The sequence below is a fragment of the Monodelphis domestica genome, chromosome 2 (genome assembly GCF_027887165.1).
Source record: "Monodelphis domestica isolate mMonDom1 chromosome 2, mMonDom1.pri, whole genome shotgun sequence".
Classification (NCBI taxonomy): domain Eukaryota; kingdom Metazoa; phylum Chordata; class Mammalia; order Didelphimorphia; family Didelphidae; genus Monodelphis; species Monodelphis domestica.
In genome coordinates this window covers 493,733,923-493,870,226 of record NC_077228.1, presented here as the reverse complement: position 1 = coordinate 493,870,226, position 136,304 = coordinate 493,733,923, and the positions used below count along the sequence as shown (strand labels likewise).

Here is a 136,304-nt window from a genome sequence, read left to right as displayed (position 1 = left end):
AGCTGATGGGTATTTTCCCATGGTGACCACTTATTTTAGATTTTAAGTCAAAACACTAAAAATTATCCTTACAGTTTGGGCATTTACAGGAAGAAGGGTCAGCCTGACCCTTCAAAATGCATGGATAATGCCATTCTTATCTCTCTACACCAACATTATAGAAAAGTTTTACCACAACTAATTAAAAGGCCCCACCTATACAAAACATAATAATGATAAAAATAAACAAATCAAGAGGAACCTCAAAATGGCAGAATCTTCACTACTCTGTATTGAAAAGTTCTCAAATTGGGCATTTACCATTCTTCTGCCTTGGAACAAAGAGTATTGTTGGATGGATACTTAATATTGATTCTAAGATGGAAGGTAAGGGTTTAAGAAAAGGAAGGAAGGAAAGAAGGAAGGAAGGAAGAAAGGAAGGAAGGAAGAAAGGAAGGAAGGAAGGAAGGAAGGAAGGAAGGAAGGAAGGAAGGAAGGAAGGAAGGAAGGAAGGAAGGAAGGAAGGAAGGAAGGAAGGAAGGAAGGAAGGAAGGAAGAAAGGAAGGAAGGAAGGAAGGAAGGAAGGAAGGAAGGAAGGAAGGAAGGAAGGAAGGAAGGAAGGAAGGTCCTAAAATGTTGACAGACTTCATATATGAAGATACATTTTTTTTTAATAGCTCAGTGATTGTCAGCAGTACAAAAGAACCCAATGATAGCCCAGAAGACTTGAGAGCAGAGAGCAAACTAAACAGTAGTGATCCATGATTCCCTGAAACCAAATGGACTTTGTACAGTTTGGCCAAGCATGACAATAATGAGTCACCCTCCAGCTTGGTTACTGGGAAATGACTCTTCCTGTTTCCAGATGGAACAATTAGATCAGTCCTTGGGATTCTTAAAGGACACTGGAAAATTGGAGCCTAGATTGCTGGCTCATTGGGTGAAAGAATGAGTAGGGGATCTTACCAAGAACAAGGTAAAGGTGGGAAGACCTTGAGTGGTGAAATCTTATCCAACAGAAGTAGAAATAAAGTTAGATAGGTGGTATTCAGGGAGATTATAGAGGATCTCAAAAATCAGGTGGGAGTTTCAGGTTGACAAATGGAAAATTGGAAAGGAGAGAAATAGAATAGTAAAAATGGATCTGTAATAAAAGTATTAAGTTTCTGTTTGAACCCTACTGCTGCCATTCACTGACATCAGCCAGATCATATGTTGTATCCCCAAGACAAATGTCAGCTCCTTGGCAGGGGAACTTTGTTACCGGAGTGCCTGGGATATAGTAGAGCCTTATGCTAGAGGGACAGCTTGTTGGACCAATAAATCAATGAATGAGGAGGGCCTGGAAGTCATGTTTTACTATTTTTTTAGACCTCTTCTATAAAATGGTGTTGTTTTTTTTTTTAATTCAATTCTTCTGTCCTACCTTTCTCCAGAGCCCTACAAATTATAAACAATTTTTCCCTTTTTAAAACTTCAAGGCTATTTCAAGAGAACAGTACTGACTTTTCAGGGTTTGGGGGAAATTGTTACCATATCCTCCCAGGAGGAAATGATCCGACCACCTACTAGGTGACTAGTATGATGAGAGGCCTTGAAACTCAGTAGACTAGGATCAGGAGAGGACCTGGGGATGCTTAGCCTGGAGAAAGGAAGACCCAAGGGGAGATGAGACAGCTTTCTTCAAATATCTGAGGGGCTATTAAGTGGAAGAAGCTTAGACTTAGTCTACTGGATCCCAAAAGGCAGAAAGAGGAACGATAGGTGGACGTTTCAGAGAGTAGATATGAGGCAGAAACTCTTGGCAATTAGAACGGTCCCAAAGTGAAATGGGTTGCCTTGTGAGGTAGTAAGTTTCCCAGCATTCATTGAGGATGTTGGAAAGGGAATTTGTACTGCAAATATGAATTGAATGATGTAATCCCTGAGATCTCTTTGAATTCCTAGCAGGTTCTTCACTCCTGACTCCATATTTGTCACCTTGGAAAAATCACTTCACCTCCTTGGGCCCCTTGGACTTTTGCATACTTGAAGGCAGCTATTGTGTTCCGTTTAAACTTAATTTAATTCAACCCAGTTCTGAACCAGCCCCAAATAACTTGTGAAGTCTCCACTCTCTTGCAAAGCATTGGGAATCCAAAGACATAACACAAAACTGAAATAATCCAAAGACATAACACAAAATGATGTCTTCTGCCAATAAGTTTTCATTTTATGAAAGGACTTTGACTTTGCATGGTAGTGTGTGTGTGTGTGAAGTTGAGGAGGGAGGGAGTTAAACTAGAGGAATCAGGAAATCCTTCCTGTTGGAGGTGGTACCTAGGCTGAACCTTGAAGGAAACTTGAAGGGTCCCAAGAGCAGAAGGGAAGAGGGATGGGAGACAGAAGAGGCTGTATGTACATACAAGGGATGGGGGGAAAAGGAGTCAGGATATGAGATGCCTGGGTGATTGGGAAGATACTGGTATTCCCAACAGTAATAAAGAAGTTTAGAAAGAGGGGAGGGCTTGGGAAGAAGGTAATGAGTTCAATTTTAAACATCTTGAATTTAAGCTCTCTGTGGAAAAGTAGGAAAACTAGGCAATTTGGGAAACAGCGAGCAAGAGAGTTTGGCTGGAACATAAGGTTTGTCGAAGCTAAGAACATGAAATAAGTCTAGAAAAAGAGGCTGGAGACCAACTGTGAAGGACTTTAAATGCTGGTGACTGGACATCTGCTATTCTGTTGCTTGGGGGAGTTATGGTGCTTAGATGAGACATTGCTCCCAGACTTTGGGATTCCCAGAGTTGAAAAGGACCCTAGAGGTGTGGTGGCCCCCAAAGTACTTGAATGAGAATTCCAAGTTATTGCTCATGCTTTGTTTTTGGAAGTGACATCACACAGGGTGATGTCTTGACTTGTATGTGAATTGGATTTAAGCCAGGCTAAGCTGTACAAAATTGTCAGCCTCAGTCTCTCTTCCAGAGTCATCAGAGTCCAGCAGCAGGACAAAAGTCAGGACAACTGGCCACCTAGCCATTGCTTAAAGACCTTTAGTTAAGAGGGTTCACAATCTCCCTTTGCAGCTTTAATTGTTAGAGAGTTGTCCTTCTATCATACCTATATTTGCTTTTGCAAAGCTTCCTTCCATCACTTTTATTTCTTGACCTCTGGGCTCTGGTAGAATAGATCTAATCCCTTTCCCACATGACAGGTCTTTGTAGACATAAAGATAGCTTTCATGGTCTTCATAGGACCACTTTACTCTGGGTTAAAGGTCTTTGGTTCCTTCTACTTCACCTTGTGTGAAATGTGCTTGAAACCCTTCGCCATCTTGGTTGCCCGCCATTGGATTTGTGAATGCCCTCCCTAAAATGTGGTAATCCCAATGTGGTTCCACCAAGGCAGAGTGCACTGCAGGTCTCTGGTTTCCCTTGTCCTGACCACTGCCCCTTTCTTCATGGAGCCACGGGTTACATTAGCTGTCTTGGCTTCCACAACACACTCTTAATTCATCCTGAACTTTCAGCTCACTAAGACCCCTGGGGGATTTTCAGACCAAATGCTCTTTGACAAGGCCTGTCCATTTTAAAATTGGGAAGTTGACTTTTTTGAAACCAAATGTAAGACTACACATATGTCCCCTCATTAGATCTGGCCCAGTGCTCTAACCTATCAAATCTATGTCTCGAGCCTGGGAGACTGGGAGAATGGTGGAATCCCTAACAGTGATAGGAAAGTTAGAAAGAAGGGAGGGCTTGGGAGGAAAGATGAGTTCAGTTTTGAATATCTTGAATTTAAGATGTCTGTGGAAAGATAGGGAAGCTAGGCAGTTCAGTAGATGAGAGTGCCAGTCCTGGACTCAAGAAGACTCATCTTGCTGAATTCAAATCTGGCTTCAGACCCTTCCTAGCTGTGAGATTCTGGGCAAGTCATGTGTAAAAATTAAAATAAATGTACAATAATTTCAAATATTATCTTTTATAAGATTTATTAGTAATTACTAGAAGTAACAAAATAAAAAGGTAACAAAATAAAACCACGTGCCCATGGCTAATCTACCTGTTCAAACAGCCTGCTCTACTGAAGTCTTGACCCAAGAAGCAAAGAGTACTAGACATGGAAGACCACCTTATTTATTCTCCTGTCTACATTAGCATCAGCACATAACATAGGAAGTCAGTGGCTCTTAGGAATCATAGATTTTAGGGTAATAGATTTCTAATTATACACGTCAGCTTGTTTCATCATCTGCTTCCTCATCTGTCAAGTGAGCTGGAGATGGAAATGGTAAACCTCTCCAGTGTCTTTGCCAAGTGACCCTGGGCAAGTCGTTTCACCTTGCTTGCCTCAGTTTCCTCATCTGTCAAATGAACTGGAGAAGGAAATGGCAAACCACTCCAGTATCTTTGCCAAGTAACTTCACCTTGTTCACCTCAGTTTCCTCATCTATCAAATGATCTGGAAAAAGAAATGTCAAACCCTTCTAGTATCTTTGCTAAGCAAACTCCAAATGGGATCATGAAGAGTCAGATACAATTGAAACAACTGAACAAACAACAAGAAAAACTAGAAGAGACCAGGTTATTAGCTTAGAAAAAACAAAACAAAACAAAAACACCTTACCTCCTGTCTTAGAATCAATACTAAGTATTGGTTCCAAGGCAGAAGAGAGGTAAGGACCAGGTAGTTGGGGTGAAGTGACTTGCCCAGAGTCACACAGCTAGGAAGTGTCTGAGGCCAGATTTGAATCCAGGATCTCTTGTCTTTGGGCCTGTCCCTCTACCCCACTGAGACACCTAGCTGCCCTTATGAAAGAACTTTAGATGATAAGAAAATATTTGTTCCTGAAGGTAATTAGGAGCCAAAGATTCTCCTTGAATGGTGGGGTGACATGATTGACCTAAAGTTTAGAAAAAGCCCCCTGGCAGCTGAGTGGAGGATAGACTGAAGTGAAGAGAGATTTGAGACTGAAAGACCAGGCATGAATTAAAGAGAGTTTGATCTAAGGTTATGACTATATGTATGGAGAAAAGCAGATGTACATGAGATATGTAGAAGTAGAAATGACAAGATTTGGCAACTGATTGGATGTGTGGAATGGGTAAGAATGAAGAAGTGAGGTTGCCACCACAGTTAAGAACTTGGGTGATGAGGAGGAGGATGGCACACTACAGAGTAATAGAAAAATTCGGTGAAGGTTTTGGGGGAAAGATAGTGATTTCTGTTTTGGATGTGCTTGGTTTGCTATGCTTATGGAACATCCAGACTGAGATGTCTAAAAGGCAGTTGGTGATGTCTATCTCAGGAGAGAGGCCAAGGCTAGATGGGATTTGATGGCATCACCAAGTGAAATAGCATAGAGAGAAAAGGGAAGAAAACCTAGGATCAAGTCTTGATGGGCACTCACAGTTAATGAACATGACATGGATGAAGGGAGACTGCCAGGAAGAATGAGGTATGTTCAGACAGATGGGAGGAGAATCAGGAAAGAGCACTGTCAGAAAAACCCAATGAGCAGAGAACATCCAGGAGAAGAAAGTGGTTAACAATGTCAAAGGCTAGGTCAAGAACAATAAGCATTGAGAAAAGGACATTAGATTTGTCCATTAAGAGATCAAAGATCACGTCAGAAAGGGCGTTTTCAGTCAATTGGTGTAGTCAAATTCCATATTGCATAGGGTTAGGAAGAAAGTGAAAAGAAAAATGGAAGCATGGAGAGATGATAGCTTTCTCAAGGATGTTAGCCATAAAGGGTAGAAGAGATATGGAATGGAAGCTGGTGGAGATGACTAGTTCAAGCCAGGTATTTTTTTTAAAGCTAGAAGACACATAGCTGTGTTTGAGGGCAGCAGAGGAGCCAGTAAACAGGGAAATATTGAAGATTAGAGAGTTGGGGGGTAGGGTGGGGTGGTAGTTAATAGTGGGGCACCTTGCTAAAGAATATGAGAGAGAATGGAATCAAAGGTACATGTAGATGAGTTGGCTTTGATCCAAAAAAAGGCCATCTCTTTATCTAAGAATAGAGTAGAAGATACAGTGGAGGAAGACTTCTGAATGATCTGAGATAAGAGAGAGAGAGAGAGAAAAGGGAGCTTTTAGCAGTTTTTCCATGAAAAATGAATCAAGGTACTCTGTGAAAAGGGTGGTAGGGCAGGTGGGAGGAATGTTGTTAGAGGCTTGACGAGAGGTGATTTGGAGCAGCCACCATTGTAGGTGGGATTGTGAATCAATTAGAGGATAGTAGAATGTGTACCGTACTACAAGAGAGCCCAGTAAAGATCAGATCATCAATTTGTCATTGACCCAAATGGTCCAGTTTTATGATTTCCTCCAGCACCATTCTGCAAGTGAAAAGAAGTAAAGCAAGTGAATGATGAGAGTAATTGAGGGTTGGAGGCTGGCAAAGCATGATTGGCAATAAGACAAAGGTACCAAGGGAATCAAGAGTAGAGCATAGCGTACAGTTGAATTTGTTCACCAAGAAGTTAAATAAGGAAAGGAGGAAAATGTGACCTATGTAAGGGTAATAATCTGGGAAAGAACAGAGGGATAAGGGGAGTAGAAATCACAGTGGGAATGAAGAATAGGGTTAGGAATCGTAAAGCATAGGGAAAGATGGAATAGTAAAAAATATGATCAGATAAAGAAATGTTTTGTTTTTGTTCAGTCATTTTCCGTTATGTCTAACTCTTTGTGACTCCATTTGAGGTCTTGGCAAAAATACAGGAGTCCTTTGTCATTTCCTTCTCCAGATCATCTGAAAAATCAAGAAACTGAGGCAAACAAAGTTAAGTGACTTGAACAGGATCACACAGCTAGGAAGTGTATGAGACCAAATTTGAACTCAGGAAGATTGAGTCTTCCCAAGTTCAAGTCTGGCACTCTATCTATTTCAATACTTATCTGTCTTATTTTATAAATAAGGAATTTTAAAATTCCCACATGAGGAAGTAGAACACTTATAGGTGATGGTTATATCAAAGATATGACACATTTGTGAAAAATATAACACACATCATTTATGTGTGTAGATGAAGTGAAGTAGATGAATGGATCATGGGGACTGAGTAGACTGATGAATTGGGATACCCGAGGAAGTACCACTTTTATATGCTGAAGTTCCTTAGTATGGGTACAGGAGATGGAGAGAAAATTGATGAGTCTGGCACTGAACCCTTTGAGGACAGAAAAAGAATATCCTGTGAGTCAATAGTAATAGCCACCAAGATCTAGAATGGGTTGGAGAGTATAAATCTCAAAGGAGAGGATACTTGGTGAAGGTAATAGAAGTAATGTCTGGAAGACACAAAGGGAATCAATGAGTGCTCTAATCAATGAGTTATTAGGGTATGACTAAAGGAGTAGTCAATACTAGGAAGGGTAATGAGAGAAGTGGCATCATTTGGAAGGAACCAAGTCTCAGTGAAGTCCAGAAGATGAAAGGAATGAGAAATGAAGAGGTTTAAGAGAAAAAGAAGTCTGTTCATTATGGGGTAGTGAATTCAGAAGACACAACAGGAGAGGTAGGCTGCCCTGGAGTGGGACATATATGTGCCTGATTGAGGTGGATAGGCAGGAAGGAGTGCTGAGCTAGGGATAGAGAATGGGGTTTATGTATAGGCATGCAGAGGTTCAAAATTACCTGGATGGCAGAAGGATGAGGGGATGAGAGTATGGTAACAACCAAAGAGGAAGTTCATACAGAATATCAGTGGTTGAGGGAGACATGAGATTAAACTGTCCAGGTCATTTTTTGAAGCTCAGCTTGAGGGCAGGTAGTAATGTTGTATCAAAGCAGGGAAGAGTCAACAGAAGTTTGGGAACCAGGTCAGGAAGTCTTCTTTGTGTCTTTGTGTGTGTGTGTGTTGTAAGGGGCAGAAGATAGAAGTAGTCTTGTCTATAGAAGCTGTTGTGGCACTGGAGAAGGTCCTCAGGTAAGGGTCCATTGCAGTAGGAATTAGCCAGTGAACTCCCAGGGCTGCTCTGAAGATTCTGATTCAGGTCCCAAGGAGCCATGATAAGAATTGACAAGTCCTGCAATTCTGAGAGTTTTCAGTTACCTTCACCATATGTGTATTCTACACAGGCGCCTCATTACTCTTGTTCTCTCAGTTTGAGCCCACTATTCCCATGGACACTCTATTTGTGAGAGAGTAACCCCAAGGCTTATGGGGGAAGATGCTTTATAGCTACTATGATTAATAAATGCTTTTCCTAAGAGATAATTTTATCCACTGTGTGATTGTTGCATACTGGTAGGGGCTCATGAATTATAGTTATATAGTACTGGGAGTGTAGATCACAAAGTACCACAGAACCTAAAATACCAGCCACCCACAAGAGACCCAACTCACCAGTGAAAGCATGAGTTTGAGGAATATAATAAAGGGAGTGCTACACATAAGTACAGAGGGAAGCGAAAATCAAGTGCTGGGTGAAGTATGGGGACAAGAACATCATTATTGGCTAGGAACATCAGGGAAGTCAAGACAAGGTAGATCAAGGGGCATTTGTTAAGCAGAACTTTACAACAGGTTGGATATGGGAGGTGGAAGGTAGAAGTCAAGAGTGATGCCTACCTTTCAAGTCTGGGTGACTGGGAAGATGGTGGTACCCTCAAGAACAAGAGGGAATTTGGAACAGGAAAAATTGGGGGAGAAAGATGAGTTCAGTGTTGGACATGAGTTTACAATGGCTGGGGGGCATACAGTTTGAGATATCCAATAAGCAGCTGAGGATGTGTCTCCTAATTGGTCTCCCTGCTTTAATTCTCTCCCTACTTCAATCCATCCTCTACAAAGTAACTTTGCTGGAGTGCAGATCTTACTTCGTCACTCCCTTACTCCAAAAACTCTGGTGGCTGCCTATTACCTCTAGGATAAAATAGAAATTCCTTTACTTGGCTTTTAAAATCATTCATAAGGTGGCCCCAATCTATCTTTCCACCCTCATTATACATTTCTCCTCTTCCTATGTTCTATGGTCCTGGACTATTCAATTGGCAACAGAGAGCTCCTGAAGAAGACCTGTTTTATTCACAAGATAGCTGATTATTTGATATAGTGGACAGAGGCCTGGACCTGGAGTCAGAAGGACCCAAGTTCAAAGCCAGCCTCAGATCCTTACTAGCCAGGTGACCGATTTATGAAACTTTTATTTATTATTTATATATTTTTTTATTCATTCATTTATTTATTTATTAAACTGCTATTTACCTCAGTTTCCTCAACTATAAAATAGCTGCACTTTCCATTCTTGAGTTATTATGAGAATAAAATGAGATATTTATAAAGTATATAAATAAATTTATAAGGCACAGGGCCACTACATAGTAGGCATGATATAAATCCTTATTCCCTTTCCCCATGCCTAGGAAGGATAATTTAGAGGGGGAATAGAACAAGGGCAAGAAGTCCTGTTGGGAATTTCTGGCAATAGTCTGAGTTGTTAATAATGAGGATGGAGATGGTGGGAACAATAAGGACAGATTGGGGAGATGTTGTGGGGTGGAGTCACCAGATTTTGGTAACTGGGTGTGAGAAGTGAAGGAGAATTAAAAAAAATAATTCCAATATCCAGGGAAGGGTGGGTGCCACTGCAGAAATAGTGAAGCCAGAAGGAGTAGGTTTAAAGTGTTAAATAATAGGCTTAGGGGCAGCTAGGTTGCTTAGTAGATAGAGAATCAAGCTTGGAGATGGAAGATCCTGGGTTCAAATGGGACCTCAGACACTTTCTACTTGAGTAACCTTGGGCAAGTTATTTAACCCTACTTGTCTAGCCCTTGCCCTTCTGTCTTAGAGTTGTTACTTTTTTTTTTTAAGGTGAATGAGATTTAAGAGAAAGGAACAAGCATTTATTAAGTACCTGCTATAATCTAGGAACTGTACCAAGCACTTTACAAATGAAATTTCATTTGATTCTGCCAACAACCCATTTTACAGGTGAGAAAACAGAGGCAGATACAAGTGAAATGACTTTCCTAGGGTCACACAGTAAGTGTCTGTGTTTGAACTTAGATCCCAGAATAAGCTTCTAGTTGAGTGCTAGGTTTAGGAAAACAAGAAAATTAAGATATATCCGAGAGTAAGAAAAAAGAGAATATCCAGTAGGAGGTGGTAGTGGTCCCAACATCAAAGAGTTCAAAAAGCATGAGGTCTGAAAAGAAGTCACTATGTTTATAGATAGAATGGCATTGAGGAGTCAGTTTTAATACAGTCACGGCGTCACACACCCCTATTGCAAAGGGTTGGAAAGAAAGTTTGTGGTTAGAAAAAAACTGGAAGAGAAGGTAAGTTCTCAAAACTCTTGGCAGTAAATGGGAAGAGAGATGGGAGAATAGAAAATGTAAGCGAAAGAAAATGGCCCAGGATCAGGAAGCCAGGAGGGGTTGACCATAGGTATATAGGAAAGATCCAGGGAGAAAGGTCAATGGACAAGATTATGGAACAAGATTCCAGAAGATTCTAGAATGGATAGAATTAGAGACTAAAGAAGAGAGTTCATTTTATGGAGGAACGGAGATACTTCTATGACTAACGGGACGGAGGAGAGATTGGAAGATAATGCAGAGAAATTGTTGAAGATGATGGAGCTCCCTGTGGATGACATCAATTTTCTCACTGAAGCCAGAACCTTCAAATTGTGCATGTGCTTGTGTTGGGAAAGGACCTGTTTGGGAGCCTGATGAAAGAGGACAAGATTGAGAACAGGCACTGTGGAGTATGAGATAGAAAATCGACAAAGAAGAACAGAAGGTTTGGCAAGTAGCAGGGTGGATCCTGCTGAGGTTATCCACTATAAATGAAGAATTAGAGGAGCTGGATGGATAGAGTACCTAGCATGGAGTCAAGGAGACCCTGTTTGCCTCAGTTTCCTCAACTGTCAAGTGATTTGAAGAAGGAAATAGCAAACTCTCCAGTATTTCTGCCAAGAAAACCCCAAATGGGGTCAGAGATTGGACATGACTGAACAACAACAAAAATGAGGGACCTGGATTCAGTGGTCTTGACTGAAGGTCCCTTCCAACACTGACTCTCTTAGCAATCTACAAAGACAAATTAAATTTTCTGTTTTGTTCCCAAAGATTTCTTCCAGGACTACAGGGACAGGAAGTTGGCTGTGCCACCACAGAACCATGTTAATCTAAGACATATTTAGGTAATCTAAATTCTTATAAAATTTAATCTAAGTAATCAGTTTTCCTGAATAATGCTTAATTTTCAGGATGGTTTTGAGGCTCAAATGAAATATTTGTAAAATGCGTGGCACATAGTTGGCACTTAATACATGCTCATGTTCTTCCTTTCAATGATTTTAATAAATATTTTCTTTTTAAATAATGACAAATATTTGATTTTATTTTTAGAATAAATGGTGATTTTAGTTCTTTCAAATATAGTACATCTGAAGGCAGAGTACCTGGGTTCAAATTCTACCACCAATGGTTACTACAGGTGTGAAATCAAACAAGTCCTCTACCATCTTACCTGCTTGGCTTTTTTTAAACCTTTCCCTTATATCTAAAAATTCAGAGCTAGTGGTACTTCTTGGTGTCCAAGCCCTAAGATAGCAGAAGGACTTCAGGCTGCTCTGACTCTTTTAAGATAATACAGATGTTGGTTATGGTTACTGTCATCTTTTTTTTTTCTGTCCTAGAATCAATACCAAAAATTGGTTCCAAGGTAGAAGATCATGCAAGGACTAGACAACTGGGCTTAAGTGACATGCTTAGGGGTCCCACTGCTAGAAAGGGTCTGAGTTCAAATTTGAACTCAGGACCTCCTATCTAGGTACCTGGCTACCTAGCTGCCTCTCTTTATCTATTAAATGAGGGAGTTTAATTATGTGATCTCTGGGGTCCCTTCTCATCTAATGACCTCTACATGAAGCCCAACTAATTTCAAAATCTCATGATGTTATTGCTTAGAGGGACTTAGTATAAATGATTAATTTTACACTGAAATTGACCTATGGGTCATGAGTGGGTGCCGGCACTTTTCTCCCTAAACCACATTTTTTTTATTTAAAAAAAGCTTAAAAATGAGATGTTAACATGCTATTTACCATTATTGTCAACTACGGATGGGGCAATCGGTGGGCTCAATTTTAAGGTGGGATCGATTTCTGCTCCTTCAATTAATTTCTCAGATGGCAGAAAATTTATTTGGAGAATTCAAGCAAAGCTGACTGTATTGCTGGGAGCAGGTCGGCAGGGGGCCTCTGGACCAGAAGCATCACTTAATGAATGGCTCCCGGATGTCATCTCCCACTACACATTTACAAGGACCTCAGCAGGCTCTTCATTGCTCCTTCCCTGGGACTCTGGACTTCTATGGACTTTATGCTCAGTCATCACAGGACCTTTTAGTGTTAGTACCCCATCAGTTGGACTTCCCTCATCTTATGACAGGCAAGTCTCCTGTTTCCATTCTATTTATCCTTGGGCTTCAGTCAATGCCTATTGAAGTAGAAATTTTTCTTTTTCTCCCTTGTATTTTTATCTCCTTTATCTCTACAATTCATATTGTTCTCTGCCTTCCTGGTCCATCATTCCAGCTGTATTGTTTAAAAACTCTCTTCAGTCCTAGATTCCATTCTCCTGGGATATTAGGAACCTAGCTCTTTCCAGAAGATACCACACCTCTAGTCGTCTTCTCAAGCAGTGAGCACCCCTTTTATTTATGCCCACCAAAGCCCATGTTCTGGAGCAGAGTTAGGCATTCTTCACTTCCACTGTGAAATTGGCCCTTTACCCAACATCCAGTTATGTGTCTTTCTTTGAAGTTTGCTTCCTCTTTATCACCCAGCCTACCTCTTCGTTAAGAGTAATCTATTGTCTTCTTGGTCATTTTTCTGCTTTTCTTTAAAAGTATTTTTTCATATAAAAATTGATTTTTCCCCTACCCCACCCCACCTTCAGAAAAAATAATAAATAAAACTGTTGTAACAAATACAAAGTCAAGCAACACACATTCTTGCCTCAGCCATTCCCAAAATATATGCCTCCTTCTGTATCAGGAGTCCAAAACTTCTCTGTCAGAAGGTGGGTAGCATGTTTCATCATTGGTCCTTTCTGATCATAACAGGTCATTGCACTAAGGTTTTTAGTCATTATTGTATATTGTTTTTCTTTGTTATGCTCTTTACACTTTGCATCAGTTCATGCAAATCTTCTCAGGTTCTTCTGGAAACCATCCCTTTCATAATTTCTCCCCACCCCCACCCCCCCCAAGACTTTACCTTCTGTCTTGGCATCAATACTGAGTATTGGTTCCAAGGCAGAAGAATAGTAAGGGCTAATCAACAGGGATTAAGTGACTTGCTCAGGGCCACATAGGTAGGAAGTATCTGAGGCTACATTTGAACCTAGGACCTCCCATCCTCAAGCCTAACTCTGTATCCATTGGGCTACCTAGCTGTTCCCCTTCCATAATTTCTTGACACAATAGTATCTATCTCTTTCTCTCTACTCAAACCGCCCTCCTGGTTCTCTCAAGTATTACAATAACATCTCCAAATTGGGATTCTGTCTCTATTGTTTCTTCGCTACAATCATCCTTCATAATTTATCAAAATTTGTATCCGTAAAACAGATCTGACCACATTGTCACCCCCTCCTCCCACTCAAAAATTTTTAGTGACTTTCTATTGCCTCAAGGATAAAATCCAAATGCCTCATCCAAAATCCTCTAAATTCTGGCTCCCACTTACCTTTCTAGGATGATTTCAGGTTATTTCCCTTTTATACACCATCTCTTCCACTCATTACCTTGTTGTCCCTATCTACTACATTCCATTTCTCACTGCCATGTTTGTGTACCAGGCAGTGGTACATGGGTGGAACTCGCCCCCTCCTCCAGGTTCCTTCAAAAGGTGCCATCTTTTATGTGAGACCTTTTCTGATCACTGCTTTCTCCTTTTTCCCAATCCCCATTAGCACTCTCCTTAGGATTACTTTGTATTAATTAATACTTGCTTGTTGCATTCCCTCAACAGGATGTAAACTCTTCAAGGGCAGGTACTACACATTTTTTTTTTTGCATTCCTGGTGTCTAGCACACCTAATTCCTAAAATAAAAGCACTCAACTAAATGTTTGTGGAATTGGATTGTTGAATATGTTCTTTTATTCGAATCTTTTTTTTTTCAGTGTTAATAGCTTTGTAAAGCAATCAGGTGGGAACTCAAATTGCACATCTTCTGACTCGTTCATGATTTTGGCTTTTTTTGCTTGAACGTGTTGATGGTCTGATTGTATAGACAACCGATGTAGAAATGGCTCCCGCCTCAAGTAATCAGTTGTTTCTTGTCTATTACAGTAATGATCAACTTCATTTTGGGGGTGATGCTTGCTATGTTCCATTCTCTTAATTAGAGCTATTGAGAATAGAATGGATTCTCCTCAGGTGCATCCCTCCCTAGAAATCTTTAGGTACCAGCTAGACGATCACTTTTTTGATAGATTCTAAAAAAGATTTTTGTCCAATTATGGGTTGGGCTCAGTGCTCTAAGTGCCTTTCCATGACTGAGTTTTATTGAGTGAGGTGTCTATGCAGTCCACAAGCTTTTTTGATTTCATTTTTTACTCTTGAGTAACATTTTTCCAACATACTTTTCACCATTTTCCAAGTCTACTCTGATATTGAATCCACCAAGTATTAAAGTATACATGACTTAATTTAGAGGATCTTATTAAATTTTAACACAATTTCAATTCTTCTTTATTCACCGCAACAGATGTTGGTAGGAAGGCAGCAATTATTTTCATAGTGATCCTTAAGAAATACTCATTAGCCCCGGCATGTAAGATAACCAGGCATCGCATTAAATGAGGCTTCTTGTCTTTGAGTAAAAAAATAAAACCGATTTTATGAACTCTTTTATTTTTCTTCTCCAAGGCAGACCTGCCTGCAAAGTTCCATTTCGCTTTTGCCTTGTGGTTTCATTTCGTTTCAGAATGATATGATCTGGCTTCTCTTAGTAGTTATGCATATACTCGCCCGTTGCTAGAGGAATGCCAACGATGAATATTTGTATGGTGCAGCAGATTGTCTCAAACACATCCTGCATACCGCTTCTCTTTTCTGCCCAAGCTTCAACCCCAAAGACGCTGGCTGTGCAGGCGCCCCTGTGAAGGACCAGGACGAACGAGCCTGGAGTCATGTGGATGAGAGCAATCTACACATTGGGAACTTCTTGGATGGCTCGGACAAAGGAACACCAAACACATGCATCCAGACAAGGCGGGAGGTAGGGCCCTCCGTGGCCACAGCCATGGGCTCACAAATGTGTATTTTCAGGACAAAGTGGGCAGATGGGGGTAGAAGAGATTGAAAGTGGGTTGGAGAGAGGACAAGGACTCAGTAAAACACCCCATGCATGGTGCTGGTAGAGGAAGAGAAAATAGGAGAGCACAATGTGTAGACTGTGGTCACACATCAGAAATAATCCAATAACTTGTCTTTAAAGTAATGATAAAAGGGCAGCTAGGTATGGAGTTGGAAGGACCTGGGTTCAAATCTGATTGTGACTCTGGGCAAGTCCCTTAACCTCAGTGGCCTAGCCCTTCCTGCTTTTCTGTCGTAGAACCAATACTTAGTCCCAATTCTCAGACAAAAGATAAGAGTTTAAAAAAATATAAGTAATGGTGAACATTCCATAACCTATTCAAATGATCCCCGGTACTCGTAGAGTCCATTTTGTATCCTTGCTGAAATCCCAGGGCAGAAGATGTATTTATTGGAAGATGCTCTTTGGACACCATTATGATGTAGGCAATATGCCCGGAAGGGGTCAGGGGCTCGAATTTTTACTCCCAGCTGCAAGACGGGGAGCGAATCTCTTTTTCTGACCTGGCTTCAGTTTCCTCATTTAGAAAATGAGGCAGTGCTGGGTGCTGGATCTCTACGGTCCCAGTCTGAGAGGATGAGTTAAGATGACTTAAGCTGCCTGGAACATTTCACTAGAGAAGACACTTCTGGGAGCCAGGGCTCCACATAGCAACCTACGGTGAGGCACAGTCATCTAAATGGGTGAAAAGAAAAGACAGTTCAGTTTTGTAAGAAACAATATATTTTATTTTTCTGACACCACAGCCCTGGCGAGTGGTTTTGTACCAAATTTAATGGAGGTTACACAGAACGTTTTACGCTTGGGAGGGGGTAGGAAAGGGAAAGAACCACAAATTAAAAAAAACAAAAACAAAAACAAAACCCCAAAAAACAAAACAAAAAAAACCCCACACACAAATAAAAATCCTGGATAGCTTTTAGCATCTGTTCCACTCCCATGTTAATAAAAATCACTTGGGGGATTTCTAATCAAAGAACAGAAAAATATTAGGGGGAGGAGATGGATGGGAAAGAGAGAGGCAGAGAAGAGAGTAAAGAAGACTGTAGAACACCAGAGCATCCCAAGGACAGTCTTTCCCTCCTGACACCAAGAGAACTTGAAGTATGGAGGAAAAGGTAAGGCTCTGCTAGATTATTTTTTTCCCCCAAAATAACACCAAGTATTGCAGCTGCCAAAGAGAAAAGGAGGGCAGGAAGGCAGAAGACAACAAGAAGGGAATAAATTTACAGAGGGTGGGCGAGGAGGAGGAGAGGATGACTATGACCGTGATTGTGTGTAGGGAAGAGGCAGAAGGTGCCGACCAGCACCCAAGCTGAAAAGAAAAATAAATGTCCTAAACTTTATTACTTTAAAAGAAATACCCCTCCCCCCACCCGCCCGCCCCCTGCTGAACTGAGTTCCTTTTTTGTGCTTTTCATTAATACTCTGCTCTGAGGTCGTAGTTTGGTTTTTCTATACAATGGAGTTGAAAGAAAACAGTCCAAAGGTCTGACGATGGGTTCTCCACCTAAAGTAAACAGCCCGGCAATCATTCCCATTCTCCTCTCACCCCAAAGACTAACGTCTCTGCTAAAATCCCTTTTACAGTATAGTACAGTACACAAAAAAATAAAACCCCAAATCAAACAAACAAACAAAAAAAACAAGAGTCCTGGGAGAAGCCAGTCCGAAGGACGTAAACATACAGAGAATGGTGCAACTCATGACAAATGCAATTCTCAAAGTACAGCTACAGAGTCTCAAAAGTAGGTGCCATCATGGGATACCCAAGTCCACAAAAATAATCTTTAAAAAATAAATCTTAAAAAAAACACACCTGTTGATTAAATGAATAATTTGTTTTCAGGTAAATTCATACATTCGAGTTTTTTTTTGTTTTTGTTTTTTTTCCCCCAAAGCAGCCCTCAGGTCTCTGTTCTCCTATTGCGTGACAAACTACTTCCTGGAGCTCCCGTAAGGCAGCTCCCAGGACCGGGAATCTCATCTTGACAAGGATCAGCACATCCAGTCTTAGCAGCTTAAAACATCATGTTCCCGGGGTTTCCAGGTCCTTGGCTAAAACCGCCCATGCCCACGTCAGCAGCCATGCCTCGAGGCCTCATCTGCGGGGGGATCATGATGTTCTGTTGGGGTCCCATCATGCCCTGCATTGACATCATCATGCCTGGAGAGCCCACAGGCCCCGGGTGGGTATAGAGTCCGGCGGGGGCCCGATCCTTGCCGGGAATCATGCCTACGGCGGCTGCGGGGTTGCTCATCAGAGTGGGCTGGCCGGGCATTGCGGATTGTGCTGGTGACATCATCCGATGGTGGGGTCCCATCATGCCTTGCTGCAGGAAGGCAGGCGGTCTCATGGGGTTGTGTCCTGGCATGGATGGGGCCGTTCCCAGAGGGATCTCTGGGGTTCCCACTGGCCCGGGGCCCCCCATGCCAGGCAAGGCTAGTCCCATCCTGGGGGCCTGTTCACCTATCATCCCCTGCATGTGGGAGAAGCCGGGCCCGGGCCCCTGGGGCTGTTTGCGGCCTGGGACTTCCCCTCGGGGAAAATACTGCAGTGTCTGGCTGGGCTTCTCTGATGGGATAATCCGGGACAGATCAAACTCGGGGATCCCGGTGGCCCCGGGGCGGATCACTTCCTGCAGGTCTGGATCTGTGAACACCGAAGGCATGTTGTTTCCCAGGACGGTGAAGGAGTCGGGGCCCCCCGGGCCTCCAGGCTTACAAAGTGCTGGATCTGTGGAGCTTTGGGGCAGGTTGCTAGGACGGCCCAGGGGGCCTTCCCCAGGGAAGCCCATGCCTCCTGGAAAGTTGCCTTGACCCCCACTGGGGCCATTGTGGGGAAAGGGCACCTGCTGTGGAGGAGACTGTACTGGGGGGAACCCCTGGGGGAACCCCATTCGTCCTTGAGGTACCATGGGAGGCTCCTGGGACCCGTGCCCCATCATCGGATTGTGTGACATCAGACCGGGCCCCACAGGGACCCCATGAGGAGGTATACTGGGTCCCATAGCATTTGGAGAGGGCATCTGGTTGGAGTGAGAGAGTGGCTGAGTCATCCCCATCGGGCTGAGGGTTGGCATCGGAACCCCTGGATTTGGGCCTGAAATTCGAGGATTCTGGGGGTTAATGCCCATTCCTAGAAAAGAGAGAGACGACAAGTGAGTCCACCATTAGGTCTGGCCTGCTGAGATGCTTCAGGTGACCATTCATCTCTGTGCATCGGGGCCTGTGAGGGAGGTGGCCAAGAGCCCTCCATCCCTGCTCCCAGCCCGGCCGCCCAGGAACGGCAGGCAAGAATCTGACAATCATTCATGAAGCACCACGGAGAGGAGGTGGATGAGGGGACAGACAGAGCTCCAGAACCATCGCACCTGCCCTTGGGAGTTTACACTCCAGGATGTGGGTAAGACACAAAATCAAATAGACACAATGACAAGATAAACGCATGAGAGAATTACAAAACAAAGTAGGAAACGGAGTTCAGGGGGAAAGGTGGCTACTGCCTGGCATGATGGGAAGGCTGAAGAGAGCACGGCAAGCTCTTGAAGAAGTGGCACCTGAGTGGCTCTTTGAAGGAAGGACAGAAATTCATCAGGTAAAGAAAGGGAGAGGAACATTCCATACCGGGATGGCCCTGAAGGCAAACCAAGGCACCTGGATTTCACTAGGCAGGCCACCAGGAGTCACTGAAGAGCCAGCCTGGGGGAGATGGAGAAGCCTGTCCAGGGCAGAAGAGGGAGCCCATGTGGGAAGGCCAATTGGGAGGCCAATCCAACAGTCCAGGTGGGTGGAAACAGGGGCCTATCATAAGGTGGTGAGAGCAGGAATAAAGAGAAAAGGGGTGAGAGAAAGGCCAGGAGGGAAGAACTGTTAATGGAGGGACCACAAGAGGCAAGAGAGAAGGAAGAATGGAAGAGGACCTCAAGGTAAGAAACAGCAGATCCAGGTGAAAATGGTGCTCCTGGACCAAAAACAGCAGATCAGGGGAGGAGCCAGTGTAGATAGATGGCTAAGTCTGGATTGGGATATGCAGTGCAAGTGCAGGCAGGATATCTAGGAGAGCCATTCTGCAGATATTTGGGAGTTGTGGAGGCTTGAAATTTGGTCAGAAATGAAGGGGGGGTGGAGGGGGAGACAGGCAGATAGACAGACAGACAGAGTGAGGGGAAGAGTGTGTGTGTATGTCTGTGAGATCTGTAGAGGTGGAAGCCGAAGCACTGGAAGGAAATGAACCTATTCCCCACTAAGAAACTGCAGTGAGAGCAGAGCAGGCTGAAAAAGCATGCTAAATTGCATGGTATACATTATTAACTACTATAGGAATTCAGAAAAGAAACACATATCAGTAGGACATTTTTTACTCTCAATGTACTTAACCAAAAAGCACAGAATTCCTTTCACTGGAGAGCTTTCCCTGAAATGAGTTAAATATGGAGATAAATGGACAGATCAAATGACCAATCCTAGGATTCAATGAATCAAAAAGGGTAACGCTTAATCCAAGAACTGTTTTCTTTTCTTTTTTTCATACCCTTACCTTCTGTCTTAGTATAGGTTCCAAGGGAGAAGAGTGGTAAGGGCTAGGCAGTCAAAGTTAAGTGGCTTGCCCAGGGTCACCCAGCTAGGAAGTGTCTGAGGTCACAATTGAACCCAGGACCTCTCATCTCGAAGCCTGGCTCTCTATGTGCTAAGCCACCTCGCTACCCCAATTTTACTATTTTTAATGGTCACATTCAGGATTGGCTTGTTATCACTCTGATGCTGGGGCTTTACCAACATTACATTGTTCAATTTTTTTCTAGTGAGAAAGTAGAGATATTAGCAAATTGGGGAATTGAATCTTCTACCCACAAACAAGTAACTGTATCTACAGACCTCCATGGCAGTTTCTGTATCATTGTTTTTTTCCTACTGAGGGTGCTCTTGAGATGAAATCTGTCATACTGAAGTTTTTTATGTCCATATAGCAAGTCCTATCTACCTTGTTTATGCTGGTCTCTACACAAATGTCATGACTAAGAACTGGGATGGAACTGGACATTGGGCTGGAGTCACTCAACACAATCCTAATGGTTTTGTTCCTTTTTAGATAAAGAGAGAAAGTGTCAGAGAGGTGGGAATATAGCTTGGTTTGGGGCAGTTTTTTTAGGTCATTTCAGTCATTTTTTCAAAGTGACTGACCAGATACAATAGGCAAGAAGAAAACCTGACTATACCGCACATGAGGTAGGATTTCAGGTCACAGGAAAGGAACTCGTTTCCATTGTTCATACAGGAAATCAGGGCTACCCAGGCCTGAAATCTTGTGACTGTCTTTCAGGGGAAATACTATATAACTCAAGATGGTCCAACCAGTATGTTTGAAGAAACTGTTTCAACATGTTTTCTTCTTGAGACAAATCCCCAAGCAGAACAAGAAATTAATCTAAGTGCACACTGGGACTGCTAAGAGCTCCTTTTTTTCATAAATTCTGAATTTAGCAAAGAAATAGCATCTTTCTTCAGTCAAGACATTTTAATTCTTATTTGACACCAGTTAAGGGGGCGGGAATGACACTGAGGATGTGTTTCAGTATCTCTAGCTGCCCTGTTTAGAGAGAGAGAACTCAGGTTCTATTAATTTCTCACCCTCCCACAACCCAGTTACCAAGAAAATACTTCAAGAAAGCTTTTTCTAAAGCCACGTCCATAGAGCCCGTCTCTCCGATTTCTTACCTGGCATATTATTCATTGATGGCAAGTTGGGAGAGCGAGCTGGAGGGGAATCGTCATCCGAACTGGCCACAGTCTTGATGGCATCATGGTAAAGTGGGGTGGAACTGGGCATTGCAAACTTGGACATTCGAGACATCATGATGGAGAGAGGGTTCTGGGATAGGGTAGGTTCTGGAGGCATTGTGTAAGGGGTGCTCGAGGGAAGACTTCCGGGAATATTCACAGAAGCTGACTGGCCAGCAGTAGGAGGTGGTGGACCACCTATGAGAAGAGAATATAAAAAAAAGAGCCTGATAATTGGATCCTCCCTGGAAAACCGATGCTTGTTTCTAGCATCTGAGCAAAATGAGGATTGAGAATAAGCTAGATTTCCATCAAAGAATTCTGGGCAGATAGAGAGAAGGGAAAAGAAAAGGGAAAGAATCTGGGGTGTGAATCAGTGTGAAGACAAACAAACAAGGCACACTGGTAAAACTGTCCATCAAAGTTTAGTCTGAAGGCTAGTTTATGGAAATCTACTCCATTAAAATAGTGAGAAACAAACGGTCACGTTTCTCTTTCCAACCAACTTGGAATTTATCTGGTTTTCAGGGAATGAAGAAGGCCTAAGCTGCAATTTCATCCTAGGTGCTAATGCATTTTTCTCCAGTCTCTTCACCAATTCCCCAAATCACAAAAACCAATGAAGGGAGAGGGCTGCTCCCTACATGGCTCCCCTTCTATGCAGCTGCTACCCAGTGGTGAGGGACCAGGAAGAATAGGCTACGCTGTTTTGACTCAGATCTCTCCCCAGGGGAGACAGCATAGCTCTAGTAAGAACATTGTAACTGCCCCTCTCCATTAACTAGTTCTGGTCCCACTCATGAAACAATGGGAACTACTCCTACAATTGCTCTTCCACGTGAAGAGGCCAGTCTACTGAGAAGCAAGAGGCTGCAGTTTCAGAGACCAGCCTTTACATCCACAAAGGGCTGCTCTCTTTTGGTCTGCACGGACAATAGGCTGGACTCTTGTTCTCTCATCACCAGCTTTTCAGTGGGAGGAAGTCTCTTTAAAAAGTAAACCACGGCAGGCATTAGAAGTCTCATTTCTCCACAGCCCAATACTACCTTGGCCTAAGTGGATATTGTCTTAAATAGAACCCAGCTCATCTCCAAGCAGTTCTCCCGATTCATAAACAAGTACATTATTTTGTGAATTAAGGCGTAATCCTCCCTCTCCTCTCTTGTCCTTGGTAATGCCTCTGCTCCAAATACCAGGATCCTGTGTCCTCTGCATCTCTGATCTTCTGCACTATACAGACTGTCTTTAAAAAGGGGAGGGAGAAGCACCACTTGCAGACTTCATAGCTAGGAAAAAGAATTTGGGGACTTACCTACCAACAGGCGACTTGCTTTATTTTCCCATGTACAAAGCTCCCTTTGGACTACTGGGTGTTTTTTGGCCCGGCTGCCCAGACTGTGCTCAAGAAGCTATTTTAATTTTCCTCTCCCCAGACACTCATGGGATGGGAAAAATGTACTGACCTGACTCTACGTTTCCCATCATGGCTGGGGAAGCCATAGTGAGAGACGTCTTGTGGTTCGGAGGGATCCCGGGACTCTGCAGTGGAGGTTTCGGAGAGGACGTCCATCCGGGCGAAGGGGCGGGAAGTGATGGAGACTTGAGGTGAACGGGTGAAGCAGCAGCAGACCCCAACACAGGAGGGGACTTAATGGAAGCAGCAGCAGCTGGACCTGCCAGCATGCCCGCCAGCTGTGATGGAGTCTGGGGTGACTTGAGGTTCCCCGAGGGCGAGCCCAGCATCGGTGACTGGACCTGGCGCATTGTGGGAGACTTCAGAGGGTTAATGCCTGGAGAATGCACCTGGCTAGCGGCGACAGAAATATCCAAGGGCTTACGTCCCAGACTGCGCTGGACGGGGGGCGCAGTGTTGAGGCTGGCAGGGTTACTGGACGGGTTGAGAGGTAGTGGCGGCATGTGGCTGAGCCGGCTGTTAGTCCTTTGGTCGGGCCCAACTGGGTCTCTGAGATTCCGAAGCCCACTGTTGCCGCCCGGACCCTGAGACATGGGAAGGAAAGGCCTAGGGCCCATGCCATAGTCCTGCTGAGGGTGGTCGCCAAACGGCAGGGGCACCATCTTTTGTTGGGAGGGGAGCATCTCGGAGCCACCTGGCCGTAGTTTCATCATCTCCTCAGGACCCACTCCAGCCTCCCTCATTTTCTGAGGTATCATCTGCGGGTTGGAGCCCATACTGACGTTCAGATTAACATCCCCCTTCATGCCACTGGGAACCATTCCAAATTCAAGTTCCCGGCCAGGGCCAATCTGTGGTGGCATTCCCTTTGGGAAGTCAGCCCTGGAAGGACTCAGGGGACCCTCGACTGGTATGCGAGGGAAAAGAGGATTATTCCCAGGCTCCAGGTGTCGCTGAGACCCTGGAATCATCCTGTTCATCTCCAGGCTGGGCCTGATTCCTTCTATGCTCATCCCAGGGTGAAGGCCCAACTGCTTCTCTGCCAGCTGTTGTTGAAACATCTCATCAGACAAACTTTGAGGGTTTGGGAAGCGTTCCCCTCGGCCGGGGCCACTGAAGACCCCCTGACCTGGAGGGAAATTTCGGCCATCCGGAATTTTTGGCACGTCATCTGGCCAACTAACTCCAGAAAGACCTGGTCTGGATGCAGGATTTGGGACGTTCGGCCCCTCCATTTCAGAGTTTATCATTCCTGCGAAGCCCGGAAGACGCATCTGACTGCCTGGTATGTTGGGGGGAGGAGCGACGCCCCGGGGGGGCAGGGAATGAGGCATGCTCAGCCCATCGGCGAAGGGCTCTGGCCCAGCAGGCCCCCAGCCTTCTCCGGAGGCCATCTGGTAGGGTGGGGGAGGGCCCCGGACCACTCCTCGGGGCCCGTGCTGATGGACCATCATGTCCTGGAGGGAGCATTGCTGCACAGCCACCTGCTCCTGCTTCCTCCTCTTTTCCTCATAGAACTCCTGCTGCAGCTTCAGCCAGGCCATCTGCTCAGGAGTCATGTGGTCCAGGTGGTCAGGGCCCATGGGCCCAGGCTGGGAGTTCATGGGGGGTGGGACCATCTCTTCAGGGGAAAAGGGCACGTCTCTGTGTCCCTGAGGGCCAAATGGGGCTCCCACATCGGTCCTGGGCCCGGGCCCTTTCCCTAGGCTCTGGGACTGGGCCATCATGGCCTGGATGGGCCCTTCGGGTTTCTTCTGTGGACCATCCAGCACACCTGAGCTTGGCTGGGGCCCACCAGCTTGGGCCCCCGTGAACTCCTTCTCATCAGGGAAGAGCATGCGCTGGATGTCTCGGAGCGTCTGCAGGGAGCGCTCCCGGTGCTCTAGCTGCTCCTGGGATAGCCCGTCAGGGTTCTCTCCCAATGGAGGTGGCTCTCCGCTGGACACCGGGGGAGGGAGGGAACCTTTGGGATCCGTGGCAGAGCTAGTGCTGCCCTGAGAGACAGGAGTGATCGCTCGGTTGTTGGGGGTAGAGTTTGGCCCGGGACCCTCTGTGGGCAACGGCGTGGAGTTGGCGGGGCTCCCTGCAGAAGGTATCAGTTTGTTTTCCACTCCAGGACTGTCCTGGTCCAGGGGACAGGGAGGAGCAGTGGACTTGGGTGCTGGTGCCGGAATGGGTGGAGTTAGCTGTAGTTTGGTATTCTGGGAAGAATTCTGGTCCTGGTTGGCTGGAGCTGGAGGCTGCTGGGGTAGCGATTTGGGATCATTCCGAAGGGTAGAGATCTGTGTGTTCTGAGGACAAAGGAGAGTTTTAAAAATCATTAGTAAACTGAGTAACAAGGCAATGTGGGGAGTAGGCTGAGCTGGGGGGACGCGCTTCAGCTACAGTCTACCCTTGGGGGACAGCTCACTAAATCCACAGAAGCCCCAAAGGAAGTCTCCTGCTCTTTAGACTTCCCCATGAAGGAGATGGAATTCTCCCTGCGCTAAGGAAGCAGCTTCAATAACTTTCCTGGCAGGCCACCGGCCTGGGTGAGGTCTAAAGGTCGGCCAGTGCAAGTGCCTTCGAGGATCTGTTTCGAGGAACGGTTGGATATCATGTATTTCCTACGACTGTGTTTCCAACTAAGGGAAGGATTAGTTTCCCAGGACGTGGGAGGTTGATCCTGACGCCTTCGTTTCTCTGAAAGTTACAGCTAGGTGTTTAGACCTCCACTTGTCAATCAAAAGTCAATCACGTTCCTAAGAGAAGGAGAAGGCGCACTTTGGGGAGTGCGCTCACTCTTGGCAGCGGGCAAGGCAGGCTTCTCGGTTTGAATTTCTCCTTGGTCACACTGATGCCCGAATTTCCAGGGGGCCTTCTTTCTCGATGTTTCTGTTTCCAGTTTGGGATCAATGATTCTATATTGATAAGAATTTTCATATTCATTGCAGTAAGCTCCTGTGGAGAAATCTGCAGCCACCTCACTGATGGGGGCTCTGAATTTGGTCTCTCCACAGGGCAGTGGCAGACCGGCTCTTACACCTCAGATGGCTGCCTCACCATCACTTGTTAAATCAGTACCAATGCTTCAAGAAGTCCTGCACAGACACACAGCATCCCTGGCAGAGCCTTTGCTTTTCTCCAAAGAGATGTGGATGTGTGCATGCGTTAAGCCTAAATACTGAGTTTAGAAAGAGTAAGTTTAGAAAACTAACATGAGTTCTTAAGTGCAAATGGAGAACACATTTAGAATCTCTTTCAGACTATTTGCTGATAGCCTCCGGTCATTTGGTGACATTCATAGTCCCCGCCATTCAACCGTTTGGCTGCTTTATTTCCAACCATTAAGCTAGACATGGTGTTTGCTCATCTCATCTTTTGGGTATTTAGGTGTCAATGTTTGCACACCAATTACGAATGATTTTTGTATGTGAATTTCTTGAATTTATATACACCCACCCCCAGGCATACGCTCATACATCGCCGAATGCTTCTTTTCCATGTGTGTTCTAGAGGGCAGGATCAGCATACAAAAATGATTTCTTGAATGAGAAATATTGGAATGAACCTAATATGACAAAATCAAATGGGCCTAAATGTAAGGGAGAAGGGAGAGACTGAATTGCATCTGGAAAAGTTCTGGGTAAGCTTAGTGAGGCAGAAGGATGATAGCATTTGAAAACAACAATGCAATCTGAGACCGTATCAAGTGAGGCAGAGAATGTAGAGTGAGGAAGTTTGAGTCCCACAAGTGCTCTGCCTTAATCAGACCACATGTGAAATAGCGTGAACCATTCCAGGTGCCAAATTATAGAAAAGAAATTGTTATGCTGGACAGTAGCAGAAGAAGGCCACTAGGTGGGTGAAGGGACATCCTCCAAATTGTCATGGGAGCCTCTGTTGAAGAAACTGAGGAATCTTGAATACAGAAAAGAGAAGCCTTAGGGATGACATGAGAAGAGCCTTTCAAATATGTGAAGGCAGCAGCCAGAGGGAAGAGCTATTTTCTGCTTGGGCCTGGGGCCAAGGGGAGAACAAGGTCACCATAGGCTTTATAGAAAGGAAGACGGCCTTAGAGGCTAGGTTCCGACCTTCACCTAGTAGTGATGTGAATGGGCTGATCAGTAAGTAATGGGCCCCCCTCCCCCCCAGAGGTCTACAGGAAGAGACTAAATGACCACTTTTCAGGGATCTTGTAGAAGAATTCTGCAATAAATAGACCACCTTGCCTCGACAGGTACAGATGTTAGATTATTCCCTTTTCTAAGACTAGAAGAGATGAACTAGCTTAGGTTTGCCCCAGGAACAATGTCCAACACAGTCTAGGTTTAGTAAAAGTATTAGTCATGGTATTGCTTGCTCTCAGAGCTCTTCTACAGTTATCTTGAAAACTGCTTCTTCAATTTTGCATTATTATCGATCTTTTCCAATGTCTTGTCCTTCCAACTAGCCTATAATCCTTGGGGCAAGGAGACTCCTTTGTATCATCGTTAAAACACCCAGCATAGGGCCTTGTACATCATAGCTACAAAAATGCTTGCTTTGATTTGCCATATACTGCAGCCCCCAGAGCATTTAGGACAGGAAGAGTTCCATCTGATATCTAACAAGTAGCAGAACTAGGTCCTTTCATGAGGAGATCAGCTTTCTTGCTGCTGCACTAGCTGACAAATGATAAGCTCCTGGAGGGCAGGATGTGTTTTAATTTTGTCTTTATTAGCACAGTGCCTAGAACCCAGTTAGGTGCCCAATAAATGCTCACTGATCACAATTAGTGCCAAGTTCCACTCAGTGTACTTGGGGATACAGAACAATTTTGGAAGGGTCAAAGGACCTGAGGTGTCCAATAAGCCTCCACCCTAGTAGCCAGGGAGGCTGCTAGTTGGTACAATGGATAAATTACCATTCTTTGTTTCAGGAAAATGCAAGTTCATATTCTGCCACAGACACTTACTAGATGTGTGGCCCAGGGAAAGTCACTTGATCTCTTTTCACCTCAGTTTCCTTATCTGTGAGATGGGGCCAATACCTGCACTTGCCTTACAGGCTTGTTTAGAGGGCCAAATGAGATGATATTTGTAAACTACTTTGCAAGCCTTAAAGTGCTATACAAATGCCAGTGATGGACGAGGATACAATTTTTAATTGTGGTTTTTCCCTTGGTCCTTATAAATGAGATTTTAAGCCCTGTTCTGTGCTCTGAGCATGCTTCAAACATGATCTAAGGAAAATCTTTCAGAAGCAAGAAAATAGATGCAGAAAAAGAAGCCTGTTTTCAAATATAAACTATAGTCTCTACTATGTGCCAAGCCCTGTGTTAAGTAAGCACTTTTAACAAACATTAATTCATGTGTTCTCATAACCACCCTGGGAGGTAGGCATTTTTATTATTCCTTTTTTATGGATGAGTCAAACAGAGGTTAAATGACTTGCTCAGGGCCATAAAGCTAGTAAGTGAAGCTGGATCGGAACTCAGGGCTTCTACACACTAGAAGCAGTGCTCTATCTGTTGGGCCACCCTGGGGGAGAAATAAGCACACATGACTTAAACCACCAAACCACTCCCAGGCAGAACCAGAATTTTGGAGGATCTTAAATGCATAGATAGACAAGAAGTCAGAAATCCCCTGGCCTTACAGGTGAACAGAGAGATGAAGTCACTTGCCCAGAGTCACACAGGTGGTCAGAAATGTGAAACCAAGTGACTGGAGTTCAGAGCTCCCATCTTTGGGGCTGCTTATGTGGTCTGCCTCCCCCTCCATCGCCTTTTTCCTCTGCCCCTATCCAAAGTGCCCCCATCCACCTCTGCCACTCTACTACACATCCATACCAGAGACACAGCATTTCTTTCTGTCTTGTTGTTTGAAATGTTCTGGATGTGGAAAGAGACGATCGTTTCGGCTTGGCCCTTCAACACAGCTTCGGCAGCTCTGCAAAGATGGAGGGGAGATGTCAGGCGCGCGGGCTTATTATTTTTCTCCCTCTCCTCATGTCCCAAGCACATTGGCGGCATAAGCTATACTTAAAGGGGAAAGAATGGGAATGAGCATGCTTTCATTTTCTTTCATCTCATTCCTATAGCAGGGTGGTCGGTGACAGTGGGATTAGGGAGGAGGGAATGGATGCAAGAAAAGCTGTGGGAGAAGAATTGCCCTTCTTTTCTGAAAGGTGGAGTTCTGAAAGGAAAGATCTTTTCCCCAAGCTCCCTTTCCTGCCACCCACAGTGTAAGGTACCCCGAGAAAGTTCCTTTTCCTTCCATGCTCCCAGCCTGAGCAAGTGGAGTTTAGGATGGAAATGAGATTGAGGGACCTCAAAGACCCCAAACTATGCCCAGCTGCAAGTGACAAGCACTTACTTATTGGCCATCTCAGTAGAAAATACATAAACCACTTTGGACGGAGTCTTCTGGGTAGCAGCTGGCTCCGGTGCAGCGGTCTGGCCATGGGAGGGGGTGGAAGACCTCGGGGCTGAAGCATTTGCTGGAGTCATGGAGTGTGCGGGGTGCTGGGAATCCTGGGGCTTTATATGATCCGCAGAATTACACTCTAGAGGAAAGAAGAGATGGATGCATGTTTCAGGAAGAAACAGGAAGGGGGAAGAGGGAAAAAGAAAAAACTCTTCCTCCCCACCCCATTCCCAGAATTTATTGCTTTGTAGCCCAAACCAACTCTAAGCATTTCCAGAAATGCCCTGCTAAGATAAACCAATTTCACTCTTATGGAAATATTCATCATCTTATGGCTAAATTGCTCATTCCAATTCACAAAGAAAGGGCCTGATTTTACAGTGAAAGGTCACACTTTTACCCCTGAAAGCTAAGGCTTGGCTGGTCCTTCCCTTAGCTGGCACAGGTCAAATAGCAGAAAAAGAGGAGCTTGGTGTTATTGTGTTGGGGGAGGGGCAAAGAATAAACTCGGCCTCAGCCTCCCCCATTCTTCCTGATTCACTCCACCTGGGTTGCCTGCCAATCCTTTGCCACATGTAGTAGTTCATTCCTACCACTTCGAAATCGGCTGTGACTAGCCCGGACTCATGCCAGGGCCATTAAGGCTTCCTCTTGTGCCTACAAGTCTGACAAAGTGGCAACCAGAGGGCACAAAACATGAGCCTTGGAAGATTAATCTGATGGTGAAGAGGTGGGTGCGTCACAGTAACTGCTCCAATGTGGGCTATTTGCATCCACAAACTGGAACTACTGGCTTTCCTGCCATCATACAAACAGAAGGGATGCCAAGAAAACCCAAGGAGAACATCGTGAGGGGAAGGAACCTCAGCGAACATGCTCCCTCCTTCCTAGCCCAGCTGCAGCCCCAAAAGAAATTCCAGAACGAACTCCTCGAGCTGCTAATTATTTGGGAAAATTAGAAGCATTTCTATTAAAAATGAAGAGCACATATTTAGCCTCTAAAAGATTCACCCGAGCAGCTGAGTGGAGGTTAGCTGGCACTGACAGACGGCCGCAGGGCCTTCCCTCAGGGCCTTCCCGCTTCCCCGGGACTCTGGAAGTTCTGGCCGACATACCTTTGATTTCAGAGTCATCATTTGGCGTCCCAGCGTCCCTCTGATCAAAGGAGTCCGCTGAAATACTTCTCTCCCTTCTCCCCTTTCCCTTGGCACCATTTCCAGCCCCGTTCTTCAGCCCCATGCTCCCACCTGGGCCAGGGAGTGCTTTGGGGGGGTGGCCCCCACTCTTGGAGTCACAGGGGGATGGCTGGGACTGGCTGGCTGAGCCCCCCTGTTTACCCGGATTGGAGAATTTGGAATCCAGCTGGGGGTTTCCAGATGGGGACATCACTGTGGGGGGACGGACCATCACCTCCTGCTTAGATTTGGGGCTACTGAAAAAAACACACAACAGAAGGAAGTCAGGCTCCTGGTACAGCTTGTCAACACAGAGCAGGAAGACAGAGTTTCTGTTCTGGGATAAAACAGACACAAGGATGGCTCAGTAACTTTGTCCATGTTTCATGTTCGCCTCTCTCCCCCCTCCATCAGTGGCTTAGCAGTGAGGAATGAGCAGGAGGGCCTGCTGGGTCCCAGGAACTACAGTCCCTTGGGGCCCCATCTCTAGGGCTTCTGTCAATAAAGGACAACCGTTTCTATGTACATAAAGAAGTGTCTCGCACCAGGACTGGCTCAAAGTAAACACACGGGGCATCACAAAGATCACCATGCTGCCTGTGCCCAGGTGGAGGACACAAACAGTTCAGCTGGGAGGAAAGACCAAATTCCCTACAGTAAGTCATCACAAGGAAAACCCAGTGACAGGAGAAATGCCCTCCCCAAACGTCCTGGAGGAGATGAAGGGGCTGCTGCCCACCAGCAAATGGCTAAGTTTCTGAGAAAGGAAGGCTGAGGATTCTCTTCCCTCCAGGGAGGAATGGGCGGGAGGAGAGGACTCAGGGAGGTTAGGATAGGAGAGAGAAGAGCAAAAGGAAAAGCCTTCACTGAATTTTGAATCTACTATAACCACCTTCTTTAAAAAAAAAACAAAAACCTTTACCTTATGTCTTAGTATTCATTCTAAGGCAGAAGAGAGGCAAGGGCTGGGCAATGGGGGTTAAGTGACTTGCCCAGGGTCACCGAGCTGGGAAATGTCTGAAGCCTGGCACTCGAGCTTTCTTTATTTCTGTTTCCCTTTCTTCCCAATCTGGCTCTCACTTCTTCACTGGACAAACCCTCACTCCCTGGTTAAGAGGAAGCTTTCCCATCTGCCCAGTAGGGCCCTCTCACCTCTTACCTCTGCGTATTTCCTGATGGAGAGTTCCTCACTTTAGGGTTGCTGGAATGCATTGATTGAAATCCTGAGTTTGTAGTCACAATCGGGGACGGCTCACCAAGCTCCTCTCGGTGGGGGCAGCAGTCACAGCTGCAGGCAGGTGCCACGACAGGGTAGGCCCCTCAGCGCTGTCTGTCCCTAGGTCTTTTTTCTTTTTGCTTTTCTCTGCTGTGGTAATGGACCCTTTCCCCTTGCAGCTCCAGCATTCTCTAGGTATGTGCTTCCTGCTGCCAAGGGAAAATCTCGCATCTCCAGGGCCCACTGTAAAGAAAGCCACCCAGAAGAGTGGGAAGCAGAAACACAGATACAAAACACCCTTAGGTGAGATGTGAAGACAGCACACATTCAACAGGACAGGCCAAACAAAGGAAGTTCTTCCTCAAGCAACAGGAGGGGAAAAAAGAGGCTGCATACACCTAAGCCTCTGGACACCATGCTCCAGAAGAAACTCTACCAAAATAAAGTTCTCTTCCCTCCCTCCCTCTGTGCATGTACTTAGGTGGCTAGAATCAGATCAAGAAAGAATCATGCCTAGAAAAGCCAAATTCTCTTCAGTTTCTCTGCTTTTGTATATCAGACCTATTCCACATTAGCCAATCTTTCCTCAAAATGCCTTGATCAGCACTGGGCCCCAACACATGGCTAAAGCTACAAAGGATGGGCCAGTTGGATATTTTACCTTTGGTGACTTACCAGGCCCTCAAAGAAAGTCATAAACTGGACTTTCCCTCATTTCAAACTACTCTGCATTTTAACTTGGGCCTAAAGAATCAGCCCATGAAATTGGAGGAAAAAAATAAAAATCAGTCGGGGCTAAAAAAGCAATCAAACAAAAAGAATTGAATCAATACAAAATTGAATGAATTATACCTCTAATTTCCATGACCTGTGTTAAATTTTAATAGGAATGTGTGTCTTAGAAGGAATGCTATGTGGTGCATATTCTCTTATCCAAAGGAGAGGAGGAAAAACAACACTGTATGTATGAGCAAGTGGATCCATAATTTTTGCAGGTAGAAGAACATTTCAGAAGGCTGAAACACTTCCTGAACTTATCTGCAAGGCTAATTCAAAACATAAAGGTCCAAACAATATTTAGGAGTGCCCTCTCAGTGCAGCAAAGCAGTCTAGTCATCTTGTTTAGAAATCCAAGGACGCTAAATCCCAGGGTAGGCCCAACATGATTCTTCATGATTACTAGGCCCACCTCTCCCTCTTCTTCCATCTAACTGACTGGGCAAATATCCGTGGAGGTAGTGAAGACATTAGCTACAGGGACAGTAGCCAGAACCAGCTCGAGGGCCACAGCCTGTCTGATCTTGTTTTATTACAAAACAGGACAGGAAACAGGAGAATGTGTTCCAGTCTAAGTCCACAATAACTTATTGTGTGGCTGTGAACAAGTCACTTAATGTCTATTTCTATTTTATTTCTCCACCCAGAAAACCACAATAGTACTCAATTCCTATCCATTTCATGTCAATTCACAAACAAGGGTATGAAACTTCTATCTATGAAAAATCTCCTAGTTTTCTCTTTCTGTCTTAGAACAAATTTTAGTAGCATTCTGGAGACAGGTGAAGGCATTAGATTGATGAATTAATTATAGGTTTTAACTAAGCAACTCTAGAATACTAAATATATTTTGGCCTAGTTTATGTTTAATTTTTATTTTCATTTTCATCCTGTCACCACCATTTGTGTAAGTTTAAATATCAAAGGTGAAGAACAGAAAGAACACGAAGCTTGGAATCAAAAGATTTGGGTTTCAACCCCAGTTCTTTGTCTAACTGGGTAAATCTTACATCTTTCCCTGGGTCTCAGTTTCCTTATCTATGAAGTTAGATGACCTCTAAGGTCACTTTTTGCTCTAGGATTCTCTGTACTTTCATCCCTATCAGTTTCAGTTATCTTCACACTAACAGGGGTCTTCAATAAAGCAGAAGTGGAAGCACCTTCTATGTGTAAGAGCTTCCTGCACGTTGGGTAGACTTTCTATGGAAAATTTTGTGTTTGTGCGTTCTCAGCAAGGAGAGAGAAGGAAAAAGATGAATGTCCCTGCCCCTAAGTTGCTGAGGACTCTGGAAACTGAATTTCACTGTTCTACATCCATGAGTTGTTCTGGTCATCTCCTCTTCTTGATCTCCTTTTGTTGTCAATATCATATGCATAAGCATTTTGGTTAACTTTCTACATCATGTATCTATGCTTTGCTTCCCTAATGAGACTATAAGCTCTTAAGGACAGGAGTCATGGTTCCTTTTTATTTCCCTCTGCACTTAAACAATACGTTAAGACACATAGTAGATGCTTTATGAATACATAGGAAAGTGTATCTATAAAATACAAAGAAATATTTGGTATTTGGGTTATATTTTTCTTTTAAGAGAATTTAAAAGCATTTAACAAAAATCACATCATTAATCTATTCAAATTTTTTGATTATCCCTATTAACTGCTACTAATACTATTTGCTTCCAAAGTGCTTTCATGTTGTTTTTTATTCCTAAAAAAATGCCTTCTTGATGGTCTTTTTACAGGTGTGGGCAGAAGGAGAAATTCTGAAAGAAGTGTTTAAATAACTAAAATTGCCTCAGGTCACACAATCAGTGATCTGAAAACACTCCTCTTCCTACCAAGATATCGCAGAATTCCAGAGTTGTAAAGGATCTTCAAAGTCATCTCATCTGACCAATCAGCAAACAAACCAAACCCCCTTCTACCCCATCCTCTGATAAGTGGTTTTCCAGGGTTTTGGCAAAGTGGGTCCTCTGACCCCAGCAGCTTACTGGAGCAAGAGCAACATTATGGAATAGAGTTGAGGATTCTCATCTGGGGAGCTCATGCTCAGAGTAGGCAGGTTACTGAGCTAGGCCAATGGGCTCATTTCTAGATCTCCAAGTTTTTTTGAGTCCTGTCATCAACTCCTTTTCCTGGTTCTTTATTTCTCTCTTCTACTCTGAATTCTTTTGGAAACAGGTAGATGCAGAGGAAAGTACATTTGGATTTGGAGTCAGAGGAATGGGATTCCAATCTCAGTCAACTTGGGTGATGTGGGAATAGTCACTTCATCCCTCTAGGCCTTAGCTTCCCCCTCTGTAATATGAAAGGGCTAGACTAATGAAAACTTGAAGAGAAGTTTGTCTTGTTCCTGTTTTCTCTCTGTTCTTTAGACTATACCTCCCAACTCTTCCAATCATTCCTCATCCAGCAGAATTTCTAAGGGCTCAACTTTTTTAACATCCTTTAAAAAATACAGTGCTCCAAACAAGCTTCAGGCAAAGTAGAGAAGGGCCATCCTTTCTAGATGTTTTGTTACTATTAGTGTAGTCTAAACTTGCATTAACTTATTTTGGCTGCTGTATCACACGGCTGACTCTAATTGACCTTGCAATCCATTACAAAGCCTGGATCTTTTTCAAATAAATTGCTGAAGCCCAATATTTGTATTGTTCAGTTCTATATAGTTAGTACTTATATAGTTAATTTTCTGAACCCTAGGGTAGTCCTTTACATTTATCTCAATTATATTTCATATTACTAGAGTTAGCCTCTCAATCTTGCCTGTTGAAAGTTCTTTAGATCGTGACTCTGTCATTCAATATGTATATTATCCATCTCAGTTTTATGTAATCTGTATATTGGGTAAGTACGCCTATGTCTTCCTCCAAGTTGATGACAAAATGTTGAATATAATAGAGGTAAGGACAGATCCCTGGGGTATTCCACTAGAAAACTCCCTCAAGGCTGACACCAATCCATTCATTATTTATTCTTTGGATCAAATCACTGACCAGCTATGTATCCAACCAACTATACTATCATCTAACTTCTTCCCAAGGATATCATGAAATATTCTGTCAAATGTCTAGACATAATACAAGTGCATTACATTATGGCATTCCTCAATGATTAGGACAATAATTTTTTTAAAAGGCAATGAAATCCATCTGCTAACCTATGTTCACACCACCCATTTTTAATTTAAAGCTAGAGGTACAAGTTTAACATGGTGAAATACTTTGTGCAAGCCCATGCAAAGATAAAAGTGAGGATAATCCTCAGTTTTTTTATGCATCTATCTGAACTCAAAAGCAAATAAAGACATCCTATCATTCTGGCTCATATTGTTGGTTTTTGAGTTTACAAGTTCCATAAGACGTGTCTACCCAAAGAGGACAACAGGGAGACTGTCCTCTATAACCTGTGTATTCTGAAGGAGCTTGAGTTTGTAGGATGGGTGCAGCGCTGATGCCCAAGTGCTTGTCCATTTCACTAGCAAAAACATCTGTCTCAGTGTGAAGGGGTAGGCCAAGGAGGGATTTCCCTAACACAGTTACTGAGATGTTTTCTTGGGGAACAGCATAAGATGAAGAAAAGAGATGAGGATAATGTGTTTGGGATTTTGGTCCTAACCTGCAATTTCACTGTCTGCTCCTTTTAGCAATGCTCATCTCCAATTGCTCTTCAACTTACAATCTTGGAGAGTTCTCCAGGTCATGGAGAGACTCCAGGACCCAGGCAACATCACACCCCCAGCATATATCAGAGGAGGGTCTTAAAATTAGTCTGGCAGACTCAGAAGTCAGTTCTTGATTCATTAAGCCACACTGTAGTTTACTTACTGGTGGCAATATAAAGCTTTGCTAGTTTTTTTTTCCTTCTACCAAAAATATGTAAATTAGAATTTTAAAGTTTCCAACTGTATTTTAATTCCTTTAAGCAAAAAGAAGAAAAAAATTCTCCAGTCACAAATGGAGCTACAGCTGCCATAATCTCCAGCAGCCTGCCCACTATCATCCCTACTCTTACCAATGTTCAACTGCCCCTTGCCTACAGGGTGCTCCTTTATTACCTACAAACACACTCATGTCTTTCCCTTGATTGAGTCCATCCCCAATAGTTCTGGTCCCATATCTCTCTTCCCTTTTGTGGCTAGATGCCTTGAGAAGGCCTGTGCACAACAGCTGTTGTCACAGCTTTCCTGTCACTGTCTTCTTAACTCTTTGCAGTCTGGTTTCCAACACTGTCATTCAATCAAAACTGTTTTCTCCCAAGTTACTAATGATCTCTTACTTGCCAAATCTACTGGCTTTTTGGGAATACTCATCCATCCTTCTTGACCTTTCCTATAGCCTCAACACTGCTCTCTCCTGGTTCTCATCCTACCTGCCTGACTGCTTTCTATCTCCTTTGCTGAATGTCCACCCATATCATACCCTCTAACTAAAGGTGTTCCTCATGATTCTATCCTGGATCCGCTTAGTTTCTCCCTCTGTACTGCTAAGCTTGGTGAACTCATCAGTTCTCATGGTTTTAATGATTTTTCCATTCCACTGTTAAATAAATCTTCCTAAGGGCATTCTCAGTATATCAGCTCATCCTTCCCCATTCATTCCTCTCCAGTGGCAGCCTCTTATTTCTAGATCCAATGTAAAATCCTGTTTGGCTAAAACTCTTCCTAAACTGGCCCCTTCCTACCTTCCAGACTTCCTACACCTTATTTATCTTCATTTACTCTCCAGTAATACTGGCCTCTTTGCTGTTCCTTTCATAAGATAGCCCATCTTCTGATTGCAGACATTTTCACTGGTGGACACCAAGTCTGGAATTCTCCTCCTCATTTCTGCCTTCTAACTTTTCTGGTTTTATTCAAGTCTCAGCTAAATTTCCACATTCTGCAAGAAGCTTTTCCCTTAATCCTAGCATCTTCCCTCTGAGATGCTCCCCAACTGATCCTGTATGTTTCTTGTTTGTCCCTTGTCTGTCTTCCCCATCAGGCTGTGAGCTCATTCACAGCAGGGACTGTTTTTTGGTTTGGTTTTCTTGCTTTGTAACCCTAGCACTTAGCATAGTGCCTGACACACAAAAGGCTTTTAATAAATGCTAGCTAACTTGACCTATCCTACTCCTTATATCTTTGGGTAATTTCTTAACAATAACCTTGTGACTGCATCCTATCAAGGCCTGGAATTGATCGACAAATCCAATCAAATTCTTTCCTGCTATACTTGTTACTAAGTGAGGCTGCCTTCTACTTTCAAGATCATCCTTCTTTTAAACCACTCACCCAAACCCCAGGGGTCACGATACAGCAGTGCTCATCATGGAGATGAGAGCAGAACTTCTTTCCTCAAAAGATACTCATACCTAGAGCAAGACAAAGATGAGAAAGAAACCTGTGAGTGGAAAACAAAACTATTCGCAGCCCCATTTTGTCACTGAATATTGCCAGAGAATGCTACATTACATTTATTCTGGGACAGCAATTTACAAGGAAGCTATCATTTGTTCCATGAGTCAAGGCAGCTCTCCATTATCAGAGCTCTGTGGATTAGCAAAGTCCTGCATCACTTTCCTAAGAGGGCCGTCTTGTCCTTTCCCATCATCATGTCTGGGGTGTTCTAAGTTCTTGAGGAAAAGCTTCTGTATTGGGGACTGAGAGTGGAGGGGAAAAAAGGCTTTAACACTTGGATCACAGGCTTCCCCTCAAGCCAAAGCTTAGGTTATGCCACTAATACCCATATGACAGTGCCTAACATCCTGATTTTATAATTTCTCAACTTCGCTTCAGCTACCAGTTGTGTATTTCATGACCATCTCCACGATCCTGATGACTTTCAAAAAGTCACTTTTCAGACTACAGTCTCTTATTCTTTCCCTTCTTTTATTCTCTCACTCCCACTGAACCTACAATTTTCTTCTGGCTAATACTGGATAACTTCTACCCTCTGCACCTAGGCTGCACAGCTTTGGTCAAATACTCTCAGGGCTTCTCTATCCTGAAAATCCCTTCCTCTACCCTGATAGCCTATCTTCAACTACCTTCTCCTCTCTTTCCCAGGCATACTTCTGCACAGAATAGCTGACAATCAGTCCCTCCACTTTCTTACCACTCACTCTCCTCAACCCCTTGCAATCTGGCTTTCTCCGATAATAGTCTAAACTGCTTTCTCAAAGATCAATGGCCCCCAGTGCTAAAACCCAACTATCTTTTCATAATCCTTGGCCTTTCAACATGTGAAACTTTGATCACTCCCTCTTTCATTCAACTGAGTTTAGAGTTGAGGGCTCTGCCAAGGGCCCCTTTCCCAGCCCTTGAGTCTAGGACACTAAACTCTCCTGACTCCCCTCCCAGGCTTGCTGTGAGGCTCCCATGAGGTCATCTTGGTAAAGCACTTACTTTGCCCAGTGTCTCCTTCCTTCTTTCCCTGATCACTCCTGTCCTTGGCAGCATGATACCTATTTCTCTTCCTACTCCCTAAATAGAAACATTCTCCAAGGTTTTGCCCTTGGACCTCTTTTCTTCTCCCTCTACATTCTCTCAAGCCCTGTATCACATCTGTCAATCGCTTCTATTCAGCAAACCCCCAAGTCTGCATTTCTTATTATTTTAAGTTCTCTTGGCACCTCAGGGGGCAGCTAGATGGTTCAGGGAATTGGTCCAGAGTTGGGAGGTCCTGGGTTCAAATCAGACCACAGATATTTCCTAGCTGTGTGATCTTGGGCAAGTCATTTAACTCCCATGGCCTAGCCCTTATCACCCTTCTGCCTTGGAACCAATAAACAATATTGATTCTAAGATGGAAACTAAAGGTTTAAAAAAACAAGGGTAAAACCAGATTTCTCATTCAGAAGATAATGCACTGAGGTGTGAGTCAAGAGGACCTGGGCTCTGGACCCATTTTTCTCCATGATTAGCTATGAAACTTTGGCTCAGTCACTTGGTCACTGAGTCTCAATTCATCTGTAAAACAAAGATAACACTTGGCTCCTTAACTTCAATGGGCTGTTACCATCCAACGGGATAAAACATGCAAAGCATTCTGTAAACTTGAAATTGCTGTATAAATATAAATTATTATCTTTCCTTCAAAACCTTCCCCTCATCTAGACATTTTTGTAGTGGTTTAAAAGTACCTCTAACTATTCAATTACCCGTATTAAAAAACTTCAGATTTATTTTTTAATAATGGGAAGAGAGAAAAATCTATGGACTATACCTTCCCCAACTGTTTCCATCAGGGAGGGGACCAGAGCTTTCCTAAAAATTCTGGATTTCCTTGATTGCTAAATAGCACAACTCACAAATTAGATACTTAATACCCATAGGACTGAAATCTCCTTCAAGCCCAAGTGAAGATTTGCTCTCATAATAGGTGCCTAAAGGTTTATTGAATTCTGAAGGAATGGTGGAATGCTCAACAACATACTCTTCTCTAGCAAGGACTGATTGCCATAGTCCTCTTTGAGCATTTATCTCAGGTATTTGGTTAAGGCCTAGTATGATACTCTCCTGCAGGGTAGTGATTTGTGCAAAACAGGTATTCCAATTTAATTTGTCTAGTTGAAAAGACCATTCAGCACAAACTTCTAAAAGAAGTTTATGGAAATGGGCCTTTCCATTAAATTCTTACTCTCATATAGCTCCAATTAGAGGACTTCTGAGGAACTCTAAAAGGTATTTACTTGACATATCAGAAAATCTATCAAGAACACTGTTTCTCTAGTCACTTTAGTCCATACTCAGTTATCAGTGCTAATGGAGAGTAGGCAGGAAGCAAAATCTTTCACTTTTTCTTCAACAAAAATACAGCTGGGAACTGTTTTTTAAAAATCCTAGCAAATTGATTTTTTGGCAATAAGTCCCATTTGAGTCAATAAATACTTAGTAAGGCTATGTATAAAGGCCTGTTAATACTAAAGGAGACAAAAAGATCAATGAAAGACTCCCTACCCTCATGGAGAATAAGATCTAATGGGGAAGATGAAATCACTATAAAACCAATAACTATACCATAAACTGGAATAAAAGTGCATAAGAATTCCAAATAACATATTATGATAGTCTGACAGAGGGAGAAATCTTCAGTAGGGGTTTTAGGGAAGGGTTTGCTGAAGATAACATATTTAAGCTGAGGCTCAAAGAACAGGTGGGATCCTAATGGGTGGGATGATGGTGGAGAGTATTCTAGACCTAGGGAGCAGCATCACCAAAGACAAAGAATTAGGGGAATGCAGGTCATGTTCACTATGCCTGAAGTATGGTCTGTATAGACTATCAAGTACAGGGGAGAAAGCGATACAAATCAGGGCTGGAGGAATCTGGACATTATTCTGAAGCATTAGGGTTTTGAATGCAGAGTGAATCACCAGATGAATAGTAATCTGTTGACAAAACAGTGAAATTGGAAAGGCAACAGATTTTTCTGTTAGGTAGAGAGCCTGGGAAAAGGTAAGGAACTGGGTTTTAGACATGCTGAATTGGAAGGTTTCAGCAGACCATTTAAGCAAAGACATCCCATGGGCCAGAAGAATGACTAGAGTTCTGAGGCAAGATCAGGAACATAGAGACTAAAGCAACATGTGCCCAGAGGTGGTAGCTTAATCTGAGAGTGCATGAGGAAATCAGAGAAAAGTGGTCAGGACAGAATCTAGGCAGCCAGGAAGAAAGAAGGAGCCAGCAGAATATCAAAGACAGTACAAAAATCAGGGAATTAGGGAATCTCAAAGCCAAAATCTGCCCAGAAGCAGGTCACAATCCACTGTGTCAAATGACAGCAAAGTCAGGGAGGATGAGGATTGAAATCATGACAAAATCCCTGACCTTAAGAAGCGTACAATCTATGAGGGGTGGTAGGACACTCACCCAAATCAGTACTTCTCAAACTAGAATTGGTGGGAGGGACTAGGCTGGCTCTTTTGGTCCAGGAAGACAAATCTAGAACCAACAGGTGGGAATTACAAGGAGGCAAATTTCAGATAAGTAAACTGAAAACAACAACAATGAAAGTTCTTCTAAAAAATCAGTTAGAACTATACAAATGTGGCTGGGATGTATGAATTCTTCCTTGCTGGACTATTTTCAAATGGAGGCTGTCCTCCACTAGCTAGAAATGTTGTATGCTGGACTCATATTTTGGGCAGTGCTGGGGGTGGGGTCCTGTATTTCTCTAATTAATAAGTACATAAGAGAAGCACAAAATGCTGTGACATCAGATAAAGAAGAGATTACTATTGGTTTGGAGCAATGCAAAGATGTCATGGAGGTGGCAGTTCTTGATCTAGGCAGGATTTCAACAAGCTGAAACCGGGTGGGGGAGGAACAGGAGAAGGGAAGACTATTCTAGGCCCAGGGCAGAGCACAAGTAGACACAGAAAGTTAATCAAGTAAGGGAGGCACTCAGGATACAACAAGGAGTACTGCTGGGTGAGAGCAGAGCCCCTGAAGTGAGCTATTATATTGCTGGGAAGGCAACCAGATCAGGCAGGACCTGCCATACCAGACTGCAGACTTCTACCTTCATACAAGAGGCAGCGGAGAGCCCCTTGACGGATTCCGGGAATGGAATAACTTGGTCATGCCTGGGGTTTAGGAGTTTGAATTAAGGATGTACAGCCCAGAGGCAGGGAGATCACTGAAGATGACTACTGCAGAAGTCTAGGAAAAAGAGAATGAAGGCCCACGTCACCATGGCCATGAGAACAGGAAGATCCTGGTGTGGTAGACACCAAAGGCCTTGCCAGTGATGGGATATGTGGGAGGACAGGCTAAGGAAGGCTGCAAGGTTCTGAGCAGGAAAGCCCCAAAGAACTGTGGTGTCATCACAGACAGGGCAGTCTGGGAGAAGAGAAGACTGAAGGAGGCCCACGGGAGCGATTGGAGATAAGTCTGCAGCTCAGGAGAAGGGTCATCGTTCCGTATTTGGAAGTTTTGCACACACACAGAATGCCTGCTGAAAGTAAATCCTTGTTGAATGAGAGAAGGGGTAGATAATATCAAATGCAGCCGAGAAGTCAGAGGGGATGAAGCCTGAGAGGAAGCTGTTTAATCTGGCTCCTGGGGGAGGGGCTGCTCTTTGGCAAACTTTGAGAGAACAGTTTCAGTAGCACGAGAGGGATGGCAGCCAGACTGCGCGGGATTGAAGGGAGCGTGGGTGAAGAACAAGTGGAGCCATGCCCAGATCTTGCAGGTTTGGGAAATGGGAATGGGAACGAAGCCTCAGATTCTCTTAGGACCCAATTCTGGAGTGTCCTTCTAATTGTTCAATCTATGAGACTGAATCTGGAAGACACTCTGTTCAATGAGATGGTCAGTCCACTTAGGACAAGATTTATACATCTGACCAGACCAGGAAAACGAACCTCAGGAAGACGATTTCTAGTTTAATACACGATGACCTCTCACTGGGGCATCTGCTCTAATAATACACTGATCAGCAACCCATAACGTTTAACTATTTGCAGTTCTGTGCTCTCGGGGAAAGGCATAGAAACAGCCTAGAATGTGATGCCAGAAATTGGATCTCAGGACTCGTTTCCAAGCCCATTCTTAACTTCTGATGTGCTGGCTACTCCAATGGCCTTCCTCTCTCAAAGAGTACAAAGTCAATCAATTTCTTTGTGTAAAAATACCAGGAAGGAAAACCAGCGTCATGGTTAGGGGATAGAAAGCCTTATATTAGATAAATAAATGTTCTGTGCACATTAGAGGGGGAACTATAGATACTTTATGAGAAAATAGACTTAATGTTATTATTAAAATTCAGGTGCTCAAAAGAATAACTATGATGGTTTAGGATAGAATCTTATAAAGTACAACCCCAATTTGCTCTTTCTCCTAGAAGCTATGTATCCCTCTGTCAATTCATAAAAGTGACAGTTCTTATTTTATAGAGTAGAGCAATGGAAAGAATACTGACTGTGGAGTCAGAGGACCCAGTTTCAAATCTAGCTTTTGTCACATACTAGCTGTGTGGCCTTAAGCAAATTTCTTAACCAGATCTCAGGTTTACTCTTCTGTAAAATGAAGTTGGACTAATAGCTTCACTTGAAGCTATGATCCTGGGGATGGCCACATGAATGAAAAGATGCCCTTTCCTGCTGGCATATTTTCTACCTACAGTAGACTGCAGGCACTTTTGCCTCCAGCAATGTGTTCACTGTGGAGTCAACCAATTCAGTTTACATCAGAAACTATATTGGAAAGAATTTTACATTAAAAAGCATTAACAACATGCAACACTTTTCCCACATCATCCTTGATTTCAGAGGTTCTTAGCCAGTGCCTTACCTTCAAAAGTTTTCAGTCTGCTTCTTGTTCCACATTGGAACACTGTAGATCTTTCCAGGGATGATCTTGGCCTCCTCTAAGGAGGTGAGGTGAATCAAAGTAGAAATATACCAGCTAGTCACACTTTAAAGTCAACAGGGCCAGAACTATAAGGTACAAAAGAAAGCAAAATTTCAAATTCTAATCTAGGTTAGTACCACATAAGAAAACCCTCTTCCCCAACTTGACTTTCCAACCAGTATTTGACAAAGGGAAAAGGCGTCATGTTTCTAGACAAATCAATCAGATCATAAAGAACAAGGAAGGAGAAACCACCAAAAATCAAGATACTGACTGACAGGTAGCAACACTATAAGACCCTCTTGGGAATTTTTTTTTTATAACAGTACAAACAATACAAAAAACAAAACTATGCAGATAATATAAAAACCTTTTTAGAAAGTTTCAACTCCCCCTGATCATCTTTAGCAAAGCTGACTTTCTTGTTTCCTTCCCATGTGCCCCTGGTACTAATGAACAGCAAAATGTACAAAATTAAAGTAACGATAGAGAAGAAAGGGGGTGGTCAGATTCTTGAATAATTCAAACTAAAATATGAGCCCCTGAATTAGCAAGATTAGATCATATTTGTGTATCCTCTATCATTATAGGTACACAGGCATTGAGACAAATGTGCTATCCCACCATTCTTATTTTAGGGGTGATAAATGAAGTTTAAGCATGAAGACACTAAACTTTTCTAATTTAGGGCAGAACCTAGATTACCCACCCCTCCTAGCATCTCTAGTGCCACCCACAGCAGTCACTGGTTTAAGTACTATATGAGTAGAAGCAACACATTCCAATATGAAAATGATATATAGATGAGAAAATATAAAAACCAATTTCTTGAACACTTCCCTTGGCACCACAACTGGAGAAGTTTTGACTTGACAGTCCTAAGGGCAATTTTTCAAATCTCTTCACTAAATACGGTGTATAACATCACTTCCCCCCTTGTCCCTATATGCCATAATAATTACTCCAAAATTGAATTAGTTCTACCCATGAAAGATAGGTGGGTTGTAATGAATTGAGTGATGGGTTTGGAGTTGGAAGGACCTGAGTTCTAATCTTGCTATTGATACTTACTAGCTGTGGACTATTTATTTAATCTTTCTAATCTTCAGTTTTCCCTACTGAAAAATGGGGGTAGTAAATGCTACTTCCTATAGGATCCTTTTAGTTATTAAAGTGTTTTGCTGTTGTATTTACTCATTTGTATCCCTAGAGTATCCTCTCGGTAGAATAGAGACTCCTTAAGGACCAGGACCAAGCATAGGTTTTTAAAAAAAGTTTATGGAGTTGAATACTACCTCACCCAGGTATCAAGAGATTCAAGTGAGATAATTTACATATTGAGAAATATAAATGTCAGCTATTATTATCATTATTATGCTTAACATTGTTGGATGCTTAATGTTTACTGAATGATTATTACTGTTACTAGTGGTGAGAAAAAAGTTAGGCCACCAAAATTCTTCCTGAGAGGAGCTGAAAGGTTTCATAGGTGGATATTCATGTTGACTACTGTGACATAGGTAGGGAAGGCACACTGGTGTTACATTTCAATAATGGAAAACTGTATGATAAAGTGATTTATTGGTTAAACAGGTCAGTGGTAGAGCTGACATCCTGAGTCTAAAGCTCTCTAACTTATACTGAGAGCCTTATATATTAGTGTTTATGGACCCTGTCTGCACTTAGAAACTACACAACACCTGGAGAACAAATTTTCCTTTACATGCAATTTTAGTGGATATGCCATTTCCATGGGGGACCAGAGGGACAAAAACTCAAAGATAAAAAGCAAATGTCATATTATATGTAGATTTGATTTTCACCTTTATTAGTGAGACTCTAAGATATAAGTAAGGAATATGAAGTGAATATTCTATACTGTTTTACACAAGTTTTATGGTTTAGTCAATTAATTTATACTCTGGGTAGTCCATTTTCCCTTCTCTCCATTCTTCTAGAATAAGAAGAGTCAAACTCTCTATCCTTCAGCCCTCAAACTCCCTAAACAAGAAAAAAAAAAGCAAAACTCTAACAAAAAACTAGACTGAAGTATAATTGGGAAATATTTAATAAGATAAACAAAAATAGAATAGAACATAGATAATGTTAGTTTGTGGTTTTCTAAGTTAAAATGTGGTCCACAAATATACATTTCAATTTGGTATCTCTGCCCCTAACTATCATCTGAGATTCACTATTATTCAACTTGGTCCCACACTTGCATTCTATTTCTTAAAGCTCATGAAGGTCACCTTCAACTCAATTTCAAGTTCAACTCTCTCTTCTACTGGATTCAACAATAAATTCATCTTATCCTCAGAACATTCTTCTTCCATTTAACAGTGCACTCACTTTCCTTATAACTCAACATTCTATATCTTTAAAAAATATATAAGGAACCCTTTCTGGATTTTTCACCTAAGGTTCATAATTTAAATGTATTATTGCTTTTCTCCCTATGACATAACTTCTCAATGGTAGTTAGTTCATTAATTCTAACTAGTTCTTGCACCAATACTTACAATGGTTATTCACCAGCATCCACATGGTTCCCCACATATTTTCGTTCCCTTTACAAGCTATTTAATACCCCCCTTATCATCATATGATAACTGAACAAGAGCTCAAATCAATATCCCAAGCAAATATTTTCTTGTCAGGATCATCTCATTCAACATACAATTATTGAATACCCTCATATAGGCAAGCCACTAAATGATGGTTCACTGACTATAATAGGTAATGAGATCTTTTTCACCTAGGCACCCAAGCATCACTACTGCATTTATGAGGCCATTGCAAGCTTTCCATTTGTCTCAAATCCAAACCATTCTTCAAAAAATCAGCCCATCTCTGAGTTTCCTCTAACTCTGCGGTTGGTCTGTCCATTCCACTTGGATGTATGCTCCTTGAGGGCAGGAGCTATTTTTACTTTGCCTTTGTTTAGCACAGGGTAGGGCTTGGACAAATGCTTGAGAAGTTACAGCCAGCCCAGGATGTTTAGGTTTTTTCTTGTCTGATAAACACCAGGAATGGTTCCCAGTTTGGGATCCAATTTCCTCTTCTCACCATCCCTAGATTCATCTTTCTTTGCTTTCCCTTAGACACTATGCTCTCGGAGGGCAGCCCAGGTCCTATCTATGTATGTTGGCAAGCATGACTAGAAAGGCATCCAGTGATGCTCTTAATAAATGGGGACCCCTCCAGGCCTGTGCCCCTTCCTTCTCCTTTAACCATGTTTTGTGCCCCCTCAGTCGGTGTGACATCCCAACAGCCAGTGGGATCCCCACTCATGGCCACCCCTCTACTGATGCTAAAGGAGACTTCGCTCTCCAGGACTTGAGTTGGTCGTGATTCACTGACCCAAGCCCTACCAACTCACCTGCTGGGGCCATTGGCTTCCCATGAGCTCGCTCCCCTGAGTCTGGGGCTCGAGCCTTCATGGGGGACCCCCAGGAAGGGGGCCACGAATTCCTGAGGTGCCCCCGGGGGCCAGCCTCTCCTTCCGCTTCATTCCACACCCGACCTCCCCCCAGGACTCCCTCTCCCAGGCCCTCATCCAACGCAGCATATTCCGGAGCCCCCCAGCCGCGCAAGCAGACCCCGACCCCCCCTCTGAAAGTGCGCCGGAGCCCGGTTCCCTGCCGCGGGTTCCCCCCTTTCGACCCCGCCCCCTCCCGCACCCCCCGAGGCTTCGCGCAATAGTTGAACTCCCCCTTGGCAGTGCCCTCCCCGGAGCCGGCTCCAGAACACGCGGACCTTTCCCCCCCCTCCCCCAGGGAGGGGACCTTCCCCTCCCCCGCCCCTCCCCCTCCCCGGCCCTGCCACTTACCCCGACACCCTAGAGGGGAGGGGGAGGCAGGGAGGAATGAGGGCAGGGGACGTTGATCGGCGGCCGCTCTCAGCCCCGGGGGGCCGGGGCCGGGGCCGGCGGCAGCGGCGGCGGCGGCGGCGGCGGCGGCAGCGGCGCAGCGTCTCCCCCCGGCGGCGGCGGAGCCGTCCCACTCCCGCAGGCACACATAGGCTCCATTGTCCGCCGGCGCCTCCCCCTTTCCGGCTCCCCCTCGTGTGGTACCGCCCCTTCCCCCTCCCCTTTGCCCTCCCCCTGCTCCACCTCCGTCACCGCCCTCCCTCCCTCCCGCCGGCCGACAGCCCCGCCCAAGGCGACGGGAGGGGGTGTAGGGAGCGTGAGAGAATTTGCCTCTGCCCTCTCTCTTCATACTGCTAGGCTAGGAAAAACAAGTGTACTCTTGTGTCCTCCACGTTTCTCATTACCAGCCCCTTCCCAGTCTTACAGCCCAGGAAGGTTGATTCCCTTTCCAAGGGAATGCCTCATTACCCCCCCAAGCCATGCAATGGTACCAACCTGTCCGCTTCCTCCCTCCCTCTCCCTTTTCCCGCCCCCCCTTTCGGATAGTCCCCGCCCCTCCAGGGCTCCCCGCCTCCCGTATAGCCCCGCCTCCTGACTCCCCTCCCCCTCCCCGCCACCATTTTACTATGGAACCGCCCATCACCGTCATTCCTTTCATTTGCATAACCCTGCCCAGCGGATCCCCTCCCCTGTTCGTCACCCCCAATCAGGGTGACTCCCACTCCCCCTCCTTAAAGGGGCAGAGCTCCCCCCTTCTAAGGCCCCCCCATCCCCCCGGCCCCAGCACCACCTCCCGCTCAAGCTTGGTTTCCCACTGGGGTGGCGGGGCTCCGGCTGGGCGGAGGTCCTTTCCTCCCCACCCCCACCCCCTTCCCTCCCTCCAGGCACTTGACCGTTGGGCCTGAGAAGTGGAAAGTGGTGTGGGAGCCACTAGAAGGGAATGGGAGTGGGGGGTGCGGAGGAGAGAGGGAGTGTGGAATTGAGCCATCTTAAGCGGAAAGGGGATGGAATCAGCCCCTCCACCTCCTTCCCGCACCCCCTCCACCAGGGCTCTCTCTCCTCCAGCCCCCGGGTCCACCCCCTGCCTCGATAGTCCCCCAGGACTGGGTTGAGCGGTCCGCCCTGCACTCACACACCCACCCAGTGCTCCCCTCTCTCGGGAATGGGTAGCTCCCCCCGGGCTGCGCTCTTCCTTAGGAACCACCCCTTCAATCAGGTAATTGTCAAGGTGTCCCCCCCACCCCCTCCACGCCCTCAGGTAGGCGATCAGTTTCCTCCACCTCGAGCCCGGCTGGGTCTGGACCAGATTAGAGTGGCCACATGGTGCCTCTCCCCAGAATCCTCAATTGCTCCAGGCCCATTGCTATTATTATAGTATTACTACTCTGGAGGTTCGGAGCACCTTTCTTCTGAGGGCTCAAAGCACAGTCATCCCTGTGAAGTAGGTGGGTGGCCGGAGCGATTATCCCCCCACCCCCAATGGGGAAATGAAGGCATCACGGAGAGAACATGTTGCCGAAAGTCATACAATGAGTCAGTGATTTAAAAAAAACGAAACAAAATAAAACAGGCTACAGAGAGCCCAGTTTAGTTCCCTAAGGTCTTCCTTAAGGATAGGTCCACCCTTCCTTCAGTTCAGACTCCCTTCCAAACCAAGGCTAAGCCATCTTTGCTATGAGGATGCTTAAAAGAAATCCCTAGCAGTTTGCATTGATCATTTAAAATTACATTTCCTTTTTCATTTGAACCTCGTGTGTTCTAGAGTAGAGAGTGCAAATACCATAACCCCATTTTACAGCCGGGGTGTAATAAGAGCATTTATAAAGTGGTTTGCAAAGTGCTTTACAAATATGACCCCATTTTATCCTTACAACATCCCAGGGACGGGCTCTTTATTGGCTCCATTTTACAGAGAAAAAAACAGAGACTTTCCCCCCTGCCCCTTGGTATAGTGACTTGTCCAAGGTCAAACAGCTAGTGAGAGGGTAGAGCCTGGCTTGGAACTAGGTTTTCCAAATCCCAGTCTCCCAATTATACACCATCCTTCTCTACTGCAGCCATCCAGTGTGGAGGGCTCTTCACTCACTTGGTGGGCTTAGTGAATGAAATGGCAAACTTGGAATTAGTTAGATCATCAGGCCATCATAAACTCCCTGTACCACTTACATAGTCACGTTACCTGGGGTCAGCCCCCTCACCTTTGTCAGCCTCCGTTTCCTCATCTGTTAAATGGGGATAATGATAGCACCTTACCTTTCAGGATTGTTGAGATACTATATGTAAGGTCATTGGCAAACCCTAAAAGCATTACTATTTTATCCACTTTTTGCCATTCAATTCACTAACCAAATCAAATGGATACTATGTGGAATATTAGAAACCCAATAGAAAGAAGACTAGATTTTGAGGAAACTTGGTTTCAAGTTCTTGCTACCCTGGCAAGTCATTTACACTCACTGAACCCAATTTCCTCATCTGTAAAATGGGGGCAATAATAAATACTTCCCTTATCCCAGAGCCAAATGAGATAAAAGCTAACATATGTATTTTAAATATATGTATACACACACACACACCCCCCAACATAAGAGACTATTGTTATAATGTGCTTCTTCTTAGATTCTTATTACAATCATTAGGTTGTAAGCTCCTGTCATTCTTTTTCTTATTTGTCTCCCTTAGCAGGAAAGGGCAGCTAGGTGGAGAAGTGCAGAGTGCCTGGCTGGTAGTTAGGAATATTCATCTTGCTGAGTTCAAATCTGCCTTGGTTGGGACAGCTAGGTGGCTCCATGGATAGAGAGGGAGGCCCTCCATTCAAATCTGACCTCTAGACACTTCCCAGGTATGTGGCTGTAGGCAAGTCCCTTAACCCCCATAGCCTAGCCCTCAAACACTTTTCTGCCCCTTAACCAATACACAGTATTGATTCTAAGATAGAAAGTAAGGGCTAAAAAAAAAAAATCACCTCAGAAGTGTACTAGTTCTATGACCCTAGGCAAGTCACTTAACCCTGTCTGCCTCAGTTTCCTAATCTGCAAAATGATCAGAGAAAGAATTATCCAAACCAGTTCAGTGTCTTTGCCAAGAAAACTCCAAATGGAGTCAGGAAGAATCTGACTCCTGAACAACAGAATCCCTAGCATAGTGCCTGTGATATAGTAGGTGCTTAATAAATGTTTATTTAATTGAATTCTTCTTAGTCTCCTAAGAAGGCTAAAGAGAGGTAAACAAACAAACAGGGTCAAAATGACTGAAAGAACTAAAGAAACTTTATGTTGTTCCTGACTTTATTCACTTGTGGCTTTGGGAGAATTATTTAGTAATTCCACATTAGTTTCCCTAAATGTAAATTAGAATAATCATGCTAAATTACCTTACAGTAGTATTTTGAAGAACACTGCAGACTATTTTTAAATGTAGAAATAAAGAATGCTAAATGATAAAGCTGATTCACTGTTCTGAAAATCTATTTAAAACTCTAACTAGTCATATACATTTCTACACCACGTCTCCCCCATTTTGGTTCTTTGACAAAAGGTACCACATCTTTTCTAGTTAACAAAGCAAGATTTCATCCTTCTTTGCTTACATTATTATGGTGGTCATATGAAGACTAGGAATAAAAAGGGGATGCTGATTACAACTGGCATTAAAGGACTAAGTGTCAAAGGAAATAGTCTACATTGTAAACAAGAACAGAAATATGTAAAATGAAAGGTTTTTGCTGAATTGAATTATAGTCTAGCCAAGGACCTCTGTAACCAAGGAGAGGCCCACAGAGTAGCAGCAGCCGAAAAGACAACCAAATCCAAGACTGCAATAAAAATTCTAGATTGCCAGTTCAGGTGGAAGGAAAGGTATATAAATTGTATTCATAATAAATGGCTGATGCTAAAATAAGTTTCAGGAAGCCAAGGGCCTGGGTTGTTTGAACACCACTATCACCTCTGCTCAGCATGCCCAAGAACAAACTCATTAGAACAATAATGGGTGCAAAAATATCTTGATGCTCTCCCTGGTTGTAACTAACATTAAACCCTATTCAACCAAATGAGTCAAAGTTCAGCATTACTTACTGAACCAGAAAGAAAACTCAAATGAATGTTAAATGTGCATCACAGACACCCTGGCAAAAGGAACAATAATGTGGTAAAAGGAATAATAATGCTGGGAAAAATGGAAAAAGCCAGGAAATTTAAAGGTTAAAGTTCCGATCGCAACACTAATTTATCTGCATGGCACATGGAACAGATGCTGCATTCTGAATGATAATATACTCTTTCACTAGTTCCTCACCTCTGGATTGTCCCAATTCTATGCCCTGCAGTTAAAATTAGGGGTTCTGCGATCTGCTGTACAGTGGGAATCTCAAAATACTAATAGGGATGATGAAATTATTAAACATTTATTAAGAAAAAACTGGCTTTCAAGTAGTCTCTGTATATACATTCCAAGATAAGATGATATATTGTTAGATGGTACTCTTAAAACAGTCAATAAACAAGTTCCTCCCATGTGCCAGGCATTACACTAAACACTAGAGATACAAATCCAAAAATTTTTAAGGTTCCTTGAGGAGCTTTCAATCTAATGGGGGGAAGACAACACATACAAGGATATTGAAAAGGGGTGGGGAAGTTGGGCTTTTATTTTAGGGGAACCCTTAAGAGGGTAGATGCTTGAGTTTTACTTCCTCCAATTTGTCTATCATAATAGCAAAGGATAAAAGTTATGCATGGATAACATGAGTTCAATTTCTTTAAGATGCATCGACTTTCCTTACAATGTATTGCTGAAATTCACCTCCATAGAACCAGTCTTTAGCCTCTGAAAGCTTTGCAGGATTACCTATTCACAAGATCAAGTGAGTTGTCAACTTTAAAACAACATTTAAATCAGGATTATGATTGTTATAAACCACTATCCCCACTTCCCCAAGATTCTCCTATACCTTCAATTCTCAAAAAACCCTATGTAGCCTAGGTTATAGAATTTTATATAGAGCTAGAAAGAGCCTCTAAAATCATCGAATACCCTACATAACTTCTTTAACAAGTAATCATAATGGAGCAGCTTGGTTGCTCAGTGGATAGAGTCAGGCGGGGAGAGGGGAGATCCTCAGTTCAAATCCGACCTCAGATAGTTCCTAGCTGTGTGTGACCCTGGGCAAATCACTTAACATCTATTGGATAGCCCTTACCACTCTTCTGCCTTGAAATTCATACCTACTATTAATTCTAAAACAGAAGGTAAGGGTTTAAAACAAACAAACAAACAAAAAATAAACCCAAAACCCAAGTAACCATAACTTGAAGACCTCAGTGTAGGAAACTCACCACCTTATGACAAAACCATTCTTAGCAATTTTGGCAACTAGGTTTCTGGGCAGAGAGGCAAAAATCAGAAATCACGTGAGATGGAGGGCAACTTCCTATTTCAAACAATGAATCTTGGTAACTAGCTATGAACCTATGCCATTTCTTTATTGTTGAAGTTTGGTCAAGTGCTGTCAGGCTGTCCTTTAAACTTGGATTTTATTTAATTATTTAATTACTTCATTTATTATTTAATTAATTTAGGATATTTTACATGATTACATGATTTATGTTCTTTCCCCTCCCCTCTTCTCTCCCTCCTCTCAGAGCTGAGGATCAATTCCATTGGGTTTTACATGTTATCCTTTAAATTTGGGAGCTTCACTCATTCCAGTTTTGGCTGCTGTCATTATTAGGCTATTTTCCTTTCCATGGAGCTGAAATCTGCCTCCCTCCAACCTCCAACAATTGTTTCTATCCATGCCCTAAGCAAAGTTGGAATATAGTCTAGCCAATCCCACCCCAATCCTAATTTCTTAGCTTCCTTCCTTTCTCTGTACTGCTCTTTGGTTGAGGTTGGTTTGTGGCAGGGGGAAATCGAAGGATAATGGTGGAAGGGTGAGTAGAAACGTACAATAAAAATTTATTGTTTTATCAGTAAAAAAAAAATCGTTCCCCATACTTCCTTTCAAACACCTGAAGCTAGTTATGTTGCTCTCCACCCCAAACCCAGACTTCTCATCTCCAGCCTTAAGTAAACCTGAATCCTTTAACCAGTCTTTATATGGGGTCCTGGTTGGCTTGTTCTAAATGAGCTCTCGATTTTTAGTGTCCTTTCTAGAACACACAGCCCAGCCCTGAACTCAATGCCTGGAGATGCTGCCTAACCTGAAAAGGGAAAAGAGCCATAATCACTTCCATTGTTTTGGATTCTCTGCTTCATGAGGGGTTTGCTGGCTGCCACATCATATCGTTTACTCAATATCGAGTTTACAGTGCACTAAAACTCTGGGGTATTTTTCGCATACAAATTGTTGTCACATTTGTCTGAGCCTCTACTTATGTAGCAGATCTTTCCAACTCACATGTAAGCCTTTACATTTATTCCTATTACATTTCGTCTTATTAGATTTGACTTTTATTGGATTCTAGCTTGTTGGAACTGTTTTGAATACTGACTTTGTCACCCAATTTATTAGTCTTCCCTCCTAGCTTTGTGATATATACACATTTGGTAAGTATGTTTCTCTTAATTCTCTTCTTCCTGTTCTAAATGACCCTACTCATTCTTTGTTCATCCATTGTCATCATAACTGTTCTGGACCCAAGCCTCATTTTTCTCTCTCATTAGTGATCTCATCCACTAAATTATGACCTTAATCCGAGTGACTCGTATATATCCAGACATGGACTCTCTCCTGAGCTCAAATACTACATTAGCAACTGCTTCTAAGGTCTTTTCAAGTAGATGTCTCTTTGGCACCTCAAACTCAACATGTTTTTGATGCTGATGATTCTCAAATCTACTTAGCCTGCCCTAATCTCTCTAGGGACCTCCAAGCTCTCATTTCCAACTGTCTTTTAGACATCTTGACCTGGGTGTCCAATAGACATCTTAAATCCCACATGTCCAAAATGGAACTCATGATCTGCCCCCATCCCCAGCCTAACTTCCTATTGGGGTTGGGGGTAGGGACCATCATACTCCAATTCCTCAGACTTATAACCTCAATTTCTTACTATTTCTCACCCTCCACATCCAATTGGTTGCCAAATCCTGTCCATTTCACCCTTTCAACATCTCTCAAATAGGTCCCCTTCTCTCCTCTGATATTGCTACTACTTTAGTACTGGACCTGATCACCTCATGCTTGGATTACTGAAATAGTCTGAAGGTGGGTCTGCCTGCCTCAAGTCTCTCCTCACTCCACTCCATCCTCCATTTGGCCCCCAAAGTGATGGTCATAAAGCAAAGGTCTGACTATGTCATCCCCACCTATTCAATAAACACCAGTGGCTCTCTATGGACTCCATGATTAAATATAAATCCTGTTAGGCATTCACCTAATCTTCTACCTATCCAATCTTTTTTTTATCTTACTTCCCAACACATACCTTTTGATCCAGTGATACTGGCCCACTGGCTGTTCCTCAAATAAGACATGCCATCTCCTAATTCAAGAATGTTTCCCGTGGCTATCCCCTATACCTGGAATACTCTCCTTTATCTCATCCTCCTGGCTTCCTTCACATCCCAATTAAAATCCCACCTTCTACAAGACACCTTCCTCTCCTCCTCTTATACCTTCTCTCTGCTAATCATTACCAGCTTGTGTGTACATATGTTTGCTTATTGTCTCTCCCATCAGACTCTAAACTCCCTGAGGGCAGAGACTATCTTTTGTCTCTTTTTGTATCCCCAGGGCTTGCCATATAGCAGACACTTAATAAATGTTAAAAGAGTGCTACCCAGAATAGTGCATGGCACACAGTAGGTACTTAATAAATGTTTATTAATTGATGATTGATGTCATATAGAAGAAATACCATTGCCCTGACCCTGCCACTAACCAGTAGTATGATCATAAGCCATGTCATACCATCCCTCTTGCCTTCAGTTTCTTTATCCTTAAGACTGAGGGATTGGACTATCTAATGTCAAGAAACCTTCTATTATTTTTATCAAACTGAAGTATAGAAAGGTTAATTGACCTCTCTTTCTCAGCTTAGGTCACATAAGCAGTCAGTGGCAAAGCAGAGATGAGAAACCAGGGTTTCTAATTCTTAGTCCCATCATTCCCACCCCCCATCTCATTTTTAATAGTATACACCAAGAGAATGCAATGAAGTTTTTCTATTCATAATTAAATAGTGCTAAAAGGAAAGTTCTATTCTTCCTATTTCACATTTGAAGAAACTGGAAAACAAAATTTAAGTGATGAATCCAACCAATGCTAGAATCAATGCTAGAACCAATGAAGCTCCTGACTTAATCCATCATTCTATCCATTAGGTTATACCATGTTTCATGCCAATTTATCTACTTCTCTAGTCCAAAACAAAAAAGGTGGCATTTCAGCCCTTAAAGAATACTACCAAGAGAGTCATTAATGATTGCAAATAGGGGGTTAGACTGGAATGGCATCTCTCAATGCTGCTGCTGCCCTGACACTGTAATAAAATAGCCAGGAAATTATTTCTTCTTTAGATTGCACATGAAGGAGAAACAAATTTCCTTATCATAGCTCTTGCCGGTCCATTAAAGTCAATGGGAGCCCCACAGCTCTGTTCCTGCCAGGAAAATTTAGGGGTAATTGTCTCTTTTGTAAGGCAGAAATCAATATTCCCATGTCTTTCCCTTCTGTAGCTTCACCTGAGGTCACCAGCACTCAGAAGTGAGTCTTGAACCTTGGTTCCTACTACTACTATCTCTCTCCCTCCACATTCTAGGGAGTTACCCAGAAGGACCCGTTCTGTGTAGCACTAACCAAACTGTAATGTGATACTTACAATGTTCAGATCGGGCATAGCAAATGTTCCCTGCTTCTTTGCCCACGCAAAGCCAGAGCTATATTGTGCTCACTTAACTTCATGGTCTTGCTCCTTATCCTCAACATTCCACCCCCTAAAAACACTACCTTGTGACATACTATTTTTTAATGAGCCAAATAATTCAGTTCTCAATGCTGGTCCTTCTTATTTATTTAGATTGTCTACAAGAGAGTTTTTGTTGATGACCTTTTGTTTGGGTGGGTTAAAGAGAGAATTCTTCAGTTACAGAACAGCCTAGATTCTAACTGAAATTCTGGGATTTCATGACATGTATTTTCACCATTTCCTTTGCATACCTTTAAAAAAACCCAAACCCTCTTTATTTAGTATTTAGCACCTTTCACCAATACTGTGTATTTGTTCCAAGGCAAAAGAGCAATAAGGACTAGGCAATGGGGCTTAAGTGACTTGCACAGGGTCACAGAGCTAAGAAGTATCTGAATTGCATACCTCTTAAGCCTCATAACCCAAATAGTCTGGTTTTTCATATCCTTCCTGGCATCCCCACCAGTCTTATCTCCTTCTTTACCCTTTCTCTCTTTACATAAGATCTTATCTTTGCTGCAAGAAAGGAGTTGAGAAATCATCTAAACCATAGCATTATATAACTAGATTTCTGGAGTTGAAAGAGAGCCCTCAGAGACCACCCAGTCTGCATCCCCTTCCCCTATTATACAGAACAGAAACAAGATCTCAAATGTAAACTAGTGCATCCAAGGTCTCCTAGGCAATGGGTCCTCTGACACCAAATCCAGTGTTGTTTTCACCATGCCAGTGCTTTTGAAATTGTAGTAATGCCAACCATTAAAAAAAAAAGTAAGACAATAAATCTAATTGTTGAAAAATTCAAATTATTATTATGGAATTATTTCCATTAAAATATTTCAAGGTTGTTTTTTGAGGAGGGGGGGACACCAGCTTCTTTTCTTACACTTACCAAAACCAATGGTGTGGAAATACCCAACATAGTATAATACTTTTAACTTCCCCATAAAAACTAGATAATTTTATTTTATATACTCCATGGTGAAATACAGCAAATGGTGTGATGGCATGACCCCTCTGGGTCATGAGCCATCTTGGACTGTAAGTGGTAGTTCAGGTTCATGTAGAAAATATGCCAACTCAATATGCTATCTTTTTTAGCTATCAGATTAAATAATGGATGCTCACTTTTTGCTGATTTTGATTTGAAACTTGTTTTCATTGAAAAAGAATGGATTTATTTCTGTGGAAGTTGCAATTGAACACAGCCAATGATTTTGATCATTGCTTTGCTCCCTCCAGGGAATTCAGAAATTCAGAAAGGTCTGAATTATACTAAACTGCCTCATCATCACTTCCTATTGTTAAACTCTTCTTTATCAATAATCTTAGTGTTATTCTTTACAATTCCAGACACACAATAAGCACTTAAAGACAATCACTGACTAACTCTACTACTTTTACTATTCTTACTATTTTTACCATCTCCTTTCTGGCTCCTGATTTTCACTCTCCAGATACTCACTCTCTGTATCTTTTCTGTTGTTTCTTCTGTGTCTCTCATCATAATCTTCTGTTGTTTGTATGTTCCCTTTCCCTTTGTCTTGACTGGACTCTCCACCCAACTTGAACACCGGGCTTAGCTGCATCAACACTGAATTGTCTAGCACCTTAGACTCTCTCAGCCTTGACTTGAATGCTTCCCTGACACTCTTGAACTTCCATTAACTTGCCACTCCACTCCCCCAAATCTGGGTCATCCAGAACTGTCTCAACTTTCATTCCAGAGCTGCTAAATGTTTTGGGACAAAGCTACAAAATTATTCTGATAAGGCCAAGAACAAACTCTTGCTATCTAACTTAATCTGGGTCCTCACTACTGGTTGGCAATACTTTACCATTTATCATTGACTCTGCAAATCAATTTGCATACTGATTATTCCAAATATTTTCCACATTCCTGGGACCTCCAGATTCACATCCCTCCTCATCCTATACCAGCATGTTACCTAGCTTTCTATTTTATGGGGAAGGTCAAGAACATCCAGAATGAAATCCCTTATTTTCCATTTTCTCTTTTCTTCCTGTCACAGTGGAAAAGGTGGTCCTCTCTGACTAAAGCTGATATATTCATTTCTGCTCTTTATCCTTTTCCTTTCCTTATTCCTCCAGAACCTTTTTAAAATCTCCCTTTCTCTTAAATTATTCCCCCCTCTCTCTTAAATCTTCAATCACCTCTTCTCTGGGTTCTTATCCTCTGCCTAAAAACATATTCCAGTCATCTATATCTTTAAAAAAGAAAAATAAAGAAAAACCCAAACCCAATTTCCCTCCCTTAAACCTTATTGCACTGGGGCAGGTAGGTGGCTCAGGGGATTGAGAGCCAGGTACAGAGACTGGAGATTCTAGCTTCAAAGCTAGCTTCAGATACTCCCAAGGTATGTGATCCTAGGCAAGTCACTTAACCCCTAATTTCCTAGCCCTTACTTCTTTTCTCCCTAGGAACCAATACACAGTATTGATTTGAAGATGGAAAGTAAGGGTTAAAAAAAAACCCACTGAACTCAAATTATGATTCTATTTCTCACCATCATTTCCCCACTAAAGTTCTCTACTCAGTACTTCCAATTCTTCATTACTTTCCCTTTATAACTCCTTGTAGTTTGGTTTAGCTCCTGCTGAAATTCCTCTCTCCAAGGTTGTCAATGATCTGATCTCAAAATCCAATGGCCACTTTTCCTCAGATCGCCTCTAAAGTTTTTAGTATTCCCAACTACCCATTGTTTCTTGATTTCTTTCCTCTCTTCAGTTCCATGATGCTAATTGTTCTTTAAAATTTTGAATTATTGATAAGCTGGTGTCTGTCATCAGTGGCCATTTCTGCAGTGGGACTTTTCCATATTGGAAAAGATCATTGGCAGAACAATAATCACAAAATTTTAATATAGATAATAATGACAGATTGCTTACATGCATATACTACTTTAGGAGGTATAAAATACTTTAGGATATGAAAACCATCTTCAATCTTTGTTTTCCTTCCACTGGGTAAGATGCCACTAAGCTTGGGTAAAAGGGTAGAGGCAGGGTTTATTTGGGCCATTGGCTTCTACCTCTGTCTGTTGTGTTATTAGCTCTTGGCTATTCAGGCCAACTGGAACAAAGCTTATGATTTCATGGATGAAGGAACTTCTCATAGAGGAAGTCCTTTCACTATTACAGGTCAGAACTTTCACTATAGTTTACAAAGACTTTGGGAGCTGCCAAGAGCAGTGGTATCAAATGCATATGGAAACAAGGCCACTAAACTAGACTTAAGAACCCCCCAAGGACAAACTGATTTAGAGAACCACATATTAACATTATCTATGTTCTACAGTGTTTTATTTCATTAAATATTCCCTACTTGCATTTTAGTATCGTTCAGATTCTATCAGTGTTTGAAACTTCTGGTCTAAAGCATTGAGAGGTTAAAAAAAGGTTGAAAAAGTCCATGGTTATTTGGCTAGTTTTTGTCCCAAGTGGAACTTGAACCAGGCAGTCAGGTTTCCCAGGCCAGCTCTCTATCCACTACACCATGATGCCTCTCTAAATTTAAAATGCATTTTGAAAAAAGTGTACAAAACAGAAACATCTAGTTTAATATACAACCTTATTTTTCAGTCTTTGTATGATGCAATGTGGATGGTTGTTGGTAATTTTTAAGTTCATAATCAAAAAGAAAATTTAAATATTAAAAAAGCCTGCCCTAAAATTCTACCATTAATGATTTAGTCCTTTGAAGGTAAGTTTATCTCTCATCTTGTAATTTCAAATCCTAAATATCTCTATATGTGAATATGAGGAGACTAAGGATAATGTAGAAACCTGTTATCATGTATACTCATCCCTTCAGGATAAATTACTTTATCAGATCACTTCTTTCACTAATAAGCAGATCCAATGAAGTCACTGAGGAAATAAGAATATAGTTGGGATGGAGTAAATAAAGAAAGATAGTCTCCTAATTGCTTTCCTTTCTTCTAATCTATCTGAATAAAACTCAGTGGCCAAAATAATCTTTCTAAAGCATAAGTCTGACCATCTCATTTCCCTGCTCAAAAATTGTCCGTGACTCTATTGCCTTTAATATAAAATGAAAACTCTTCAGTCTGGCATTCAATGCCTTTCATAACATGGTTTCCAATGTTTCCCTGGATACTGATTGCCTCTCTACATGCCCATATCTCTCCCATCCTCAAAAACCCTGTACTCTATCCATCCATCCCCACTAGCTAGAGTCCTGCATCTTTCTTCCCTTTTATGGTTAAACTTCTTGAGAAAATGGTCTACATTTGGTGCCTCTACTTTCCTTTCACTCCTCTTAATTCTCTACAGTCTGGCATCTGATCTCATCATTCCATTGAAACTGCTCTCTTCAAAGTAACCAACAATCTCTTTTTGCCAAATCTAAGGGTCTTTACTCAATCCTCATCCTTCTTGACCTCCCTCATGACTTTGACCCTCTTTTCCTAAATATTCTCTTCTCTCTAGGTTTTCTAGCATGATACTCCTCCTCTCCCTATTAGTTTCCTTTACTGGGTCTTCATCCAGACCAAATCCCTCATAGTGGGTGTGAGACCTAAGGTTTGGTCCTATTATTTCATTTGATCCTTATAACAACCCATGGAGGGAGGGGCTATTGTTTTCTCCATTTTAGAGATAAAGAAATGAGGCAAATGGAGGTTAAGGGATTGTTTCAAGGTCACAGAGCTAGTAAGTGTTCAAGGCTGGATCTGAACTTCAGGTCTTCTTGATTCCAGAACCAATGTACTGTCCACTGTCCCATCTATTTGCTCTTCCTGCTTCAAATCTCTCCCCAACTTCAGTTCATCTTCTACTCGGTTGTCAAATGACCATCCTAAAGAACAAGTTTGACCATGTCACCTCCCTCTCCCAATCAATAAACCCCAATGGCTCCCATGGAACTCTAAAAACAAACATGAAATCTTGTTTGGCATTCAGAGCTTATATTATGCTACTTTCTTTACTACATTCCTTGCTGCTCCATCTCCTGGATTATCTTGCTTCATATCTTTTTGCACAGGCTCTTCCATAACTGGAATATCCTTTCTCCTGAGCTGTCCATAGAATTCTTAGCTACTGTCAGGACCCAACTCAGAGTAACATTTCTTTTAGAAACATTTCCTGATCTGCTAGTTGCAAAGAGAGAAAGAGAGGAGGATCAAACAAAGGTTAGGGCCATTCTGGGCATATGGGACAATGATAACAGACAACAGGGAGAAGACTTAATTTTGCATTCTTTTTTTTTTTGGTCTACAAAGAACTGAGTACAAATAGCTGAGAAGAAGTTGATAGCCAAGAAAATAGAGGAGATAGTAAAATGACCTTGATGGGTTCCAGTCACCAGGTCCAAATGTATTTTAGGCACTAAGATGTGTTGTAGTGGATAGAGCACTGTAATCAGGAAGACCTGAGTTGCAATCCAACATCAGCCACTAGCTATGGGACCCTAGGCAAATCACTTAACCCTTTCTGCCTCAGTTTCCTTAACTGTAAAATGAGTTGGAGAAAGAAATAGCAAACCACCCCAATATTTTTGCCAGGAAAATTTCGAATAAGGTCATAAAGAGTTAGACTTGACTGAAAAGAACAACAAGTGACTGCTAATCTATGATGAGTGAACTTTTAAAGATCACAGAAATAAATGAGAGATACACAGAAAACTGGAGAAAAGCAGATTTTCTTTGATTTTCAAAAAAGGAAAGAGATTAAGGTATGCAAACAATAGACCAGAGGGTTTTCCTTTGATTCCTAAAAAATCCTAGAATATATTTTTATACAGAGATGGTTAATGAATACCTAGAAAAAGAAGCATTGATCTCAAAAGGCCAGAATGGGTTTGTCAAGATAGGTCATATTAGACTAAACATATTTCCTCTATTGACAAAGTTACTGAACTGGTAGATCAGGGGAATGTTACAAAGTATTCATTTTATTTTGACAAATCATTTGATAAAATATCTCATGCTCTTCTTATAAGAAAAAAAAAGACAAAGATGTGGGCTAGATGACAATGCATTTTGTTGTATTCAGAATTGGTCCAATAGTTAGACCTAAAGAGTAGTTTTGATGGTTCAATGTCAATTTGGAAGGAGGTCTCAAGTAGAGTACACCAAGGAACTGTTTGGTCTCTTCTGTTCAACATCTTTTATCAATGACTCAGATAAAAGTATAAACAGCATAACTATCAAATTTACAGATGACACAAAGCTGGGAGGGATAGCTGGCATACTGGATGACAGAATCAGGATTCGAAAGGATCTGGATAAGCTGGAACATTAGATAAAGTATACAGAGGGATAAGTGACAAGTCTCATACTTCACTTCCAAAACTCAGTTTCATAAGTACAAGATAGGAGAAGCATCACTTGAAAGGATGTTATCTGAAAAAAAAATCTGGGGGTTTTAGCAGACTGAAAAGTCAATATAAGACCAGGATGGGATATGGCAGCCAGGAAAGCCAATATGATCTTAGAGTGCCTTAAAAGAGGCACAACCTCTGGAAATAAGGAGGAAAAAGTCTTAACTGTACAATGATTGGTACACCTGGAGCATGGTATTGGATTCAGTCCTAAATGCCACTTTTGGGGAAAGACACTGTTAAGCAGGAGAATGTCCAGAATGTTCAGGATGGTGAAGATCAATAGATAATCAGTTGAAGAAACTTGGGGATATTTCATCTGAAGAAGAGAATATTTTAACAGTATTCACTCAAGATACTACGGGGACTTTTGTTTCTGGGGAATCAGAGATGAAATGCTGAAACCTGGGCCACTTGCAAGGTCTGTTTTGGCAGTATCTTGTCCCTTGTCATCTTGGGATGAGGCTCCAAAATTGATGTAGAGGATGAGCTCAACCCACTATTCAGGGATCTAATCACCACCTGATTCTCCCTCAGACATCAAGTTCCCAAAACTATGAATGATAAAATATTTAATAAATGCTTATTATACACTAAGTACTGAGGATACAATTAGCAAGGCCAGGCAGTTCCTACTTTTCCTCTTAATGTAGAAGGCAATACCATCTTTCCAGTTCCTCAGGCTAGTAAGCTGAGTCATCCTGTATTCCTCATCATCTTTCCCTGTCCCCTCTCCTCACCCCCCATATCCAAGCTGTTTCCAAGGCCTGTCAGTCTCACTTTTTGCAACATCTCTCAAATATTCTCCCTTCTGTCACCACTCTGGTGCTAGTCCTCATTACGTCATGTCTTGATTATTGAAACAGCCATCTGTGGGGGATTTCTTGCTTCAGGTTTCTCCCTATTCCAATTCATTTCATCATATAGCTTGCTTTGTATATATTTGTTTGCATGATGTCTCTCCCCACTAGATTATAAGGGCAAGGACTGTCTTGTGCCTCTTTTTTGCATTCCCAGCATTGTGATAAATGCTGAGCACTTATTAGGCACTCAATACATATTTATCGATTGAAAAAAACAAAGGTTCTTCCAACCAATGAGTATAAGAAGCAGCTAAAAAGGGGGAAGAGATAGTATACACATTGTAGCAAGACTTGGAAATGGCCAGAATTGATGTGGAAGCCTCACTCCAGACAAGTGAAGGCAAAAAGCTCACCCAAAAAGCTTGGGGTGTTTTCACTGTCCGTGATTGAGAAAATAGTTTAACATATTTTATCACTCTTTTCCATTTTTCTCCTATTTATAGTCCTTTCATTTTCATGCTTGAATATCCTTTGGATGATTTTGTATATTGGACATTGTTAAACTTCCTTTGATTTGGTTTCACCATTCACAAATTTTCTCCATTTATGAGATGATCCTGCTCATAACTGTCATTATCCTTTTTCATAAGATTTTAAAAACAAGTTTATATTCTAATCTGGAGTTGTCTTTGGTAGCCATCTCTCTCCATTTGGCAAGTCAGTCAGATGTTTGTTGACAAAGGTGCTTTCTGAATTGTTTTGGTCATTATATTTAGTATCAATGTGAATAAGGTTATTATATTTAGTATCAATGTCATTTCTGTTATTAATTTCCCAGTTTTATATTGCAGTTGTTTAAATAGTATAAAGTTAAGCTGTTTAAACTTGTAAGATTAAATATCCAATAACTCCAAGTATTATATTTTATAAGATTTCTTAATAATCACTTGAAGTAGGAAAAAATACAAGAACAAAGAAGTAAAAAACCTGAGTAAAGACATGTGAGAATAATTCTCCTGCCTGGCACTCACTGAACATCCCAGCCGTGATCAGGTGAAAAAGAGTGAGAGGGCAAAGCTACACAAAACTTATATCCTCCCTATGTTAGAATGTAATATGAGAAGGAACAGGCGAAGCTGGAATTTAGAGACCTGGGGAGCAAATCCTAATTACACAAACTGTAGACCCCATCATTTTCTCATTATTATTCTTTCTCTTATTTTTTACTCATTTAGATCTTAGCTCTAATGAGTCAATGGTCTTTCTGTAGACAGACAGTTGAGTCAAGGATAATTCCCACATCAATAACAAGGGTTTTCCTATCTGTTAAAATCTGATCTATTTAATTCTTTATAGTGCTTGTTATATGCTTCCAAATCTTTTTATTTAGAAAATGTTCATGATATAGAGTTATAAGGTACCTTTGTAATAAACAAATCTTTGACCTCTCTCATTTAATCTTCCTCAATCATGCTTTCTCATGCATTGTGTCAACATGGAAATCTAGAAATCCCCAGTTCTAAGGGAAGTAGAAACCCCAGGTTTTGATTTTGTCACAGGAGAGGTTTCCCCCTGAGGGAAGGTCCCACTTCACCAGACAATAGACATCCACTTCAGGTGGGAGGCAGATCCCATCCGAAGTCAAGTAACTCTTGTCTCCAGAAGCCTTTCCCAGTTTATTACACCCTCCTTCCTGAGGATCAAACTAGGGACCTTCGAGACTGACATACTACTTACTGTGCCAAAGTTTGTCTGGTGAAATGGGACCTTCCCTCAGGGGGAAACCTCTCCTGTGACAAGGTCAAAACCTGGGGTTTCTACCTCCCCACTAAATAAACTGGGGATTTCTAGATTTCCATGTTGACATCGTCAACATTGGCATTCTATACATTGTTGCATATGTTGCATATGCAACGTTGCAACATTGACATTCTATACATCGTCATCATTTCCTGCCTTTGCATTGAAGACAACAGGAATCAGAATATGTTATTTTGACTTGGAGTGTCTTATCAAAATCTTTATAGGACTTCTTTACCATATCTTTAACAACCAATTTTGGTGTAATCATTTGCATGGCGGTCTTTTTTTTTGCAAATATTTATCATTAGTACTATGATGTGTGACATATAAATATCTTGCAAAATAATGTTTTTATTGCCTCTGAGTATTTAATAAAACCCATTCCTTTCTTTGCCTTTCCAATGTGTATACATGTGCCATTCTTCCACTTAGCAATACTTTCTTCTGGTTTCATTTACCAAAAGAATGTCAAGATGGATATGATTCAGCTCCTTCAACAATGTGACTACTTGGTCACTGGACAAGAATTTCATATTTAAAGTATCAATAGTTGGACTTAGGTTTATTGACATTCTAAAGATTATGTGATTTGTATTCCTTCTTGTCCTTTCTCCTCTCCCACTGCCACCATCACTGCAGAAGTGGAAGGGGGCTTTGAAAGACCAAAGGACACTGTTTTCCTTTTTCCTTGTTTCATGGATTGCTGGAGTCAAATAATTCAACATCAGGTAGCTGAGCTACTGGTGATATGCCTCTCCATAGTTAGCAAATTTGATCCTTAGCAAACATGCTCAGTTGGTTCCTGGGACCCTACTCAAAGCCTTTCATCATGGCTATACATGACATAGTCTTTGAGAACTCAGGTTCATCTCCATGCCTTGCATGGGCATTAGAAAAGGACTTTGTGGAGTATTTGAAATATATTTCCTTTGATTTTAGGCCTCTTCACTTATCCTTTTTCTGTCTTCTTGGGATATTAGAAATCTGGCTCTCCTCTGAGAAGATATTATATCCCTAGCTTTCCTCTCAAATACTCTGTACTCCTTTTTCCCTGATCCACAATACACTATCCCAAGAAGAAAAGTAGGTATGTTCTTTGCTTTTCTCTCCCACTCCCTTTGTTGCTACCATCATTCTGTAGTTTCTATAACTTTGAATTTCTCTTCATTCACATTTATCATCCAATATAACTCCTTGTCACTCTTGTTTCCTGATCTCATGGTCATTCTCACTCCTGTTTCGAGGGGTTCAGAACCTCTCTCATTCATAGTATTCCTCACCGACCCCAATTCCTGCCCTCATGGTCAGGCACTTAAAAGATATGTCAAAATCCTCTCCAATTTCCTGGCCTTTCTGTTCATCTGTTTCCTAGGTTCCCATGACCTGTGTCTTCACTCCACTTCAGATGCATACAGGGATGATCATTACCTTGATCTATCACTCCTGATTGTTCTTTCTCCATGACCCTTGTGGAATTCTGAAAATTATTTATCTACCACAAACTCCTATACTTAAATCTTTCTCACTCTTCTTCAATCTATTCCTTATGCTGATTGTGACCTCCAATCCCTTTGCCCTTTCCTGTTTTCCCAGTGGTCTTGGCTACTATTCCCTTCATAATCTTGACCCCATGGTTAACCATTTCAACCATATTTTATTAGCTAATCTTGAATTCCTGGCTCCTTTGCGCTATCTCACCAGGAATGCAGGTTACCACTGCCTTTATCTTCTCCTCCTCACGTGCTGCTGGAATGCTCCTAGAAAAAAGTTACCCAATTATGGTAACTGGGTTCACAGTAAATTTGTTATCTAATCTCAACTGGACCCTCCCAGCTCAAAGAAATCCTTACAGTCTTCACTGATTCACTTGATCACATCTCTAATGCAACTATTCTAAAACTTCTCTTCAGAATTCCTGTACTAAGTTCTCACCTTGATTTAGCAAAGGACCTCACCCCCTATGTGATTGAAAAAAGAGAGGTCGTTTGTAATGAGCACCTCTCCCTATCCACACCTCAAACCTCTCTTCATCATCCCCCCAAGCTTCCTCCAGGGCCCTTTTCTCTCTCCACATTCTCCCATGGTTATCTCATCTGTTCCCAAGGGGTTCAATTACCATGTTTAAACAGATGATGCCCAAATCCACACATCCAGCTTTTATCCCTCTTCTGAGTTCCAAGCCTGCATCACCAACTGTATCTCAAACATAACACAGAATTCCTATTCTTTCTCAAATCCCAACCCTCTGCCAGACTTCCTCACTTCTGTAAAGTGGGTATTGCTCTGCTTCTAATCACTCAAGTTTGCAACCTTGGAGACATTCTTGGCTCTTTCCTCTTCCTCCATTCAGATAACTAATTAGTTGCCATAGTATTGATTCTGTTTCCATACCCTCTCCCTTATCTGTCCCCTTTTCTTTACTTACACAGCTTCTACCCCAATTCAAGTCCTCATCACCTCTTATCTGAACTTTGCAATAGACTACTAATTGGCTTCCCTGCTTTCAGTTTGTCTCTTCCAAATCATCTTTCACATAGCTGCCAAATTGATATTCCTAAAACTCATATCTGACCATATCATCCACTAGTAGACAAATCTTCATTGTTTTCCTTTTGCCATCAGGATAACAAATAACCTCCATTTGCCATTTAAAGCTCATATCAATCTGCCACCAATCCTTCTCTTTATACTGATTTCATTTTATTCCCTCTCTCAGGTATTCAGTATTCCAGCCAAACTGTGCTTTGTTGTTGTTGTTGTCCTTGTCATTGCCTGGACCTTGCATCCCAGCTTTCATGCTTTTGCACAAGAGGTCTCTGATGTCTGGAAAGTTCTCCCTCCTTACCTCCATCTCTCAGGATTCCCAGCTTCCTTCAGAACAGTTTTCAGATCTGCACCTGTTATTACTATTCTCTTCTTATCACAGTCATAGATTTAGAATTGGAAGGAACCTTAGAGATTACTGAGTCCAAGCCCCTCATTTTACAGATGAGGAAACAGAAAAGTGAAGTGACTTGCCCAGGATCACACTTAATATTTGAGGAAGTATTTGAACTCCCAAGTCCAGGGTTCTATCTACTACTATCAAACTACTAACGTAAACTATAGTTTGCATTAACTTATGTACATGTTATATCTTACCAGGCGAATGCAAACAATAGCTGTGTTTTGAGATTGAGGACTGCTTCCTTTTTTTCCCCTTTCTTTATAATCTCAGCACCTAGGAAGAGGCCTTGTATAAAATAGACCTTAAATAAATGTTTATTAAATTGAAATGGCCTAAAAGAATGTTTGTTATAGGGAAGAATTGAAATACTGGGATAGACCAAGAGCAAGTGAATAGAAGATGAAAAAAAAAGCAAATTTAGACTGGAAGTAAGAAAAAAACCTTCTTGGCAATGAGAGGCATCCCAAAGTGGGATGGGTTGTTGAATTGTTTTTCAGTTATGTCTAACTATTCATACCCCATTTGGGATTTTCTTGGCAAGAATACTAGTGGTTTGCCATTTCCTTCTCTAGATCATTTTACAGATGAAGAAACTAAGGCAAACAGGGTTAAGCAACTTATCCAGGGTGACATAGTACATAAGTGTCTGAGGCTAGACTTGAACTTAGGAAGATACGTTTTCCTGATTCCAAGCCTGACACTCCATCCACTTTGCCATCTACATGCCCCAAATATGTGATTTCCCTCTAACTGGAAGTCTAGAAGTCAGGAAGCATACTGTCATATATTTAGCTTGTCAAGTACTTTCTAAAAGGGATTTTTGGCTGAAGGTCCCTGGGGTTCCTTCTGACTCTGAAATTCGATATTTCAGAATTTTAATAGGCTGGCCAGTGATCTAAATTACCACACAAAGGTTGACAAAAATGCAGACTAAGACAAGAAAAAACAAACCAGGAAGTCTATATGAAGAAGATTTTTGGTCACCCATGAAAGAGCAAATCCAAGATCTGATGTTTTATTAGTCTGATATTAAAATTACTTCCCATTCCTTGAGTATTCCACCATTAGAGAACAGTGGCTTTAAAGAATTCCAAGTGCCTCTCTGGAATTAAACATTTGCCAGAGAGTTATCAATCTACACAAATAGGAAGGGAACCATCAGTGTATGTTCCCTATATTTTTAGGGTAAAAAGAGAAATGGTATAGATTGTTTTTACTCAATTAATTACTGAATTAATTATGTAATTCGGCCAACAGGCAAACCAATTTCTCTTCCCAACTACTCAGTTTTTAATAGTAGTGCCACCTGGGTAGTAGTCATCCAGGCTATAAACTCTCAAAGATTTTTCTATATTTTCTATCTCTACTTCATCATCACCCAGCCACTTCTCAGTCCCTTGCACTCTGGATCCCAACCCCACTATTTTAATGACATTGCCTTTTTTGCAGGGTCACCAAAGATCACTTTACTGATAAATCCAATATCCTTTTTCAGTCCCATCTTCCTTGACTTCCATTAGACTGCAATCTCTGTGAAAGCCAGGGCAATTTTGTTTTTCTTTGTACCCCAGTGCCCAATACCATTCCTGGAATACAGTTGTTGCTTAATCAAAGCTTGTTGACTTGATCTGTTTACAGTTTCTAATAGAAGTGATCACCTTGTTTCTCTAGTACAATCTCTTTTATAACCTCTTTAATATAAGTATAATATACAAACATAAATAAATTATAAATATATAAATAAGAATAATAAAATAATAAAAACCTCTGTTTTCTCCTGATTCTACTCCCTGAGTCATCATCTATCAAGCCTTCCTTTAGCATAGTGCTCTCCCTCACATCTCAACCCTCAGGGTCTCTCTTGGGCTTTCTTCTCCTTGTCCATTTTGCTTTCTTCTTTCCTGATCTCACCTGTTCCATTGAGTAAAATTTCCACAGCTAACTCTTGAATCTATACATCTAGCCTTAATCTCTCTCCCACAACACCCACTCACTGTCTTATGAAAATATCTTTTTCTGGCTGCCTCTTACTTCATCTCAAACTTACTAAGTCCAAAATAGAACTAAACGTCCTTTCTTCCCAATAAACCTGCCTTTTCAAGTTTCTCTTTTTCTGCTATGAGCACCATCATCCTTCCAGTAGTAATCTCGGTTTGTAACCTTGACTTTTCCCTCTTCCTTATATCCCAAATCCAATCAATTGCCTAATCTTGCTAATTCTACTTCCATAGCATCTGAAGTAGCTATCTTTTCTTCAGTCATATAGTTCCTACTCTAGTTTAAGATATCATCAAAGTCTTTCCTGGACAACCTTCCAGGATCTGTTGTTCCCCACTCCCCATCACCCCAGCTTTTCATCTCCCTTTTATGTGTTAGTTTCTCCTATGAAAATGGTGGCTTCTTGACAGAAGGGGCTATCTCTGTTTTTGCTGATATCTGTATCCCCAGTTGCTAGCACATAACAAACCCTTATTTCTTTCCATCTTTCTAGGTTTCCTAATCAGTTTTCCCATTTCCAATCTTTTCTCCTCTCCAATCTAACCTCCACATAGCTGTTAAAATAACATTCTGAAACTATGTCATTCCCTTACTGGAAAGCCTTTGAGTGATTTCCCACCACCTTTATAATAAAATAAAAATTCCTTACCTCTTTTCAACTTGGTATTATGTTCTTTCATGAACTTTATGATCTAAGAATCTCTTCCCCAAATTTAAAATTCCATATCCTCTTCCATGCATCTGTACCCTCTCCCATGTCTGTAATGTATTCATTTTCCTTATCTCCTTTTCTCAGATTCCTCACCTCCTTTCAAAACTCAATTCATGGAGTTGGGAGTATTTGGTTCAAATCTGTCCTCAGAGTCAGACACTTCCTTGATATGTGGCCCTGGTCAGGTCACTTAACTCTAATTGCCTGGCCCTTACCATTCATCTGATTTGGAACTAATACTAGTATCAATTCTAAAAAAGAAGGTAAGAGTTAAAAAAAAAAAACACTCAATTCAATTACTTTCTTCTCCATGAAATCCTCCTTGATTTCGATTTCCCCAGTTGTTAGTGTTCTTTCCCCTCAAATTTATTTATATACAGAATGTAAGCTCCTTAAGGGCAGGGACTATTTAAAGTTGGTCTTCCCAGCACTAGCCTTAGGCATAGTAGGTGCTTAATAAATGTGTATTGGACTGAATTTTACCCCCATTAGAATTGACATTAGTATAATGATAAAGGAAGCTATTGAGGACAGCTACCTCAACATTTCCCATTGGCTACTAGACTTCATCATGCCACTTAGAGCCTTGTTGTCCCTCATTAGAAAGTGAGCTCCTAGAGGGCAAGAAGTATCTTTGGTCTTTCTTTTATCCTTAGTCTTTAGCACTGTGCTTGACATAGAGAAGGCACTTAATAAATGTTTCCTGACTATCTACCTAAGAAGGAAATCTCACCTATGTGGGGTCATCATAGTGGAACGTGGGGTTTTTGTTCTAATATTGCTTTCTAAGTTTAAGAAATCATTTTTCAAAAAGTAATCAACACCCATATTTTTAGAAATGGAAGGAGCCCCAGAAATCATCTTGCTCCTCATATTTTGAAGGCCAACTCTTTCTTTCTATAGTGATGCAAACTGCTAGCCAGGGAGATGAAACAAAGGTGGCCAAGGATCAATAAGGAGATTCATACCTAAAACAATCAAAGAACCATTCTAAGGAAACCTAACAAGAAAAAAGCAAAGATTTTCAAGAAAAATATGGAACAGTTTCTTCTGTGTTTCACAGTGGAAAGGAGGCATCTGCTTTCCTTAACCCCAAGAGAGTCAGGAGGTGCCTACCAGCTGGTAGAGAGAGTCTCCAGGGGATATTTTACATCCTCACCTGGGCCCCTCCTTTTTCATTAATGGCAAAGCAACAATGGACTCTTCAAGACTAGCTAGGAAGCTCCTTCTGGATTTGAATTTCCTCTGGTCTGATGTTCACCACTTAGATATGAAGTAACTCCCATCTTTGTAATTTTGAGATTTGAGGTAGGAATTTTTTTTAAAATATTGAAAATTGAAGAGAAACCTGGCTCCCATCTTGAAAATTAAGCATAGAATTAGAACCATGGGTAAATAGAGTAGATGATAGATTTTGAGAGGGTTTTGACAGGCTCCTCCTCTATAAATCTCACTTCTAAAACCATTTCTTAAATCTAATATTCTAGGTGCTTCCCTTTGAGTTTTGAGGAATCTCACATTTATAAGACAATCTCCCTTGCCTTTTCCTGGCCCCCTGCATGGGCTCCTTGCCCCAGTTTGTTCCAGTATTGTTTTCTACTGGGAGGATGGAGGTGGAGGAGAAAGTGCTCACCTATATGAAAACACACACACAGTAGGACTTCTGTGGTAGCAAAGAAAGAAAGAAAGAAAGAAAGAAAGAAAGAAAGAAAGAAAGAAAGAAAGAAAGAAAGAAAGAAAGAAAGAAAGAAAGAAAGAAAGAAAGAAAGAAAGAAAAAAAGAAAGAAAGAAAGGAAGGAAGGAAGGAAGAAAGAAAGAAAGAAAGAAAGAAAGAAAGAAAGAAAGAAAGAAAGAAAGAAAGAAAGAAAGAAAGAAAGAAAGAAAGAAAGAAAGAAAGAAAGAAAGAAAGAAAGAAAGAAAGAAAAAGCAGATGAAGGAAAAAACCAAAATGGGTGTCCATGTTTAGGGGAACAGTTGAACAGATTGTAATGTATGAAATAGTATTATAAGGAATTAATATGAATCTGGGAATATTCATAGAAAGTGATACAAAATGAAGAAAGCAGAACCAAGAAAGCAATATACACAATGATAACAATAATATAAACAAAAATGATGCTGAAGAACAGCCAAGTCAAATTAAATGGAAAGAGCAAGTGTTGTCCTAGGAAACAGTTGATGAAACATTGTGTTTGAGGATGGGTTAATTGGTCTTTATGGATAGCCTTCCTGTGAAACCTACTCTTTTCATGTTATCCCTCTTTTTGACTCCCCTCTAGTAACTTCATAATTTAGTTCCAAGAAATTGCATTGGTCAAGGAACAAAGACGAAATGGTTAGAGGTCCTGGCCCTAGCCATAGCAATGCAGTGGTTAAGGCTTGCCCTCTAGATCTTCCCCATTTTTGAAAGACTTCTTTGGCTTGACCCTCATCCTCTTAAGGCATTATCTCAGCTCTCACCGCCCTTTCATAGTTCTAACTCCTAGAGAATACTGCTTCTACTTCTAGGTTCTACTTTCTTATTTTCCATCCTGCAAGACAATCAATGATCTCTTTATTACTAAATCTAATGTCCTTTTCTAAGGCTTCATCCTTCTTGATCTCTCTGCAACATTAAAACTTTTGATAAGCTTATGATTCCCTTTATCTCTGGGTTTTCATGACATTGCACTATCATGGTTCTCTTTCCACCTGCCAATCTATCTTTCTCAGTTCCATCTATAGGTTCATTTGCTCTCTGCCTAGACAGGGATGCTTCCCAAGGTAGGGATCTGTCCTAGGTCCTCTCCTCTTCCTTTTCTATACCTTCAAAGTGATCTCATTATCTCCTATGGATTTAGTATAAGAATGACTCTCAAAACTATATATCTAGATGTCATCTCCCTCCTGAATTTCATTCAGTCAAAATCTCCAACAATCTTTTGTAGTGTTCCATAGGCATCTCAGACTCAACATGTCCAAAAGAGAATTCAATATTTATCTTCCTAAACGCACTCTTCCTCCTAACTTCTTTATTTGTGTTGAATATATTACCATTTTTCCTGTCCACTGGTAAAACAAGAATCAAGACAAGTGGTGATGGTTTGGGATGCAGTGGATGACTTGGCTTCTCAAGATCTAATGCTCAAAGACCCTGAAGCCACTCAGGACTCCTCCCCTAGCGCACAAACTACTGGTAGCAAGGCTACACTAGCAGAATCAATGGCCTAAAGGCTTACAACAAAACTCAGCCACATACCCCTTACCTCCCTCCCTCTTTCTAGTGCTATGAAGACTACCACAACACTATGGCATCTCTTTTAAGAGAAAAAAAAATTCTAGGGACTGCCACTCACATGGGAAATGACCCTATAGCACTAACACTGCAAAGTTCTGAAGTTCCTGACTCAGAGAAGAGAATTCCAACACATTAGCACTACAAAACTCTGAACTGTCAGTGCTGTGGCAGACACAACTTCATAGCACCAAAATGGCAACTCTCTGAACCTCACAGTAGCAATCTGTACTGCTAGTACCAGACCAGAGAAATGAAGAACAGAGAGAGTGGGGCTGGATTCCAGGCCAGGATAGCAAGTTTATAGGGATTGTATAGCATTCCATTAAGTCTGAGGGAAAGAGTTCAACATCCCAGATGGGGTCAGTTGTCTACCCAAAAGTTACTTGGGGCAAAGACCCAAGCTAGAAAACCATGAATTGCCCATCCTTAGTGCAGGAGGCTGAGAAGTTTTGCAATCCAGCTCCCTTTGGCCCTATCAGAAGGGATAAAGTCAGAAAGTGTGGGATACGGGAAATGGGGTTGGGAGAGAGACTGAAATTACCAAAAGTCTCAGGAAGAAGAAAAGTCCAAGAAAAGGAAAAACGTTAACAACAGAAGAAAATATGGCCTCTATATCTAGCTAATGAGTTAAAAAGCATCTATGGACAAATACTGCAAAACAAAGGAAAATGATCCAACTCTGATGAGACAAAAGATCCTATGGAATGGGAAGAGAACATGGAACCACAACACACTCTTTATGAAGAGTTAAAAAAATAAGTGAGAATTATGAGAATAGAATTTATGGCCTGCAAAGCAAAATAATGACAGAAGAAAAAAGTTAGAATCTACAATGGCAAATTTCACCAAAGAAACAAATGAGAGAACAATAAATTGGTCAATCTAGAAGAACAGAAGGGAAAAAAAAACAATTAACATTAAAAGAAAATCCAATCACTATGCATGCAAAACCTATATATCCTAAGGATCATGAACCCCCAGAAGACCAGAACAGGGCAAAAAACCTTGACACCACAATGAATGGAATAGAAGAAGACTGTCCAGAACTTCTGAACACACACACACACACACACACACACACACACACACACACACACACACACACAAAATACCAATTGGAAGAATTCATAGAACATCTCCAGAAAAAAAGACCAATGCTACAAACTCTAAAAGAGAGGTTAAATTTAACCATTCAAATCAGAAACACAGATTCTGCAAGTGATCAGGAAAAAGACCTTCAAACAGAAGTGAAAGAAAATTTGAATAACATAAGACCCTCCTATAGCTACCAGAAAATATAGGAAGGAATAAGACAGTATATTCTAAAGAGCAATGAAGAGCCAGGAGGTCTTGGGTTCAAATCTGACCTCTGATACTTCCTAGCTGTGTGGTCCTAGAAAAGTCACTTAGCCTCAATTACCTAGCCCTTACCACTTATGTTTTGGATCCAGTATCAATTCTAAGACAGAAAGTAAGGATTTTTTAAAAAAGAGCAATGAAGCTCAGGATATAGTCTAGGATGACCTTCCCTGCAAATATGAGCACAACTATAAGTGAAAAAATAGACATTCAATAATAAAGAGGCATTTGAACAATTTTTAGAAAAAAGAAACCAAGACTCAGGAGATTAGGTACTTCTTTAATATCCCAAACAACAGAAATGTGGGAGAAGTGAATAAATTCAGCAAAGACAGCCAACAACAGGGTAACTTCACAGAGACAAGAAAGTAGATTCTTTATAAATGTACATAAGAAGACTGGGATGAAGGCAGAAGTATGATAGAAGTAACAGTGAAGAGGTAGTCTGGGGAAAGAACTTGGCAATATCCTGCCAACAGGATGAATCAATATTTTTTATGTATATATTACAACATGGTAGAGTACATGAAAGGGAGAGATAGGGGCAAGGGGATAGAGAGAAATGTCCGATGTGCCAGTGCCAAATTGAGGGCCAGCACTGAGGAGAAGGTGACTTCTATGGTCCAAGAAAGAAAAGAGTCTATGAGGAGGTCCATGAGGAGGATGGGAAAAGGAATGAAAAATGGAGGTAGAGAGTAGAGTAAGGAGAAAGACTTGCTTTGGTGACGGGAAGGGGTTCTAAAGAGGAAGGTTCCTGTGGCTGAAGAGAGATGGTCTGTTAAAGAAGATGAGGACCTTGCTTTGGGTGTGGTCTGGGGAATTTGGAGCTTGAGAAATCAACCATTGGGAGGTGGAATAGGTGGGAAGGCATCTGAGGGATTGGGAAACATTTACCCAGGGAGGAGATTTTGAAGCAAATAGAGGGGGAAAAAGTAACTGAGGGAAGATATAGATCAATGGTGGATTGCATAATCAGGAACATGGTTGAGGAAGGATCCTACCATGGGTCAGTATCTTCTCTGACTCCTGCAATATTTGGGATTGTTCTGGAAATGAGGCACAATGAAAAAGTGGAATCCATGGGGCAAGCTCTACAAGGCAGTGGAAGAAATCATCTAGAAAGAAGAGCATAGAATGTATACTCTGGAACTTTTGATTGCATATAGAATATAAAAAATAAAAAGATCACATAATTATGATTAGGAATCAGAGAATTAGAGCTTAGAGTAGAAGAAAGGGAGGATGGATAATAAATAGAATGATGGTAATTCTTTTTGGAAAGAAGAATAAAAATGAAGTTTAAAAATAGGACTAGTTGAAGGGAAAAGAGGAAATGGAAATTTACTTGACCAAGAGGGGAAAATGGGAGATTAATTATATAACCAGCTCAAAGTTGAAGAGAAAAAGGAACTAATAAGCAAAACTCCCAAAGTGAGAGTAACAAATAAGGAGAGGATCATGGGTGAGGAAAAAAGAGACATTGAGAATAGGCCCACATAAAGAAAAGATGAAGGTAAAGTAGCTGAGGGAACATAGTGTTGTGTTTATAGCAAAAGAGGGCAAAAAATATAATAACTTATAAAAAGTTCAATATTAGAGACAAATGGAAGAAAATATAAGTCAAATTTTCATAACTTTAAATGTGAATGGATTAAACAATCCAATGAAATGAAAAAGAGAGACAGATAGGATGTGAAAACAAAACTCTATAATCTGTTGTTTTTAAAAAAAACATTTAAATAACAAAGACATACCAAAATAAAACTTAGTGAATGGAAAAATAAATTTATTGCACATCAAGTGAGTCTAAAAAAACCCAGAGTTATAATCATGTTATCTGACAAATAAAAATGGACATTCAAGAAATAGAGATAAATCAACTATTCTTTTTAGAAAGGAACCATAGATACAAAATAATATCAGTAATAAACTTATATGTTCCAGATGCCTTAGCATCCAATCTTATCTAATCTAGAAGACAGATAGTAACACAATGATGACAGGAAGTTTCAATATCTCTCAGTTTTGGATAAGTCTAACAGAAAGATAAACAAAAGTTAAAATATGAACTAAACAAATTGCCACAGAAACTAAACTTAAAAGACTTATAGAGTCTTCTAAATGAAACTGCAAAAGAATATCCAAATTTCTCATAGCACCACATGGAACTTCAACAAAAATAAACTATACTAGGCCATAGAAATATTGCAAACATACAAAAATGCAGAAAACATTAAAACTTCTTTATGTACCCTAATGCAACAAAAATTATTGTTTCAGGGACCAACATAAAAACAATAACTATGTAAAAGAAAATTATAATGATGAAATAACATACCAAAATTTCTGGGCTGTACCTAACTCAATCCTCAGGGGGGAAACCATATCATTACAAATATATATGAACAAAGTTGAAAAAAAAAAAGGATTAGTTAATTGGGTATGCATTTTTAAAAAATTTTAAATCCTACAAATCAGCATACCTAAACTAAGCACAAAGGGGGGGGTTATATTAAAAATTAGAGAGGAAATAGAAAATTTGGAAATAAACTAGAAATCATAGATGAAACTAAAAGCTAATTTAAAATTTTTTAAATAAAATTGATTAACCATTAGCTAAACTGATTTAAAAGAGCAGAAAATAAAAAAAAATGAGCAAGGTGAAATCACAGGTGAAATCTCAGGTGAAAACCAGGAGAAAAAAAAAGGAATAATTAGAACTCATTGGGTAGCTATATGCAAACAAAACTGAGTACACAAAAGAAATAGAATACATTAAAAATATGTTATACCCAAACTATCAGAAGATCAATCTAAATAACCCAGTCTCAAAAAAAGGAAATAGATCTAGCTATAAAGGAGCTTCCAAAGTGTGGGAAATAAACTCCTGGAGAATACTATCAAACTTTAAGTAATAGTTAGTACCCATACGTCACAAATTCATACTTCACTAAAAAATTAAGAAAGAAAGAACACTATCTTTTATGAGGCAAATATAGTCCTAATACCAAAATTAAGGAAAAATAAAAGACAGATATAAGATTATAGGTAAATATTATTAATGAACACTGACTAAAAAAAATTAACAAAACTTTCTCAAATGGACTACAATTGAGGCAGCTAAGTGACTCAGTGGCTGGAGAGCCAGGCCTACAGATCCTGAGTTCAAATCTGGCTTCAGAAACTTTTCCTAGTTGTGTCATCCTGTACTAGTCACTTAGCCCCTAATTATTGCCTAGTCCTAACTGTTCTTCTACCTTGCAACTGATACTTAGTATTAATTCTAAAACAGAAGATAAGGATTTTTTCTTAATGGACTACAGTGATTTATCCAACAAATAATTCATTATGACCAAATGAGATTTATACTAGGAATGCAAGAATGGTTTAACATTTAAAAAAAATATTAAAAATCAAAGCATCCAAAACCAGATGATCATCTCAAGAGATGCAGAAAAAGCCTTTGACAAAGTCCAACACACCTTAATTCTAAAATTCCTAGAATGTATAGTCAAAGAGGAACCTTTTTTTAATCTCATAAAAAGCATCTATCTAAAAACCAAAAGCAGCATCATATGTAAGGGAGATATACTGGAACCTTTTCCAACAAATCTGAGGTTGAAGTAAGGATGCTCTCTTTCCCCATTATTATTTGATATTGTTCCAGAAATACTATCAACAGCAATAAGACACAAAAAAGAATTTAAATTCATAAAGATAGGTAAAGAGGAGATCCATCCCTATCTGTTGATGAAACAATAGTATATTTGGAAAATCCTAGAGAATTAGCAAAGATACTAATTGAGGCAATAGCTTCAGCAAAAGTGCAGACTATAAAATAAATTCTCAAACATCAAAAGCATTTCTATATAATAAAAACAAAACACAGGAAGAAATAATAGGAAGGGAAATTCCATTCTAGATAACTACAAAATGCATAAAGAACGTGAGGATCAACTTACCAAAGCACATGAAAGACAGTAAATTCAGTTACAAAGTACTCCTTAAAGAAATAAAGAACAACTTAAATAGCTGGAGGAACATTCAATGCTTATGACTAGGTCACACCAATAAAATAAAAATATAAACACTACCAAAAATTATCAAGATTTTTACCTCTATGCCAATCAGATTACCAAGGAGATATTTGAGCTTGACAAAATAATAACAAAATTAATCTGGAAAAACAAAAGAGCAAGAATATCAAGGGAAATAATGAAAAGAAGTGAAGACAAAGAGGGAATAGCACTTTCAGATCTCTATAGCAGCAATTAAAACTATTTAGTCTTGGTTAAAAAATAGAGAGCTAGGTCAAAGGAACAATCTAGACAAGAGAGATTCAGAAACAATATAAGTCACTAATTCAGTGTTTGTTAAAGTGGCAAAAATTAATTATCTAGAAGGAAAAAAAACCTCAAAACTCCTTATTTGATAAAAAATTGCTTGGAAAACTGAAAAATAAAAGTTTGGCTTAAACCCACATTTACACCATTTCCCATAATACATTCTAAACTGATACATGATTACATTAAAGATCATTCTATTAAAAGTTTAGAAGAGAAACAGATCATATACCTTGTACAACTATGGGGAGGAGATGTACTGCTAACCAAACAAGAAGAAAGAGGGGATTACACAGATAAAACAGTTAATTTTGATCACCTGAAACTGAAGAGTTTCTGCTCAGACAAAATTAATGAATCTAGGATAAGAAGGAATGTAGTTGAAAGGGAAAACATTTTTTCGCAAATTTCCCTGAGAAAGGTTTAGTATCCAAAATATAGAAATGATTAATAAATATATGTGACTAATAGGCATTGCCCAATAGAGAAGTGGTCAAAAGATATGAACAGTTTTCAAAAGAAGAGCTGTAAAGTATTCACAACCACATGAAAGAATGTTTCAAATCACTAAAAAAAGAAATGCAAGTCAAATCCACCCTGAGATTTTACTTTACACCCTACAAATTACCAAGAATTACCAAAAAATGGCAATAGTCAGTTTTGGATGTGTTGTGTAATGATCAGCACACTGATATACTTTTGGTAGAGCTATGAAATGGCACATCCATTTTGGAAAGCAATTTGGAATTATGCAAATAATTTGACTAATATGCCCATCCTTTGAATCAGATACCTTGTGCTGGGTCTATAACCAAAGGAAACCATCAATAAGAAGTCCCCCTACACACCAAATATTTATAGCAGCACTTTTTGTGATAGCAAAGAGTTGGAAACAAAGTAGATGTCCATCAGAATGGGGAATGGCTAAACAAATGGTGGTACATGAATGTAATGGTATAAGAAATGGTCTATGTGATGAAGATAGAGAAGCATAGTAAGATCTATATTAACTGATGCAGAGTGAAGTTAGCATAGCCTAGAAAATAATATAAACAGTAAAATGGAAAAAAAAACCTACTCATCAAAAAAATAAAAAAAAAGAATGTAATATAAAGATCAAACCAGACTTAAATGAAGAAATACTGGAGGATAGCCAAAATCCACCTTTCAGAGAGGTGGCATTCCACAGTTACACATTGCACATGTTTTTGGATTTCTTTCAATGTATTAATCAGTTTTGATTTTCCCCCCTCTTTTTTTAAACCCTTACCTTCCATCTTGGAATCAATGCTTTGTGTTGGTTACAAGGCAGAAGTGTAGCAAGGGCTAGGTAATGGGGGTTAAGTGACTTGCTCAGGGTCACACAGCAAGGTAGTACCTGAGGCTAGATTTGAAGCTAGGGACTCCCATCTCTAGTCCTGGCTCTCAATCCACTGAGCTACCTAGCTGCCCCCTTTTTTTCCCCTCTTAAAAATATTATTTGTTCTCTGGAATGGATCTCTGGGAGAGAAAGGAAAAGGGATTACTTGGGATTACTGATGATATAAGAAGCAAAATATGTCAATAAAAACTTATTTAAAACATCCATAACACAAAAATGCACTATGGCAGAGACAAATAAGTCATGATTTGTGTAATCATGAACAAAATTAATTATAATACAGAAACTGAACAATGTGCTATAAGAATTCCAAGGTGGGACAGATGACAAACATTCTATGAATTTGGCCTCCAATACCAGTTCTGCTATTATCTGTAAGATGTTGGGCAAGTAACTTAAACCTTCTGGTCTTCATTTCCCTCATCTGTACAATGAGAGGGTTAGACTAGATGACAAATGATATCAAAGGGTCCTTCACCTTTCAATGCCATAGAATCTACTTGTCTCCAGGAGGACCTGAAAAATCTATAAAGCAGATGATAAGAAATTTCAACACCCACTCGTCCCATGGGAGTATTGTCAAGCTCAACTAATCTGTAGCTTATAGAAATGATTATAAAGCACTTAGGAAGAGCAAAGATGGAAGTGATCAACAGTAGTAAGATCAGATATCTTTTCCAACATTATAGTAAACAAGGTATTTAAATCAGATATATTATACTTGGCTAGGCATTGACTCTGAGACTTTATCTCCTAACAGTTGAGAGCTTTAAACTTAAAATTTTATAAGATTGTAGATTTGGAGTGGGGATGCTATTAAATCCAATCTTTTAATTTTATAGATTAGGAAATTGTGTAGTCACACAACTAGTAAATATCTTGAGGCAGGATTTGAATCAGGTCTTCCTGACTCCACAGCCAGTGTACCATCTGCTGCTCCATTGAGTCTGTTCTACAACCTCATCGCCACTTTTAGTAAGTTTCCCTGAAATTCTATAGAAAACATAGATTTGTATCATATACTTGCAATGTATAAGATACATTGAGTTTCACATAATATCCTAAAAGAATTCCAAGGAGGGACAGATGACAAAAATTCTATGAACTATGAACAAAGCCAGTTCTTGCCGCTATCTTTTTGACATTGGTCGAGTAATTGAAGCAAGTAACTTAAAATCCCCAGGACGTGACAACCATTCTACAAAAGAGCTACACATATCACTGTAATTTGGGTTCCATTCTCTGTACAATCCAAAAAAAAGCAAAGCCTAGAATTGACCCAACTGGGAGGCAGCAAAAAGGTAGAATGATTTTTGTAAAGCACTTAGCACAATGCCTGACACATAGTAGGCATTACATAAATGCTATTTTCCTTCCCTTTCAACTTCTAAATAAGCATCCACTTATCACCCTCCTAAGGGAGGCCAGAATGATACCAGGAAAAGTGTACAATTGTGGGGTGAATGTCTGAAACCCATGTGGGAAGACAGCCTCTCCAACACAAATAAACAGCTCCCCCTCATCCCAAGCATGCTGAATAAATGTTTAATGATATGTTCCATGCATAACAAATCTCTTAAAAAAAAATCTACCACAATCATCACAACTCACTAAAGCAATAAGCTTCAAGAAATAATAACTCCCTTCCATGGTAAAATCCTATTTTCACACCTGGCAAATGAAATAACTCCATGGTGAACTGAGGTCAGGGTTCGGGTCAGCTGTTAATAGAAGGTTAGGGATTGTGCATCACATAACAGCTCTTCAGGGAACCCCTTTCAGGAAAAATGCTCTTTTTATGCCCCCAGATGCTGTTTGGGCAGAAAACCTCATGGGTAACAAATGCTTAGGCCATCGTCACCTGCAGTGGTTATGACTGAGCACTAACTCTTTTACAAATTCAAGATGCCTGCTCTCCTTTATTCGGCTGCTCCGAAGCTTTCCGTGCCTGTGCCCGTGCCCGTTGGGGGGATAGGCTGCTTTTTTAGAAAACTGATCAAAAACAAAGAACGGTGCTACTGAAATTCAGAGGCACTTTACTCCAAAGGAAAAACCTCCAGTTAGAGAGCAAAATGCAGCAATAAATGAGAAGGAAGGGGGAAGAAAAGAATAATCCACGAGGTGCAGTGTACAAAATCCATTAAAGGCACAAACATGTCTTAGCAAAACAAAGCAAGTGCTAAATACAGCCAAGAGCCCAAACCTGGGCAAGGCTTGAGCAGAAGGAAATGAAGATGCTACAAAGAGTAGGGAGATGACGGATACCCATGAAGAATGAGTACCAAAACAACACACACACATGCACACACACAGCTGGGAGCTGAAATCTATACAGAATTGTCAGTGAAAAAAACAAACATACAGAGGAGGCAATCAAATGAAGGCCAGAGATGAAATACTTTCGAAATCTACCCTGAAAAAAAGATCCAGGCAACTGAAAATTGCCAGGATTGAAAATTCACACGAAATCATCAAATGAAAAAAAAACCATATCAGTTCAGGTGCGGCTGGGACCTGGAATCTACATTAAATTTGTCAAGATATGAGTCTTTAAATCTGGCGTGAGGCTCTCTGTATAGCTCTGCAGATAGTATACAGGAGCCCGGCTTTCTTTAGGAGTTAGTGGAATCCGTCTGGCTGCCTGCACAGTATGACTTCAGAGGCATTTGGAAAGCCTGGGAGCCCCTACAGGGAGAACCAGTTTAGAAATGTGCATGTATTAAGGCCCCCCCTCCCCCAAAGGAGGGTTTTATCATTTAGTCACAAACCACCTACATGACTCTTTGGAAAGTCTTCTCATCCTTCCACCTGTCCAGTACCTTCCTACAAGTTTGGAGTTGCTTAATGAGAGAGACAGACAGACAGACAGACAGACAGAGACACAGAGAGACAGAGACAGAGGCAGAGAGAGAGAGAGAGAGAGTTGGGGACCAGATCTATGATTTCCTGAACTTCTAGAAAGGAAACTCATTCTCTCAATACAAGTCAACACCTACTTTGCAACTTTTAGCCTTAGAGAGCTATTTGGGGCACTAAAGTTAAGCGATTTACCCAGGTCACACATATATCTAAGAGTTGGAACTTGAACCCAGGTCCTTTTGCCTCTCGTGCCCAGCTTAAAATGCGAGTTTCCTCCAGCTATGAAGCTATTTATTTGTCATAATGTTACAGAGCAATTTTTATAAGTGAGAGGGTCTAGCCTTAGACATTTCCTAGATGTGTGACCCTGGGCAAACCACTTAACCCCAAATGCCTTTACTTGCCTTTTCTATTTTTCTGCCTTGGAACTGATCCTTAGTATTGATTCTAAAACAGAAAGTAAGGGTTTTAAATATAATAATAACAAGTGAAGGGGAGCAACTGAGATATTGGACTAAGATGAAGGATTAAAGGGAAGGACTTAGACTGTAGGGAAAGACAGAGACAATCCCCCCAAAAAGTAAAAAAACAAAAGAAAACACCACTCTAAACCTCAAACAAATCCTCTGCCTTCATAGCCCACAGCTAAACTTCTATAGGAATGAAAGCAGATGAAATACCTTTAAAAGCAGAACCAGGTGCTTAGATTTGGGGAGAGATAGTTAGCATAATTCATAATTAGATCCCTTAATAAAGGAAGAACTAGATCCTGGGCTGAGAATTGACATTTTTTTTAGTTCCAACTCTGCTACTCACTTTGTTATCCTGGATAAGTCACTTAGCCTGTGAGTTTCCTTAAGTATAAATAAGGAATAATAATTTTCTTGCCTACTTGGAGTTTCGAAGCTTAAGTAAGATGACTGACATGAAATACAATATAAATGAAATCTTTTATATTTATTAAATTACAAACCCAAATGGCCAGTCAAGCCTCTAACATTAAAAAAAATGGAGTATATAGTATAGTGTTACTTAGAAAATTCATCCTTCAGTTAAGGTCAACCCCTCTGTTTTATCATGGTTAGAAATGGCTTACACACACACACACACACACACACACACACACACACACACACACACACACACACACACAATCCCAAGAAGCAGCCTAGAGAGTCTGGAGAAGTTCCATCACCAAGTTATCTGCAGGGAGATGAGTTTATCCAACATAGCAAATCTTTAAAAATGTAATAATGCTTGACATCACTTTTATTTCCAAATATCTCTCCTCACTCCTTTCCCCAGAGTCATCCTTTGGAACAAAGAGAAAAAAAAATGGGGGACAAAAGCAGTTCAATAAAAGTAACCAATACATGGACCAAATCTGAAATTTTTCAAAACAAATATACTATTCTCATCACCCCCCACCTCTGCTAAGAAGGAGATGAGTGCATTCTCTCCTCTCTTCTCTTGGACCAAGTTCAATCATGAGAATTACACTGCGCTCAGTTCTGTCAGTGTGTTGTTACTGACCAACACAGCAACTCATAAAGATCAACTAAGTCTAGGGGGGATTATGATGAAATCAGAATTTTCCCTCCCCTTTTGAATTATTTGACTAGTTTTTCAACATTCTGCCTTGTTAAGAGGGAAACAAATTTGAGAGAACTAATTTGGAAATGGAGGCGTACGGTGTGGTAGAAGTGTTTTAAAAATCAAATTTAAGCTCATCAAGACCACAGACAAACCAAGCATCGGGCTTTTCTAGAAGAGAGGGAGCAATAAACATATTCCTCGAGGAAGATCTGCTTCCCCATAGCCTATCAGATGGAGCCAGAGTAGAATCTTCTAGCCACAGGCAGGAAAGTGGTAAAGTCCTTCACCTCCTTGTGGCTTTAATCTAAACCACAACTCCTCCCTTTGGGTTGAGTCTTTTCTTTACATACATTCAGATGTTTTTAAAATTTTCTACTTGCAATATGCCACATTGGTCATTTGGAAAAATCTCTTCCAATCTTTTTCTTCTCTAAAATCTCAATACTTTCTCTAGTATAAGTTTGATCACACAACCTATTTCCCCTGTGGCTGACAAAGAAGGGTCTTTCTCAGATACCTCCAGGGTCTTTCTAATGCTCCTCAACTGCATGTTTTGGGCATAAAGAAGAAGAAGAAATAAATGATTCCTTGGCCAAGGGAAGAAAATTATGTCACCTTAAAATATATAGGAACATTAAGTTTTCTAGTTGGAAATTAATAAGGGATTTTTTTTTTTTTGCTTTGTTTCTAAGTAGAGAGAGGGCAAGAAACAAAAGAGGGAAGATGGAAGAGGAAGAAAAAAGGAAGGGGAAAGGAAAGGAAAGGAAGAGAAGAGAAGGAAAGGGAAGGGGGAAAGGAAGGGAAGGGAAGGGATAAAGGAAGGGAAGAAGAGAGAAGAGAAGAGAAGAGAAGAGAAGAGAAGAGAAGAGAAGAGAAGAGAAGAGAAGAGAAGAGAAGAGAAGAGAAGAGAAGAGAAGAGAAGAGAAGAGAAGAGTTAAAGGTAAGAAGGGGAAAAGAAAATCAATGTAGTATTAAAGCCAAGAATAGAAAAATCAAAAAAATCTAAAAGAAGTTGTAGGTTTGGGAGTAGGCAGACTGTGCAGTACCCTAAATGCTGCTGTGGTTCACAAGTTAATATTTGCCAGACAGCATTCCTGCGAGTATCGTTTTGGATAATGGGCCCCAGTAAGCATCACGTGAGTTCTCCATCTTTGCAGAGTGATGGGATTTCAACCATATCACACTCAGCTCTCATTATTTGCAAGGAAATGATCTTGCTGAGGAAAACAGCACAAACCATAAACACATTTCCTTAAAAAACCAAAGCTGCTAGGTGTGAGCCCTAACTTCCTCACTTAATGCAATGACTTGTTCTCTGGTGTTTGAGCATAAGCCAAGGACTTGGTCCTAAAGAAGCATTTCACAGAATGAATCCCAGAGCCTCTTTTAGTAATGTGGGGATAGTAGTGGTTCTCAAGGTTGGTAATTTCTGCTAGAAGCTGAAAAAATAAAATACAAAGGCAAGAAATATTCACCAATCACCATTTGTGGGCTCACTACTATATCAGGACTGTGGAGGATTCAGAAGAAGAATGAGTCGGCACTATCTCAGGGGTGCTTATAATCTAGGTTGGAAGAAAGCAAGCCTAGAAGCACAGAATTTTCAAGTTGAAGGAGACTTTAAAGATCCCCCTAATACAAAATTACATTTTCAAGGTGAGAAAGTTTGAGGATCAAGAGTAGAAACAGCTTCTCTTCTATAGCTACTGGTGACAGACGAAGGCCTAAGAATCTAACCTCTTGTCTTCCAATTTGTTCTTTCTTGATGCTTCCCCCAAATGGGGCAGACAATATAAGTAATCAAATGAACACGGAACAAACTATACAAAGTGTTGCTAGTTAATCAGGGAAGCTTCTTGTAGGTGAGTCCTAAGATGGGTCTGGATGGGTATGACCAATAGGATTCTCAGGGAAAAGAAGACAGAATTATTAAATTATGGAAGAAAAAAGAGATGTTTTAAAAGGAGTAGTATGGGGGCTGGAAGTAATTAGTGAGAGGTAAGGGGAAAGTAGAACACTGAAACAGTGTGAAAGTCTGTAAAACAGATAGAAAGACAACATCCTCATGGCAATTTTTTGGGTAGCCCACAAACTGGTATGAGATTTTAAAGAGGGGAATCTTTCAAATTAAGCTGTTTCTGCTTGATTCTAAACATCTTGAAGAAAACTAAAATATTCATCTATCTTGTCTTTTAAAATATCAGATATCATAGGTTTAACATTACAGACTTTACAGATAGAATTAGAAAGCATGAGTTCAAGTTTAATTTCCATTATGAACTATGGCAAATCACTTTATTTCTAAGCCTCCATTTCTTCAACCATAAAATTAAGATACTAGTTGGACTACAAACTTCAGAATTATCATAAGGAAAGCATTTGGGAAACTGCAAAATGCTATGTAAAGGTGAGATATTATTAATATTGCTACAGAGACAAAGTATCTAGATATTTCATGGAATTTTTTTTCAGTCTTCTGACATCATGAAGGCATAATCAGGACACTGAGTTGTTTTTCCTCCAGCTCTGATAGTTTTCCATAGATCTGGCCTCATTCTCTGAAGGAGATCAAGGGTGACTAGCCAGGGAAAAAGGATTTTCTTTATGTATTTGACAGACCCTCTCCATAAGGGAATCAAAGCCCAAACTGCCTAAATGGGAGAATTACAGATTTTTAGAACTATAAAATGGCCTTAGAGATGGAAGGCAACCTGCTCATTTTACAGATGAGGAAATTGAGGCTTAGAGAAGATCAGTGACATATCCTGATAAAGGGAAGCAAATGAGAGCCAAGGCCAAACCCAGGGCCACTCCTTTCCTTGGTAAGGCTGCCAGAAGCAGGACTTGGATCATACCACAGCATTTGTCATAGGGTTTGCCAGAGGCACATTCCAGAAAAGAAACAAACACTACTCACATCCTAGACCCCCTTCCATGGTCATAAAAGAAGCATCAGATTCTATCTGTAGCATGGGTAAGCCCTTGGTGAATGTGAACTCCACAGGAACTAAAGGCAGGTCCCTGATGAGCAACATGAGATGAGGAGTAACCTAAGCCTGCCAGTGTGCTTGCTGGGCGCTAAGTTTTCTATGGAGCACAGCATGCAGAGTGCTCAATAAATTCTAAATTTAAAAAATAGTAAGCTGATGGTGACCTTGACTGAAATGCCCAGCAGTAAGACTCTCATGTTTCATCGATGATTCTAACTAGATTTATCTGGCATGAGTCCAACTGCAAACCTAGTGATTTTAATAGCTCAGTTGGATGTTTTCTGATTATTCAAATCATATAAGTGCCAAATCTCAATGTAGCATCTGTGGTCCACCTTGTGGAGCCCAATTTGGACCTTCCTATCACTGAAATATCCATCAAAGAGATCCAGCAACAACAGTTCAGCCCATACATAATAATGTGAAATTTATATTATATACAACAAATGTGAAAATTATATTATATATATCAAATGTGAAAATTATATTACTAACCTACCAACAATAGTGAGTTATTTTACTTCCAATTTTACTTCCAATCATGATGGATTTCCTCAGATTCACCCTCACTCTTATAGAGGCGAGACCAAGGGTTGACTAGCTAGGGAAAGAGGATTTAGTTTATGAGTTAGGCAGAGCAATGTGTTCATACTTTCACAAGGGAATCAAATCCAGGACCTTAGCTTATTAGCATATCAGTTGTAATAAGTTGAGCCAATTACTTGTCTACAGTCTCCTGGCTAGTCAACCTGGAAAACCTAGGATGACTTGGAGTATACAGTTGATGATATGATCATAGTTGCCTTGAAAGTCAAGAAAAATTCCTTTCAGCTAAAAGCATTTTAAGTTTTAATGTCACCAAACTATTATTCAGTGATAGTTGTCTAAGAAAACAATCATGTCCACAGTGCTTGGAACATATTAAATACTTAATAAATGCTTTTGCATTCCTCTTCCCATTCATAGAATCTTAAAGCTAGAAGTGATTCCAGACATCCAGAGCCTACCTGAAGAATAAAAACATCTCAACAATATCCCTTCCACTTTTAGTAATTCATCATCTCCTGAGGCAATCCACTGCCATTTTAGAATAGCTCTAGTTATTAGAAAACTCCTTCCCATGTTGATCCAGAATCTACCTCCCTGTAACTTCCAACTCATTGGTCCCAGTTCTTTCTTCTAAATTGATGACAGATACTTCTTTCAAAGGTCAACCCTTAAAATATGTGAAGATAGCAATCACATTGCCTCACCTTTCAGGTAATATTGTCAATTCTGACCATTCTAGTTGCTCTCCCTCTGAATGTGCTCCAGAATCTGTTGAGGTTTGTTTCATCAGGTGTCACCAGTGATAAAAGCTTCCATGTGAACAAATGGGAGAATATGGCAATCATTCCTAACTTTTGGGAATGCCAGTTGATCTTATAACACTCCCACCTAAAAGTTTATGTGGCATTTTTTTTTGAAAAATGGTGATAAAGTTAACTATAATTAATTTTGCTTTGAGAATTTTACTGCAACCCTTGAAACAATGAGATGCACTGGAGTGCTACCCAAGCACAGCTGGGAATCACTAGCAAGCAGATTCTAGATGCAATAATAATAACTCACATTTCCATAGCACCTTGAGGGTTACAGAACACTTTCACAAAACCACCTGGATCCTAATCTTGGATCTTCCCTTTATCACTTCTGTGACCTTGGGAATATCATTTGACCTTGGAACCTCATACAATTTCTCACCTACAAAATGAAGAGATTGGACTAGAGTTGGAAGAGACCTCAGCAGCTATCAAACATAATCCATACCTGAAAAAGAATCCCCTTCACACATATATGGCAAGAGGTGAAACCAACTTTTGCTTGATGACTTCCCTCCACCAGAATCAATTCTACTTTAAGTTAGCTCTAATTATTAGGAAGTTTTTCCTTATACCAAATCTAAACCAACTTCTTTTCAACTTCAACCTATTGTTCATATTTCTACCCTCAGAGGCAAAAAGAACAAGTTTAATACCTTTTCCACATGAGAACTTTTCACATACATAAAGGCAGAGATCATATTCTTCCTGAGGCTACTCTCATTGTGGTTAAAAATTCCCAATTACCTGCCACTACTGGGTTTGTATCCCAAAGAGATCATTAAAAAAAGGGGAAAGGACCTACTTGTACAAAAATATTTATAGCTGCTCTTTTTGTGGTGGCAAAGAATTGGAAATTGAGGGGATGTCCATAAACTGGGGAATGGCTGAACAAACTGTGGTATATATTGGTGATGGAGTACTATTGTGCTCTAAGAAATGATAAGCAAGATGATTTTGAAAAAGCATTAAAGATCTGCAAGAATTGATGCAGGGCGAAATAAGCAGAACTGGGAGAACATTGTACACAATAATAGCGATATTGGACAATGATTATCTGTGAAAAATTGGTTACTTTCAGCAATGCATTGAACTGGGATAAACCTGAAAGACTTATGACAGGGAATGCTATGCACCTCCAGAGAAAGAACTGTTGGAGTTGTCTTTCACATCAGTGTATTTTTGGTTTACTTTTGGGGTTTTGGTTATGTATGAGTGTGCTCTTACAACAATGACCAATATGGAAGTGTGCTTTACAGGACAATAAAAACGGAGGGGGAAAAAGAATCAATGATGTTAAAAAAAATCCTAATTGTTTCATATGGCACAAATTCATAAAGGTCCTTCACCATCTTTATTTCTTCATCTCTAAAGATAGAACTGTTTTTATTTTAAAGATGAGCAATCGAGGCTCAGAGGGGTTCAATCATGTACCTAGGATCTCACTGCTAGTAAGACTCAAGAGTCAGGATACAAACCCCAGTCTTGGCTCCAAGTTCTCACTCCTTTTACCATACCATGTTGCCATTCCAAAGTGTAAGATTATAGCAAACACAAAACCTGATGACTTGTTAGAATTCATTAATGTAATCAGTTAACTGTAAATCAATTTACTTTAGCTTCTGAGAATAAAGTTCCTAAATACAAGTGATTATATATTTAACTCTGGGCAGAAATCTTATGTTTCAAACAATAATATTAAAGATATAATATTATTATTATTTTGCTAAAGACAAATACATTAAGAGATTAAAGTTCTTTTTGCAAACTCTCCCAGTGGTGTTTCAACATAAAGGGAAAAAAATTAACTCCTGTGTGCAACACCCAGACGCCTGACTTTGAACTTCTACAATGTTAATATTTTTAGCATCCATGTGTCCCACTTTGGCATGAGAATTGTTATTCATGGAGCTCTTGCTACAAGATCTTAAGCTCTGTCGTCATTTAGTAGCAAGACCCAAACCAAGACTACTAGCAACTCAAATGGAATGCTTGGCTGCCTGATTAGAGGTGAATTCCTTTCATCCCTATCTCGTCCCAAAGAGTGAAGTTTCAGAAAACATATCGTTTCTTAATGAATCATTTCCCTTATGCTCCTAACACTTGTCACCAATAACATTTCTTACCTAATATTGCAGATCCCATAGGTTTAGGACTGGAAAGGGATCTTGAAGGACATCTTGTTCAATGTCCTTATTTTAACAAAGAGGAATCTAAAGTCAAGAGAGATTAATGAAGCTTGCTCAAAGTCACAGACATGATAGGAGTCAGAGTCAGAATTAGAATCTGGGTCCTCTGACCCACTACAGATCCATATAACCAACCTCTGTCACCAAACCTTTTTTATTTCTAAAAAGATAACACTCTCTTGAGTATCTTAGCTCCAAAATGATCCAGAAGATAAAAAATGTTAGATAAATGCTGAACCTGGAATCAGGAAGACTTGGGTTCAAATCTCACTTCAGACAATAGCTGTATGACTCTGGGCAAATCATTTCACCCTGTTTGTCTCAGTTTCCTCATCTATAAAAGGAAGATAATCATCATATCTAACTAGCAGGATTGTTTTGAGAATCAAGTGAGACAGTATTGTTAAAAGTACTTGGCACAGTGCCTGGAACATAGTAAGTACTACATAAATGTTAGCTAGTTAGTATAATCTTAGACTGTGTAACCAATAACTATATAGTCCATTTAAAGTCATTCTTCCAAGTTGTACACAGCTGAAAGTTGTCATAGTATCAAGAAAGAACACCAGATTAAGAGTCAAGAGAGATGTGGATTCAAACCCTGCCTTCATTACCCATCACCTTTGCAATTAGTCAAGTCAGATAATTACAGGATCATGAGATTCAAAACTAAAATGGGCATTTGACACTATCTAATTAAATGATCTCATCTTTCCTAGGGGCAAACTGAGGACTAGGGAGGCTAAGGGACTTGTCCAAGGCAACACAGTTAGTGACAGCAATGAGATTAGAATCCAGTTCTTTTGACTCCAAATATAGTTTTCTTCCACTTTATCATACTGCCACTCTAGTCACTTGATCTTTCTGAATTTCAGTTTCCCCTTCTGTAAAATCATCATCATCATCATCATCATCATCATCATCATCATCATCATCATCATCATGCTTATCTCATACGGTTTTTGTGAGGACCAAATGAGTCAATGTTTATAAAATAGTTTGCATATCATAAACACCCTATATAGACATCAGCATTATCATGTATCCTGATCAGAATAAGACTGGTAGGATTATAAGATGCAGGAAGAGTTCCTTTCCACACACCCGAACAAAATAATTGCCCTCTTCAGCCTTAATGAGAAGGGCATCTGCTTCCTTGGAGCCCAGGAGATAGGTAGAGAATGTTCACACCCCCTTGACTTCATATACAAATCTTACTATTAATGGACACTGTACTGAGAATAGATAGGCGGTTCTCCAAATCTTTTTCGTCACAGGGCTAACATGTTATGTGAGTCAGAACTAAAGTCATGGCCTCCTTAAAGGCTGCTGGGTCTCCCTGTTTAATCAGACATGAAACAAATCGCTCACTGTGGCAGAGGCGTATAAACACGCTTTAATTACAATATTGTAACACCAATTAGAGATCTATCTAATCGAGGACTCGGCACTTCCTGCTCGGATATTACTCCCATGTTGGGATAATTACTGCTAATTAAGCTTGGAACTAATTAGGCTAAATGATCTCATTTATACCAACAAAGATGACTTCTAGGAGTTCACAAGAAAAACTAGGGTGATTTTTATCATTCCTGGACTATTTGGCATTTCACATTTGAAATAAAAGATCTTTCCCTGACATCAAGGAACATGAATGGTTTGTTCCTCTAGATTTCTAGTCCCAGATGCCAGTTGGTTCTCACGTTTTCCTATGCTGATTCTCCTCAGAATGAAATAAACTCAAGAGAAATTGCTTCTGCTCAACATCATCCATATTTTGTTGGGAAAGGCAGTTCTACAAAATGGTCTCCACCTACAGGAACAGTGGCACAAAGTGAATTCCCCCAAATCTTCTTCATAACTGATGTTGCAAAGGAGTTGAGTTTAAAGAGGCCTGAAATTAATGAGTGTTTCTGGAATTCCCTCTCTTCTCAAGTACCATAATCCTTTGCCCTTCCTCAAAAGAGGGAATGCCATCTTCAGCATTCAACATTCTTCAGCAAGACACACAATTCCAAAGAACTTAGGAGGTGCCTATTTTGAGCCAGGGACTGTACTAAGTTATGAGGATCAAAGATAATGAAACAACTTCTCCCCTCTGGGAGCTTAACAACATCTACACAGACAAAGAAAGAATATGTGCAAGATAAATACAAAGTTGTTATTGTTCTTGTTTAAAGACAAAGCACTAAAAATTGAAGGAATAAGGAAAGACATATTGTAAAAGATGGGTCTTGAGTTGAACCTTAAAGTGAGTTAAGGGGTTCTAAGCAGTGGAGATGAGGAAGGAGGAAATTCTAGACATGGGGCAGGGGGAACCCGAGTAAACACATAGAAGTAGGAAGGGAATGTTATATGTAAGGAAAAGCAAATAGGCAAGCCTCGATGGGTCATAGGAGGGTGTGAAGTAGATTAAATTTTAATCAGTCTGAAAAGGTAGCTTTGAGTCAGATTGTGATAGATTTTAAGGACCAAACTTAGAGTCATTGAAACTTCTTGAGCAGAGGAGTAACATGATCAAACCTGTGCTTTGAGAATATCAGTTTCATAGCTATATGAAGAAAGAATTGGAAAGGGAAGGGAATTAAGCAGGGGAATGCCAAATAGAAGGCAATAATTTAGGCAAAAGAGTATGAAAGTTTGAATTAGGGTGATTGTCATATGAGTGGGCAGCTACATGGTGCAGTGGATAGAATGAAGGGCCTGGAGTCAGGAAGACCTGAGTTCAAATTTGACTTCAGATACTCACTAGCTGTGTAATCCTGGGTAAGACATTTAACTCTCTTTGCCTTAGTTTCCTCATCTGTAAAATGGGCTAGAGAAGGAAATGGCAAACTACTTCAGTATCTCTGCCAATGAGATCACAAAGAGTTGGTCGTGACTGAAACAACTGAATAATAACCACAAAACATACGAGTGGAGAGAAGAGGATAGATGCTAAAGAAGTGGAGGAGGCAGAACCAATAAGATTTGGCAACTGTTTAGATACGGTCTGGTGGAGTTTGAGGGAAAGAGAAGCATCAAAGATGATTCCTAGTTGGTGAACCTGAATAACTAGAGGGATGGTTCAACAGAAAAAGCAGTGTTATATAGTATGGAATTAGGGGTAAGGATAATGAATTGTAGAACTCTTTTGTTGAATTTCAGATGGCTATGAAAAATGGAGATGGAGATAATCCAACAGGTAGCTAAAGATGTAAGACTTGGAGCTCAGGAAAAAGATGACAACTGGACATGCACATCAAATTTATGCATATTGTGTCATGATGCATATCATATCAAAAATGCAGAATGCATATCATATTTGAGAGTTATTGGCATAAATATGATAGTTGAAACCACCCATGGGAGCTGATAACATCACCAAGAGAAAATAGAGAGAGAAGAAGACCCAGGACAGTGACCAGGGATACACTAATATATAGGAAATGGGCCATAGATGATCCTGCAAAAGAGGCTAAGAAGCAGTAGTGATACATGGAAAGAGCTATCTCTTGAAAAACCCAGGGAAGAAAAAATAACAAGAATGAAGTAGCTGACAATGTCAAAAGCCATGAGAGAGGTCAAGAAGGATGAGAATTAAGAAAAGGATTTAGCCATGAAGAGATCCCTGGTCACCCTGGAGAAAAACTTCAGTTGAGGGGGGGAAGGTCAGAAATCAGATTACAAAGAATGAGAAGTGGTGGGGAAGGGAAAGAAGTGGAGGAAATGAGTGTAGACAGATTTTTCAAGAAGTTTCACTGTGAGAGATCAGTAAGATGATAATTTGAGGGGATGGTAAGATCAGGCAAAGGGTTTTTAAAGATGGACAAGTTTGTGGGCAGCATAAGAGGAGCCAGTGGTTAAAAATAGATGGAAAATTATGTAGAGGATAATATCACAAACTCCTAAAGGAGAGATGGAATGGAGGAAGACTAAGGACAAAAGTAGAGATATTGGTCTTGGGATGGAGGAGGACCACCTATTCCTCTGAGATTAGGAAAAAAATAATCAGCCTAGGAGCTGAGAAATATCTGTGTGAACTTGGAAGGGACTCTGGGCCTCAGTTTTGTCATCTATAAAATAAGAGCATTAGAATAATGATTTTTAAAGTCTCCACATTTTCTAAAATTTGAAAACTCTGGAGGCAGCTAGGTGGCTCAGTGGATTGGAGAGCTTGGCCTAGAGATGAGAGGTCTTGAGTTCAAATTTGGACTTAAGACACTTCCTAGCCCTGTGACCCTGGGCAAAAGACAACCCCCATTGCCTAGTCCTTACTACTCTTCTGCCTTGGAACCAATACACATTATTGATTCTAAGACAGAAGGTAAAGGTTTAAAAAAAATTCCAAAACTCTGTCATATAGAGTGATCAGAGCAATTCTTCTAGCTCCAGACAGCCAATCTATGTCAATCAATTATTTATAGAAGGTCTATTATATACTTGGCTTGAGGGAGAGACAATTATTAGCTATGTGACATTGGACCTCAGTTTCTTCATCTGTAAAATTTAGATAATATCACTTGCACTACACATAACAAAAAGCATTGTGAGAAGCATACTTTGTTAACTTAAAAGTGTTAAGAAATGTGTGTTGTTATTAGACTAATGACTTCATCAATGAGGAACTTCTTATACCAAAGAAGATCACTACTTATGAATAGAAAGCTGGTGTGGGAGATAGGAGAGCTGAGTTCCAGTTCCACTTTGGGCACATACTGGTTGTGTGACCTTGGATAAGCCCCCTAGCTTCTCTGTGCCCTCTAGACAACTCTATAAGTGATGTTCTGCATTAGTATAAGGATGGCAATGTCCATTTAGCTAGCATTGGTTTCTGTACTTTCAAAACTTCCTGAAAGAGGGAGCATAAAAGGAGACCTTCTTTGTTGAGATCTGGACATATTTGTGTAAATCAGGATGTGTTTTTGATGAAAGTGACCCAAATACTCGGATCAGATTAGACATCTGCTATCTTTTGTGATGAAATTATCATAGATCATAGAATCATAGATTTGAAGCTAAAATGGAATTTATAAGCCAACTCACCTAACTTCATTTTATAGGTATGGAAACTGAAATCCACAGAGGTTATAACTAACTGGTCCATGAGTTCATACAAATAATAAAGGAGAGAAATTGAGAGGTGAGCTCAGGTTCCCAGATTCCACATTTCCAGTATATTTCAGAGCCTCTCTTAATCTCCAGGATTTTGATATAAAAGGAGATCTCTAACCACAACCAGCTCATTGAGATCCCAGGTCACCGAGACTGTTAAGGGGCACTGCATTATTGAGACTTTCTAACAAAGCAGGTGCTGAAATTCTTCCTTGTCTTAGGTGATATCAGTGATGGATCCTACCACTTCTAGGGGCTGTTCAGCTCAATAGTTAAACTTAGAGAGGCCAGGATGGATGAAACAATACTTGTGACCCACATTGACCTCGAGTAGTCCTCAAAACAGCTTAGTGAGAGGAAGTTTATTTCTATTTTCACTAGGTCCAAGCTCAGTAGACTAAGGTTTCTGCTACCCATCTGGCATGGGTTGTAATGTTGCAAAAGCATGTTACTTATCCACAGCTTGACATAGTATTGGTACATGGCAGCCAGACCTGGGTGACTAGGGATTATAAGGAATCAGATGTGAACCTTAGAGTCATACCTAGCATTGTAGAACTTGAGAGTTTGAACGGATCTTGAGAGGACATGCAGGTCAATCTCACATTTCATAAATAAAGGAAGTAAGGCACAGAAAGATTAAATAATTTGGTCAAAGTGACATAAATGTGGGTGGGTGTGTACACATATGCATATGTACAGTATATGCATATATTTTACACATACTTGGTACATTTAATGAAATTCCATATATGTGTATACAAACACATATATACAATTAAAGCAGGATTTTGAGGTATTTCTTTGAGGAAAAATACCAGGTTTCTTTATTTGAAACAAAGGACAAAAGAATATATTTTATGTATATTGATTTTAAAAGAAATAGTCATGTAGATGCTAAAAATAAGTACTTGCACTCAAAAGCCTGAGAGAAACCTCAGGTAGAAGCAGAAAATTTACTCATCCATAATCCTCCATGACTTGCAATTCCAGCAGGACATTATTTGGAAAAAGAACTAAGGCAGAGAGGCTAAAGTGTAAACTCTCATAATTATCTTCTTGGCAAAGCCATTTGGCTAGGAGTTAGTAGGAAATGGCGTAGAATCCTTTAGGGCTTTGAACTTCTAGGTTCCCAGAAAGAAAGACATTTTATTAGAACCCTGAAAATTCCATCCACCATCTTCTCAGGAGACTGGGAAGTTGGAGTTTCCCTGCTAAGACCACATCAAGACTCATCTGGTTAGAATTTTAAGTGGTTATCTATGCCACTTTCCTCAAGGAGTGAAGAGATCTGGTGCTTCAATAACTCATTTTACAAATGAGGAGTCAAAGCACAATGAGGTTCTATGATTTGTCCAAGAGCACACAGGAAATAAATGACTGAAGCAGGATATCTGAGCACAAAGCCAGGGTCTCTCCACTGTACATCTCTGTCTGTCCTTTAGATCAGGGAACTATAGCTGGATAGAACAGCTTGGGAAGATTGGTTCCACCCAGGTAGAGACTGGCTAGTTTTCTCACCTTCCTAATAGCCCTGTCCTGGCATATTATTTCTGCATTGGTTTATACTCTTTCTCTTATAAATAATTTTGAGAAAACACACAAGTGACAGGTAGGAAGTAGAAGAAAAAAGCACAGATGCCAGAAATGAGTATCCTGTTATGGAAAGGTGGCAGAAATAGGAGGGAAGAGAAAGAAAAGTTGGTGTGGCAGTGTAGCAGTGTGATTCAGGTCCCAAAAGAGGAAAAGGGCTCAGGTGGCACCTTGCACAACAGCTAAGGGAGTCTCTTGGGAAGATTCTGTAGCACCAGGGCTTCAGGGAATATCTGAATATAATGGAAGTTGATTGTACCAGCACTTTGACCAGGATGTTTGAGGAAGCAGGATGGGGTGTGTGTATTTTTTTCTCAGACAAGCCTCTATATCCATGGTGATATAGAAATACTATATTGAGAGTGAGTGGAGAGCAAGTGGACAGAGAGGCCAGTTGAGGCTGAGAGGAGCAAAACACACATAGCACCTATAGTGTGTCCTTGTGTAACTCCTGTGGTCAATTCTTCTGGAGTTCAGGAGTGTCTTTTGGGGTACAGGGTCAAGGCTCATAGTGATCCAAAGGCCACACACGCACCAGAATTAAAAGGGCAAGCAATGATCAGATCTAGCCACTAATCCAAAAGGAACTAATTTCTTTTACTCTTGATTCCCTGATCCTTCTCCTAGGGAAGTGTGGTCATGGTGCAGGAAAGGAGAAAGTTAAAATATAATAGGATGAGAAAGTTACCAGAATATAATGGGGTACAGCAGCAAAAAGACTTCAGAGCCTAGGGAATGAAACAAACACAGGAACCAGAAAGGACAATAAGCTTAGTCCTTTGGGTAAGCATCTAGTGACCAGGAAAGATTTAGAAACCAGAGAAAGGAGATAGTTCTGACAGCAAGGACAAGCTTCTCTAGACTAATCTTCATTGAGTTGAAAACCTTAGGAAATTGATGCAGTTGGGTCCTTAGGAAAAATTTGGATTTTTTTTCTTTTTAGCCAGTATTACAGGGGCTCAGAGCTATAAGGGACTTTGAAGCTCATCTACGTCCAACACCATTATTTTACAGATGAGGAAACTGGGACCCAGAAAAGTAAAACAAGTTTCTCAAAGTCATTCAAGTAGTAAAGAGAAAAGCTCAGAGGCAATGTGATGCAAGAAAAAGAATGCTGATGCTGGAGACAGAGAGTCTGGCCTCTGACCCTTACTACCTATGGGGCTTTCCTTGTTGGGTTTTTTAAAATCCTTAAATTCTTACCTTAGGTTCCAATATTAACTCTTAAGACAGAAGGATAAGGGCTAGGTAAATGGGCTTAAGTGACTTTCTCTGGGTCATGCAAGTAGGAAATGTCTGGGATCATATCTGAACCGAAGACCTACTGATGCCAGGCTTAGTGATCTATCCTCTGAGCTCTATCTAGCTGCCTGTGACCTCCTCTATTACTATCAAGGGCACTACCACCCTCTAGGTACACCCAATTGGTAACATCAGTGCCATCTTCAACTCCTCACTTATCCCACATATTCAATTCCTTGGCAAATCTTGTTTCTGCATTCTCAACATCTCTCATAGATGTCCCCTTCTCTCTACTCATACAGCCTTTACCCTAATATAAGGACTTTTTGACTCTTGCTTGAACTACTGCAATGGTCTTTTTTTTTTTTAAACCCTTACCTTAGAATCAATTGATTCTAAGGCAGAAGAGAGGTAAGGACTAGCCAATGGGGATTAAAGGACTTGCCCAGAGTCACATAGCTACAAAGTGTCTGAGGCCACATTTGAACCCAGGACTGGTGAGCCACCTGGCTGTCCTCCACAATGGTCTTCTAATTGGTCTCCCTGCTTTAAGACTCTCCCTACTCTAATCCATCCTTCATTCAGCTGCCAAAGTGATTTCTTCCTGAAGCATCATTCTACCCATGACATCCTCCTCAACCATCTTTAATGGCTTTCTATTATCTCCAAGATCAAATAGAAAGTCTCCTGTTTGGCCTTTAAAGTTCTTCACCATTCTACCTCTTTCCAGTCTTCTTACAATTAATCCCTTCCACACACTGATCCATTCACTTTATTGTTTCTCATAAGTAATATTCCTTTTTCTATCTCCATGCCTTTCCCCTTGCTATCCCTCATGCCTAATATTCTTCCTCCTTATCTCTACTTCTTGGTTTCTCTAGCATTCTTCAGGACTCAGCTCAGATACCACCTTCTGCAAGAAGCCTTTCTCTATTTCTAGTTGTTAATGCCTTGCCATCTGAAATGACTTTCCATCTCCTTATATATATATATATATAGATAGATAGATAGATAGATAGATAGATAGATAGATAGATAGATAGATATAGATATACATATATATCTATATATAGATATATATCTGAGTATATACTTAGATATTTATACTGTGGTTCCCCTATTAAAATTGTAAGTTCCTTGAAGGCAAGCAGAGACTGCTTTTCTTTATATCCCCAGGACAGAGCACATCGTAAATGCTATTTAAATAAATGCTTGTTCACTGACAGACAATTGTAACCTATGATCACAAAATCATAGAATATTGAAAATGGGAAAGACCTATTAAGTTATTTCAAGTAATCCCTTTCTTTTTGTGGATAAGGAAACCAGGGCTCAAAGAGAGAGAGAGAGAAAAGAACTTCTCCTTCTGTAACTCAGCAGTGATGGGATCCAAGACATGAACTCAGGTCTTTAGAAGCCAAGCCAGTATTCTTTCCAAAATATGAAACCATCTTTCAAGATCTCTTCATCAAAATTCACAGCAGTCATATCTATAGTATTCCCTCTCTATCTCTTATGCTAATATCTCTTCTGAGCACTAGACCCAGATCTCCAGTTGTCTACAGGATATCTCCATCTGGACATCCCACTGGGACCTTAAACTCAATATATTCCAAATTTAGTTTGTTACCTTCTTCCCTAAAACTTTTCTTCCTGACCTTAATGTATGTCTTCCATACTCTTCCCTCTCCTTCTTTTCCTATAGCCAGTCATTGACATGTCATTTCCACTTCTGCAATATCTCTCACTTGTGTCCCCTTCTCTCTATTATCACCATCATTTTTCTAATACAACCTTTTATTGCCACACTTAAAAAAACAAACAAAACTCTTACCTTTTGTCTTAGAATTGATACTAAGGCAGAAAGGCTAGGCAATGGGGGTTAAATGACTTGCCCAGAGTCCCACAGTTGGTAAGTGCCTGAGGCCAGATTTGAAACCAGGACCTCTCATCTCTAGGCCTGGCTGTATATCCACTAAGCTACCTAGCTGCCCCATCACTACAGTCTTAAACTAGGGCAGGAGTCATGGGTCTTCTCATGACTGCCCTGTCACATTTCCAATCTATCCATAATACTGTGGTAAGAACTTTCTTCCCCCCACCCAAAAAAAGGGAGTTGAATGTCCCTAGGATGGCACCCCTCTGAAAGATCTAGTAATTAGGGTGGGGTCTATCATGAGATCAACAATTTGAAATTGTGATTATTAGGAGCATAAAATCCAAAATAGTAATTTTGATTGGGGGGGGAGGGGAAGCTGTCAGACCTGTTAGGTCACTTCTAATGTTGTCCTTGAGGTAGATAAGGGAATCTTAGGGTTAAGGGAGGGAAAGACACTGGTTTCTTGGATTTGGGGAGGGTCCTAAAACAAACAGATTTTTGTGTCATTGTACAAGCACACGGTATGCTTTCAGTGTTCAAGGTTTCCCTATTGTCCTATGTATTTTCTTCCAACAGAGAAAGTATTATTTCCCATTGAGGGCCATCACCATGCACATAGCAAATCGATTTTTGTACCATTTATTGCTAAGTATTTTTTTATTTTAAGACAATTTTCCCTTTGCTCACTTGACTCAGAACTAAATTAATGGATTCTATTTGGTCTTTCTCTTTAAATTTTCCCTTAGGCATGTACCAAATGTGTGAATGTCAGCCCAATTAGAACTGTTTTGGAAAAGTTATCGATGACTGCAAAAGGTAACCAAAGAAAAATTTGTTTTTTAACCTTGCTAATACCATCTCCATTGCAATGGCATCATGTGTAAGGAGGCCAAAAACACTTTGTTCTAAGAAATTTCACTTTGATTTCTTAGTTCCCATGCATTCCATTGGGTCACCTTTTAGCAAAACGGTCCCTCCAATCTTGGTTAACTGCAAAATGAGTGGTCTGCCCTTATGTGAGTCCACCCAAAAAAATGAAATTTAGAAAGCAGAGATCTAGTTTTGTCTCTCCAGCTAATATACTGTGAGATGTGAGCAAACAACTTAACTTTCATGGACCTTTATTTCCTTCTCTGTAAAATAATATAATAGATAAAGCATTAGTCTCACTGTTAAGAAAACTTGAGTTCAAATCTTGCCCCAGCCATTTACTAGCTGTATGATTCTGATCATGTCACCCAACATCTCTAGGCTTCAGTTTCCTCATCTGTAAAAATAGAAAGTTTGGCCAAATGGTATCTAGGAACCCTTCTATCTGGAAACCTATAATCTAATGATTAGATGATCACTTAGGTCTCTTTCAGTTCTTAAATTTTCTATAATTCTACTAAGAAGAAATATGAATATAGGAAGATTAAAGTAAGTGAAAAGTAATAAACCAAGGTATAAAGTGTTACACTTTTCTTCAGAAAAATCAATTGCACAATACAAGGTAAGGACGGCATAGTTTGACCAAAATTCTTGTGAAAAAGACCTGACATTTTCCGTATACTACAAGTTCAATCTGAATCAAGAGTTCAATCTATTTAATAGCCTGGTGATGAGCCTCCCTGCCTCAAGTCTCTCCTTAGTCCAGTCCAGCTTCCATTTAGCTGACAATGTCATCTTTCTAAAAGGCACATTTAACCATATCTCACTAACCCGTTCCCTATTTAAAAATGGGCTCCACCTCCACCTCCAGGACCAAACAGAAAATTCTCTGCCGTGTATATACATACTTGTCTATGTGCTGTCTTCCTCATTAGACTGTGGGCTCCTTAAGAGCAGGGACTATCCTTTGCATACCCAGTGCTTAACACTATGCCCAACACCTAGTAGGTATTTATTGAGTGACTGTTTATATTAAGGTGGATTCCAGAATGAGAGAGATTTGAGTTCCACAGAACTCTGTTCGGGTTCCATCACATCAAGATCACATTCATTTTAGCATGCCCCATTTTGGGGAGGACACTGACAGGCAAGAGCATCTCTAGAAGTTAGTCAGGATAATGAGAGGGAGTTAACAACTGCACTAATAAGAATCAGTTGAAGAAATCTGGTTATGCTTAGTCTAAAGAGAAGACTTGGGGAAACCCGGATTGAGGTCTTCAAGTATTTGAAGGGCTGTCATGTGGAGAGGTATTAGACATGTTTTACTTGGCCCCAGAGGGCAGAGCCAGGAGTATAACTCCACAGAAGTCTCCAAGAAGCAGATCTGGGCAGGATAGAAGGAAAAATTTGCAAACAATTAGAGTTGTGCAGAAAGGAGAATGACTGACTGGTTTGTAGTCTCAGGAAGTAGTGGTGGATCCCCCTTTACTAGAGGCCATTAAGCAGAGGAGGGACCAACCACTTTGTAGGGATGATGTAGAAAGGACTCTGACTCAAATGTCCCTGCATCAATTGACCCCCTAAAGTCCCTTCCAAGTTTGAGTTTCTATGCTTCCGAATTAGGAACAAAAATATACTGCTGTTGCTGCTTTCTGCCTCATTTTAGAAAACAATAGAAAAACAAAAGAATATGAAATCATCTTTCTGCCCATTATATGCCAAACAGTGTCAATCTGTCAAAGAGAAATGTCTCAGCAACCCTCCTCCACACTTCCAAACAACCTCAACCTCCGCTGAGATGAAGAAACCCACCCAATCCATATTTCCCCCAGGGCCCAATTTAATCCTCTTCCTAGCTTCTAAACGTGAACCAGTTAGTAATAAACACCTGAGGTATAACCTTGAGAACCCAGCCTCCTCCTAAGTGATAAACTGCTAACCTAACATCCCCTCCCTACCCTGAGAACCTCAGATCATAGATCAAGTTCTATTAGAGTTGGGTGTGGATAATAATAATGGCTCACGTTTATAAAGAACTTGATAGTTTATGAAGCCCTTCTTCTCAACAACCCTAGGGGGTAGGGAGGATAAGGACCATTATCCTTGTTTTATGTTATTGTTGTTCAGTCATTTCAGCCATGTCTGACTCTTCATGACCCCATTTGGGGTTTTCTTGGCAAAGATACTTGAGTGGTTTTTCATTTCCTTCTCCAGATCATTTGACAGATGAGGAAACCAAGGCCAACAAGGTTAAGTGACTTGCCCAGAATCGCACTGTCAGTGTCTAAGGTTCTATTTGAATGTAGGTCTTCCTGACTCTTTGGCATGATGCTCTATCCACTGAGCTACCTATCTGCTCTCTGTTTTATAGATAAGAAAAATTAATCAAGAAAGATCAAATGGCTCTTTCAAAGTTAAACACTTAGTTAAGGGTCGAGGGTCTAAGCTGGGTTCCCAGCCCAAGTTTTCTAACATTCAAACCAGGGCTCTAGCCACTATAGCCTCCTTTATCTTTAGGACTTGAAGAATGCCTATTTTGTGTTTTTTTGTTTGTTTGTTTTGTTTTGTTTTTCATGCGAAGTCTCAGAGTGACCTAAATCCCTTCCTGGGGAGCAGTTAATAATAATAATAATATCTAACATTTATATAGTGCTTCCCATGTGCTAGGCTCTGTGCTAAGAGCTTTATAATTTATATCCTTATAACAAATTTGGGAGGTAGATGCTATTATTACCCCCATTTTATAGATCAGACAGACAGAGGGTAAGTGACTTGCCTCAGGTTATAGTTAGTAAGTGTCTGAGGCTGGATTTGAGCTTAGGTCTTTCTGACTCTGGGCCCAGCCCTCTACCCAGTGGGCCACCTAGCTGCCCCTAACAACCTAGGCACTGATTAACTACCTTTAACTAGAAAGTGGAAAGTAGAATCTATTCCTGTTGGTGATCCAGAAGAGTATGACTACATGTAAAAGGGAGGAAGTAAGAAAATCAGTATTTTACATCACCTAGCACATCCTTTTAAAGTCAAGCACTTCATATATATATATTTTTAAACACTCTCCTTCTGTCTTGGAGTCAATACTGTGTATTGGCTCCAAGGTAGAAGAGTTGTGGTAAGGGCTAGGCAATGGGGGTCAAGTGACTTGCCCAAGGTCACATAGCTGGGAAGTGTCCAAGGCCAGATTTGAACCTAAGACCTCCCATCTCTAGGCCTGGCTCTCAATCCACTGAGCTACCCAGCTGCACCCGCACATCATATTTTTAAATGTTTGTGAAAGAGAAGAGGCTAAGATGAAGGAATGCAAATTTTCTAGGAATTTTTTGCTTTTGGTGGGGAGGAGGAAAGTAGGGGGTCTAGCCCTGTGATTTCATTGTTAGAGAACTCCTAGGTCCCATCCTAACCTCCCAGACTGGAATGTAATATTCCAGGGGTGGTCTTCCTAAGGCATAGCATAGTGGGATTAAAACACAGAGCACATCTGGTGAAGAATTCATTCTTTTGAGATGGCATCAGCATTCCTGCATGGGACACGGTATTTTTATGGGGCTAAACTGGTACATTCAAAGAGTACATAAAAGAATTCATTCTTTTCCCTGCTCTACTCCACTTCATCCAGGTCCTCCCACTTTCCAAATTTCCCTATTTCTGTCAAGGGCACCTCTACCCATCCAGTTAGGCAGGTTGGCAACCTAGGAGTCATCCTTGATCTCTTACACCTGAATATCCAACCAATTGCAAAATCTTGTTGAGTCCATGTTTACATCTCTCTCATCAGTGTCCTTCTCTCCACTCACATAGCCACCCCTCTAGTTCAGGTCCTCTTTACCACTTAGCTAGATGATTGCAATTGCTTCCTAATTGTCTCTGTGTCTCAAGACTCTTCCCTTCTTCAATCTATCTTGCACATAGCTGCCAAACTGATATTCCTCTAGCACAGGCCTGACCACATTATTGTCATACTCAAGAAACTCTCTTCCCTCTAGAATTCAATAGAAACTACTCTGGCATTTCAAGCCTTTTACAATCTGGCTCCAGACTCTTTTCAGGCTGATTACACCTCTTTCCCCATCATGCCCTCTTTGCTACAGACAAACCAGTCTGCTTCCCATTCTGAGGACATGATATTCAATCTCCCACCTCCATGCTCTTGTTTAGAAATGCCCTCCTTCTTATAACCAAGAAGGTTATCCATCCCCAGAGAAAGAACTATTGGAGTCAGATGCAGATCAAAACAAACTATCTTTCACATGAATTTTTTCCCCTCTCTAACTTGTTTTATTTTATTTTTAAATTTTATTTACTTAATTTAGAATATTTTTCATGGATACATCACATGAGTTTATGGTTTTATTTGAGGGTTTTGATTTTAAGAGTATTCTCTTACAACAATGACCAATATGGAAGTATGTTTTGCATGATAATACATGTATAAACCAGATCAAATTGCTTACCATCTCTGGGTGGGGGGAGGGAAAGGAGGAAAGGAGACAATTTGGATCTTATAATTTTGGAAAATCAACATATTTGGAAAATATGTTGAAAAGTATTACACATAATTGGAAAAATAAAATATCTTTAAATAAAAAAATAAAAAAGAAATGTCCTCCTTTGGACATACTTCCTCCTCATGTCTACTTCTTAGAATCCCTAGTTTCCTTCAGAGTTCAGTTCAAGTGCCATCTCCTAAAAGCTATTTTCTGATTCCTCAGGCTCTAATGTTCTTTTCCAAATTACTTTGTATTTATTCTGAACATATTTTGTATTTGTTTCTTTGTGTACGTGATATTTTTCCCAGTAAACTATAAGCAATTTGAATACAGGGATTCATTTTTATCTTTGTAGTTCTAATGCCTCTCACAGCACCCAGTATAGAGTGGTACTTAATAGTTCTTATTGAATAAAGAAATGAGATAGTTATCACATTTATAATTATATATTATTTATATATGTTCACATACACACATATGTATATACATATATAATCCACAGGCTATCTTATTTCCTAGAATTCTGTTCACTGTTTACTACCTCTGCCAGTTATGATAAAATTGGTAGTGGTAATATAATGATAATGATAGTAGTGATGTGATATTAAAAAAATAAACATAAAAGCTAAAGGACTTTAGAAATCAGAAATCATTTTACAGATAAAGAAATGGAGGTTGAGAGAAAGGAGATGATTTATTAGTACATCTACATTTCAACAAACTATGTGGCAAAGCTCTCATTGTTATTCTTATATTGTTATACTTATGGACTAAAAATGGTTAGGTGAATTTGTAATTAGTTGGATGACTATACCAAAAGGATTCAGCCTGTTGTCAATTCAACAGAGACTACAGATTATACCATATGAGGATCATTTGAAGAGTCAGAAAGATTTAGACTAGAAAGACCAAGAGGGGAGAGGATAATTGCCCCAGGTGTTTGAAAGGCTGTCATATGGAAGAATAATTAGAATTGTTCTGTCTGGTCACACTGGGCAAAACTAAGAACAGTGGATCTAAATTCAAGAGGGACAAATTTTATTTTGGTGTATGGAAAAACTTTCAAAAAATTAAAAAGGTCCCAACGTGAGACGGAGGTTGGTATTGTAAAGTATCTTTCAGTGGGGTTCTTAAAGCAAGGGCTGGATGATCACATGTTGGGTATTATATAGAGGTGACAGGCCATTAAAGTAGGACTTCAATGAAAAGGCTTCTACAAATCTTGAAAGGATATATATTGATTTTGCCATCGATAAGATTATCTCAAAGAATGTCACATAAACTGGGAAGGCAAAACCTAGCAGAGTTTAAAATATTCTGGGCAATGGCAACATCCTCCAGAATAAATGTAAAGCCTCCCAAGATGACAAGTTTGAATCGGGTAAAACTTCTTTGGATGTACAAGTTCTGGTGTGCTTGTTAAAACAAGTCAAAAACGTACACATGAGAAAACTATCCAATGATTTGTTGTTAGAGGTAAGATTTGCCAGGTAAGGCAGTCATGTGATTGAAACCTTTGCTCCAAGTGGTCAAGGATATTACACTACTTTATTATGACTTTGGGGCAAGTGAAAATATTTTCTTCTAGAACTCAAATCTGGCTCAACAAATAAGCCAACAAAAATCATTTTTGGGATAAGGTCTGGTGAAAATATTTTTGAGAAGTTTATAACTAACTATAAAGAAATGAGAATGAAAGAAGACTTCTAGTCTTCATTTTGGCATTTAACCCACCAAGGAAATACAAATAAATATAGGGGGGAAAACTTCCCATTGTCTTAAGGAGAATGGATGTCAGAGATAGGTCACCAGAGAGAGACCAAAAATTATGCACTATGATAATAGAGTGGGGCAGGGCACAGAGTCCATGGCTGCCTGGCCATGCTACATACAGTTCTGAAATCTCCATTGTTGACCTGTGGGAACTAATGTAAAAGCACTTGCCTTAGCAATTAATTTTTGGTTGAGTATTCACTTTATAAAGGGTAAGAGGTGGAGATAAAAGTATCAGTTCATTTCCTAATTCTTTGATCTATTAGTCTAGCTCTTTTAAAATTTTAGATAAGATTGAAGTAGTTCGCTGCTGTTTACTTCAATCAATTGTATTGGTGAGTTCATTTCTTTGAAGTGAATTTACTGATGATGAAAGGTTCTGGAAGACCATACTTAGTATCTGCGTTTTGTGCTCCACCTACCACTACCCCTTAAGGATGACTTTCAGGATAAGAGAAAAATTAAATGTTCCCCTTTTTATTTGCATTCAATAATCATTTATTCACTCAATGAGCCTATTAAAAGCCTGCTATGTGCAAAATACTACACCAAGTACTCACCAGAGAGACAAAAATAGATAAAACAAATGTTCTGCTTCAAGGTGCTTACAGTCTAACAGGCAGAATCATGAAAATAATCATGACACAGAGAAGAGTGAAATGTATGGAAAGATGAGGTCTGGACAAAATCCAGTGTGAATTTTAAGGAAGAGAAGGAGGAAATCACTTTCACCTGAGGGATGAAGGGGTTTTATAGAAGAAATGGCATCTGAATAGGGCCTTAATGGAAGGGAAGAATATCAACATCATGGTAAAGCAGAAATAATTCTGGCTTTGCTGTCTGAGATCCTGGGTTGAAATCCCTCATCTTCCACTTACCACCTACCTATATGGCCTTAGGGAAATAAAAAATCCACTGCACCTCAATTTCCTCATCTATAAAATAAACTAGATCAATCAATAAACATTTATTAAAAAAATCTTTTAGGGGTCAGACACTGTCCTAAGTACTGGATGACCTCTCAGATACCTTTTGATTCCAAATCTATGATCCTTTGATGACTGGATAGAGATATGGGAGTGGTTGGGGGGCATATCTAAACAGAGGAGATGCCATAAGCAATGGCATATAGTTCTGAGAGGGCAGGATGAGAACTGAGAATACAGATTAGTCTAATTTGTCTGGAATGTAAAATACATAATGAGAAATACTATAAGTCTGGTTAGTTGTTTGGAAGCAGAATAAGAAGGGCCTTATATTCCAAGCTCGAGTTTAATTAATTATTCAGGAAGCAATAGGAAGTCACTGAGGGTGCCCTGGTAAAAGAATATCACAATGATTTGGGAAAATTACTCAAGAAGGAGAGGGAGAATGGATTGAGAAATAGACAGGAGGGAGGATGACTACAGAGAGTGGAGTAGAGGAGAATGGTATGGGAGAAGGTATAGGAATTACAATGATCTCTGTGAGAGGGGCAGCTAAGTGATTCAGAGAACAGAGAGCCAGGCATGGAGATGGGAGGTCCTGGGTTCAATCTGATCTCAGATACTTCCCAGCTGTGTGACCCTGGGCAAGTCACTTAACCCTTACTGCCTAGCCCTTATCATTCTTCTGCCTTGCAACTCATCCTTAGGATCAATTCTAAGACTTTAAAAAAAATCTAAGAGATGAGGGCCCAAACACAAATGATGGCATTAAGAGTATAGAGGAAAGAACAAAGGAAAGAGATATGGAAAAACTAGAAATGACAGTTCTTAGCATTTGAATGAAGAGAGAGAAAAGAGAGCTACATTTATGCTTATGAAACATCTTTTAATAATTATTCTTCAAAATAGTCCTAGGGACTTTTGCATATTACTAGATCGAAGAAGGATTGAGAGGAATAAATGTAACTGGAAGTGATCCCACTGAAATGATTTCATAGTTGGTTGATCTGATGATGGGAGCTCAGTATTGATGTTATTTCGTTATCTATGATGTCTTTACACATAATGTAGTTTCCCTGCTTATCTCCTTTTATCATGCCAATTTTAACTGTGACTTTGTCTAAAATCATGATTGTAACCCCTGATTTTTCTACTTTGCCTGAAAAATAATACATTCTACCTTCATCTGAACTCTATGTTCATCTTTATCTTTTATATGTGCTTCTTCTAAAGAACATATTATTGGATTCTGTATTTCAATGATTGTACTGCTCTCCTTTATGGGTGAGTTCATCCCATTCACATTTACAGCTATGATTATTAGTTGGGATTTTTTCTTCCATCATATACTTTTTTTTGTTTTCTATTCTCCTTCTTTTATAAAGAAGGGGTGAAAGAAAGGAATTGGGATTAACACTAGTTACATTTAATTAGAATGATCTGATCCTATTCCTTTAACTTTCTTTTCTTCACTCAGGCAAGAACTAAATTACTACATCTTAACATTTCTTTCCCTTCTTTTAGTCTCCACTTTATGATGCATCTTCAGTAGTTGTTTTATTTCATTTTTGATTATTAGCCTTCATGGTTCAGCTGTCTCTGTGGGCCTTTTGGTGAGTTCTTTCCAGGACCTCCATTTTGGGAAAGAGTCCAAAATCAATCATCCTTCTTTCAAATCTAGCCACTGTAAGTCTCTAAACCACTATGCCCCCAAATGGTTATTTCTTCTACCCTCTTCTTTCATCTCACCTTTTATATGTTGCCTTCCAAAATTAAAATATAAGCTCCATGTGGGCAAGGATTATCTTTATTCGTTTTTTTTTTTTAACTCTTACCTTCTGTCTTAGAATTAATACTGTGTATTGGTTCCAAGGCAAAGGAATGGTAAGGGCTAGGCAATTGGGATCAAGTGATTTGCCCAGGGTCACACAGCTAGGAAGTATCTGGGGCCACATTTGAACCTAGGACCTCATTTCTCCAGAGTCAGGCCTGGAGAGCTACCTAGCTGCTCCACGTATTGCTATTCTTTTTCCTTGTATTTGTATCCCCAGTGCTTATACAGTGCCTGGTACATAGTAAGCATTTAATAAATGTTAATTGACTGATTGGCTAACTGGCTTATTGACTGACTCTTCCTGACTTGACCCTACTCTCTCTCTTAAACTGCCTTCATCTCTCTCTCACTGACTTCCTCCATTTCCTAGTTGGTTTTAATACATTCTTATGTATGTGTGTATATGTATGTGTGTATGGGCAGTTCTCCTTTGGTTCAGTACAGATTTGAATCAGATCTATGAGATTGTCACTGTTCCAACCTCAAATTCCATGTTTATGTATCCTCATTTTGATGTGCCCTAATTATGGGAAATGACAAGTTCCTTTCTCTTCTTCATTGCTTCCCTAGTGTGCTCCTCACTACTCCCTTTACTTCACTGTCTTAAATCAATCAAAATAGCACAAAATTCCATCCAGGCATTGTCTGTCTTCCTTTGCTCCCTTTTTGTCTCTTAAAGATGGTACAGTTCTGAATGGATAATGATTTCTTTCCCCTTCCTCCACACTTCTTTTAGGATATAAACACTTGATCATAATTAAACACCTTCAAATTGCTGAAATTGTTCTGTCTCTGATTTGCAAATATTTGCTGTAAATATTTTTGTACATATGTTACTTTCTCTTTGATCCCTTAGAAACATATGCCTAGGAGAGGGTTAAAGTGTATATACAATTTAGCAACTTTATTACTATAGTTCTAAAGTATTTTTCTCATTGGATGGGTACATTCATAAAATTAACAATGTCTGGATTCCCACAGTCCCTCCAACATATGTTAAGAACTGTTCTAGAGTGCTGCCCTTTTCCTAAGAACTGAAGCAACAAATGGGTATAGGTGAGATCTAAGCTTGCCCAACACTGACAGAAGAATTAGCAAAAAGTATCTATGGAGCTGGTTCCCAAAAAACAATAGCCAAAAGGGAGAACTTTGTATCCCTTTAGAAAACAGTAAATACTTAAGAAACAGTTAAGTTGCACTTTAGCTTGTGATAGGAGAACCACCACACTTTCTCCTTCAAAGAACTTTGGCTAACTGGGGATAAAAGTTATACCCTTGAGGACTGGATAAGGCTGCCTGAAACTTATGTCCACACTAGAAAAATCCAACAATTCTCTGAACGATTTAGAGAATTCACCTGGAATTAAGTGACAGTAGGTGATGAAGGTTTACATGCTGCTGTCTCTAACCACCGCACCCTCTTTGGTCACATGGATATTGCCCCCTAGGAAAGCAGCCCCTCAGCAACTCTCCTCATTCCACACTTGGGGTTCTTCCCAAAGGAGAATCTCCTATTATATTTACCCCTTAACTCTCCTTCCACAGAATGTTTTTGTTGAATCTAAAATCTTTTTGATCAGAAGCTAATGTTTTTGACATAAACCATATTCAAAGTAGTCAACTGTGCGACATAATATCAGGAATGGTAGTTCTTCCTGACTTGGTATGTCCCAGAAACATTTGGTCAGAGGGAGTTTTCCTAGTTAGATAATGTAGCTATGAGCATAAAGCTGTTTCTTTCCACCCTCGACTGACTACATATAAGTAAAGATATAATCATTTATCAAATTTCACAGAGCTTGTTGCTACAGTGATACTCTGGATTATTTAACTGCATAAGGTAACTAAAAGAATAAATAAAATTAATAGCATTTATATAATGCTTTATGGTTTGTAAGCCATTTTACAAATATTTTCTCCTTTTACCTTCACAACAATTCTGGGAAGTAGGTGCTATTATTATTCCCATTTTACAGATGAGGTAAGTGAGACAGATGTCAAGGAACTTGCCCAAGATTACAAATATAAGTGCCTGAGACTAGAGGGGAGATTTGAACCCTGGTCTTCCTGACTCCAGGCCCAATGCCCTGTCCACCTCACTGCTACATTTATCTGTTCTGCATTTCTAATATTTTGATTTTATAACTTCTCATCTTGTTGCACTTTTAGAAATTTCTCTGCTAGCTCCCAGCTATCTAGTGTTGATAAGTTCTCCCACCTCTGGGGCATTTTGCTCCTCCTTAATACTTCCCCTATAGAGGATATGTTGGGACAGAAAGAGCTTTGCTCTTGTTCAGAGTTCATCTGGAGGAATATATGGTTCTAGGGATAGGGCTGGGGAAGGGGAAGAAAATGCTCGTGGAGGAAACAAGCAGAGAACACACTGCTAGAAAGTGACAGTTTCTTTGTACCCTCTATATAGCCCTGCTATACAAAGCTGGGAGGCACCAACGAAGGAAGGACACAGTGTATGGCATAGGACCAAGAGTTAGAGACCAGGCAGGTACCCCATGACTAGATGCAAGGCTCCCATGAATAAGAGCTGATATGCCATCTCTTAACAGAAGCCTCAGTTGGCCAGCCCATGTATTTGTTAATCTCTTAAAAGTTTTGTTTGGGTAGAATGTTGAAACTAATAGCTAACTGAGGTTTAGGGATGATCTGGATTTTAATTATCCAGCCTATCTCTGACCTCCTTTACCAAGGATAATCAGGAGTCTGCTTGAATTATTTTTTTTCTGAAACTTTCATTAGTTTTAAATAAATTTTGGCAGTGCATTAATTTTTTCTTTCTTCCATATTAAAATGCCCTTGTCTTTTTAGTTTTTTGTTATAGGTAATTTTCTGGTCCATCTTGGAGAATTTCTGTTGTTCTTCCCTGGACTTTTTCTATTTCTGCTTTGTTTTCTTTGAAATGAAAGGACCAACGCAGAATCCTGATTTTTGAGGTAAAGTCATAACATCAATGTATATCATTAAAATGTTTTATTATAATTACATAGAAATATTCAATGCCAAATTATAGGCAGCATATTATTTTCTGCATTCTCCTTTATCCCATTCTTAAAGTTAATACAGCCTATTATATCTCATTCCCTCTTTTGACTGCCACTGCACATTGAACAGATGTCTCCATTGAGCAATCCACAATGAGCCCCAGATCCTTTCCTGAGCACTTACAACTATAGTCATTCAGAGCCCATCCGTGTGGATGAGCTGCTTCTATTGTTCCTTCCAGTATACATTAGCTTGCCCTTGTCTACATGAAATTTCATAGAATCACAGATATTAGAGAAGGAAAAAACCTACGAGGTCATCAAATGTACCCTTTGCTTTGCCCACAACAGATAGGAAATGAAACAATGCTATCTGGCCATACTATTTCTTTCTTTTTTAAAAAACCCTTGCTTTCTATCTTAGAATCAATACTGTGTATTGGTTCCAAGTCAGAAGAGTAGTAATGACAAGGCAGTGGGGATTAAGTGACTTGCCCAGGGTCACACAGCTAGGAAGTATCTAAGGCCAGATCAAAACCCAGGACCTCCTATCTCCAAGCCTTACTCTCTATCCACCAAGCCATTGAGCTGCCTCCTAATACTTTTGCTAAACTATAAAAAGTGGTTATTATATCTAAGTATACAGAATATCAGCTTTTAAAAAGAGCAGCATAATGAGACAGTTTCTTCTTTTCTTCTTCCCTCTCTTCCTCTCTCCTCCTTCCTTCCATTCTTCCATCTTTCTTCCATCTTTCTTTCTTTCTTTCTTTCTTTCTTTCTTTCTTTCTTTCTTTCTTTCTTTCTTTCTTTCTTTCTTTCTTTCTTTCTTTCTTTCTTTCTTTCTTTCTTTCTTTCTTTCTTTCTTTCTTTCTTTCTTTCTTTCTTTCTTTCTTTCTTTCTTTCTTTCTTTCTCTCTCTCTCTCTCTCTCTCTCTCTCTCTCTCTCTCTCTCTCTCTCTCTCTCTCTCTCTCTCTCTCTCTCTCTCTCTCTATCTCTTCCCTTAGAGCCCATCACAACTTGGCCCCTTCCGACCTTTCTAGTTTTCTTATACTTTTCTCTTCTCTACCTACTGTTTGATCCAGTGACACTGGGCTCCTTGCTGTCCCTCACATAAGAATTCCATCTACAAGCTCTAAGCATTTTCATCAGCTTTCCATCCATGCCTGGAATTCTCTCTCTCCTAATCTCTGATTCCAGGATTTTCTGTCTGCCTTCAAATCTCAAAATTCCACTTTCTATAAGAAGTCTTTTTCAAAGTGGCCTCTTTAATGCTATAGTACCTTCCTTTAAATATGACCTCCAATTTACCCTGTCTATAAGCTTGTCTGTATATATGCATGCTATCTCCCCTATAAGAATTTGAGTGAGCTCCTTGAGAAAAGGGGCTATGTGTGTATTTGCCCTTCTTTGTAACCTCAGGGCTTAGCACATGGCCTGGAAGCTTGATAAATGCTTGCAAATTGCCTCTTTATTGGAATGCTGTCTCTTCACAGAGAAAACCATCTGATGATATTACAAGGATATTTTTCTTCCTACTTGTATTGTATTGTATTGTATTGTATTGTATTGTATTGTATTGTATTGTATTGTATTGTATTGTATTGTATTGTTGCTGTTCATCCTTCATTTTTGAAGAGGACCACCTACTATCACTCCAACAAAGTCAAGATTAAGATTTTTTACCTTGACTCACCATGGAGTAAGTGTTGTTTGTTAGAACAAGGAATACTTCAGCTCATTTTCCAGATGAGGAACTGAGATAAACAGGGTGAAGTGACTTGTCCAGAGTCACATAACTAATAAGTGTCTGAGGCCAGATTTGAACTCAGGAGATAAATTTTCCCAACTCTAAGCCCAGCGCCATATCTACTATGCCACTTAGCTGCCCCTTGAATTTATCATTAAGAGTAGTATGAGGGGGCAGCTGGGTAGCTCAGTGGATTGAGAGCCAGGCCTGAAAATGGGAGGTCCTAGATTAGAACCTTCAGACTCTTCCTAGCTGTGTGACCCTGGGCAAGTCACTTCACCTCAACTGCCTAGCCCTTACTCTTTTACCTTGGAACCAATACTTAATACTGATTCTAAGACAGAAGGTAAGGGTTTAAAAAAAATAGTATATAAACTTTCAGTCACATTCTATTCCTACCTATGAAATGACCTTTAAAAGATATAATTATCTACCATTATGTTCTAAAAGTCTAACTATGTTAGAGGGTTCAATAGTATTCTCTCAAACCTTCTCCACAGAAAGAATCACTAGTGGAAAAGACTTTAAAATATCTGTATTCTTCCTACAATTTGGGATCACATTTATTGTCTTCATTCAGTCTAACAAACAGGGTCAAATTACCTCTCCTGAGCATAAAAGTGTAAGTATAAGAAGTCTAGAAAGGTAGAAGGGACCAGGTTGTGAAGGACTTTAAAGTTTAAAGAATGAACTAACTTTTATGATGCCAGAAAAACAGGTGACATTTCAGAAGGCTCAGCAAAAAGCTCAAATCACAGACCTAGGTTGTATTAGGACTCTGCTCCCTGACCAGAAAAATTGGGGGTTTAGCCTTTAAGCTGTTGGCCTGATACCCAACAATTTTGTGAGTTAATCTAACCTTATTTACAAAGAAGGGGATTGATTCAACCCTCAAAGTAAAAACTTCTCAAGAATGGGGAAAAATATTTTTTGGTCAAATAGATCTGACAAGTGTCTGATATCCAGACTATATAACTAACATAGATACGTAAGGCAAAGGGCCATTCTTCAATGGGTAAGTGGTTAAAAGGATATGAACAAAAAGTTCTGAAAAAAGATGTAAAATATAAATAGATATATGAAAGTTTGTTCCAAATGACTGATAATAAGGGAAGAGAGTACCAAGAAAACTCTAAAATTTTACCTTATACCCAGAAAATTACACAAATGATAAAAGATAGAAATAATAAATGTTAGAGGGACTTTAAAAAGGCAGGAACACCAATAAGCAGTTGGTAGAGATATGAATTGACCCAATCATTCTGGAAAGCAATTGGGAGAATAATTGCCACTTATAAAAAAATTGGCTAAAATGTCTATAACCTTTGAACCAGAGAGCCAATTACTAGACATATCCCAAGGAGATTAAAGACAGAAGGACTACAACATAACTAAACATCCATAGCATCCCTTTTTGTGATAGCAAATCATAGCAAACAAAGAAGATGTGCATCACCTGAAGTGGTTGAGCATTGTAGAGTGATTACATGAATATAACATCCATACTAGAAAAATTATGGCCTAATACATCATGAATTATTACCATGTTTTTAAAAAATGAAGAATTTGGAGGAAAATATGTAAACTAATCCAGAGTGAAATAAATAAAACAATAAGACAGAGTTTCGAAAGATGGAAATAGAAAGAAAAAATGAAAGAAATTGAATACTACATAATGGCAAAGACCAACCTTGACTAGATAAAGAGGTGAGAAAATGAACCTCCCTCTCCTGCCAGAAATAGTGGACTATGGAAAACAAATTACATATACTATGAGACAGCTGATATGTTGGTTTCTTTTTGCTGAACTGCTTTTCCTTCCCACTTTCTTTAAAAAAAATTTTTTTTTTTAATGAGGAATGGCTTGTTGATAGGGCAGAGCAATATTCAGAAACAGATGTATAAAAAAAGATATCATTAATAATAACAAACCTGTATCTAGCACTTTGAGGTTTACAAAACACTTTACATACATTTATATGATCTTATTTGAATCTCATAACAACCCTATGATGTAGGTGCTACTTCCAGATGAGGAAACTGAGGCTGAGAGAGATTAGGTGACTTGCTCAGGATCATCCAGGTAGTAAACGTCTGAGACAAGCTTCAAATTCAAATCTTATATAATCCAAGTCAAGGATTCTTTTTTTTTTCTTCTCTTACTCCATCTATCTGTCTTAATATAAGAAAAATAAGATATAAGAAAATAAACCCTGTTCATGTTTAACACTTCTTACAGTCCGTAAATTCTTCTTTATCTAACCTCCAGCTCTTTTACTGTAACCAAGCTTTATCTCAATGGAGCCAGAAAAAATATTCATCAGAATATATGCCAGTATTCCTCATACATGAAAATAAATAAAGCTACCTTAGGCTGAATTACTCCATTTTCTCTAATCTGTCCTCAGAAGTTTTATTTTCTAATTCTTTGATCATCTTGAGAACTCTCCTTTGAACCCTCTTTATTCCCTGTTCAGTCACAGAGCCCAGAACTGGAAAGAGAATTAAAATGTCCCTTCTTGGAAACAACTAACATTTCTTTATGGTCTGCAATACACCCAACATTATTCCAGGCACTCTTTAGGAGGAGAGGGAGAGATACAAAAGAAGTAATATAAGATATAGTTCCTACACATAAGTAGCTTAATACAACTATTTATTTATCCTAGCATCATACTTGATTTTTAAATTTTGACTTGGCATACTGTATCAATACATGCTGGCACCTTACCATCCACCCACTCTTGCTTGTTAAAATAAATATATTAAACAACATCATTCTCAATGGACTAGCCCTTAAACACCCCTCCATCAACTTTTTCCCCCTCTGGTTGGGAATTGGCCATTTTTCTTGAGCACTTCTTTCCATCAGCTATCTGGATTTGTATCTATAAACTGTTGTCATCTTTCATCACCTGATTATCCTTCATTTTCTTAGGCCTTTATGGAGGACTACACAAAAACCTTTAAAAATGAAAATTAAATTGCATTTATAGGCCTTATTTTGTGTCAAATACTCCTAGTACTAAAAGCCTTAGTCCTAAAGTATCTATACTTACCTTTGTGAAAATACAGCGATTCTTCTTGAGGATAAAATTTTCTTATCCTATGTCTCTGTGTTTCTGGGGTGGCACAGAGCTTTCCTTCCCTACTGGCCTCATACACAATCTGCAGGCACACTTGGCAAATGAAACAGATAGACTTCACCAGCTGGTTTATAATCTGTGCCTCTTGTATATAAAAATTAGCCTTTAACCACAGAAATCATAAGGCCCCCAAAATGAGAAATAAGCTAGAACATGAGGCTTAAAAGCGTGGAATTGGAATAGAGGGGAGAGTGGAATGCTCAGTGATCTATAAAATACTCAGAAATGAGTATACAATTCTTCCTGTGAGTAGAAAGGAAAAAAGAAATGGGTAGAAAAGATTCTCATAGAAAAATTTGCAATCAAATCTCCTTCTTTAAAAAATGGGATAGATTTGCTAAGAGGTTACATGGAACAAGAATCTAGCCCATAGCTCTTTTTATATTTAAAGAGATTTATTTATAGCCTGTATTTTCAATGTGCACTATTAACATACATCACTTTCAGAACAATATTCCTTTCAGTTTTCCCTAGTGTGCTGCATACTTGGATTCAATAAACTCTTAATTTAGGCACCCTTGCAGCAAGTAGCCATCACACAGTTCCCTTCCACCACATGCCAAATACCTGAAGCCTATAGACACTAAACAAACAAAGCTTCCTTCCCCAAACATTAACTGTATAATCCCCCAGGGATGACACAAAATCCTGTGTGTCCATATTAGCCAAAACAAAACGACTGCAAGTTTCACAACAAAGAAATTCCCTCCAAGTCCCTTCTAGACAAATGATGCCTTAGTTCTTTTCAATTGATGTCAATCCTAGGTTTCACCCTGTTAATTTATTGTTCCAGAGAAAAAGGAATTGGATTTTCATGGGAAATACTAAGAATGCCCATTTCCTTGTCCTTCTGCCTGTTTTTCTTTTAATGAACTAAGTTCTGTCTCCCTTTAATTTCTGCCATCGGTTTTAGTTTTGTCCTCTCAAGCCAGACAGAGAAAGTCTAATCTTTCTTCCACTTACTAACTTCAAAAATCACTGTATTTTCACAAAGTTAATGTTGAATTTTCAATTAAAAAAAAAACGAACAAATGTTTCTTTGAAACATCAAGAAAAGGACAAGAAAATGGGTAAAACAGTAAATACCATATACATGCCCTTTTTTATACAATGTCTTATAGACAATAAATAATTACTTTATGAATTTTCTATAAAAATAGCATCCTAATCACAATTTGCTGGTATGTCCATTCATGGATATTATGACTGTGCCTCTACTTTCCAAATGTGATTATAGGAGGCTAATAGACAAGATAAAAAATGTGAAATTTGGAAGAAAAAACATCATAATATTATCAAATAAAATGATTTAAAACATTTTGGAGGGGAAACATTTGTCATTCACTTAGAGTTCAATACTTCTAGATCTGTGGTTTTACTGGTTTTACTATTTTCCCTATTTACTATTTACTATATTCCCTACTGAGGTCCAGGGAAGACCTCAGCCCCTCTAGGATTTAGTATATGGTATTCATTGCCTTATGGCCAAATGTCTAGCAATGATATTCTCTTGAAAGGTTGTCAAATGGAAGAAAGATTACATTTTCTCTGTGTGCTGCAGAAGGCAGAACCTAAAACCAAAGGGAATTTTTATGCTGGTTCTCAGATGACCAACACAGAGTTCTTGAATGGGCCCATACTTGAGGTCTTTCCATTTTGGCAAGACCTGTCAATTGTCCTTTACTGGCACAGACTACAAGAACAGGGAACAGAGTAAGACTTTAGTATTGGGCTTTATCTCTTTACCCTAGATGAGGGAAATCTAGACCAAAGTTGAGTAGTGATTTGCTAATGGTAGGAGCAACAAGAAAGCTAGAAAATTCTGAGTGCTATTCATGTTGTAACCATGTAGAAGTTAACAGGATTTGGTAAGAAGATTTACCCTTGGGTGCCAAATCTGTTACTAAAGGTTAATAAGTAAAGTAGAAAAGTACCTGCAAGTTCCTATACCATCTCAAAATGAATTACATTTGAAATTAAGGGGGTTATAGAGAAGAAAGAAAGCATGAATAGAGAATTCATCATCAGATGATTTTCTCTACCCTCCTTTCCCTGTCTTCATTCAAATTTCAAAAGCAGCAACTTACAAAAGTAGGTCAGATACTATAATCATCAAATCTTAGATATAAAAAGGACCACGGGGAGTCACCTAGCCCAGCCTCATATAGGAATTTATACTCTAAAGAATTTCTGATAGGTGGACCATTTAGTTCCTGCTAAAACACTTTCAGTGACAAGAAGCTCACTATTTCACAAGGTAATCAATTCCATTTTCAGACAACTCATTGTTAGAAAAGTTTTCCTCTTGATGAACCAAGTTCTGTCTCTCTTTAATTTCTGCCATCGGTTTTTTGTTTGCCCTCTAAAACTAGACAGAGAAAACCTAATCTTTCTTCGACTTGCTAACTCTTCAAAATTTTTGATGACAATATATGTTTTCCAAGACAATCCCTTCTTTAAGCTAAACATCATCATTTTCTTGAGCTTTTCTTCATGTGACATGGTTTCCAGACCCCCTCATCATTCTAGTTGTTCTCCTGTGAATATACTCGACCTCAGTATGTTCCTTTTAAGATGTGAAAACTCGAACTCAATCCAAATATTCCAGAGGTGATACAATTACTAAAGACTGGGTTGGGGGGGGGGGGTACCATTACTTTTCTTGTTCTGTACTCTGTACTTCTATTAATGCAGCCCAAGTTCCCATCCCATTTTTCCCCTTTGACAGTCACATTCTCCTATGATTTCATATTGAGTTTTCAGCCTGCCAACACACCAAGATCATGTGTGTGTGTGTGTGTGTGTGTGTGTGTGTGTGTGTTTAACCCTTACCTTTTGTCTTAGAATTGATAACTAAGCATCAGTTCCAAGGCAAAGAGTGGTAAGTGCTAGGCAGTTAGGGATAAGTGGCTCTACAAGTCACAGCAGAAAAATGTCTGAGGCCACATTTAAACCCAGGACCTCCAATCTCCAGGCCTGGCTCTCTATCCACTGAGACACCTAGCTGCCCTGACACCAAGGTCTTTTTCAGCATGAATGATTCTTCACAAGATCCCTGAATTAAGAGCTGGAAGAGGATTCAGAGACCATTGAGACCAATTTCCTCATATTATAATGAGGAAGTGAGAGCAGAGCCATGTTTCCTGCTCCCATATTTATGAAGTTGATTTTTTGAACTTAAGCAGAGGACTTTACATTCAAACTTCATCTTCATTTCTTACTGACAAGACCCTTTGAATCTCAATTCTGTCATCCAACAACAAATCACACTTGGTCATTCTTCATAATTCCCCTCATGATTTCCATAACGTATCTACTTGTTTTTAGGCTAATGGTTTCATAAAATATATCATGATAAAAGCAATGTTTGAGTCATTGGTACATTAGAGGCTTAAGATGATCTCTTCCATTCTCCAAAGGCATCTAAGTAAACACAATGCAAGGTATATATCCCAACAAGATTTCTACTGCAAAGCAAGCAAGAATAGACAAACCAAGAGAGGCATCCAATGTCAGCCCATTTTTGATTCATACTTATTATACAGAAAGACTTGAATTCAAAAGAGCTTTTTCTTTTGAAAATGGCACTTCAGTCTTGGCTTCTTGCACGTGTGCCCTGTGTGCTGACTGGCATATTCATTTAAAACCCATAAATTAAAATCTCACATATTCAGACTGAGGCGCCTTTCACTTCAAAAAATTCGACAAACTTTATACAGTATATGCATAGATGTACAGGAATTCAGCCTCACACCCTTTACATCCACCATATTTTATCACTCCAATCCCCAAAAGAAAAAGAGAGAGAGAGAGAGAGAGAGAGAGAGAGAGAGAGAGAGAGAGAGAGAGAGAGAGAGAGAGAGAGAAAACTTTCCCTTCTGGTTACCTCTAGCAACTAACTACAAGGTTGGACATGGAGCTCCTTTTCTTCTGTCTTTTGAAAATCACATTAAAAAAAGGCTAAACAATGGATAAATATTTATTAAATATGCACAGCACTGTCCTAGGTGCTGAGGCAAACACAAAAATCAACTGCCTTTCCTTCTCTGATTGAAAGGCTTAGGGAGAAAGCAAAGATCTCCTCCAAAGTCCTCCATTTAAAAAGGGCTCAGAGACCAGCCAACTCCTCATTTCCCAATAGCTGCAATCCTCAAACAGATCTGATCATGCCCAGGAGCAGGGTATTTTCTTCCCTCCCCGTTCCCTTTTCAACTTTCTTTTGGGTATTATCTTCTATTATATTGTAAGCTCCTTGAGGGCAGAGACTATTTTTCCTTTTATTTTTATCTCTAGCACTTAACACAGTGTTTAGCATATTGCAGTCACTTAATAAATATTCATGAACTATTGCTCTACCTACAAGGATCTTAAAATCTAGTTGAGGAGGACTTAAGGCATACTCAAAAATCCTTACTACAAATTATAACATGAGCATAAAAGAAGTAGAAAGTGCTCCAGGGAAAGCATGGTTACTGTCAGCTGGAGCTTAAGGGTAGTAAAACCTTTAGAGAGTAGGTAGAAATCTAAGCAATTAATGAAAACATTGAGTGATAAGTTGACCTTTTCCTTTTAAAGGTTACTCTGCTCTCTTAATAGAAGGGGGAAAGAACAATTATTGGTAATGGCATTGTGGTTAGATTAGAATTGGAATCACGAGATCTCTGTTCAAATCTTCCACCAGACTAAGGCAGGAACTTGTTTTGTGTTTATGACAAGTTATTTAAGCCCTGAGAATCTCAGTTTTCTCATCCATAAAACAGGGATAAAAATATCTGTGATGTGAAGAAAACACTCTGCAAATTTTAAATTACTCTATAAATGTGAGTTATTATTGATATTATTACTATGAGCCAGAATGTCAAAGTGGAGAAGAGTATTAGGCTTGTAACAAGGGTTCACATCTGGCCACTGACAATATCTATGTACATTTGTGCAAGTTGCTTAACTACCTTATACTTAGGCAACTGTCTCTCTCTCTCTCTTTTTGAAACCCTTACCTTATGACTTCGAATCAATACTGGGTATCTGTTCTAAGGCAGCAGAGTGGAAAGGGCTAGGCAATGGGGGTCAAGTGACTTGCCCAGGGTCATACAGCTAGGAAGTGTCTGAGGCCAAATTTGAACCCAGGACCTCCCATCTCTGGGCCTGACTCTCAATCCACTGAGCCACCCAGCTGCTCCCCTGCCCCCTCCCCCTTTTTTGTTTTGTTTTGTTTTCCTAGGCAACTCTCTTAATGATTTCTACCAACTCACAGATGGGTTACTATAGTGTATTTGTTGATGAGATGTATACATCCTAAGTATGAGACCAATGACTCTGATGTCTTTATTTTTAAAGTCTTACATTTATGTGCCTTACAGTTTACAAGGAAACTTTGCACACGTTATCTCGTTTTATCTCCCCAGCAACCCCAGGAGGCATGTAGGAAAAATACTACTCAATGACAAATGAGGAAACTGAGATTCAGAGAGATTATGATTTGCCCAAGGTCATATGGTTACTAAGTGGCCAGTGTAATCCTCCCATTTCCAATGCTACTGTTCTCTTCGGTTCACCCTACTGTACCTAACATCTCCATAAACTGCATGTTGTGTGTGCTTTGTTAATATGGCGAAATTGCTCTTGGCCCAGACTCTCACTTTTCTTATTCAATTTAAGTTGGTTTTTAAGTAACTCCCTACTCCCTCCCTTTCCCCTTTGTGTGTGATCTACCCCATTAGAAAGTAAGCTCTAAGAGGGCCACAGGCTGTCTTTGATTTTTGTATTTGTGCTAATCACAGAGTTTGGCACATAGGAAGCACTTAATAAACAAATGCTTTTTGATTTGTTCATTTTCATTTATTCATTTCCCCAGATCCTGGAGCTGTGCTATTTCAGATTCTCTAGCTCTGCTCTGATCAAATCCTTAGCTCTCATATTTTCCCCCATTGGCTCTTTTTCCTAATTACTCCCTCGATTTCCACTCCAAGTATCCTCTTGTGGAATACTCTTCCAATTCATATTGCTTTTCTTCTCTCATAACTCCCAAAGTTAGTTTCCTAGCATGGTTTAGGGCAGAAGTCAGCAAGCTATTGTCCATAGGCTGTGCCAACCTCTGGAGGAAAAGCAGACACACTCAAGTCAAGACTGCCAATCCCAGCTGCTAGCTATGTAAACTTAGGACAACCACTTTCAGAACTTAGGTGTCCTCATGTGTAAAGCAAAAAGTTTAAATGCCTATTTTTAAAAAAAAATTAATATTCTGGAGGGCAGGCAGGTGGCACAGTGGACTGAAAGTCAGGTTTAGAGACGGGAGGTACTGGATTCAAATCTGGCCTCTGACACTTCCTAGCTGTGTGACCCTAGGCAAGTCACTTAACTCACATTGCCTAGCCCTTACTGCTCTTCTGCCTTAGAACCAACACACAGTATTGATTCTAAGATGTAAGGTAAGATTAAAAAAAAAAAACACCAAATAAAATAATGTTTTAAAAAAAACAATCCAATATTCTACCAGCATTATTATATGAGAATGAGACACAGAATACAAGTTTCCAAAGAATAAAAAATGAATATCGTACAGAGGACAATGGAGAGGTATGGTGGATGTGAGCATACCACAACATATAACCAAAGAGGAACTCCAAAGGACAGGAATAAATGATGTCATCAACAAATTACACAATAGGAAGAGAAGATAGCATGGGTGGGGGATGGCAAATGGACAATCAGATTGCTCCACTGGTACCCTTGCAATATCAAGAGAAATTGAGGAAGGTCTCTAGCACATTGGATGGACCTCCAATGGCTAAATTATAGAAGGTCATGGCCAAGAGTCTCCCAGGATGCATAGTCGTCTACAGATTGTTCTCTGCATTATTAGATCCAACTTGAATTGATGAGATAAAAGATTAAATTCATGTACTGAGTATATGATATAATAGAGCATTGGACTTAATAAGGAAGATTTGAGTTTGACTCTTGCTCCAGATGTTTACCAGCTAGGGCAGCCACTTAGCCTCTTTCAGGCTTGAAATGAAAGTTTCTTCATTGTAAAATGAGGATAATAATAGAACTTATTTCATGGGGTTATTATGAGAATCAAGTGAGATTGTGTATATTTGCTTAGCAAACTTCAAAGTACTATATGGATGTTAGCTGTGATTATTAAAATAAGGACAATAAAGCTCACCTTACCTATCCAGCAGAGTTGTTGGAAAGCATATTGCCAATTGTAAAGGGCTGAATAAATGTAAGCTATAGATATGTTATTTTTGGAAGAAAGGCATAAAGGTGATGGCAGTAATAATGGTGATGAAGGAAATAAAAATGAGATACATATCATAAATAATAGTGTCAAAACGGTATGTATCTGTAGGCGGCATGCAGAAGTGGGCACAGGCAGCATCTGTGCACAGAAATTACATGAGCTGGCCTGAAGCACGTGCCTTAACCACACAATGTGTGTGGGTTCCCAAAGTAAAGGCACCAAACCTATGATTTATGTGTGGGCAGGTGTGTCTGTGTTCTTTTTAAACTACTGATTAATCTGAAGGAAGATGGATTGACAATCCTAAAGAAAAAAAATTATCCTGTCTACCACAGCAGTGATTGAACATAGACAATGATGTGGCAAGTGCCCTCTCATAACCATCTATAGAACTTTCTCCATTGATGGAAATGGCATTTCACATGGTACTTTCTTCAGGGAGACCACCAGTAAGAATAAAAGAAATCAGTAGTGGCACTACAAGAAAAGACCAAAAATTCAGGATCTAATCTTTAGGAAGAATTTCTAGATTATTAACTACTCAGCCAAAGCATGACCAATTGATCTTGAAATGGAATTTGTAAACTTTTAGAGATTAGTTAATCTATGGACTTATGAAATGATTTATAGATTCATAGAAACTCAAAACTTGAAGGGACCTTCACTTAACATGAGGCAACTGAGGCTGTGATATTGAGTGACTAGCCCAAGGTCATATCTATGGAGTTTAAACAGAGGTGTTAGGTCTCTTGATTCCTAGATAGATGCACTTATATAACAAATTCATTGTTCTTGTTAATCCAAGAAGATGCTCACTACTGTGAAGAACCTCTAAAATTGAGTATCATTATGGAACTAGGGAAAAGGTGGCCATTAATCTACTCACATTTATTTCTCCTAAATCAACAATCATTTATGGAGTGACTAGGTACTAGGCACTGAGCTAAAGATTGAGGATATAAAGAAAAGTAAAAAACCATTCTTGCCCTCAAGAAATTTATAATCTAAAAGGGAGAGAACAGGCAAGCAACTATGTATGAGCAAGATATAACCAGGTTAAAATCTCAAAAGGAAGATACTAGCATTAAGGAGGTTTGATAACGGTTTCTTGCAAAAGGTGGGATTTTAGATGGGACTCATAGAAAACTGGGAGGTAGAAGATAGGAAGGAAGAGTATTCCGGTAATGGTGAACAGTCAGTGAAAATGCTTGAAATTAGGAGATGGAATGTCATCTACTAGGAATGGTGTCATCAGGTCACAGAACTTAGAAGGGAGTAAGGTCTAAAAAGACTGGAAAGATAGGAAGAAGCCAGGTTATGAAGAGTTTTAAAAGTCAAACAGTTTATTTTTGATCATTGACGTCAAATAGAGACCCACTGGAATATACAGAAGGCAGTGAGATGGAGGGGAGAATGATGACAAAGTTAGATCTGAACTTGGAGAAGACTGCTTTGATACGTGGGTAGAAGATGGTTTAAACTGCAGTCTTGAGGTAGAGAGAGACCAAGCAGAAAGCTACTGCAATAGTACAGGTGTGAGGTGACAGTGTCAGAAAAAGGGGACATAAATTGAAGCTATTAGGAAGGTAGAATTGATAAGACTTAGAAAAGGTTTGGATATGGGAGAAGAGATTGTGTAAGGAGTCAAGGATAATACATAGTTTGCAAGCCTCAGTGACTAAGGGGATGGTAGTACTCTCAACAATAACAGGAAAGTTTGGAAGATAGGAAGGTTTGGGGGTAGAAAAATGATAAATTCAATTTTGTTCACATTGAGTTTTAGAGGTCTACTGAACATCCACTTTAAGATGTCCAGTAGGAAGGGGAATGGCTGAACATGTTGCATTATATGATGATGACAGAATACTATTGTGTTATAAGAAATGGTGAGCAGGATGCTTTCAGGAAAACCTGGGAAGACTTATATGAACTGATACAAAATGAAGTGAATAGAAATAGGAGAATACTGTACACACTAACAGCAATATTGTAAGGATGATCCACTGTGAAAGATTTAGCTACTCTGATCAAGCCAACTCCAAAGGATCCATTTTGAAAAATGCTATCCACTTCCAAAGAGAGAACTAGTGAACTCTGATTGCAGATTGAAGCCCACTTAAATTTTTTTTCTTATTTTTGTGTGTTTTCTTTTGTAATATAGTTAATATGGAAATACATTTTGCATTACTTCACATGTACAATTGATATAATATTGCTTGCCTTCTCGAGGTGGAGAAGGGCTGGAGGAAAGGAAAGAATTTGAAACTCAAATTTTTTTTAATGAATGTCAAAAATTTTTTACATGTAATGGAAATATTTGACAAAATAAATAAAAAGATATTAACAACAACAAAATGATGTCCAGTAGGAACCTGGAAATGCAAGACTAGAAATCAGGAGATAGGTTACGGTTGGATTAGTAGATCTACTGAATAGAGATGATCATTTGGAGCTGATGAGAACACTAACTGAAATAGTATTGAAGTCAAAGAGAAGAGTACTTAGGCCCCAAAGTTGAGAGATATCACAACTAGTAGGTAGTTCCTGGATAAATATAGAACAAAGGAGACTGAGGAGTAATCAGACAGCTATGAAGAGGACTAGAAGAATGGAACCTATAAAGATCAAGAAGAATTAAGACTAAGAAAAGGCCATTAGATTTGGCATTTAAGAGATCATTTGTATCTTTGGAGAAGATAATTTCATCTGAATGATGAGGTTGGAAGCCAGATTGCAGAAAGGAACCTTGGAAATCAAATAGTCCAACCCCTTCATTTTACACATGAGGAAAATGAGACTTGGTGATTTTAAGAGATTTTAAGTCAAACTGGTAGTTGGTAAAAGAGGCAGAATTTTAACCCACCTCTTCTACTTATCTATACAGTGCTCCTTTGAAAGATATCATTCTACTCTTTAGGCTCACATAAATCATATCTAGTTATAGGTTACAGGTCAATAAACCTTATTTCCACAATATAATATCTTATGCATATTAAACATTATATATGAATCAGCATCTATTTTAATACATGCCAATCAATACTATGTGTATAAACTATTTATTATGTGTGGCATGTCAAGGATGAAAAGAGTGTGTGAGTGCAGATATTAGAAATTCCAAAAGATGCCTTCTCCTGCTAGGCAGGTAGAAATACTAAGGGCTGTATTTAAAGCTAAGTGAGATAAAGTGATGCTACCAGTTAGTTACACACACACACACACACACACACACACACACACACACACACACGTTTTAGAATCTGAAGGAGTACAGTACAATTTCTACATCTCAAAAAGAGTTGAGCAGTGGAAAGACTCTTTGTCTTCCTTGTCAAACTCAAGCCAACTTAACCTTCTTCTTTGGGCCTCCCCCACATCCACAATTCTGGTTCTCCAGGCCCTCCCTGCAAGAACATAAATAGCCTCCCTTCCCATCCTCAGTTTCAATTCCTAGTTATCAGAGGGTGTCAGTCTGATAAACATTTGCTGGAGGGGGAGGGAGAGGAGGGTTGCAAAAAGGGATCCAAATATCACAGTCACAGAAAACATGGCATTAGGCAAAAAAAGCTAAACACCCAGGGAAAATTCAGGGAAAGCCACTAAAACATTGTTCATCTGTTAGGCCAGAGGTTGGGAAATTCTCAAATTAAAGAAATTAGACATGTTTCTTTTCCTTAAAAATAAAAAAGCACTACCAATTTTAAATTAAAAGACAAGTATCAGGAGACTGATTCTATCCCTCTACTCCCACCTCCTTCATGTCACTTAAAACAGTAATAGCTTTCAGCCACAAAACCACCAGTGAGTAAACAGCCTTCATATTGTTACCCGGCCACACCGTAAGATGTTTACTCTCTGATAAACAGCAATTGTAAATAAACCTCATTTAATCTTTAAAAGCCACAATGTTAAAAAAAAAAAATCTTTAACCCCCAAGGTGGAGTTTGTAGGAATTGCCTGGGAGCCAGGGCCAGCTCTAGAAACACACCGTCTTGAGTAAACCACAACAGGAGATACATTCTCTCTCTTTACCATCTCACAGTGACCTTCTTTCAAAGGAAAAAAAAAATATATATATATATATATGTACAAGGGAGGAGGAGGAAAGAGAAAACCCAACCCCTCCCACCCCATTCTCCGTACAAATCGACCAATAAATCTAACCAAAAGACACAAGAGAAAGGGACAGAAGCCAACAGGTGGAAAAAGGCTTTTTGTTTCCTGAGAAATGCACAGATCCTCGATCTGTACTCTCCAGTCTATTTGCCTCAGAGAGTCCTTAATGATGTTTTTGTTATTATTCTTACTCTTATTCTTATCGTTGCGATGATTAAAAATGAGAATAATTTTAGTTTTGCCGATTCTCCAGCATCCCCCGTTGTACAGCCTCCCAGTCTTTTCAGAGGTATGAAATTGGCTAAAACCTCTAGGGAAGCACACAGTTACTAGGAGCCTCCCCGTCCTTAGTCCCCTCTACTTTGAACTTGGAGGAAACTGAGGCACGAAGCGCCCCACAACTCTTTTCCACGGTATCGATTAACAGAGAAAGCCCTGGAACTCGAAAAGTTTCTGGATTCTTTGGCAGCAGAGTTCTCTCGCTCTTCCCTTCTTGCTGCCATGCTGTCTAGAGACGAGGTTTGGGCGATCAGGGCTGGAGCACCTCCCCTCCGCACCAAGGAAGGCCGGGGCTATGTGGGTGAGCAGCGGCACTCACCCTCACCCATACATACACCGCTCCGTGAAATCACTGCAGCTCCTTCAACAGAATCCCGACCACCCCTTCCTTAACCTGGGAATGCACAGCTCGGGGTGTGCAAGGCCTCCTAAAGCTCACCGCTGGCTGGAGCTGCTCGGGCTGCTCGCTCACTCTCCCTCTCTCTTCTCTATCTCGCTCCTTTGCTCTTTTTCCCTCCCACCCTGCACTTCAGCACCCCCCCCCCCCATACACACACACATACTACCCTCATCCACCCTTCCTCCCCAGACCCGAGGCATGGATCAAATTACTGGGGTTCCCTCGAAAGAGGCCATTCCCCAGCTCCCAGTCCCGAGCTCCCTGCAAAGACTTCCAGAGGCAATGCAGAAAAGCCCGAAACCCGGGACCAAAGAGCCCTCTAGCAGCTCTGGAATGAGACCCCCCACTTCCAAGCATGGAGCACTGAGGCTTGAGCGAACCAGCCTGCCACAGAAGGAAGAATTGTTAGGGCGCTTACCTTTTTTTATGAGGAGAAATTCTGGAGAATCATTTCAGATTTGAGGGGGGAAAGTGAATGGAGACAAAAAAAGACCCTTTTCCTGCAATCCCTGGCCTCCTGGTATCAAGACACTAGGACAACATCAAAGCAACTTAGGGGGAACACTTTAGGGGCCTATTGTCTGCTCTGGTCTGATCTGTTTTTCTTCTGACTCCCCCTCTCGCTGCTGTGACACTTGGTACAGCCCAGGCATTCATGCCAAGTAGCTTTCACACATGGAAGCTTGTCTCAAGCAATTGCTGACAAGCCACAAACAAGACATTCTCCCTCCCTTCTTCCTCCCCCTCCCCCCTCCTCTCCACCTCCCCTCCTCCTTTCTTCAGAATGCAAACTCAAACTCTCCAGTGACAGGCAGGCAGGCAGGCAGGCAGGCTTGGCCTACGCTGCGCACGCAGGCACACGCGCACACGCAGCACTCACAGGCAGGCAGCTCGGCGACTTGCCGCTGCACTGATGGAGTGGAGACACGGCAACAAGCCCAGGCTGAGCTGGGGGCAGGGAGGGAGCGAGCGGGCGAGCGAGCTGGAGAGAGAGGGAGAGAGAGCAGGAGAGCTGCCTACTGGGTCCTAGCAAAATGGCAGAAGAGAAGCCGGTCCTCAGGAAAAGCAACAGCAGTCACACACGCGCGCGCGCGCGTACTCTCTCTCTCTTTCTCTCTCTCTCTCTCTCTCTCTCTCTCTCTCTCTCTCTCTCTCTCTCTCTCTCTCTCTCTCTCTCTCTCTCTCTCTCTCTCTCTCTCTCTCACACACACACACACACACACACTCCCCCTCCTCTCTCTCTTCTTTTCTTTCTCTCCCTTTCTTTTCCTTTTTCCCTTCCCCTTTACCTCTTTTTCTTCCTCTTTCCTCCTTTCACTTCCTCTTTTCTTTTCCCTTTCTTCCTTTATCCCTATCTTTCCGTTTCTCTTCCTTTCTTTCCCTTTCTTTCTCTCCTCTATCTTTCACTCTTTCTGTCTCCCTCCCTACTTCTCCGTTTTCGCTCTCTCCCTCTTAACCTTTTTCCTCCGTTTCCTCCGCTCCACCCTCTCCCTCTTCCCGTCTTTCCCCTCCTCTCCTTTTCCCTTTCTCCCTGTCTTTCCCTCTACCTTTCTTTCCTTCTCCCTCTCCCTATCTTTCTCTCCCTTTCCTTCTCTCGCCCCGCCTTTCCCTCTCCTTCACTTTCACTCGGTCTCTCCTTTTCCTCCTCTCTATCCCTTTCTTTTTCTCAGTCTCAGTCTCTGTCTCTGACTCTTTCCCCCTTCCTCCCTCCGCTCCTTCCCTTTCCTCTCACTCCCACCCAAAAATGTATCTCTCCTACCATCTAAGTACAAGAGAAGAATGAAAAAATGACCCCAGAAAGGAAAAAAAAGAAATTGATATAGCAATGGAGGTGAAAGCGAGAGAGGGTAGTCTAGTTCTTTGGGGATGTTTAAGTTCGGTTTTTTGTTGTGTGTGTGTGTTTTTTAAGGGAAAAAATAAAAATTTCCACTGAAGCTGTAGGTCTTGTCCTCTGCACATTGGATAAGGTCTTGAGACTTTGGGGGGGGGGGGGGATTAAAATACAATCCTGAGATGAGTAAATGTGTGAATAAACTTCTCTCTAGCGCTGACTTTTAAATTCTAAAGTATTTTAAAAGAGAATTTTTTTAAGTGAGACCCTTAGAGTACAGTAACAAGGAGAATAGTAGCAAGTAATATAAATGATGAAAATTGTGAAGTGGGTTGTTGAAATTGCTAAAGACCAAACTGGAGGAATTTATAGAGTGGGATATTTGGATTTGTGACCACTATTTCCAAAAATGAGCAAGAAAGGATATAAGAAGGCAAGGGGGAGGGGCAGGTAGGTAGTTCAGTGGATAGGGAATTCCTGGTTCAAATCTGGCTTTAGACATTTGTATCTATGTGACCCAGGACAAGTCACTTAACCCCAATTGCCCAATACTTGTTCTTCTGCCTTGGAACAGTTCTAAAACAGAAGATAAGGATTTAAATTTTTTTTAAAAAGACAGGAGGGAGAGGAGATAGATGGTAAAAAGAATTTTATGAAGGGAAAAGGAGGGAGGCAGAGAAGGACAAAGAAAAAAAAATGGAAACTCCCCAGTTGAAACCCAAGAAAGCATAAAAATAAGGGAAAGAAATGCAATGAATATGGAAATTTGCAAATCTAGAGGATCAGTTTGGACTTCAAAAAGAAGACAGGAAGATTCCATGGCATTTGTATTTTCCAACATGTTTTAGAACCAGTTATTGCTGAATCTTCACAATATCCCCTTGGACTAGGTCATGTTCATGATCCTTATGTAAAAATCACTATTGCAGCTTCATTCTAATATAAGCACTACATGAGTATCTTTAATATCTAATGTTGTAATAGTTAACATTTTTATGGAGACAACTAGATGGCTCAGTGGATGGAGAATTGAGCCAAGAACCAGGAAGATCAGAGTTCAAATCTAGCCTTAAACACTTACTAGTTGTATGACCCCACATTAGTCACTTAACCTTTATTTTCCTTAATCTACTGGAGAAAGAAATGGCAACAACTCCAGAATCTTTGTCAAGAAAACTGTATGGACAGTATTAGCATGCTATGGTGTACAGTGTTGGAAGGGGTTATGTTAAATAATCTTTAAGGTCCCTTCCCAAGCTCTAAAATTCTAAAATTTTCAACTAAAAAATAGCTTAGCATAGCAAAACAGACTTTGAAGTTAGTGCAATAAGATTTGGTTTAGAGTCTGGCCTCCACCCAGAAGTAAAACCTTTATTTCATTCAAAATAACTAATGGGGAAAATTTCAGCAGCAAAAAAGCAAAATATCATTTTAAATGAATATAATACTTTTTACACTATATTATACCAAGTTACCATTCCAGTCAGAGTTTGCTAGCTGTACCAACTTGGACAAGTCATTGAATTTCTATGAACTTCAGATTCTTCAGGCAACTTTTTTTTTTCCCAAGCATTTATAATTTTTTTTAACTCTTTCCCACCTCTCCTCCCCACACTAAGACAAAAACGAAACTCTTATAACAAAAAAGCATAGTAATGAAAAAAAAGAATTGGTTATTGCCCAGATAGAGGTTTCAAACCCTAGAACTGGAGTTACAGTCTAGGAAATTGCTGGAGCCTCAGCCACAGTAGGGGAGGGGCTCCAGGAGATGTTCTGTAATCTTGGGAGAGCAAGAGTTTTCTTTCAGAGAGAGGCAGTTAGCTCTCTCTCTCAATCCAGAGACAGCCTAAGGAAAGGGCTGGTCAAGATTCTGCTCCTGAGGAAAGACTTACATCTTTCTCCTGGTGATTGGACACCCTTCTCCTCACAGATTCCCAACTGAAGTGGCCAAGCAGCTGACAAGATCACCTCACAGCTGCTGGTGCCCTAGGTCTGGACAGTGCCCAGGGGGTCAAGACCAAGGCCATCCAAGCCTGAATCTCTCAGGGGCCCAAGGCTGCCAAGGCCTGGGTTTCCCAACATGAGGAGAGAGTTAAGGATAGCTAGAATAGGGACACCTTTCCCTCTTTCCTCACAAAAACCCTTCCCACAGCCATTTCCCTGTGTTATTCCCAAATTGATCAGTTAGAAAAAGTTTGTCGTCTTTCCCCAACTGACTCTAGTGTGAGTGGAAACCAGTTCCAATTTGAGGGGGCCAGGGTAACTCTCTCTCTCTCTCTCTCTCTCTCTCTCTCTCTCTCTGAGGAAAGACTTTAGTAGTAGAGGGAAGTCAAGAGGCAGTTTGGGGTTGAACAGCCATAGCTGAGGGGAGGCTGAAGGGGGAACTACTCCCTCCCTCCCTTGGTCAAGTTAAACAGCAGCTGTCTCCCCTGAACCCAGCTTTGAGAGGAGAGGTCTCTACTCTTTCTCCTTCTTTCTCTTTACCACCAGACTAACCCTCTATTACATTGCCCATATAAAAAAATCTATATCTCATGGAGGTAGATACCATTCTTTATAACTAGTCCCCTAGAATCATGATTGATCACTGTATTGATCAGAGTATTTAAATCTTTCAAAACCACTTATTTTTTACAACCACTGCCATTCTAGTATGAATTGTTCTGGTTCTACTCACTT

The 136,304-nt window shown here is 40.3% G+C and overlaps 1 protein-coding gene across 4 annotated transcripts; it reads right to left on the bottom strand.

Annotated features, from left to right (window-relative positions):
* Nucleotides 1-16,013: 16,013 nt before the first annotated feature.
* BCL9 (BCL9 transcription coactivator) lies at nt 16,014-132,884 on the bottom strand. Of its 4 annotated transcripts, none has more exons than XM_007485327.3 (10): nt 132,213-132,884; nt 43,339-43,484; nt 37,336-37,415; nt 31,227-31,526; nt 30,008-30,324; nt 28,842-29,031; nt 28,316-28,415; nt 22,553-24,794; nt 21,027-21,287; nt 16,014-18,447 (listed from the first exon to the last, which is right to left on the bottom strand). In XM_007485327.3, the coding sequence occupies exons 4-10, from the start codon at nt 31,277-31,279 to the stop codon at nt 17,330-17,332; spliced, it is 4,281 nt and encodes a 1,426-aa protein (XP_007485389.1). In that variant the 5' UTR covers nt 31,280-31,526; nt 37,336-37,415; nt 43,339-43,484; nt 132,213-132,884; the 3' UTR covers nt 16,014-17,329. The 4 variants fall into 4 exon arrangements, with proteins under 4 accessions (XP_007485389.1, XP_007485391.1, XP_001363292.1 ...); XM_007485329.3 differs by having other exon boundaries at nt 30,230-30,324; XM_001363255.4 differs by lacking the exon at nt 132,213-132,884 and adding an exon at nt 47,231-47,416.
* Nucleotides 132,885-136,304: the final 3,420 nt, after the last annotated feature.

Bases quoted from the DNA above. Each gene is read 5' to 3' on its own strand.
- BCL9 (XM_007485327.3), bottom strand. From the start codon at position 31,279: ATGCATTCCAGCAACCCTAAAGTGAGGAACTCTCCATCAGGAAATACG. The intron at 30,325-31,226 runs GTAAGAGGTGAG...TGTTTTTTTCAG, and splicing joins CCATCAGGAAATACGCAGAG to TAGCCCCAAATCTAAGCAGG. The intron at 24,795-28,315 runs GTATGGATGTGT...CTTTGTCCTCAG, and splicing joins AAAGAAATGCTGTGTCTCTG to AACACACAGATCTCTACCCT.